The sequence below is a fragment of the Hippocampus zosterae genome, chromosome 8, assembly GCF_025434085.1.
Source record: "Hippocampus zosterae strain Florida chromosome 8, ASM2543408v3, whole genome shotgun sequence".
Taxonomy (NCBI): domain Eukaryota; kingdom Metazoa; phylum Chordata; class Actinopteri; order Syngnathiformes; family Syngnathidae; genus Hippocampus; species Hippocampus zosterae.
In genome coordinates, this window is record NC_067458.1 from 22,475,813 (window position 1) to 22,619,991 (window position 144,179).

The following is a 144,179-nucleotide window of genomic DNA, read 5'->3' on the forward strand; positions in this document are numbered from 1 at the left end:
TGAGCAGTCGCATTTTACTCGCCAGCAGCATAATGTCTCGTAAAAAGAAAAGTTTTATTATTCATTCATTCATTCATCGTCCGAAGCGCTTGATCCTCACGAGGGTCGCGGGGGGTGCTGGAGCCGATCCCAACTGTCTCCGGGCAGTAGGCGGGGGACACCCTGAAACGGTTGCCAGCCAATCGCAGGGCACACAGAGACGAACAACCATTCACGCTCACACTCACACCTAGGGACAATTTAGAGTGTTCAATCAGCCTGCCACGCATGTTTTTGGAATGTGGGAGGAAACCGGAGCACCCGGAGAAAACCCACGCAGGCCCGGGGAGAACATGCAAACTCCACACGGGGAGGCCAGAGCTGGAATCGAACCCGGTACCTCTGCACTGTGAACCCAACGTGCTAACCACTGGACTACCGGTCCGCCCAAACCGGAGCACCCGGGGAAAAGCCACGCAGGCCCGGGGAGAACATGCAAACTCCACACAGGGAGGCCGGAGCTGGAATCGAACCCGGTACCTCTGCACTGTGAAGCCAACGTGCTAACCACCCGGACTACCGGGCCGCCCGAAAAGTTTTATTACCACGCGTGAAATGACATCACGTGACCCCCCCAGCCCCCCCCCCCCCCCCCCCCCCCCCCCACACACACACACACACACTGCGACCATTACTGATAATATATCGATATGGCTCGGACTTTGGCCACGGCATACTATATAAAGCGATCTGTTGCCATGCGAGCGAAGCACGCACGCAGTCGCCGGGGGTTGTCAAGGTAAAATTGTCCGCGCGGAGGACACATAGAGGGAAGGCGATTGTAAATGTGACACTTCCTCCGAGCTAAACCGTCTAATATGTCCTTTGTCACCTCGCGTCCTCCCCTCAGCAGCTGTTACGACCAGAAACATGACAGTATGACCTTCCACATGATGCCGCGTCGCGTTGTTGATTTGCCATATTGAAATGACCGGGGCCATCCAATTAAAATTGGCATTTACTGCCCCCTCCCACGTGGATTGTCAGTCCTGCTTATCAAAAACCCGCTCCGGCGTCTCCGTCTCAGGTCCGTCGTCGGTGTGGTGACAAGTCCCCCCCCCCCCCCCCCCCCACTCCTACTGCTTGATCCAAGGATAGAGGAATGAACATTAATCTACTCTGAGACTCAGAGGAGATTATTGCAGAGATTACGCTTGTGAGATCAACAACAACAGCGCATAAATAAATAAATAACATTGAAAATGGACGAATATTAAATAAGAGAGTGGATGGAGACACGTTGAATCCTTGTGACTCACGCGCCTATCTCGGCAGGGATGGTGTTACTCATATGAGCTCATGCTGTCGTTGTGGTGCACACAAAAACGATGGCTTCTGCTGCTATTTTCCATTGCCACACATTGCCGGTCAGATGAGTGTAAAAGCCCAAGAGGTGACTGACTACCTTGTGTTATATTCATCCCATCTGCTGTCCAAAACCCCCCGCCCCCCCCGCCCCCCATCCCCCCATTGTTCGTTGGACCTGACGCATGCTGTCATAACAGAGCCAGGATGGGTCTTGGCATGACAGCATTCAATATGGCATCAATTAAAAAGGAGTGTTGTCAAGGAACCAGTTGCGGGGGGGGGGGGGGGGGGGGGGGGAGCAGGGAGCTTTGTGTTCCTCGTCCCAAAAAGATTTCAAAAAGAACGAAAAAGGAAAATTTGGGGTACTGGAAGGAATTAAAAAATGAATAAATAAACAAAACTAACAAAAAGTCCAAATAGGAATGAGAACCAAAACTGGACATGGACTAACTACAAATGGAAAAAAAAGACATAATTTGGGTGGAAAAACAGGACTCACAGCAACAAGGATTGAAAGAAACCAAAGAACTACAGGTCAGCGAATTGACAAGACAACGAGGCACGGCTGCAGTACTCGAGTCTGGACTTCTTTTTTTTTTTTTTTTTGTCTCGGTCATTTGACTCAGACGTGTCTCGGACTCGTCATTGGACTCGCAAAATACTACGATTTTACTACAAAAAAAAAATATATATATAATATATATATATATATATATATATATATAATAAAATAATTATAGTAATATAATTTTATTATATAACATATTATATAACATTATTATATATAATATAATAAAATAAAAAAAATAAAAAATAACATAAATATATAAATAATAAAATAATTTGAATAATATAATTTTATTATATATAATATAATAAAATAAAAAAATAAAAAATAAAATAATACATATATAAATAATAAAATAATTTGAATAATATAATTTTATTATATATAATAAAGTAAAAAATATAATAAAATAATACATATATAAAAAAAGAATGTCCTCCTTCAAAAGAAATTTGTAATAAAGTTTCCCTAACCGCGACGGAATCGGACAAAAGAGATTGTTTTTGAAGGCCCCTTGGAAATGAGCCAATAACGTCAGACATTCGGTGTCCTTTTTCTGCGTTTCTTTTTTTTTTTTTCTATCTGGGTCTTCAAAGCTTATGTGGGTGAACTGCGTCTAATATAATTTATGGGCAATCATGAGCCGGCATCAACTCGGTTATCAAAGGACATTAACGCAGAACAGGAAACTGTCTCGACTATCTGACCAACTTCTGTGAAGTTAGACTGCTTTGGCCTACTTGCACTTTGCCGCACGATTTACTTTTTGATCCAGTCTCAGATCCAGTTTGCTGTCCAAACAAGAACGTCAACTATTGGATGTTCAGCTGTCAAAACAAACTGGAAAATACTCATTTGAAACCCTAATCAAGTTTCGAAATCCTGACCTAACCTTTCTTAAAAGTCAAGCCAGTCTTGAAACTCCACTTTGAAACTTTAAGCCATGCTTGAACCCCAATTTTGAAACCTCAATCGTCTCACAAAACCACAATTTGAAATCGCTAAACCACCGTTGAAATCCTAACCCAAACTTCAAACCAGGACCCTGTCCTGAAACCCCAAGTTACAACCCAAACATTTGTCTGCGTCAAGGGTCCAACAGCGAATACTGATCGTGTTTTCCATCCTTTAACACAGCACAGACACAAAGTTCTTATTTCAGACGGACATGTAAGAGAAACAGACTCGGGCGGATGAGCGCAAAATACTTGGAAAGAGACGCCGATGCGTGACGCACCAGAGAGCCGAGCGCCAACTGGATATCCCAACAATCGAAACGATGACACTGAAAGCAGATCTGCTCTTTGCAGCGCTCGCTTCCATGACAACAAGCGTGCAGGGCCCCTGACCCTGTGCCTCGGTCTGCTGTGAATCATCAGGCCGCAGTGTGCGGTCAACGCACAGTACACGTATGTGCATCCAAACACGTCTGTCAACACCAGTGGAGGGGAGGAACAAATACAGGTACTTGGTCACTGTCAGTTTTTGCGGGGAATCTGTACTGTACTCGATTTTATAACCGGTCTTGAGACTTTTTACTTTTGCTGCCTGCATTTGAAAACCTATCTGTAGTTTCTACTCACTTTGGTGACGTTTTTCAACCGCCGCGGATAATGACACACACCTTGTAGAAAAAAAAAATGTAAAAGATGGAAATAGACTCTCACCGTGTCGCTACATAATAGTTATGTGTGGCAATAGCTTCGATTGCACCACTGGTAAACAAACACTGCATGTCATTTGACCAAAGGCAGTGTTTGACAGATGGGGGGGGGGATGATGAGTTTAGCTTTCTTCGCCACTGCCGTTGTTGAATAGGTAATGATAAGATGTAAATTGCTTGAAACAACTGCCAGAATTTATATTAGAACAGGTAAACTGAAATGGATAGCTCAATGTAGCGCTGACGTTAGCTAGCTGGCTAGCCATTATGTTTTTGATACAAAGGGACTTTGGTGCCAGTCTGTCCCTTTCAAAGTGGAAGTTTGTGATCTTTTTCATGATCTATGAGTAAAAACCTCAAAATGTCTCCTGAATTTTTATCCCGAAACGCCTGTACTCTGGATTTTATCTGAAGGCTAAATGATGAGTTTGGCTTTCTTCGCCACTGCCGTTGTTGAATAGGCAATGATAAGATGTACATTGCTTGAAACAACTGCCAGAATTTATATTTGAACAGGTAAACTGAAATGGATAGCTCAATGTAGCGCTGACGTTAGCTAGCTGGCTAGCCATTATGTTTTGCGAAACTATTGCTCGGAAAAGACAAACCGAAGCAGACATTTTATTCATAGCTGTGAGATAATGGCATCGACAAATTTGATACAAAGAGACTTTGGTGCCAGTCTGTCTCTTTCAAAGTGGAAGTTTATCTTTTTCATGATCTACGAGTAAAAACCTCGAAATGTGTCCTCAATTTTAATCCCAAACCTCTTGTACTCTGGATTTTATCTGAAGGCTAAAAGATGAGTTTAGCTTTCTTCGCTACTGCCGTTGTTGAATAGGTAATGATAAGATGTACATTGCTTGAAACAACTGCCAGAATTTATATTTGAACAGGTAAACTGAAATGGATAGCTCAATGTAGCGCTGACGTTAGCTAGCTGGCTAGCCATTATGCTCGGAAAAGACAAACCAAAGCAGACATTTTATTCATAGCTGTGAGATAATGGCATCGACAAATTTGATACAAAGAGACTTTGGTGCCAGTCTGTCTCTTTCAAAGTGGAAGTTTGTGATCTTTTTCATGATCTACGAGTAAAAAAACTCAAAATGTGTCCTGAATTTTAATCCCAAACCTCGTGTACTCTGGATTTTATCTGAAGGCTAAATGATGAGTTTAGCTTTCTTCGCCACTGCCGTTGTTGAATAGGTAATGATAAGATGTACATTGCTTGAAACAACTGCCAGAATTTCTATTTGAAGAGGTAAACTGAAACGGATAGCTCAATGTAGCGCTGACGTTAGCTAGCTGGCTAGCCATTATGCTCGGAAAAGACAAACCAAAGCAGACATTTTATTCATAGCTGTGAGATAAAGGCATTGACAAATTGGATACAAAGAGACTTTGGTGCCAGTCTGTCTCTTTCAAAGTGGAAGTTTGTGATCTTTTTCATGATCTACGAGTAAAAACCTCAAAACATGTCCTGAATTTTAATCCCGAAACTCTTGTACTCTGGATTTTATCTTGTCCCGATTCTGATCCAGACTACGTCTCAAAATCAATTGGAGCCAGATTTTTGTGTTCATAAATTAAAAAAAATAATACATTTTTTAGTTTGTAATTCAATCATTTGATTGACTTTTTTTCAACTCCACACGACAGTTAGGGGGGAGCGGCAGCAGCTGTTTTCCGTTCGGTGTGTCTGGAGACAATGACTTCAAGTTGAAAGAATTCCAATCTGTACTTAATCCTCTGCATAAATGTTGCGTCCTTTGCCTCCTGCAGCCTTGGATATGTACGAGCAGATGAGAAAACAAAACACAATTTCTGAATCATATCATCAAAAAAAAAGAGCAGCCACATTTATTACCCGTGCACTCGATTTGTCAAATAAATTGAATTACAGGCAGAATGTTTCTGCGCAGCTTTCATTATTTCTAATATAGCGACAGTACAGGAAATGTGATCATTACGGCAACTCTTCATGTTTTTCTTTCTCATCTGGTTTACCTGGAAACAAACAACAGCTTTTGTTAATGTCACACCCAAGTCGTGGAAGAAAAACAAACGCAGACCCCAGGACTACTTTTCTACTGGACAATGGCGCTATTATTATGATTAGATGATTGCATTTGATAAAGGCATTATTCACAGAGCCTTAACATTCTTGGGGAATTATAGTTGCCGTTTTCCAACGAGAAAATGGAATTGCGAAAAGCACAAAGTGGAACTGTGATTAGTATATCAGCGGACATCATGAAATATTTAGAGAAACGTGACATCGTCCAGTCTTTGGAAGTGTTACCAGATGGGTTAAAAAGTGAGGGGAGAAGTCATTTCTGGGCCTCGGAAATATGTATTCGATAGCATCTAAAAGGACATCACAAAAGTTTTTTTCGTCACCAGCGAAGACAAAAATAAAAATAAAAAATCACGAGCTGGCATTCGATTCACCGTTCCTCAGCGTGTGAGCGATTGGGGTGAGTTGTGTCCAACGGCAGCTAAAAGTTTTATATACTAGCGAGGGATTTTTAAAAAAAATTTCCTTCTTTTATATTCAACATTAATAATACTTTCATATCCAAACATGAAAACACGTTTTGTTGAGTTAGCATTTTCTCTTTGGTTTTTATTTCAGTTTTAGTTATTTCGGAGAGTGATGAATCTTGACCCAAGCTGACTTCAGGTTGTCACGCATCATCATTTTGAAACCTGAAACTAACCATTAGAGCCCAATTTTGGGCAATCGAATGAGTTGAATTCCGTGATAAATCGTTGGAGCTCTATTTTAAATGGTGTAAAAAGCCCAATATTTTTCTCTTAAGTTAAACCATCAATTATCGTGCTGTTCCGCAGAGAACCCGACCGGTTTCATCCGAAAACCTTTGGAGACGCTTAAAAGGAGAGGCACGAGGAATTTGTGTGCGATGCGGGCGCAGTGTGTCGGCATGAGGAAAAAGAACACAAACAAGACATTGGTGTGGTATTGTGATTCTTCCCCATCTTGTGAGGGGCAACTTGTGATCGCTTACGCAACCTTCAGATAAACTCAGCGAATGAATTATGGACGCCTACACAAATAGACAAAGTGCCTGTGCTTTGAGGTTCCTCGTTCCATCAGCCGCCGCATTGTACACGCTGTTCCTCAAATCCAAGTGTGGACGCAGGAAGTAACATTTTCGACATTTCATTCAATAAGAGTGTTGACGCTCCTGTTAGTTACTTTGAAGTCTGTAAACATCTTTTATATTCGGGGGGGTTAATTTGATCCCGGACACTTCAGGAATGGCCCTCGCAATAGTGGAAGAATAATAATCTGATCCGAGTTTTGAATAGAATGAGACACACACACACACGCACAAACACACACGCACACGCAGTCATGAGGACAGCGCATCTGCTAATCTAATGTCATGGAGACCCAGGGAGTTGTCTGTGGGCGAGATAGGCTGCTGTCATGGTTAAAGGTAAACATGAACTCACTCCATCTTTCCAGCTACAGAGTATTTGAACAAAATTAAGTGATGCCGCCGTCGTTATTCCATCGCTAAAAATATATATCGCAATACACATCAAATTCATCTTGAAAATGTTATTGCTATAATAACGTTGCCTCAATTTAAGCCCCCCCAGTATATCTAGAAACCAATAGTAGGCTACATAAAATAAAACTAAATAAAAATCCTTCATTTTCGTAACAGTAGATTTTTATTAACAAACCATTCGTAAAATTATTTCAAAACAAATATTTTTAAAAAGTGCATCATTAAAGCGGAATAACAAAGTACAGTAAGGGTTTGTGTATAGCTAGCTAGCTGGCTAACTCGCTAGAACGAGAGCTAGCTCGCTAGCTAGCTACCTAGATACTGTACTGTAGGTTATTCCATCGCTAAAAATATATATCGCAATACACATCAAATTCATCTTGAAAATTTTATTGCTATAATAACGTTGCCTCAATTTAAGCCCCCCCAGTATATCTAGCAACCAATAGTAGGCTACATAAAATAAAACTAAATAAAAATCCTTCATTTTCGTAACAGTAGATTTTTATTAACAAACCATTCATGAAATTATTTCAAAACAAATAGTGCATTATTAAAGCGGAATAACAAAGTACAGTAAGGGTTTGTGTATAGCTAGCTAGCTGGCTAACTCGCTAGAACGAGAGCTAGCTAGCTAGCTAGCTAGCTAGCTACCTAGATACTGTACTGTAGGTACAATGCAGTCTACTATAATGCGCTAAAAACACAGAGTAATGGCATAAATCTGAATGGAAAGAAATTCTGTCACATTTTGCTTCAATTCAATAGACATTGTGCTGCTGCTTCTGGTATGTACACCTCGGCCACATGGGGGCAGTATAATGTAGACATATGGTTATAAGTCAAGGACACACACAATTCTTCAGTAGGATTCAGTATTACAAGTTGTTTTTCAAAGAGGATAAAGAATATATGCCCGAGTATCTGTTTGATTTTGAACAGATTGTGAATAGCCTCCATTGTAGTTACCACTCCGCATGCATACAGTGTTCGAGGCACGCCAAATTAATAATTCTTTTCGCATTTTGTATTTTACCAACAACAGCAACCGGTTGACTTTGCTCCTTTGCATTAAAACACACCCAGCAAAGGGCGCAGTTTCCTTACGTTCAATTGCTCTCTCGCTTCCAAACCGACAGTGAGCATGGGTCACCATCTCAATTTCCCGCCTCGCATTTAATGGGCCAACTGTGCCGTATCAGCCAACGATCTCGAGCTGCTCCACGTTGGTCTAATCCGTCCCTCGTATGGTGTTACAGCACAACGCTACCACCGGAGCTAATCAGCAAAGCCGGGCCTGACACACTGACACACATTTACAAACCACAACACACACGACAAGAGCAAGCCTTGTCGTGGATGATTTTGGTGGATTTGCATCTCCTCGGCACAGCCAATTCCTTTGGTAACAGGTTAAACGGGTGGCGGGCGGTCAATTTCGGACACGGACCTTCAGTGGGGACTTAATCCACACTCGCATAATCACAATTTAGACTTTTCAAAGAGCCCAACATGCATTTAATTGGAATGAGGGAGCAAATCGGATGAAGCTGGAGTACTAGGAAAAAAACAAACTCAAGTACAGGAGGGCCTGAACTGAGATTTGGACCCAAAACCTGTCGACTGTGAGGCAGACGCGCTCAGCAATACTTCATGGCGCTGCCAATAATGTAATTATAACAAACTAATTGAGGAAGGCTCTCATGTTCAAAATGATTCATTGGCTTTCTCAAAACGTGGCAAACCAATATTTGCAGTTAATTAGAGGGCCTTTCCTTTAGAATGTTACAAATCTGCGGGCAGTGTCACAGTCCAAGACCTTGAAAAGAAAATCTTGAAAAAAAATTAAAAATGTGAAAATGGCCCATTTATCTTAAATAACTTCATATTGTTGTGTCATTCATAGTAAAGAATTCTCATTCAACTGGTAAATATTCACCTGACAATCCAAACCTCGGATAAGGAGAAAATATTGGACTACTGGCTCTCCTTTCCCCCATGTGAGGGCACTACAGATAGTAAAGGAAATGTGAAACGTTACTTCACATATTTGCCTACTTGCAGTTTTTTTGGGGGGGGGTGGACTCACCTATTTGCTGTTTGTGTGCACAGGCCAAAGGCAGGTGTTAAAAACAATAAATACTGCTTTTGCTCCAAATGGTAGCATCTTAATGCTAAGCTAGTAAATGTAGGAGGAGCTTCAATTAGCCAGGCCATCGTTTTGGCTAATTGAAAAAAAAAAAAAAACGTGCTTGGATGCCATCTCGCGGCAAGTACGAGCAATTAAAAACATTTTTCTGTGGCCGTCAATTACTTATGGATCTTGACGAGTAGCGACAGGGCTCACTCATGGCGCAAACGATGAACCGCAATATAGCGGTGAAACACCGAACGTATCAACCGGGTCAAAAAATGTCCGCAATTCATATCACAAAAGAGCCATTTTCAACGGCAAACATCAAGTTTTCCCCCTTTAACGTGGGATAGACCGTCAAGCAGCATGTCGACAAACGTCTGCAGCATCTGACACTTCCTGCCCGAGAAGAAAAGTGCCAATAGGTTAAGAATCGATATTTTGTGACAAAAGTCCTGGGAGTTTTCTGACACACCTTATCTGGTGTGTGTTTGTCGCCGCAATGAAAGCCACATCGCTGCTCGGGTCCTCGCACTTTCGTGCTCATGCATTAATAAGTACGTTAAAGGGCATATACAGCGCTCTTTTTGTTATCGTACGGGAATATCATATAGCGCTTAATAGGAAGAGGAAACAGCACAGCACAGACGTGGCGGGCTCGACTCCCAAGTCTTGTCACATCGTGCCAATTTACAGTACTTTTACATGCCGGCTTAGCGCATCTGAAATATATTAACCTTTGAACCGCGTTACCGTGGCAACAACCACTTTTTCCTCCACATAAGCGCTCGGCGGAACAATGGCGGCGAGGTAATGAAGTTCTCGCACAATGCCGACAAACACCTTTGTGGACGGAGGGATCACAAAGGAAGAGGACATTTAGCGGGGACGAGATTGAGGGGGGGAAAAAAAAATGGAATCGGCATTGAGGACGGGACAAAAGGCCTGGCTGATGAAATTGTGTTCTGTTCCACTGCCCCAATAAACTCTGACATCAACAAGTGGAGTGCCCTTCTGCAACCTTTCGCATATGTCCGACTCGACTACAAAGCAACCTCCGAAGTCCAGCATCGAGCATATTTGTGACTACTGTCAGTCGGACCGAACAGGAGGACATTAATAAAAGTGTTACATTAAAAAAAAAAACAACCGAATTATAATAACAAAAAAAAAAAAGCTCTCAATCTCTTCATTTGGGCTTCAGCAGCTTTGCTGAAACTGTGGCGTAATATCCACACCCAGAGAAAAACAAAACGGTGCAATCATGAAAAACATTCATTCATTCATCTTCCGAGCCGCTAGATCCTCACTAGGGTCGCGGGGGGTGCTGGAGCCTATCCCAGCTGTCTTTGGGCAGCAGGCGGGGGACACCCTGAATCGGTCGCCAGCCAATCGCAGGGCACACAGAAACGAACAACCATTCGCACTCACACTCACACCTAGGGACAATTTAGAGTGTTCAATCAGCCTGCCACGCATGTTTTTGGAATGTGGGAGGAAACCGGAGCACCCGGGGAAAACCCACGCAGGCCCGGGGAGAACATGCAAACTCCACACAGGGAGGCCGGAGCTGGAATCGAACCCGGTACCTCTGCACTGTGAAGCCCACGTGCTAACCACTGGACTACCGGGCCGCCCCATTAATAAAATGTTACATAAAAAAAAAAAAAACCCAATTATAATAAAAAAAAAAAAGCTCTCAATCTCTTCATTTGGGCTTCAGGAGCTTTGCTGAAACTGTGGCGTAATATCCACCCCCAGAGAAAAACAAAACGGTGCAATCATGAAAAACAAAATTTTTGAAAACAACAACAACACAAAGAGAGTCTTATTTCGTGGAGTTACCCCCCCCTCCCACCCCACAAAAAACTGTTCTTTGGATTCCCACCAAGTTGTAAAAATTTTTTCGATGCCAACTGAATCTTAACAAGTCAAAGCCGTGATCGCAACTGTAGATTATGGCGATGCTCAAACTTAATTTATGATATCACATTGGGGCGAGTACCACGTGTGACGGGCCCCCCTACCAAAAAAAAAACTTTTCCATATGACGTCCCCCTTTAACACGTTGCCTGTTCGGTTTTAGGACGGCGAAATTGTTTCAGCACCCGGCGTAATTGCACTAATCAGGAAATATGATTCCGTAAGTCAACACCTTATCTAGCTAGCACGTCAGATGGCCCGTACAGCGTGTGCTCTAATTTATACATTTATAAATCTGCAGATAAATGCGGGAACACTTTCCAGAGGCTGCTGGGGAGGTAAGGCATTCAAGATGTTCTCGTGGAGACCTTCCATGTCGGCGGCGTGTACAGAGACAAACGTACACCTTCCGTCGGACCGAACGAGAAGCCGCGGCTCAGACGAGGACGCGGCCGCGTTAGATAAGGCGGTTATATCATACCGCGTCTGATGGCTGTCGGGTCTCAAAATATCAAACGCCTCCGACGTGAGGTGCGGGCATTATCGTAAAAGGGTTCGTCAAGGCCAGAAAGAGATAATTGGGATTATTATTTCATCCATAGTCGGCCCCGTCGTACTCCAGATGCGCTGCAATGACATCTGCGCCCCGATGTCGGGTTTGAGGCTCCAAATACTAATAATTTTTTTTGGGGGGGGGGGGGGGGGTTAAGGGGGGGAAGAACCACAAAAACATGGCACAACTGTCGAAGACAGGAAGAGGAAGTAGGCAGTGATCTAGCCCCTCGTTTATTGACTGCACCCAGGTTTTTAAAAATCCTCATATTTCTACCTCTATACTTAAAAAAAAAAAAAACTTAAAAAAAAAATACGACATTAACGCAAACGACTTAATTGCCCTTGGGTTTGAAGAGAAATGACATCCATGGCCGCGTGACAAAGTCCTCACAGGCACCCTCGCCAGTCCATCAGGCTCCGCCTCTTAAATGCAGTGGCGTGTACGCTACAATACGATGATGATATGGATTTTGTCAATCACTTTGTTCTCCTTCCATTTCATTTTTTGATTTTGTTTGTTTTCTTCTTCTCCCTTGCCTTCCCTTATCCGCCTCTGTTTTGGCCTCTCCCGTTTTCGTAGTTTTTACTTTTTTTTTAATGTAACCAGGTGTCCTAGCACTTCAGTTCATATAGCGTTACCTGTTATGTCACTGTTTACCGGCAAGCAGCTGTACGTCCTTATCATTTGCCAATTAGGCCCAGACATGTACTTTATCACCCTGCTGATTATTCCAATTACACCTTCACGGGCATGACAAGCTGCTTGCTGTAATCAGGCACTGCGCTTGAAAGGCACGCGTGTGCTCAGGTTTTCTTCCACGGGTTGACTGTTGCGAAGAACACAGGCTGGGGAAACGCGTTCGACTCTAGCTTGGACATTTTAGAGTCAACTGGAGCAGAGTGCAGCAGCGTACGACAACTTCATTCCTCACATCTACAAAACCGGGAACTCAAAAATCGAAATTGCTTGTCTTGTGTTGTCAAGTGTGGCATCATTCTGGTTGGTAGCGTAACAATATTGCTCTATGCTAATGTGTAGCGACATCAACACAACATGATGACAGAATCACATTTAATTGCTAATTTAATAATGCCACAAAAAAAAACAACAAAAAACGAATTTACAACACTTCCATTGACTGAAATGATCCGCACCCCCTTCAATACTTCAAAAAACAGCAAAAAGTCCTTTATTGCAAATGTCTCGAACTCATGATCTAAACTGTGTGACTGTTAATCTGAACACAAATTTCCTTTGATGGCTGACCAGTTCCCTCTGCACAAAAGCTTTACAACTGCCCATTTTAGCAAAATGGCCGAGAATAGTCACATTATCCACCCAAAAGCCAGTATCTCTTATCACAAGCACTGTTTGTTGTGAAAGCGCTATATAAATCAGCATCTATTGTATTGTATTGTATTGTATTGTATTGTATTGTATTGTATTGTATTGTATTGTATTGTATTGTATTGTTTGTGCCATTTTTCCAGGATTCCAATGTTTTTGTGTGATAAATTCAAAAGCAGATTCGGATTGACGTGCATTCACTCACCATTTGGTGGTTTAGGCGAGGACGAGTGCGGTTGATGAGTTGATTATAGACGAACTCGTCGGATCTTTCCAGCTTGAAAATAGTCCAAAAATGTCAACACTGCAATTAAAATTATGCTTTGTTAAAAGGAGTCCAAAAATATCAATATTGCGTTAAAATTATGCTTTGTCAAAACCTTATTTAGACACACGCGCATTTTTGACTTGCACATCACTCCAATTTCCGGCAGTGAGGCGGCCATCTTACTTTATTTTAACCCTTGACCCTTGCAAGGAGCGCATACGCCTAGATGCAGTAGCAATATTTGGCCGATGGAGGGCATACCAAATAGGAAACGACCACACTAAGGTATGAAGCCCTCAACGGTAGATTTCAACTTCGCCAAATGTACCACTTCCAATTCACAGTTATCAAATTCAATTTCTTTTTCAACTTTACACCATCACCGATCACACATCAACATCACATATAAACATAACATTTGTGCAAAACGCTTCGCATCCATAATTCATGTTGATTTGATCAACTTAATTGACAGAGGAACGGTGTCGCCGTCGCTGGTCCTTGAGCAAATGTTTAGTCGGATTTCTTCTGCCATCTAGTGGCTGGAGTTGCAACTGGGACTCTGATCCTCGTGTTGAAGCGCCAGCTGGGCGTTTTCCCCACACGACGACATCTTGACATCTCTTACGCAAATCCCCTCGGCGACTTCAAGTCAATCGCAAATCAATTTCGTCTTAAATTTCATTTTCATCTGCAGCACCACAACCACATTAGCGCTTCAATCCTGCTTGGATCCGGAAGACGGCTTGAGTTGATTTGACTAAGCTTAAAAGTTTTTTAAAAAAGTATTATTGTGTAAGTACAAGGATATACAATAATTCATGTACGTGTTTTAAAAAGGAAATCAAAATTAGATGTTAAATCCAAATGGAAGAATAAACAGGAGGAAATAAAGCACAGACGCTGGCATGTGCTGGCATCTGGTGGTTAAAATCGGTACTACATCAACTTTTAAATTGATTTCTCTCATATTGTTGACCTTACAACTTTCCTTCTACCTTTAACAGTGCCACTTTACATTAGACAACAGACACAATATGTTATATACTTTGTTTATTGCGTACACTGATCGAGATTGACGAAGACAAAAAAAGGCTCAATGTCCGAGTGGTTTTATTTAGAATAAGAAAAACTGACAAGAGTCGAATCTCCATGTGGAGTGACAGGCAGAGCAATATGGGGAACGGTGCACAAATGTTTGTCATGTCATGAATGTCCTGTAGTTGTTTTTTTTTTTGCAGTGTGGTGACGTATGGTCGATTGTAATCCAGGGTAACGCGTAGCATTAGCAATGCGGTGCAGTGTTGTGTAATGTTTTGTTATATGTAAATAACACAGAGAAACATTGTTTCATATTTTTGCCATGTAGCGTAGCGTGGTGCGGTTTGTTGTTTTGTAATGTTACGTGGGGCGGTGTTGCGTCACATTTGGTCACATGTAATGTAATGCAGCGTTGTGTCATGTGCGACGTCGTGTCGTCGAGTGTCATGGAGTGTGATTGTATTATGCAATTTAACGCGTAATGTGAGGCGGTGTGGTGTCCAAATAATGGGGTGTAATCTATTGTAACGTAAAGTACTGTCATGTCATGTTTTGCTTTTTTGGTGATGTGGTGTCGTGTCGTTTGACGTGTAGCGTTGTCAGGGAATGTCGTGCAAATGTGTGGAACGCAGTTGCGGGATGGCGCATGCGCGTGTGACGTATGCGGACATGAGCAGCACGCACTCGAACGTACGGTACAAATTCACACGCGTGGCTAACTCTGTACACGCGCACAAACAGAGGCTGTGTGGACATGCAGCTACCGCACTTAAGTTACACAAAAAGAATCAAATTATGTACACGTGGTCGGTTGTCACGGGATTGACAGCTGGGGGCGGGGCGTCACAGAGGCTCCCCCCTTTTTTTTAAACCTCAGGTCTGCGTGACCGCCCCTCATTGAACTTCATTGTCGAACCCTAACTTGATAGTCTTCACCTTCATTGTCCCACTGAAGCGTACATCAACAGAAGAATCGTAATCAAATTCCACGCCATTTCACAAAGTATCGGAAAAACAAACATGACAAAAAAAAGGCGATCAGTGCCGATTAAAAATAACTTTACACTTTGAAAAAAAACATCTGACTGTTTGGGAATTCCTGTCGTGCTCGCATGTACACAATCCCACAACACCTCCGATTCTCTCTTTTTTTCTCTCTCACACAAACACACACACACACGCGCAAATCATCATGTATATATAAACCCCATCAATGACATCATCAATTGACTCCGACTCGATTTTACATCCCATTCAATTGGTTTTGGAGACATACAGTGGTGCTTTGAAATACGAGTGGCGAGTTTTTTTTTTTTGTTGTTGTTGTTCTTTGACTTGCCAAACAAACATTTGAGATACAAGCGCAGCATGACGGCCGTGAACGCAACTCACTTCTCAACAAGCAGCATTTGAGCAGCACGTGAATGCTTCTTCAGAAAAGAGGCCATAGGGCTCGATTTTTGAATTGTCTTTACGTGACAACCGGCTAAGTTTGAAAAAAAAAAACATCAGTGACGTCATCAATTGACTCTGACCCGATTTTGTGTAGGTGGTTTTCATCCCACTTTTTTTTTTAAGGTTCGACACGTGAACAACAACAACAGCACACAAGCTGATCAATAGCAACAGGTGCGGCCAAGACCATCATGTGTGTTTTGTTGGCGTACAAGAAAAGCAATTTTGCGCACAACAGCCTTTGCCCCTGCCCTGTCAAATTGGTGAACACAAAAGAGATTTTCGCGACAACAAAAGCATTTGCGGGGCTACGACAAAATACGAGGGAACAGGCAGGTGGTGGCAAGCGGATGAGGATGAAAAGGAAATGGCGGCGTGAAGGGGCGTGTCTTCATTCAAATACAAACACAGTGGCCGCCTTGAGATAAGAATGTCCTGACTTGTTTAAGTTTTATGACATGAGCAGAACTCAACTTGGGTTTTTTTTTTTGCTTTGACTTGTGGGCAAAAATGTACTCATTTGATAAGAAAGAGCATTTTGTCAAATAGTGAACAATACTTGGGGGGGTCGTTGATCGTCACCGCCACTCTTATGTTTAAAACTAAAACTAAAACTAAAATAGACTTACACGATGCATTTCAAAGCATCGTAGATGCCGGCGAGCGTCACGGCTCCCCTTGTTGACTGGGATTGGTCATGTGACGTTCGTAATGCGACCCCGAGGGCACTTTGACATCAATTTTAGTCGACAATAGAGAGAAAAAAAAAAGTGTCCAGAGTTTCCCTTTATTTAGAGCATTGTTAGCCCCAAACCGCCATTTTTCTTTTTGTACTCATTCTCAATAGGATTGGCAAGGAAAGTCTCCAAAGCAAAAAATGAGAGAGACGGGTAGAGTCACAGAAAACAGCGGTCCGCCGGGTCTATTTTCTCGATTGCTTTTCAGTGCCGAAACAAAATTCCAACGTGCAAGTGGCCCTTTTTCGTGCGTGTGCGTTTTTATGTGACTGGTGTTGCGACGGGAGCTTCTCCAACGATGGGCGCGGGCGGGTCACTCTCGAGGCAGGGAAGGCGACATGACGGCAGTGATTTTCTCGTACCGGAGCTAATCAGGCATGTTTAGCGGGACACGGGTGGCCGAGCACGCCTCGTTGACACTCGAGGGGGGGGGGGGGGGGGGGCGAGCGCTCCGACGCTAATGACCTGCTTCGAATGCTAATGCCGCGACTTTAACATGGTGGCCCCGCGTGACCTCGTCCTCATCTTCCTCCTCTGCCCTCGCTTTCATCCTTCTTAGACGGCGCCGTCGGCTATTTGCTGCGCCGCTCTCGAGACACCCCCCGCTACTCGAGGAAAATGGTCTTTGGCGTTCAAAGAGAGGGAGGGACCTTGAAAATTTAAAGAAAAGAAAAATCATTTTAAAAAAATGGATATTCGTGGTTTGTTCAAACGGGTGTCTAATGTCGGGATACTTAATGATTGCCACGTTATTTTTTTTTAATAAAGCAAATCATGTGTGTACTTGGTACTTCATAGTACCTGTTAACTCATTCACTCCCAAAGACGTTTTTAAACGTCTTTTCAGATTTGGTCTAGAATTGCCTGGTACTGAATGAGTTAAATGAATTTGTTTGTTCTCTTTGGCACACAATATTTAGAGCCAGTCTGCATTAAAATACTGTAGATAGAATTTTTTTTTCAGGGAAAGTAGTTTTCTTAAAAAAAAAAAAAAAAACAAATAAAATCACAGTTTGTTCCGTGGGTTGACTTTTTACACGTTATTGCGGTCGAAATTATCAACTGCATTTTAAAAGTAAACACGCCGAGATGACTTTTTCTTTTTGTGCCGATTCAGGATCCGCCCTTGTTTTTTTTTTTTTCTGTTCCACATCAGGTTTGCACAATAATACTAATTATGATACATCATAATATTCATGTAATATAGTCAAATATTTTGTGATATTTAATAGTTTCGGCATCACTGTGGGATTTCAAAAAAAAAAAAAAAAAAGAAACATAATGGCTATGGATGGCCACATATTGCGCAAGCTTTTATGGGTCAAGTTTAAAAAGAAACAAACAAAAAGAAGAAAATTATCTCAAAACCCTGATGGCCTCGACAAAAGGCATTTTTGAAAATGAGAGCCAAAAATACATTTCTGACTCTAATTTGCCAACGCCGATGAAACAACTTCCATCACTACCCGCAAAATATACGAATAAAAGTTGCCATGTCAACAAGAGGCTTCGTCTTTTTTCGAATGATCCACCATTTCTAATTGTTTACCAGCGTTTGGTAGGACGCGCCATTCGTTTACCTCTACGGATCGATGATGGCAAGGCACGACTTGGGTGTCAGCTGGGACCTTGCATGACGTCAATGACTCGGGAAATGGGGTTGGAACACAAAAGCGGGGGGGGGGGGAGATAAAGGAATCGTGTCCATCATCAGAGCCTCGCTCCACGTGTGCGCCGTAATAACGGCCACGCAAACAAAGGAACGGACATCATGCACCGTCGCGACCTAGATTAACCGATCGGTCTCCAGAGAAGCAAGAAAAGATGGAAACCAGACAAAAAGAAAAAATAAAATAAAAAAAATAAACACACACACAAAAAAATAAACCCATCAGGGAGTGCGGCGAGAGCCTCCAGACCCAAACCGAGTAGCCATCTGTCGTCTGCATGCCTCCTTTGTTACGAGCGCGAGCTGAGTGGCGAAGCCACAAGGGATGACGGCAAGCAGCGCGACGGCGAGTCCTCGCAAGCCACTGCATCCACACGTCGGTTACCCGATTTATTCCACCTCTGAGTGATCTTGAAACCGAGAATTTGATGACTGAACGTATTAATGCGTGCACAATTGTTTTTTTTTTTTTTTTTTTGGTTGGCTGTAACAAGTTTAGCTAACCAAACAGTCGGGACAAAAAATAAAAATAAAAATTAAAAAATGCAGACGTCATCGAGGACCAGCGGCCATGTTCGCATTTGTTTTTAAGGATGAATTTAAAATCAGATTATTTTACAAAACCGAATAATACGTAATCCCATACGAGCGTGACGACAGACTGAAAATACCGATTACTTGCCCAAGCGCGAAGTGAAGCCACTGGCGGCCATCTTGCATTGCCGTTCGCGAAGCTCACCGAACTTGAATACTTTGATTTCTCCGCAGCATTTTTTTTTTTTTACATGATTTTCTCTCAAAAATGCCAAAGTGTGTTGCGCACGTTTGTACCAATAAGTCTGAGATGAGCGCTACCGGGAAGAATGCGCTGATGAATGTTCTCTTTTAAGGCTAACAAATAGCTCCGAGTGCTATTCAAAGATTTGTCTGCATTATGTCAAAACCATGAACTATGAAATGCTCTTGCTTAAGCCACGCGGGGCCACGTTGTAAATCAATTCTAGATAAATCCATGCCGGGTCACGGCAATGCACCATTCGGCTCGTTTTGTCAAGCGCCGATAGACCCCGTGGAGGAAGAACAAAAGGACATTTCATTAGGTACATTAATTGGTTTACGCAAATGTTATTTCTGTGTGTTTTTATACAGGACAATACTGTTGAGTGCATTTTTCCATATGGAAATGATTCATTGTGTTTGAATTCATTTCAGGGGCGGCCCGGTAGTCTAGTGGTTAGCACATGGGCTTCACAGTGCAGAGGTACCGGGTTCGATTCCAGCTCCGGCCTCCCTGTGTGGAGTTTGCATGTTTTCCCCGGGCCTGCGTGGGTTTTCTCCGGGTGCTCCGGTTTCCTCCCACATTCCAAAAACATGCGTGGCAGGCTGGTTGAACACTCTAAATTGTCCCTAGGTGTGAGTGTGAGCGTGAATGGTTGTTCGTCTCTGTGTGCCTTGTGATTGGCTGACGACCAGTTCAGGGTGTCCCCCGCCTACTGCCCGAAGACAGCTGGGATAGGCTCCAGCACCCCCCGCGACCCTAGTGAGGATCAAGTGGCTCGGAAGATGAATGAATGAATGAATGACTTCATTTCAAAAGGAAAAAAAAAAATTGAGAACATGGTCGCAGTGTCAATCGCTCATATCTCAAAGCACCACTGTTGTTTTAAGTTTACGGGCCGGCGTGAATTTTTCAGAAATTCCCTTGGCAGATTAGAAACTCGACACGGCAACACGGAGGCCGAAATCTGAGTAGGTTAAAATCCACCTGAAGCAGTTGGGCGAAGAGAAACGCGAACAAACGAAGAGACGAAACGGAAGGGGAAGACATTGAAGTAATTTCTTCATGAAACAGATATTAGGTTGCAAATGGAGATCAGTGCTTCAGATATTGGCTGGGCTACGTCCCGTCTTATCTCCCAAGACGGACGGATCGGCTTGCCCGTCGTCCTCATTGATATTCCGGGAGTCGCGCTCGCTAACTCTTAACGGCTATTTGCTAGCGCACAAAGAGGCTCAGTGTTGGCGACGAGCGGCCTGAACGGAGCTCCCGAGCAGCCCGAGTCAGACGGCGGCGGACGGCCGCGGCTCACGAGATTGGAAATTTTTTTTAATTGGTTTTATTTTTGCTCATTCTCGCTCTCCTTGGCGCATTTGAAGCTTTTCAACGGGTATGACAAGCTCACCCCGGATGGCTCGTCGCGAGGGTTTTTTTTTACCTCTTCCCTGCGGGGGGGAGGGGGGGGGTAAATACTCAAAACAGATGATTCCATGAATCGATTGCCAAGAATTCATTTGGGTGGAAGAAATTGTCGATGAGCGATGTCTCGAAATAACGACGGCATCGCAGATTAGCTCGATGCTATTGTCGAAATAGCAAAGGAAGTTGAGCTGCAATTTGAACTTTGGCAACTATGACCGACCGCTTCTACATTCCTGACATGGAAGCGGGAGTTCAGAACATGCGGCAAGCCAGTCAGGATTGAATTGTTGATTTTTTCCTCCCTCGCTGATGTCGCCAAACGTCAGAAGGTACTCACACGCCACTCACGTGTAAACACTTGGTAAACTAATCGACGACGCCAACTCGCTACGTGCGCTTTAGCGTAACGCTGTCGGGTTTTGCCGCGATTACGGCCGACATTCACCGTTCATTTTTACACTAAAGAGAATGCTGATCATCCGCCGCTCGCCGCGATTCTCTCTTTTCCGCGTTGCGCGGATTGCTAGGTAGCTAGCGTTAGCTAGCGCCCGGTCACACGGCCGTTGAAAGACTTGCATCGTTTGCGAGTGACACGTGTTGCCAGTCTCTTGAAATATTATTATTATTTTTATTAATATAATATTAATATATATTATTATTATCATTATTAATATTATTGAAACGTTTGAGGCCCGCTGCTTGTTTGCCGCTCGGGAACCGTCGGCGGGGGAGTTGCCGATTCACTGACTTCAAGCTTCAAACGCGTTTGGGGAGCGGTAAAGTTGCCGGCTAATCGCTTCAACCCCCCGAAAACATTTACGCACAAGCGCACTGGCGTACACAAACACACGCGCACCTCCCGTAGCCAAAGTGTGGGCGAGGCGAGGGGAGGGGCGAGAAAAGCACGAAAAAGTAAAATATACACGGCGGTGAAGGGAGCCATCCCCGATTGTGCCTCTGCCAGTCCAAAGCGTCCATCATTGTCTCCACGCTGTCATTTTGCCCCGAGATTGCGCTTCCTTGAGCACCCCCCCGACTCCTCGACACAACCGGCGGAGTGAGAATTGCGTCAAACGGCGGAGGAAAAGGGCACCTTTGAGTTCAAGTGTCCCTTTTCGCTTCGCTTCTCTCTCTTCAGTCAGCTGAATGACATCAGAAGGTTGAATGACGCCGAGAAGGGACAGGCAGGGAAAGTAAGGGCTGATTGTGGTTGTAAGAGGGTGGGGGGGTGGAGGGGGGGGGTAGTTTCTTCCAGTCACCGGAGGGAACAAGTCGGTCAGAGAGCTTTCAATTCCCTCACTGGCCACTAGGGGTTCGCTCGCTCTTTACCAGAAGGTGGCTGTAGTCGGCCAGCTGTCCGAGCCCCCCTCGATGGCCGTGCATTTCCGGCCGGATGAGCCCCTGGCGCTGGGGGTGGTACGACACCCCGTTGTAGTTGAGCGTCTCGTGGCTCCAGCGAGGCTCCCCGTAGTCCATGTGGGGGGTGGGCGCCGAGACCACCCGCCGCCGGTCCGGAGACTCCTGCGGTGTGCTCGGGTAGATGTAGTCCCCCGCCGAGCTCCTCAGAGCGCCCGCCGGACGGCCGCCGCCACCCCCGCCGTTCCCGCCCCGCTGGGCAGAAAGGATCAGGTAGCGTTGGCGCTCGGCATGCGGGGGCAACAGAACCTCGCCCGGCTCGTCGATCCGGACCATCCCGCCGCCGCCTCCGCTTCCCTGCAGGAACTTGGAGCTCAGGTAGATGACCGAGTTGTTGGGGCAAGGGGACCCGAGGGCCGTGAGGAAGGTCTGGCTCCGGTCCCAGTCGGGGTCGGGCAGGCGCACGACTCGTTTCTGCTGCAGCGGCGTCTGCTCGGGGGTGGGAAGCAAACCCGGATCCACGTCTCCTTTGGGCCACCCGTTGGCCGTGACGAACGGGTTGTCCGCCAGAGAGTCGCGCCGCTCGCCGCCACCGCCGCCGGTCCTGGTCACGCTCATCACCGAGCCGGCGCGGGCCGGCCCGAGCACGCTTTGCTCCTTGTCGCTCTTGCGGCGGGCCCCTTTGGCGCCGGATCCTCGGCCGTGGCGGTGGCGGTGACTCATGATCCAACAGACGGCGAGACCGGAGAAGAGCGCGCCCGTGGCGAACGCCGAAACGGCCGATACCACCAGCAGGTTGACCGACACCAGTCCGTCTGGCTCCTTGATGAACGTCTCTTTCAGTAATCCTGTTAGCAGGGGGGAGAAACAGAAAACCGGATCAGCCGACGGTCACTCGCGACCATCTGAACTCGGCGGTGCGAAGTCAATGATCTCGGCCACGCCGGGATCCCGTTTGCTCGGGAATATCGTCGAATTCTCTTCCCGCCGAGCCGGTTGATGACATAAAGTTCATTACATAAAGTGGAGAGTGACTTTAATAGCGCCTATAAAGCGCGGCCCTGATTGAGAGCGGCTCTTTTTACGTTAGCGCGTCTCGCGACATTAGCTTTATCGGGGAGAAACAATCGCGGCATTGGCCGATTTCACTCCGCTCGCGTGACGTCGCACGCTAGCGCGCTAACGTTGGTGCTTTTTACAGATACGTGGCATTTCCTAGCTTGAGACAATCCTGACGTATCGCAGATACGAATGAAGCGGCCATGTAAAGGAAGATGTCAGAGATCAATTAAGGAAACGCCCGAAGACCAAATGCCAGTCATGGGACTCGCGACATTAGCTTTATCGGGGAGAAACAATCGCGGCGGTCGTCGATTTCACTCCGCTCGCGTGACGTCGCACGCTAGCGCGCTAACGTTGTTTCTTTTTACAGATACGTGGCGTTTCCTAGCTTGAGACAATCCTGACGTATCGTAGATACGAATGAAGCGCCCATGTAAAGGAAGATTGTCAGAGATCAATTAAGGAAACGCCCGAAGACCAAACGCCAGTCATGGGACTGTTTGAGAGCGGTTCTTTTACATTAGCGCGTCTCGCGACATTAGCTTTATCGGGGAGAAACAATCGCGGCATTGGCCGATTTCACTCCGCTCGCGTGACGTCGCACGCTAGCGCGCTAACGTTGGTTCTTTTTACAGATACGTGGCATTTCCTAGCTTGAGACAATCCTGACGTATCGTAGATACGAATGAAGCGCCCATGTAAAGGAAGATGTCAGAGATCAATTAAGGAAACGCCCGAAGACCAAACGCCAGTCATGGGACTGGTTGAGAGCGGTTCTTTTACGTTAGCGCGTCTCGCGACATTAGCTTTTTCGGGGAGAAACAATTGTGGCATAGGCCGATTTCACTCCGCTCGCGTGACATCGCACGCTAGCGCGCTAACGTTGGTTCTTTTTACAGATACGTGGCATTTCCTAGCTTGAGACAATCCTGACGTATCGCAGATACGAATGAAGCGCCCATGTAAAGGAAGATGTCAGAGATGAATTAAGGAAACGCCCGAAGACCAAACGGCAGTCATGGGACTGATTGAGAGCGGTTCTTTTACGTTAGCGCGTCTCGCGACATTAGCTTTATCGGGGAGAAACGATCGCGGCATTGGCCAATTTCACTCCGCTCGCGTGACGTTGCACGCGAGCGCGCTAACGTTGGTTCTTTTTACAGATACGTGGCATTTCCTAGCTTGAGACAATCCTGACGTATCGCAGATACGAATGAAGCGCCCATGTAAGGTAAGATGTCAGAGATCTATTAAGGAAACGCCCGAAGACCAAACGCCAGTCATGGGACTCGCGACATTAGCTTTATCGGGGAGAAACAATTGCGGCAGTCGCCGATTTCACTCCGCTCGCGTGACGTCGCACGCTAGCGCGCTAACGCGCTAACGTTGGTTCTTTTTACAGATACGTGGCATTTCCTAGCTTGAGACAATCCTGACGTATCGCAGATACGAATGAAGCGCCCATGTAAAGGAAGATGTCAGAGATGAATTAAGGAAACGCCCGAAGACCAAACGCCAGTCATGGGACTGATTGAGAGCGGTTCTTTTACGTTAGCGCGTCTCGCGACATTAACTTTATCGGGGAGAAACAATCGCGGCATTGCCCGATTTCACTCCGCTCGCGTGACGTCGCACGCTAGCGCGCTAACGTTGGTTCTTTTTACAGATACGTGGCGTTTCCTAGCTTGAGACAATCCTGACGTATCGCAGATACGAATGAAGCGCCCATGTAAAGGAAGATGTCAGAGATCTATTAAGGAAACGCCCGAAGACCAAACGCCAGTCATGGGACCGTCATGGGACAGTCATGGGACAGTCATGGGACTGATTGAGAGCGGCTCTTTTACGTTAGCGCGTCTTGCGACATTAGCTTTATCGGGGAGAAACGATCGCGGCATTGGCCGATTTCACTCCGCTGGCGTGACGTCGCACGCTAGCGCGCTAACGTTGGTTCTTTTTACAGATACGTGGCATTTTCTAGCTTGAGACAATCCTGACGTATCGCAGATACGAATGAAGCGCCCATGTAAAGGAAGATTGTCAGAGATCAATTAAGGAAACGCCCGAAGACCAAACGCCAGTCATGGGACTCGCAACATTAGCTTTATCGGGGAGAAACAATCGCGGCATTGGCCGATTTCACTCCGCTCGCGTGACGTCGCACGCTAGCGCGCTAACGTTGGTTCTTTTTACAGATACGTGGCATTTCCTAGCTTGAGACAATCCTGACGTATCGCAGATACGAATGAAGCGCCCATGTAAAGTAAGATGTCAGAGATCACTTAAGGAAACGCCCGAAGACCAAACGCCAGTCATGGGACTGACGACAACAAACACAACAAGGATGCGGCGGAACCCCCCCCCCTCCTTCCCCCCACCCCCACCACCCAGGGAGCCAAAACGAGAATTCCGGGCCAGGGATATTCCAACGCACGAGGCCGCAGACAAACAGGCTCATTGCTGTTCGCTTATCAGATGAATCGAGGCAAATGTGTTGAAAAAAAAAACCTCTTCTCGAGTCCTCGTCTTCTATTGGACAGCCGAGTCGATCGGATTCACCACACTACTGAGGGGCGGTTCACGCCCCGGCGAAAAAGTCGCGCGGTTTTTATCGACTGGAACTTGAATCAATCGATTGGAACTTCCTGGTAAATCAATGTCCTCTTCGGCTTTAATTAACTCCGGCGGTGTGACACGCGCTCGCTCATCGAGCGAATCTAGCTAGCTTGTCGTTAGCGTGATTATGCCTCCAGCGAGATTGGATGATTTTGTTTTTTTTTTGTTTGGTTCCATGATGTGGTCGACGACATTCGGAAATATCTGCCTCAGAATTACGTTCTAAAAGAAAAATTACCGATCCACAGGCAAGAACTCAATGAGCAAAGTCACCGTTTTCCCCGAAGGCGATATCGCGCGAAGGTAACGCGGGTTCCACCGCTTCGCCCCGGCGCTCGCTGATTAAACCCAAATCGAAGCCGCCGGCGTGACGTCTTCCGAGCTGCCGGCCTCGTCAGACAATAACGAGACGGGAGGAACATTTTGCTGGGGAAGGTAGAGAAGAAAAAAGATGATCCTCTTTGTTCGCCGTTAATCCTCTCGCTGCATCGCCTCCATTAGCTAGCGGTGGCTTTGATCAGCAGCGTGACGGCGCTAATGGCCTCGAATATCCAAAGAAACTTTAACTCGGGTACAATTTCAAACCAATCCTCCAGCCCCCAAATAGATTTTTACAGAGTAAACGTGACAGCTGCGCTCGAGTTTATAGGGGTTGGTAATTTATTCCTTGGCGCGCACCCTCCGATCGAGTCGCGCGAGCGGGCAAATTAACGAAAAAGGCCCACAGGCGTCGCGTTGGTTGTTTCAATTTGCGACCGACGAGGGTGGACGAGCGCTTGGCAAATTGTCGACAATTTGATCACCGGATGGGGAGATGATCCGCCATCTGTAAATCGGAAGCTTGTGTGGAATTGATTACCCATTTCATCGATTTCTTTTGGGCCACTTCTCTGTTGAAATGTGCCCAACAGACTCGCTGATGTGAATAAAATGAATTGCTGGGAAATCTTAGTTTGCGCCATCCACAAAAAAAGCCAACGGAAAAGCTTGAATTTTTTTTTTTTTTTTGAGAATCGCATATTCGACGGATTCACCCATCAGTTCATAAAAAAATATTTTTGTGCATCTACTTGCCATGGGTGCCATGGTTTGAACTACAAATTTTGTGTGGGTTTGAAGGCATTATTTCCAGCAGGAGTTGAGCATTGAATTGAAGCAACAAAAAAAAACGTGGGAAAAAAAATTGTCTGTAAATTTACATTCTTTATAATTGTGAAACGATATTTTACAATACTATATACTACCATAAAAAAAAATTTGTGGGGTGGCTGGAACGGATTAATAGCCTTTCCATTCTTTTCAATGGGGAAAGTTGATCTGGAACAAATCAAACTTCATCTTAAGGCACCACTGTATTTAACAAGTGCTTTGATAATCAACCCACTTGGTTGCTTTTGTTATTTCCACAAACCTCATTTCACATGCGCTCAACGCCCTCATTGCTGCGAACGGAATGAATTCTGGCGCATCGTTCCCAAGATAAGCTCATTCAAAGTACGGCGGAAAATGAGCCCATATTGGTAATAATCTGCCTTTTGTAATGAGAACCGGTACGATTGGCCCAAATTAACAGTCAATGCATTCATGATGGCAAAAATGGAGTCTCAGGGAGGGAGGGGGCGGGGCGGGGGGGCGGGGGCTCCCAACACGGCGGCGAGGTGCATCAAAGACCACTGGAAACCAATTTCCCTTCCACTGAAATGCTGCGGAACTGCCTCCGGGAGCCATCCATTTAGAAGAGACGCCTTTGCTTGAAAGTGAAGCCTCTGGGAGATGCCCAGCGCGGAGCAGTTTTGCCCATTTGCAAGCAGATGAATAAACGGAAGGAGATTTTTTTTTCCAATCGTAATCTTAACATCCAGTCAAAGCCGTAGTATTAAATGTGATTGCGCAATAGCCAGTCGTGTGCGTGGAGGTTTTTGAAATATAGGACCGATATGTTCCACACAAAAAAAAGTTCAAAAGCTAATGTTACATACAGTTTCGCATTCGGAGAGCAGAAAGATGCATCCATCAGCATAAGTAAAATCGCTGATGGATGGCGGGCATCGGCTTGGGCCAGCGTGGAAAATACTGCATCATTCCCCGTCAAATATTGATTTTCTCCACGCTTCCAACATCACAAGCGCACTTTTTGACGTTTTTATAACCTGCCGTCAACACGGCAAAACGACCACTGCTTTATGTATCTTTAACGATTACTGTCAGAAGTGTCCACGGGCGGATTTCTTCTTCCCAGTTTAGAGCGCAACCGTGGCGCTCATTTTGATTACGGCAGAGCAAACGCACTCACGGGCCCATCAAAACAAGTCGTTACTTTGCTTTAACGCGAGGGGAAAGTGACTTTTTAATTGCTTGTTGTTCCTGGAGTGTCCGCCCCCACACATCAAGTGTGAAATTACAAAAAAAACAGTCCATTTTATTTTTGGTGGGGAGACCATGGAGTCATGGAAAAAAAACTAAAAAAAATAAATGTGTTGTCAGCAAGCCATTCAGGTTTGGGGTCATTGATAAAAAAGTTACCGCTAATGCAGTGCCAAAATGCTGTTGGAATCAACGATTAGCTTAGCGTTAGCGTCTGATGACTGCTACATTGCACTTAAAAATCTTGATTTGTGTCTTCCTTAATGTATTTTTGACGCTGATTTAGAATATGTCTTTACTTTTTTTTTTCCTACTCCATCTGGCTCCTTTATTTTGTTGTTTTTAAGTTTGACCTGTAAAAGCTTGTGCAACATGTACTTAGAGCTGTGACGTTTCAGGATTAAAAAAAAAACAAAACAGCTATTACAGAACCTAACCTTGAATTCATAAATACTACAAAATAAATTCCTATATGAGATATTAAATTGTCAATATATTATTATTATTATTATTAAAAGCTGAGGTGCTTGGGGAAAAAAAACAAGGGTAGATCCGAAAAAAATAATCTAAAAAAAAAATTGACATGCGTCTCTAATGAAATAAATGGGTAAAAATATACTGACGAGTATAATTTGCTTAAATCAAGTCATATTTCCTTCATTTCACCCCACCTTCATTTTTTTAACTCTGATTTTCCACTATGTCTACTCAAAAAAATAAAAAATATGAACCCTGGAAAAATATTTATGTAATAAGAGACATGGCTCACGCTAGTTAAAAAAACAAACAAACCCCCCGCCTACTCCCATTTTAAATCATTTTTCATCATGAATGAAATGAAATGGGGCGGCCCGGTAGTCCAGTGGTTAGCACGTCGGCTTCAGAGTGCAGAGGTACCGGGTTCGATTCCAGCTCCGGCCTCCCTGTGTGGAGTTTGCATGTTCTCCCCGGGCCTGCGTGGGTTTTCTCCGGGTGCTCCGGTTTCCTCCCACATTCCAAAAACATGCGTGGCAGGCTGATTGAACACTCTAAATCAGTGGTCACCAAAATGGTGCCCGCGGGCACCAGGTAGCCCGTGAAGACCACTTGAGTAGCCCGCCAGTGCCTGGACATTGTGATTTGCTAGTAGAAATTATGATTTAAAAATGCAAACATTGGCAGTACTGTGAGACATTTCGAAACACGATCAAAGTCTGACAATTTAAATCATCAAGTATTAAAAATAACACATCCTCATATTATTGAAGGTATTTTGGACAAATATGTTATTTCAGACGTGTATCAATTTGGTAGCCCTTCACACAATCGGTACACATGAAGTTGCTCTCACCCTCAAAAATGTTGGTGACACCTGCTCTAAATTGTCCCGAGGTGTGAGTGTGAGCGCGAATGGTTGTTCGTCTCTGTGTGCCCTGCGATTGGCTGGCAACCGATTCAGGGTGTCCCCCGCCTACTGCCCGGAGGCAGCTGGGATAGGCTCCAGCACCCCCCGCGACCCTAGTGAGGATCAAGCGGCTCGGAAGATGAATGAATGAATGAATGAACCCTGGAAGAATATTTATGTAATATGAGACAAGGCTCACGCTAGTTAAAAAAAAAACAACAATGATGAAAGTGCCACTTCACCTTTTGCAGGTGGGGTGTGGAACGCAAACAAATCGCGATTCCGCAGAACACAGTTCGCTTTACAAAGACAGACGTGACATCTGCATCATCTGATTGGTGCTTCGAGGCCACGCCGGTGCTTAAAAGTCAAGTCTGCAGTATAATCGCTCTCCCAACACTTGTTTTCTTTTTTAATGAGCGTGAATGATGTCGCTGTTATTCAGTGTGATTAAAAAAAAAAAAAAAAACGAACAGGGTGAGGAAAACCTTTTTTTTGGCTTGCTTCTCCGCAATCACACCATTACAGGCTGAGCATTGCCTTTCGATCATAAATTATCCAGTACACGCCAAGTTTATTCTCTGTGTCCTGTCTGCTTACCAGGACCCTTTTTGAAATATTAATCACAGGGATCACAGGTGCCTGCATTCAGTCCACGCGGTCAGTCTTCCAGAGGTGCACGTGATGAATGTTTCAGCGACTGAGGGGTCCACATTTCAGCTGCTCTGTCATTGATAACGGAAACGAAAAGTATAAGGTGCACCTTCAATGAAGGGCCTATTTTAAAACTGTTTTCATATATAAGATGCACCGCATTATAAGCCGCGTAGAATAGAAGCTACAATCGTGGCTGAGGTTGCGTTATGCATCCACTAGATGGCGCAACGCATTCGGAATATTGATCCGTATGTAAGGCGCATCGGATTATAAGGCGCACCGTCGTCTTTAGAAAAAAATTCAATGCTTTTAGGTGAAAAATACGGTAGAGTCGTTTTCAAAACGGTTCAGTCCGAGTCAAATAATCAAATCTACATCAAGCCCGGATACAAGCGGCCGAAATGAGTTTTCTCCGCAGGGTGTCCGGGCTCTCCCTTAGAGATAAGGTGAGAAGCTCGGTCATCCGGGAGGGGCTCAGAGTCGAGCCGCTTCTCCTCAACATCGAGAGGGGCCAGATGAGGTGGCTTGGGCATCTGATTCGGATGCCTCCTGAGCGCCTCCCCGGTGAGGTGTTCCGGTCATGTCCCACCGGGAGGAGACCCCGAGGAAGACCCAGGACACGCTGGAGAGACTATGTCACCCAGCTGGCCTGGGAACGTCTCGGGATCCCCCGGGGAGAGCTGGAAGAAGTAGCTAGGGAGAGGGAAGTCTGGGCTTCCCTGCTAAAGCTGTTGCCCCCGCGACCCGGCCCCGGATAGGCGGTAGATGATGGATGGATGGATGGATGCATGGATACATCAAGCTATTCGCTGAAAAATTCTCCTCTGTGACCATAAATGCCTGCATTTGAAATTTCAGTGTGAAGCTTTGGGAACTGTTTGTGTCTCAATACAGTTAAAAAAATAAAATCAATAAAGATAGCGTTCATTATGGCAGCTTGAAAAAGAGAAACTTTTACCCACGGTGGAGAGTTCGTGTTTCAAGTACCAAGAGATGCACGTGGACATAAAAACACACCAAAGGAGGCTCTCGGAAGCCTCCCGAGGTGGAGGAGGCGCCCATGTCGCCGGCGCGCCCGCACTTCTCGGCTTGATGGGTTCGGATGTGTCAGCGACTGATCTGAGCGGGCTTTCATCCCCACACGTTAGCATCGCTGCATGCTAATGTGATAAAGGTACAACAAAATTCTAAAGAACGCTCAAATTTTTTGGGGGGGGTATGCTTCAGCAACCAAAAATGGGCCAGTCAAGCCTATGGCTGACACCAAGCTAGCAAGCTTCACGATCCGTTTTTTTTGGAGGGGGGGGGGGATGTAATCCTCTCTGACAGTCAAAGGCTAAGCAGCATATATCGAATCATCTCAGGGAAGGTAAAAAAAAAAAAGTTAGTATGCGGTAATTCTCCTTACTTGGGCTGAAACTTGTTTTTTTTGTTGGGCCTCGTAAAGCGTGTTTACCCTCAGGATGGCTGTAAAATCTTTACGGCTGCTCCTCGACAGCCTTTTCAAGTGAGGAGGAGAACCGAATCACTCCGGGAGATAAAAACAACCTGAGCTCCAACGGGGGTCGGCGGGATTTTTGCTGACCAGAACGACTGAACCCAGAAAACTCTTTTGCGCACCAACCGGGATTGCAATTAAAAGTCCATCAAAATCACCACCAACAAAAACGCTGATCAATTCCAACTCTCATGCCGCCGAGGCTTATTTCGCTTCTCAAACTTACTCATTAGCTAACCGTCAGAAAAGTTTCAGGACTACTACCTGGAGATACGAGTGACTCAACCACCCGAGTTTTTTTTTTTTCTGCTTTGACTTGCAATCACAAGCTTGAGATAAGAACACAACGTTATTATAGTTCACAACAACGGAAATAAAATAAAAAAAAACAAAAAACTCAAAATTGAAAGCATATTTTTCTCCCATCACAAAATAACATAAAAATGAAAAGCAAACTCGTGCGTTCATAATAACTCAATAAAACGTCTAATAATGAAAGTGAAAATGTCCTTTGTTTTCATCTTTGTCAATTAAACATCATAAATGAGCTTTCGTAGTTCATCTTAGATGTGCGGTATTTATATTGGGATTGCTGTTTGTTCATACAGACGAAGGAAGTTCAAATAGTGGTTTGAAAATTACATTTTACACCACATTGATTGTCCTTTTTAAAAAAAATCTTGCCTTTGATAAATATACCAGATATGAAAAAAAAACAACACTAAAACTAAAACTAAAACTAAAACTAAAAAAAGCATTTCTCCCAAAAATGTAAACTAATGAAAACTGACAAACCCACTCTGAAAATTCAATAAAAACAACAACAACAAAAAATAAATTGAAACTAACTAACTAATACTAACTACAATGAAAATTCCCAAACTCTTCTACCCTTGCTTCATACTTCATCAAATATATGGTCCCCATCCAGTAAAAAAAAAAAAAGCACATTTTTGTTGTTGTCAGTTTTTTCCAACTCATTTTGAGATCTGTTTTCATATATTTGCATTTTTATGTTCTTATGTGCACACATGCTCATGCAAAAGTCTCATCTCGAGGGGTGAACGAGTTGAAATTTGCATTGGGGAAAAGCTGTGTGTTTAAAATCATCAGCGGGGGTGTTTTTGAGTCAGAAATCCACCCCCCCCCCCACCCTCCCTCCGCTGCCAGCACGTATGAGAAGCTTTGTTTGGCTCCCCATGAATGCTTTATACACTCGTGGAGCAGTCAAAAATGCGCTCAATTTATATTTTACGGATCCCATTATGACTGGAGACTTTGTTTCGTCTCCAAATCCCAGTCGGTCGACCTGGAGTGAAAAGCAGATAATGACGTGCTGCATCCAGTCCAAACAAAGAAGAGCCAACGAAAAGGAAGTCCCACGCACTCTCTGGCTAATATTTCACTGGAGCGGCTTTCGTTTGGATTTGCAGAGTGACATCAACTTTTTGGACAATATTTTTTGTATGGATGCCAGGATTGGAGCATTGTATCAAGACGATGCAAGCACATGCCAGAGACTCTCCATGCTTAACTTCTGGAGTTCCATTTTTCCAATAAAACCTGTCATTGTTCTCCTATTTGCCGTCCTGCTTGGTGGATCTCACGCCGCGTCATGCTTTTTTGGCGCATTATCTCCAAGTCACTGCAAAGGGACTTTTTATGCTGTTTGATTTTTTTTCTTAAGACGTTTGGGCTGTGTTGAATAAAGATCAGTCAAATTTCCCAGAGGATATTCTTTTTCAAGAATGTTAGAATTGCCGTCTATGTTCTCTTCATTGAGCTGAAAATGGCCAATGTAAACGTCACCGCAAAAAGTGCCACGATGGAAATCACGGAAATTGCCTTTAAAAAAAAATCCCACACTTAATCTCACAGTTTAAGATTTCATTTTTCACTACAGTGGAGCTTGAGATGTGAGTGACCCCGCTTGCAACTTTTTGGCAGTCATATATTCTTTATCCTCCACAAAACGACTAATATTGCATTCAGCCTGCTGAGTCACTTCGGTAGGTTGTGAAACTCTTCTTCATTTATGTCTGAATGACTCCGTTATACTACCCCCTTGTGGCCAAATCACAAACACCATAAGCAACCGCTATGAATGAATCAAATCTTGACATTGTATTTAATTATGCCATCATTATCCATCTTTGTAAATTACAATAGCATATTATAGAGTGCTATTTCCTTCACGACAAACATTTCTCATTCGTTTGTATCACCACGCACGTTTCGGGTGGATTTCAATTTTTTTGTTTTTGATTTGTCCACCAGGTGGTGCTGCTGTTGCCTTCTTGCAAGCATGAAGCAACATTTCACACCATGTGCTGCTCTCGGCAACTGGTGGCTCGCTGCTGAAATGATCATTGCGTCGCCACTGATGCGTTTGGATATTCCACGAGTCAGCTGACCGAATCGTCTGCCTGACCCGCCAATGTGTCTCTCACTCTGGACCGGGGTCAATTCAGTCTCATGACAACATGACACGTTTCCATTGGCCCGGATTCCAATCTTTCTGCTCCCTTAACAAATTGATGTATTTATTTTTTTCCTCGCCCCCAGTTGCAAGTCACATTGATATCTGATTTTTTTTTTTTTTTTAGGCTGAGCAGCCGGTGCGTCCCCGTGATAAAGCGTGGTGGAAATGCTCATATTTGTACGAATCAAGCCGCCAGTTTAACCGCCGATTTCTTTTCTGCCACGTAACCCAAATTGTCGTCGTTTTAACAATCAGCTTTACTCCCCTAACAAGTCAATATTTTGGGTTTCTATTGCAAGCTTTCTGTCAGTAAAATCTTTCATGAACACAAAGCGCCTGTTGAGACACATCAATCACTGCAATAATTAGCCGGCGAGGTGCTCTTACATCATGGCTTCAAGTAAAATCCGGGTGGGTGACTATACCGTGAGTATAATTCATATTCTCATTTATGGGGAAAAAAATAAAAGCCATGTTGAAAAAGGTTATAAACTAAAGAGCGGCCCGCTCGCTCATTCCAAACAATCCGCCCGGAGGGTTCATCTCTCACTCGCCAAATCAATCGGTTTAATCTCTCAAACAGGCCACGTCCGTAGATCACATCACGGGCATGATGTAAGACCACCAGCCGGTTTTTACGTTAACACCTCCGCCATTCCGGCATTCGTTGGGTTCCAGGAAGACATAACGCAAAGTCCAGCGGAATGATTACAATGTCAGCGTCGGACATCCTCCGAGGGCCTGATTGAGACCACCCTCGGCTCCCATTTGTTCAACAGCTGCAGCAGCAGCACCTGTTGTGTTAAATCACAGACCACCCTTAACCAAAAGTGCTCCTTTTGCACACTCAGGACGTTCCCGGGCAAAGAATATCCTCCAAATAATCGCACATATCGAATTAGGACTTATGGATCAAAAATGTATTAATAGCCGCCTGTCCGACATTAATAAATTATGTAAAATAGAAAATAGATGACTCATCCGTAATGCTTCAGTCATGTCCCGTTTGATCAATGACATGTTTTTGTTAGTTTTGGCATTTGTTTTAGTTTTTTTTTTTTTTTTTAGGATTTTCCATTTTTAATTTAATTTTGTTTTAAAAAACAACAACGCTATTTTAGTTGTTTGTTTAGTTTTAATTTTCTCTTTTAGTTTTTTTTCCCTCCGGACAGTTTTGAAATCCCCCTTGAAAACGCCCCCGCCTCCATGACAGAATGATCGGTCATAATCGCGGCAGCCAGACTTTAGAGAGCAACTGGATCGATGCGGGGGGTGGAGGGGTCCACGGGTGGATTGCAAATTTACAAGTCAGAAACTCAGAGAGAGGAGCCGGAAAGATACACGGGAGGATTTTGATTTGAAACACAGACAAAGTGGACAAGTTTATTGATGTGTCCTGCGAAAGTAGAGCAAGTGCTTCATGCGGAGGGCGCCCCCTGCGGGGAAGCCGGAGAGTAAAAAGGCAGATCGAAGACGCCTTAAAAATTTATGTTACTCCTCCTATCTTGAAAAAAATAAATAAAGATCGTTACAAATGCACACAAGCACAAAAATCTTTGTAGTCACAAACTGAGGGGATAGCAGGGTACAACTCTGGTAAAAAAGATTGATGAAAACTTTCGTTAATTTTTGTTATTATGCATTGGAGTACTGATATGTTGCTAGGCAGATTTCATCTGGTTCATTTATTATTGCTGTGGACCAAAAACGGGAGACCAGCGCAGGCTGGTGGATCTGAACCAGGGAGGCCTGCGCCGCTTTGAGAGTACTTTTAACAGCACGACTTCAATCAAAACGTCTTCTCTCTTCGCTTTCCATGCGACGAATGCGTCGCCGCATTTGGCATAAGCACATCTGTGCCGTGAAGTGGGATTGAAGTGCCATCGCAGCCTTCTAAGACACTTGAACACAAAAAGTGGGGCAACACATGCAGACAGATAGTATAGCGATACCCAAATGTACATATTCCTTATCCTCTGCAAAGAACGGCCACTATTACTGTGGATTCCCGAAAAGCTGTGACCATCTCGACACATCTCCAGCTGTCTGTGCTATACTGCCGGTCAATTATTGCCGTTTTTTTCCCCCCGATTGGAATGGCTCGGTATGCACTATCATCTGCATTTTTCTGTAAATAATGAATCCAAAGTAGTAACACATAATGTTTCTGACATTTAAAAAAAAAAAAAAAAAAAAAAGAATGAGCAATTCTGTAGTATTCGGAGACACAACTATTTTCTACCAGCCGCAAATGTCAATATGGAGCCACTGTCGCTTTTACAGGCCCCTCGCGAGCCCGCCTCCAAAACCGCAGCCATTCGAGTAGAATTGGACCAAACCGCCACTGTAAATGCGATAACAAATTCCCTCTCCTGCACGCAAAAAGCCGCACGCAACTTTCAACAGCCGGCAAGAAAAACAGTCAGCCGTGAACGTGAACGGCGCGCCGCAAACAAAGGAATCTCCGTCAAACGCGTTGGCGGACCTCAATTACCGAGTGATTGCCCCCCGCTGCTGCACCGGTCAATAGAGCGCTCTGTTCCTCGAGGAAATATTTTTCGCGGCGCTTTAATTGCTTCCTTTTGCAGCCGCAGCTCGACGGCTAAAAGGGTATGTCGTGACACGCGAGCGCTTTTTGAGGGGGGATCGGGGGGGGGGGGGGGGTGGAGCTTCAGCGCGTGCACCCGTACGCATTTTGCTCACCAGTGAAAGCAAGGTTAGTCAAATCCAAATCTTAAAGGGCCACTTTTAAAAACAATTTTTAAAATTTTATGAGTAATAGGTCCATTTATTGACGTTAGTGAGGCCATGTGTCCTTGTCCTTTAACACAACAAAAAAATGTACTTTCCATTATTCTTGCTTTGGCGTCACATTTTCATTGCGTAATTAATTGACGAGTGACAAATAAAATAATGCCGTGAACCCTTACTTAGTGGATTTTTTGTCATTGTGAAATTCACCTATTCGCAGATTTCTGGGGGAAAACTTATCCTACAATATGGCCCGGTAGTCCAGTGGTTAGCACGTCAGCTTCACAGTGCAGAGGTACCGGGTTCGATTCCAGCTCCGGCCTCCCTGTGTGGAGTTTGCATGTTCTCCTGCGTGGGTTTTCTCCGGGTGCTCCGGTTTCCTCCCACATTCCAAAAAAACATCCATGGCAGGCTGATTGAACACTCTAAATTGTCCCTAGGTGTGAGTGTGAGCGTGGATGGTTGTTCGTCTCTGGTGTGCCCTGTGATTGGCTGGCAACTGATCCAGGGTGTCCCCCCGCCTGCTGCCGAAGACAGCTGGGATAGGCTCCAGCACCCCCCGCGACCCTAGTGAGGATCAAGCGGCTCGGAAGATGAATGAATGAACTTATCCTCCAATATTTGCTCAAATTAAAAAAAAAATCACCTATTCGCTGTTATATGCTCATGACAAAACTAACAAAAGAAATGCTTTGGCGATATCTTGTGGCATTTTTTGTGACAAGGAACTATGTTGAATTAAGAAGAGGAGCTTCATTGAGTGAGGCCATAGACTCGTCTCAAAAGTGCTTTGTTGCTAGCTTGTGGAAGCTATTTTGGGGAGGGCATTAATTACTTGCAGTTTCACTCTAAATCCGCTTTCGCCCTGGGTCGCAGCGGGTTAAAAGTGAGGGCTGCATTTGCCACGTTCAAGACTGTCAGCTCGGGCCATGAACTGGAATGACGATGATGAGAATTTTTTATTTTATTTATTTTTTAAATCAGGTCCGGGCAAGGGTCACGTCACGTCACGCGGGTGACAACCCGCCGTAAGTGGATGTGACATCTTGTAGCGTCTGTCCACGCCTGAATCAAATTGGAGTCGTTAACATGTTTGCATTGGCGGTTTTCGATTACAAAAACACTGTCGCTTGCATGCACGTTTCAGACAAACACAGAAGAAAAAAAAAAAAGTAACCGGGAAGTCAGTTGGCAGAATTGCGGTTCAGCTCCAACATCATTAAAGTCAATTTTGCCCTGAGTTTGGCTGACTGGCAGGCCCGTCTTGCTGCCGGGAGCGGCTGCTAATGGAGGGCGCGCTTGCACAAACGCATTCGACAACACAAACAGGGAGGGGGGGTGGGGGGGGGTGGTCTCACATCGAGACAACCGTTGCAATTTAATGAGATCCAATACAAAAGCTGGATCACAGTCTGGCTTGACAAAGAAAAGCCTGTTCCCATTTGAGTGAGGCTGCCAGGGAAGTTTTCATTTGACACCATTTTTCTGACAGTAATCCCCCCACAAAGTCAAATCGATGAAATGCGGCTACGCCCTCGTCCACAGCGGTGGACTTTAAGTGGTGGCCAGAGAGTGACCAGGGTCATCCTTGGATCAGAGTCACCCCAGGTCACTCTCTGGCCGCCTCGCAACGAGGAGAAAATTTGCTTCTGTGTGCATTTTAGTTCATGAAACTCACTGGAGATGGTACAATAAACAATGACTTGTGTCACCCTAGCCACGCCCCTGAAAAAATCTTTGGCCACGCCCCTTCCAATCCAGGAAAGGCTTCAGGGAAAAAAACCCCCAACAAAATCTACCAGTCAGATTCGCCCAACAAAATATGCGCACGATAGAAAATTCGAGACGCGCAACCCGGGGCCCCTACCGATATGAACCAGTGCGGTTTTTACATTCCCGTTTGGCAGGTTTTTAGAGCCTTTCCAGCACTAATTATTATCATTATTTTTCTAAAGCTCTTTAAATCCGGTCAGAAAGTTAACATCTCTCAATATACATCGCTAATCATGCGCAAAGATGTATAGTACATTCTTAAATGAACGCGTTGCTTTTCATGTAGGCGTAAAAAGCAGGATGTCAGCGAATCACAATGAATAATCTTCAGCCGAAATGAGTCTGAGCTGAAAGTACTGCATTCATTAATTCCTCTTCTTTCAAAGTTACAATGCGTCAGCCTAAATGGCGCGTTGTCATCTAGTGGTCGACAGTGGAATTGCACCGAAAATAAAGAGGAGAGAGAATAAAAGGGTCACCTGTCATGCAGTTTTAGGTACGTAGGCTCTCCGAGACATCGTAAAAAAACATTTTCAGGAGGGAGGTGAAGCGGGAGCTTTGATTGACAATTATTCTGCGGGTGTTTTGAGCACGCGTTCACATCAATAAGCTGTTAATTTGTGTGTGTGTGTGTTTGTGCGGGGGTGCGGGGGGGGTTCTACTTTTCCAGGTGCAGAAAGTGAACAGGAAAATGCCGGCAACAGCTGTGTAAATTCAGCCCGATTATTAAGCTAGTCTGCGATGAGGATCGCACGTGCACGCGTACACACACACAAACCTGCATCCAGTCGATATTTTGCCGCCGTCATCTGTTTCTACCAAATGCGCCCACTCCCCCCCCCCCCCCCCCACCTCCCCAGCCTCCAACTCTGAGCTCTCGCGCCGCTTTGATCAAAAGGATTCCGTAGAACGCAGGAGCATACTCATACTCATACTCACATTTAAAGTGTGTGTGTGTGCGTGTGTGTGTGTGTGTGTGTATGCAATCTTTATTTAATAAACACGGAGAAAAGCCCCGAAGCTCCACAAGGTAATAAAACGCACCCTGCCTGCTTGCCCCCCTCCTGAAATGAAATTGGCCCTTTGACTTTTATTTATTTATTTATTTTTGCAAAGTGAGGAGAACGGCCATGTTGGATTACTTGACATTTCTGTCAGATGGAGAAGTGTGGGGGGGGGCACGAGGGGGCAGCAGATGAGATGATGATATATGATAAGGCGATACGAGGTCAGGACGGACTTGGGCGGCCGAGCGGGTCTCGCTCCTCAGTTTCCTGTTTGATCCACTACTTTTTTTTTCCATCCACCCCCCCCCCCCCCACACCCTCACGACTCCTCGCCTCTGATGTGCCGAAGCCTTTCCACCCATCCCATCCTCAAAGTTGGCTCTCGTCTTGTGATCTCTCGGCCCTTTCCCTCGCTTACTTGGTGATGTGATTTACTAACGACCCCACCCCCCCGCCGCACCCCCCCGGCCTTCCTCCTCCTTTTCCCTCCCCGAGAGGAATCACCCCTTGATATCAATTTAAGTGACACAAGCCAGGGGGACGAGATGAAAATCGATTCTCCTTTGCAGCCGATGCTTCTTCTACGTGGCCCGGGGGAGGGAGGGGTCGGTTCTGGAAGCAAGGTCATATCCATCTCTCTCTTTGAGCCCTCATGACAAGGCGGAGCCCAAATCAGTCTTGCACTGACTGTACCGACGAGGCATTAAAGAGACGCGGGGGCGACTACAGAGCCAAATAAAGCACTCCGGTAAATGACTTTTGCCCCTTTGTGAAAAGCCGCAAAAGCAAAACATGGTTTTGTTTCTTGCACGGAAAGATTCTTTTACACCAGGCATGTCCAAAGTCCGGCCCGGGGGCCAAATCCGGCCCGCGGTCGAATTTCATCCGGCCCTCGGCCCCTGTCATAAAATCAGTGCCGTCTGGCCGCAGGTTGGGCGCAATGGAACACGTGTTGCATTGACTGAGGTCTCGTAGACTGGTGAGTGATGTTTTATAGAGTACTGCTTCCCTCTAGTGGCTAAATGAGTAATAGCATTCACTAATGAGTACTGTAATAGCATTTAGACACTAGAGGCCCCCTTGGCAAAAAGTTTGGACACCCTGTTTTACACTGTTTGGATGTGCTTTTTATTTTTATTTTTTTTTCATTTTCATTTTCTTCTAGTTTGGAAAACAAGGATTTAACTAGTAACAAAGTCCATTTCCATCAGGTTGCTGACGACAACATCAATAGTTCCATTTGATTGGATTTTTTTTTCTTATTTCTAAATTCTGTGTTATTTTCTTCACTAAAAACAAACGAAAAATGATAGCGGGCTAAATTCATCAAATCCTAATGTTGCCGTTGACAGTTTGTTGTAATTAGACTGAAACAATGTCAGTCTTATGGCTTGTCACAATCTGAGCTAAAACAGGAAGCTGCAAAAAAAAAATTAAAAAATGCACCACCGATTTGCGGCGGGGGAGGGTTGGGGAGGGGTTGACGAGCGCAAACGTGTCACTTCGACGAGTCGTGATTTATATCAGCGGCTCCTCGGTGGACTTTCAAGTGCCAAAGTCAATTTGAAGCAAAGCACGTCAGCTCGCAGGCAGAAGCTGTGAAATATTTCAATGGGCTCCCCTCCGCCGCTCCGAAGCCCCGAACGACACAAGGCAGGTGCAATCATGTCAACGCGCAATTTAGTGCGGCTCCTGACCTGTCGTTATTCCCTCATTTTTATTTTTTCATTTATATATATATATTTTTTTTTACCTTGAGTTGGACAAATGGCTGTCTGAACGTTGTCCTTCAAAGTTCTTAAAGAGACAGCACCGCTTTCCCATAAATTCACGAATTCAGCGTTTGCAAAACAGACTCCATCCCCACTGCCGGCCGCTTGAGAGCATTTTGACGGATCCTTCAAGAGCCATACGATAATTGCGCTCGGCGACAATGTAAGCGAAACTATCAAAATATTTGAGCGGGAAGAAATTGACAGATGGGGTGGGCCGGTAACGGTGGTTTTAAAAAGTCCGGGGCTTCAATAACTGCCCGTCGACGCTAATAAACGGAAGGGGACTTCTAAGCGAGGCAACGCTACGATTGGAAGGTTGAATTAAGAAGCCGCCTCTTTGGAGTTAATTGCCTCCAACGAGGTTCTCTTCTCAGAGAGCTGAGCGGGGGGAGGGGCGAGCAGTTACGCACGGAGGAGGAGGAAAGAGGGAGGGCGCAAGACGAAAGGGGCACTGCAAACCCGAATGTATTTTTCATTCATTCATTCATCTTCCTAACCGCTTGATCCTCACTAGAGTCGCGGGGGGGTGCTGGAGCCCATCCCAGCCGTCTCCGGGCAGTAGGCGGGGGACACCCTGAATCGGTTGCCAGCCAATCGCAGGGCACACAGAGACGAACAACCATTCGCACCCACACTCACACCTAGGGACAATTTTAGAGTGTTCAATCAGCCTGCCATGCATATTTTTTTGGAATGTGGGAGGAAACCGGAGCACCCGGAGAAAACCCACGCAGGCCCGGGGAGAACATGCAAACTCCACACAGGGAGGCCGGAGCTGGAATCGAACCCGGTACCTCTGCACTGTGAAGCCGACGTGCTAACCACTGGGCTCCCGGGCCGCCCAAACCGGAGCACCCGGGGAAAACCCACGCAGGCCGGGGAGAACATGCAAACTCCACACAGGGAGGCCGGAGCTGAATCGAACCCCGGTACCTCTGCACTGTGAAGCCGACGTGCTAACCACTGGACTACCAGGCCGCCCCTCAAATGTATTTTTGCGCGTTAAATAAAGTGCTTTTCCGGACTGTCGCGAGTGATGGGAAATTGTGACTTACGAAGAGGAATTAAAACGGAAGAGGAACGTTCGCACCTATTCATTTATTTAGAACTTCTACATGTTCCATAATTTTCTCGGGAAGTAAAATTGATTGGGTTCAAAATGACATTTGACAGCTGTAAATGTAATAGCGTGACACCACGGGATTTTCACTCATGTTATGAGGCCGTCAGAATGTAATAAGATATGATAAGATAAGATAAGATATCCTTTATTCGTCCCACACTGGGAAAATTTACAGCCTCCAGCAGCAAGAATGTATGTAGAAGAAGAAAGAAGAAAATATATTTTATTTTTTTTAATATCGGCCCATGCCTGCAGTGTGTGAGACAAACACACTCAGTTTATAGCAGCATGCTCAGTTCGCAGGCAAATGTACATATTCTTTATCCTCTGCAAAGAACGGCCAATATTACTGTGGATTCCCGAGAAGCTGTGACCATCTCGACACATCTCCAGCTGTCTGTGCTATACTGCCGGTCAATTATTGCCGGGTCCCCCCCCACCCCCTCCCCCCCTGATTGGAATGGCTCGGTATGGACTACCATCAGCATTTTTCTGTAAATTCATTCATTCATTCATTCATTCATTCATCTTCCAAGCCGCTTGATCCTCACTAGTGTCGCGGGGGGTGCTGGAGCCTATCCAGCTGTCTTCGGGCGGTAGGCGGGGGACACCCCGAATCGGTTGCCAGCCAATCCCAGGGCACACAGAAACGAACAACCATTCGCACTCACACTCACAACTAGGGACAATTTAGAGCGTCCAATCAGCCTGCCATGCATGTTTTTGGAATGTGGGAGGAAACCGGAGCACCCGGAGAAAACCCACGCAGGCCCGGGAAAACATGCAAACTCCACACAGGGAGGCCGGAGCTGGAATCGAACCCGGTACCTCTGCACTGTGAAGCCGACGTGCTAACCACTGGACTACCGGGCTAATGAATCCAAAGTAGTAACACATAATGTTTCTGCCACTAATAAAAAACAATGAGCAATTCTGTAGTATTCAGAGACACAAACTATTTTCTACAGCCGCAAATGTCAATATGGAGCCACTGTCGCTTTTACAGGGCCCTCGCGAGCCCGCCTCCAAAACCGCAGCCATTTGAGTAGAATTGGACCAAACCGCCACTGTAAATGTGATAACAAATTCCCTCGCTTGCACACAAAAGCCGCACGCAACTTTCAGCAGCCGGCCAGGAAAAAACAAGCAGGCGAGATGCCTCAACTTATCCGACTTCCGACACATTTGGAATTTTAACGTTAACGTGACAAGCTGTGATTGACATCCTGTTCTTTATCCTCGACTCAAAAGCTGTGCTTTTCTCCACTCTAAATCGCAAAATTTAGGTTCAAGCACACCGCTCCAGCTATGTATGGTATGTTGGACCAGGAGCAACGAAATTTTACTGAACTGCCACTTTGCGCTTCTTTTCGATGTTTTTGAGGAACAGCGACCAATCTGCGCATCCGACAACACTGCAGCTCTCCCGGAGCGCGGTGCACTATAATCTGCACTAAATGAAAAATCCGAACATCTTGTTTGCTTGAAGGCCCATTTTGGGATCCAGGCAGTGCAAAACAAATGTTGCAGAATGCGTGATTTCACACTTGACGGGTGGCGAGAGGCACTTGAGACACGCCAAGAGGTGCAGACGAGAGATTCAAAAGTAAAAGCGAGGATGAAATATGGGCTATTTTCTTTCATCACGTCCTCGTTTATCTCGATAAGCACACGTTAGGAAAACTTGTGCGTACTTTTTTTTTTTTTTTTTTCAAGGACGCGCCTTTCGCAAATGAGTTCACTCAAATTAATTCACTTTGGATGAAAAAGTCAGGATGAGATCAGAGTTTCGACAGCTTAAAAAAAAAAAAAGATCTCACGCACGCAAAACTGAAATATGGAAGCACATTAATAATGTATAGGTTTTAATAAGCCGGCTCGTTATTAAAACTTAATCAGGCAGTGGTGGTGGGGGGGGGGGGGGTAGAAATCATGACAGGAGTGATTGGCAGTTAAAATTTCAATCACGTTAGCAGCACATAAGACTGGGTTGCCCTTTAATGACTGCGCACCAAATCGCGCGTCTTACTCTATTTAATTTGAATTTTTTTTGTAGATGGACGAATGTTGCTATCGACTCCGATTACTATGAGCACAAGTCAGGAGGAAAGAGCGGAATCCAAAAAAAAAAAAACACGGAATGTTGAAAGTTTAGGACCGGTTCACACTTTAAAAACATGAGCAACGTCGACGAGCTGAGAAAAATAGGTTAGCTAACTTAATATAGCCTCCCACTGCTACGGTTGGAGCTTATTGTGTTGCCCCCCACCCCCAAGGGTGGTCAACGAGAAAGAGTCGCTAGTGTACTGTCTTTGAATAAACAGGATTAAAATAAATACATCCTGGTACATTTATGAGCTGCTCTGGGCATCCAGGGACTCAACGCACAGACTGGCTAAGCTAAGCTAGCAACCGCTAACTCCACTCATTCGCTGACTCCCACATCACTCACCAGGCCACGCCTTTCAAAGCTACAAAACATTCAAAGTCACACGTACTAAAGGGTAGAACTTGAGGATGGCAAGCCCAAATGGACAACATTAATACCTTCACCTCACAAGCGCATTTTGTACTAGTACCATCCAAAAAAAAAAAATCTATAGAATCGGCCATTTTGAAAATATTCGATAGCCGCAAACCTCAGGGAAAGAATTGGAATGTTCCGTGCCACTTTTGTTTCTGAACGATACCTGTATGAGTATTCACATTGCAGTACTCTTGGTTACCGCTACCACCTATAATAGCTGCCATTTCATACGTTGCTAATTCTTAAGATAATTCTGAAAAAAGATCGTTCTGTCTTTCGAATGCGCGTGACGATTCACCCGTACGTCAAACGGCTCGCAAGGAAGACGTATTCCTCATCCGATTTTACATATTTATCTCATCTCATCTCATCTTCCGTACCGCTTGATCCTCACTAGGGTCGCGGGGGGTGCTGGAGCCCATCCCAGCCGTCTCCGGGCAGTAGGCGGGGGACACCCTGAATCGGTTGCCAGCCAATCGCAGGGCACACAGAAACGAACAACCATTCGCACTCACACTCACACCTAGGGACAATTTAGAGTGTTCAATCAGCCTGCCACGCATGTTTTTGGAATGTGGGAGGAAACCGGAGCACCCGGAGAAAACCCACGCAGGCCCGGGGAGAACATGCAAACTTCACACAGGGCGGCCGGAGCTGGAATCGAACCCGGTACCTCTGCACTGTGAAGCCGACGTGCTAACCACTGGACTACCGGGCTTTACATATTTATATATATATATTTTTTGCTTTGAGTATCGTGACTAGTATCGGTATCTATCACGAGTCCTCGATGCCTTAAAATTTTTGGCCCTTGACTCTCGTTTACTCGCCCGTCGCCATTTTAGAATATAAATAAATACCGCAGTACTGCACATTGGTTCAGTATGTTTGTTTTATTGCTGCACTGGGACTCGTAGGGTTCGTGATTAGCTATGAATCCAGTGTAGCATCTGGTAGAATGCAACTCATATTGTTTCTATTAGTAACTTGGCAGAGGAAAAAAAAAAAACAATCCTCAAGTAGCCAGATATGGTTACAAATGATTAGCGTTAATCCATGGGTAAGCAGTGGGCATTTCTTCGGGCTCTCCATCCATTACCCCCCCCCCCTCCCCCATTGAGATTTTTCCAGCAATCTGAAGTGGCAGCGTAACATCAAACAGGGATGCTAATCTCCAACCGGATTTTGTGTGGTGATTAGCCAATATTTATCTTTTCTTTTCACAGGGAGTACACGCCGCATGAACTCGGGCGACGTTCAGAGGCAAAGGATTAATTTGCACGCACTGGAATTAGTGCTAAGATGAAAGAGAGGAAAGTGAGGTCGGTGTGTGCGTGTCGGGGGGAGCATCCAAAAACCTCATCTGGAGTCGATGGTTTAATATAAAATACGAGGTGAACCAAAATTGAATTCCGTAAGCCGGAGGAAAAAGTTAACATGAAGGCGGAATTAGCTGGAGGAGCACATAATTAGCCACAAGTTGATGGAACAAAAGCTTAAATTATTATTATTATTTTTTTTTTTTTAACGTGTACATGTAAGGACAGAGTAAACAAGCGAGAAGAACAAAGTCAGCTGAAAACACGCAGCGGGAGCGCGCTCGCCGGCTCCCGCGCTTAAATCAGAGCGGTCGGCTGGCTGGCTTTTGTGTTGGATGGCGGCGGCGCCGACTCTCGTGGGGGGAGAGGAGGGGGTGGGGGGGGGGACGCCGCGCCGTTGTTTATTTGCGTCGCGTTTCATCTGACGCGAGCGGAAACACGCGCACGCTTGCTATCGCTTACTGCTAGTGGCGGGAAGAAACCAAACACTATTTTTGTTACTTTCAAGTACATTTGCCATTTTATGCATATAGACATAAGGTGAATTTGTTTTATTTTTTAAGGTTGTTTAACATTTTTGTTCGTCAAATAACAACGTCGGCAAAGTTATGGGAACGTGACGTTGAGATAGCATAAATGCCGTGCCTAAAAGAGCTAACGGCTTAAACAACAACATGCGAAATACTGGAAGGGAACTTTAAACTATTTTGAGATAATTTTTTTTTGTGGTCGTTTTAAAAATTGGTCATGCACATTTTGGACAGTAAAGGTCATTTTTTTGCTGGGATGCTCATCATCACTTTTTTTTAGATAGATACTAGACTTTACTCTGAGTACCCACCGATTGAGTACTTTTTGGTGTAGAACATTTAATTCAACACAATGACAAAAAATTGTGAACAAAGACATTAATCTTTTTCTGACGCAGATTGATGAGTCACTGCAGCAGTATAGCGCCAACTACTGCCCAGGAGGATTTATTCAATGTCAGATTAAGCATTGGTGGCAAGTATCGGCAGCTTCCATGATGCTCGATACCTTAAAATGACAGTTGACAACTCCTGGGCAGCGATTTAATTTTGCACGTCGACCAACTTGTGACAACAAAAAAAACTGCGAACCCGCATCAAGTTTCGAGACTTCACTCCAATGAAACTGAACTGTTCTAGATTTTCTCTGAACCACAAAAACATGGCATGATTGTCAAGAAAGAACCGTAGTGGCACAAAGAGACGAGACGGGCCCCCCCGTTTACTGACTGCGACCTTGCTTTTCAGCAACGGAGACCCCCCCCACATTTCGTTTTGTGCAAACAGGTCCGTAATGAAATCATAAATATAGTTAAGTATTATTGTAAAACACAATGAGAGCTCGTTTCCAAACCCTTAGAGTCTGTAGTTTTACTTTTAACAGTTTTTTTTCCTATCATCCTATCTCTGCTTCTACAAACAAGCGCCGCTTACCGTCGCAGTCGCCCAAGTGAGCCACGTTTCCCTGCTCGATGTCTTGTTCAAACGGCAGCCTGTCAAGGAGGAAACAAAAAGAACAAAAGATTAATGATGTGTTAATGTGTTACTGGCAACATATTGGATACAATTTCTTTGACGCTGTTTGACAAAAATCACCCCAAAACATGCTCTACTTATGACCGGGACTTTAATTTTGTGTTTCAAATCCGACTCCATTCTGAAGGAGAAAAGGCTTCTCAAACCACAAGCTTTGTAAAGCATTCATTAGAAACAGAAACAAGCAAATAGAGAATGAAGATGCCCCCGTGGCTTTATTATGACACTAATAACGAAACACAGCACTAATTGAAAGATCAACGGATACCCGCGGGGAGTTGAATGAAGCGGCTTAATGAGCCGAGTTGCAAAAAAAAAAAGTCTCGGTCAGCATCTTCGCCGTTGACGTTCGCTATTGATGGGGTGAATCTCAGCTCCTGTGTGTGTGTGTGTGTGTGTCATGCAGTCACTTTTGATGAGTTTCACCATTGACCCAAATTGGTCATACTTCTGGGGGATAGGGCGGGGGGGGGGGTATCCTCGACATTGGTATTTTAACAAAATTTATTCTGTAAATAATTTGTTGTGAATATAGAGTGCACAGGGCGGCACGGTAGTCCAGTGGTTAGCGCGTTGGCTTCACAGTGCAGAGGTACCGGGTTCGATTCCAGCTCCGGCCTACCTGTGTGGAGTTTGCATGTTCTCCCCGGGCCTGCGTGGGTTTTCCCCGGGTGCTCCGGTTTGGGCGGCCCGGTAGCCCAGTGGTTAGCACGTTGGCTTCACAGTGCAGAGGTACCGGGTTCGATTCCAGCTCCGGCCTCCCTGTGTGGAGTTTGCATGTTCTCCCCGGGCCTGCGTGGGTTTTCTCCGGGTGCTCCGGTTTCCTCCCGCATTCCAAAAACATGCGTGGCAGGCTGATTGAACACTCTAAATTGTCCTTAGGTGTGAGTGTGAGTGCGAATGGTTGTTCGTCTCTGTGTGCCCTGCGATTGGCTGGCAACCGATTCAGGGTGCCCCCCGCCTACTGCCCGAAGACAGCTGGGATAGGCTCCAGCACCCCCCCGCGACCCTAGTGAGGATCAAGCGGCTCGGAAGTAAAAATGAATAAAGTGCACAAAAACAAGCCACTGAATATTTAGAACAGAACGAGGCGGACATATTGGGGATCACAATATTCGTTTTATCGTTTATTGAATAACGTTTGATGAAGGAGCATGTGGTTCGCGTATCACAATTGGATGTTTGGCTTGAATTTCTGTTGATTTATTTATTGACGACGCTGGGTAATCTCTGCTCCTCCTGCCAAGGAATAACCGAGAAAGACAACTGCTCGTGTTTTCCCGTGGTCATCACACCCCCCCCCCCCCCCAAAAAAAATGTTGACGCCACATTTATATTTCAGACCCTATTTCTGTTCTCCGGGTGTTCAATTTCGCACCCCGGGCAGCCTTTGATCTCAAAACAATGCAATATTGATATCCAAATGAATTTTGTCCAGCAGAAAACAAATCCTGCCGTTTTATTAGGATACCTTCTCTAAAGATTTCTTCATATATCATTCATAGCTGGGCCGCCGGGATTGTACTCGTGGCCTGATAAATAAGATATCACGCAACATCCCTCTCTCCAAGTTTGGGATGCCGCTACGTCAAAAAAACAAAAAAAAACAAAAAATAATAAAAATAATAAAAATATGATTACATTGTGAGTTGCTGCACTCACACCCGAGCCTCTGAAAATTGATATTTTCAGTCATATTTGTGAGTAACTTGGATTTTGGCAAATAACGGACGTGATCATCACTGTGACGTCGTCAGAAACGCGTTTGATAAAAAGTGAGTCCAACTGCTGACAGCTGCTTCGGATTGATACATTTTGCTGACCTTATTTAGCATCGGGGGGGGGGGGGGGGGGGGACGTACACAAATACAAAGTGACGGCGAGCGCCTTTGAGAATGCGGATTTTTCCGAGGCCCGACTCAATTGAGTCGGAAGCCCTTGAAGTGAGCGCCCCTGCGTGACTCGCTTCGTCTGTGACATTTTAACAAACTTCTCGGGCGGGCGATAGGAAGCCGAGATGAAATGAGAGCCGACCAAAGGAAAGAAAACACAGCTGCGAAAACAGAGTCAAGTAGTACTCGGGGCCGCGACGCTGCCGAACACACAAAGGCCGGGAAATTAATCAGGCGGAAAATGATGGCCAAAAATATTTCATTAGGACTTGAATTGAATATTTCAAAAACACCTGACGCCTGTTTACAAGCATAGCAACAAACTAAACCATCCATAAAAACAAAAAAAGCTCATATTACGAGATGAGCGATTAGTTGACTTCATGCGTCAAGTGAAATTGCCACTACTTACGAAATTAATTGCTTCTGGAAGAAATGTATGAACTAGAAAATTTTGTAAGTCGAGGCGCGTTTTCCATGTAAATTAAGAAAACCTTTATTAGTCTCGCAATGGAGAAATTCCAGATTCACAGCAGCAAAGTTATGAAAACGTCCATTGACGAAAAGAGATTAGTTCACTTCTCCTGTCCCACGTAATCCGCTTCAAACTCCAAGCCGCGACTCCCAGCTCCAAATCCGCATCGGCACTCCGCGCCAACGCTCCTTTCTTCTCATCGTCGGCTCCTCAAGACCTCCATCCATCCAGCTGCAGACCGTTCAACAGCACCGATCTCTCCGCTGAACAAAGCGGGGCTGTGAAAAATGCTGCCCATTACAGGCGCAAGACACAAGCGCCCCGGGACTGTCCAGCAACGACAGTCAAATGGCGCCGACATTCCTCCAGTCAAAAACAGTGCTGGTATACCCATGCTGCCGAGAAGGCGCAACCACCAAGCACAGAGTCTCCTCCTTGATGAATGTCGTGGCCAAAAAATGCTGAAAAAGGTCCACATCAAGTCCACACGACGTAACAACAAACACAAAGTGACAAAAGAAACACAAGAACAACAAAAAAAGCAAGGCTCATGAGAGCACTTGCTGACGGCTGCCTACTCGGGCGCCATCTTGACTTCAAAGTCTTGCCCTAATCCGTTCCAAGCCCCTCCGAAATTCAGACCTAAAGGTTTCCTGAAGCATAAAAATGCTCTTATGACAGGTTTGTGTTCCGGCCACGCTTTGTAGAAAAGGGGCTTGTGTCACGTCATCCCGCCTGGAGGAATCTCCCTGGAACTGGAAGCAGAATCGATCGGCGAGCGGAGCGGCCTCGTTAAATCAAATCAAACGGACGGCCGACAACAAAGGCCTTTTAACGGCCCGCGCGGGTATTCGCGGGCTAGCTTTGTGTGTTTTTCTTGGCTCCACAATCGGCGATCTCGGAGCTCCTAATTTAATGAGCTGTCTGGACGGCAGCGGCAGGTGAGAGCGCGCCCTACACCGCTAAGTGAAAGAAGCGGCGGTCTCATGCGGTTCTAGCAAGAGACATCTTGAACCAATCGCGGGTGACTGACCAGCCACTTAGACGGCACAGCTGTTCCTCTCAAAACAGGAATTCCAAACCAGCTTACTAAAAAAACGCCAGGAGATAAACTCGAAGCTCTCCCGTGCGTCACTGACGGTCCGGTTTCCTTCAGGCGAGGGCGCCTAGCATCCATTTTGGAATCAATGTCAAAAAGTTCAACCTTGGTTTCACCTGGATCATAACACACTTCCCCATGCGTTTTTATGTTCTGCTTGTATGCGTTGTTGCTCCTTGTGTGTTCAAGGCTTGATTGAAGTTTTGTAACCCCACAGGGATGTGTCCTCTCGCCACTGCTCTTCTCTCTCTACACAAACGATTGCACCTCAACAGATCCAGCTGTCAAACTCATAAAGTTCGCAGACGACACCACGGTCATCGGTCTCATCAAAGACGGCGACGAGTCTGCGTACCGCCAACAAGTGGAGCAGCTGGAGCTCTGGTGCGGCCGACACAACCTCGGGCTGAACACGCTCAAGACTGTAGAGATGATCGTGGACTTCAGGAAACATTCTTCTCCTCAGTTGCCCCTCACACTAGCCGACTGCCCTGTGTCAACCGTCGAGACCTTCAAGTTCCTGGGAATCACAGTCTCCCAGGACATGAAGTGGGAAGTCAACACCATCTCCATCCTGAAAAGGGCCCGGCAGCGGATGTACTTCCTGAGGCTGCTGAGGAAGCATGGCCTGCCACAGGAGGCGCTACGACAGTTCTACACGGCAGTCATCGAATCAATCCTGTGTTCTTCCATCACGGTTTGGTTTGGGGCCGCCACGAAAAAGGACAAAATCCGACTTCAACGGACAGTTAGGACGGCAGAAAAAAATCGTTGGAACCGCCCTACCCACTCTTGAGGACTTGCACACTGCAAGAATCAAGACAAGGGCATGGAAAATCCTCCTGGATCCCTCGCACCCTGCCCACCACCTTTTTCAGCCACTCCCCTCAGGCAGACGCTACAGATCCATGCGCACCAAATCCAGTAGACACTTAAACAGCTTCTTCCCTCTAGCCATTAACTCCTTAAACAGTCACCGACGTAGTCACTCTTCTTGCACCACAAAATGGTACTACAAAACTACTTGGTTACTCTAAAATGGTTCAATGATTTTGTTGTTTACGATGATACTAGTGCAGCGTGTTATACCGGAGACAAATTCCTTGTGTGTTCTACATACTTGGCCAATAAAGATGATTCTGATTCTGATTCTGATAACCACTAGAACCTTAGTGCTAATATCTTAGAGCCCGTCTATGGCGTTTCGCATTGAACGTTAGCATAAAGCTAGCAAAAAAATTCACGGTCAATGAAGAAGAATGCAAGCTTGAGGAGTTCTGTTACCTGGTTCCGGGGCGCAGGAAAGAGCAGGTGCTTCCTCTGGTCCAGCCGCAGTATGGGTCCCTGGAGGCGATGCAGTTCCTACGCGGGGGAAACCGAACGTCAGACTCGTACCCAGAATCGGATCGCCAGGACAGAAATTCTTTTGGGTTCATTCTCCATTTCCGAGAATGAAATGAATTTGGGGATGGATTTCCTGCGTGCGTGGGAATTTCCAAAGGATTTTCCAGCTGTGTGAATATCCACCTGTAGCTCTCATGTGGAATGCAAACGGTCGGTAATGCAGTTTGAGATTTTGAAGGGGAGATTTGGACACGCATGCTCATTGTTTATGCAAACAACCGTCATGAAATAAAAGTACTCTTTCAATTTTTATACCATCGATTATAAGTTTCGATTTGATTGGAAGTGCGAGGGCGCGCGTGCAAATCTGTGCTGGCGCGTGTGGAAAAGCAGCGGTGGACTCACTTGATGCAGCGCGAGTAAAGCTGGCAGCGTGCCACGGGCACTCGCGCCACGCAGGAGGGGAAGGCCAAGATGAGCGTGTGACTCGCTCGATCCAGAGTCAGAGACAACAGCTGCCTGGCCTGCGGAGAGTCACCGGCGCACCTGCAACAAGGATACACACACGCAGGCCCCCCCTCAAAAAAAACGGATCAATTTAAAAAAAAAAAAAATTTAAAACGAGATGCAGTAAATTGTGTGGAAAGTTTTTTTTTTAAAGAGACATTTTGCTACGTTCATAAACCACAATATCTTCGAACTAGATTTCCGACGACGTATTTGCACGTATGGAGACATTTTGAAAAATATTAAATATTAATAGAAAATAATAAAATATTTTATAATAATATATAATATAATATAATATAATATAATATAATATAATATAATATAATATAATATAATATAATATAATATAATATAAATAGGGGTCAAAATATTAAAGAATGGAAAAAAAAGAAAGAAAATATCAACAAGTATATGTATTTTTTTAATCGGGTCTTACACTGCTACTTTCTTGTCTAATTTGCAGCCAAAATTGACGCGTTAAAATAAAAATAAAAATCTCTTTTACTCCAAATTTGGCTTGGGTACAAATAAGTTATTGTCTGTCTCCGAACGACGCTTTTGTTTTGTTTTTAACCAAACATAGACACAGACGAGTCCTTTTCTCGATGATTGTGATTGCATGTCAAAGAAAAAAAAAAACTTCAATCAATTTTGCCCTCCGGGGTGACAATTAAAGGCCCCTCCTTCCACGTCTTTTTATAAACATCTTTTTATCTTCATTGATCTCTTTCTGGGGGGTGCACATCAAAACCAGATGGCACCCATTTAACTCCAGACAGAATTTGTGCAACTCGATCGGTTGTGATGAGACAAAAAAAAAAAAAATGGGGCAAGATCAAAAAAGATATTCCTTTACTTTGCTTTTAAATGTCTTCAGTTCTCTTTGTGTGTCCTTTTTTTTTCATTGATTTTGTTAGTTAATGCCTTCAAATGTTTTTATGTTGAATGCCGTGAAGCACATTGATTTAGCCGGTGCATGAAATCTCAACAGTGCCGCCTCGCCTTGCATTAAACTGTTGTATCGGACCAATATATATATATATTTTTTTTGGCAAATGCTTGCTGGCTTCAGTCTTACTTTTCAGGGTTGAAGCCCTCCAGTTCCTCCAGGAAGATATTGCTGCTGGTGACCGTGTTGTCCTGGTTGGGCATGATGAGAAACTTGAGGACGGTCCCCCGGCTGGAGCCCAAGAACAGAACCGTGCGGTTCCTGTACGGTCCGGCTTCCGAATCCACCACAATCTTATTCAATTGGTACCTGCGCACAGTGTGGAGGGGAAAAACAACATCTTTGGGATCTTTTTAAAATTTTTTTTACAAGAAATCAAATAAGACAACATGCAACGGGGACTGGAACGGAATGAATTTGAAATGCCGATGAGATTTGCGTTGTGCACTAATTACGTTCCATGTCGGGGCGTTAATTACACAAAGAAAACAAAAGAAGAGCGCAACTGGACTGCGGCCATCATTTTGTGGCCAAAGCTTCACAGTGCCCTTTTTATCTGGTGCCCAGTAAATCCCCCTCGTGGATGAGCGACAGTTTGAACGCTCGCAACAGATGATGGAAAGCGTGCCACGGAACAACCTGAGTCCATTTACTTCCGACAGCTCCATTACTTTCAACCCCGCCCGGCCCGATTTCTACGGCTTAATCCTTTTACGCGGTGAGGGAAACATAATTGTTTACGAGATTATGGATTGTGTTTAGACGCGGATAAGCGGGAATGCAAAATTTTACTGCCGCGCGTACGTCACCGGCGGGGGGAGATGAAGTACCGAGTGTAGACGGCCACCATTTATTTATTCAATCGTCCTATTGTTTATGTGCCATAAAAATAAAAAAAATTAAAAATTAAAAGACAAGCACGTTATTCCTCCGAGGCAATCGTAAGTTAGGCGCAGCAACTCGCCGTTAAAGTCCCGGTAAAGTGAGAATAAACATCTCAGTTTGACACACCACATTCCTACTAAATTTTCATGACGAATAAATAAATAAACCGGCGCGAGCGATACATAAAATGAGGCTTCGCTTGTCAAGCGTCAATCAAATGCGACGACGATGACCTGGGGAAAAAAAAATGGATGCCATCTGTAACGGATGTTGGAATGCAAAAATACTGTGTATCCGCATCTAGCTTTCAGTGGCGGGATCAAATCCCAACCGGTGCACCGTCGGGCTTTTCCCATGCCGTGACAACGAGGCACTCCGAAGAGGCTACGACCTGAAGCCCCGAATTCATGCAAGGTGAGGAAAAGTGGCTTATTTATAAAGCAAATTTCAACTCAAAGGTAACTCAACTTGCTTCAAATAATTCAAAGTACAACTTTGCAAAGGATTTATCACGAAAGAATCAAAGACATTTCAAGGCAAACGAAAGAAACAAAAGTAACTTCCTACTTTTGTAGAGTACTCTGCAAACCCAAAGTGCAAGAACAAGATTTTAAAAGGCTTTGAAAGAATGTAATCATGGGTTGATGGCTTATTCAATTTTTGTGCAGCATATCGGGAATTTGCTACTTCACCGTGTTTGCTTCCAACTATGGGCTCTGAACTTTACTTATAACACTAACCTTAAAAAAATTATAATAAATTAAATTAAATTAAATTAAAATAAAATAAAATAAAATAAAATAAAATAAAATAAAATAAAATAAAATAAAATAAAATAAAATAAAATAAAATAAAATAAAATAAAATAAAATAAAATGACTCTCCACAACTTCCACTAACGACCCAGGCTAAACAGAGCACTTCCCTGACACACAATGCTTCTCTCTCAGTCGAGAGATTTAGACAGGGCTATGGCGGCATCCCAGACGCGCGAACGCAACCGACGAGCTGGGCGTGCTCCACTCTCGGCACGTTCTTTGTGGCCATTTATTCGGAGAGCCATTTTCCGGGTTAGGCGGTTCGAAAGGGGGGTCACACAATTCGGACCCCGCTTACTTTTCAACGCCATGCTTTCTCCTTACCTTGTTTTTAAACCTACATCCAGTGTTGCACCTCTAAGAAGAAAAAGGGAACAAAGACCATTTGTGTTAAACGTTTGAAGGACGTGGAAGCACTCGGTCAATTCAACTCCCAATTCAATGGCATCGGTATTGATATCCTTCCAAATCGGGCCCATAGGGACTTGTGATCTCACCTGACCATGGTCTTGACTATCCACGGCCTTTGTCCAAGTGATGGGACGGCCTCATCCATCAACGGATGCGTCTTGACAAAATTAAGCATCTCATCCGGGAACGAGTTGGACGAATTGAACTTGGAACCCTGAACGGCACAACCTCCGGGTCTGAGAAAACAAACAACAAGACAAAAAAAGTCATAGCATGTCTCTGTTGTTTCCATGTATGGGGCGACACATATTAAGCAAGGGGTCTCTCTCTGACGGTTTTGTTGCGGGGGACTAAAGAGAAACGACACACTTTCATCTCCTTGTCTCATTACTCAGTTCATCTCCAAAAGGACGGTAAATCCGTCTTACGTGTCAGTTTTGCAAGCGGACTAACTAGGAGGGACAAACGCTTCGCCTCCGATTTGGGAATGTGTGAGCAAGACTGAGAAGGGGGGGGGGGGGGGGGGTGACGGGATCCTTGAAAAAGTGTTTTAATACATTTAATAAGCCTGTTTTTAATACACGCGAGTGTGTTTGGAGTGTGCAGTGTGGGTAAAGTGTAGATCAAAAAAAAAAAAAAAATCGATATCAGGGCGGCCCGGTAGTCCAGTGGTTAGCACGTCGGCTTCACGGTGCAGAGGTACCGGGTTCGATTCCAGCTCCTGCCTCCCTGTGTGGAGTTTACATGTTCTCCACGGGCCTGCGTGGGTTTTCTCCGGGTGCTCCGGTTTCCTCCCACATTCCAAAAACATGCGTGGCAGGCTGATTGAACACTCGAAATTGTCCCTAGGTGTGAGTGTGAGTGCGAATGGTTGTTCGTTTCTGTGTGCCCTGCGATTGGCTGGCAACCGATTCAGGGTGTCCCCCGCCTACTGCCCGGAGACGGCTGGGATAGGCTCCAGCACCCCCCGCGACCCTAGTGAGGATCAAGCGGCTCGGAAGATGAATGAATGAATGAATGAATGAATGAAATTTCGATATCCTGGATCGTTATCGATCGCAGGTGCAGCTGGAACCCAGCCCAGATCGACTAGATTCCGTCCGGTGTCGCTCACCTCGGCTTGGGGATGACTTCATCGGGAACGGGCGTCCAAATGGACTCGGCTGACTTCTGCTCTTTGAAGCGGCCGTCGAACACGGCGGCCAACTGCTCCATGTCAAAGGCGCACACGGCCGAGCCGGGGATGCTACGGACACAGACGGATGGATAGGGGGGAGGAAAAAAAAAATATTTGTGCTGAATCCTTTCATGCACCAATAATGAGGCTTGCGGCCACCATCCGGGGACAGACACCCAAGCAAAAGACGACAAATTGGATTTGGGCTTTTGATTTTTTCACAGTCAGTGCTTGAAAACAAAAGGGGGAATTGTTACAAAGAGCAAAACGAATGACGGGCAAAGATGGAACCTGTCAAGTCGGCGGCTTACGAAAAAAAAAAAAAAAAAAAAAAACAGGCGCTGGATGCAAGAGAGAGAGATTAGAAAAGTCTTGGCGTGAATTTCAGGAAAATAAAACAAAAACAGGAAATGAGTCACAGCTTATTCCTCCCCGTCACAAAACCGACAGAGGGGGGTGGGGGGGATTTGCGTGAAGGAAATGAAGGGCGCCAACAACGCCTGCTGAGTCACGGGGGCGCTTTAACTGGCGGTGAACCCTGTCATGGGGGAGCGCCGCATCTGTCCACCGCCCACATGCAAAGACTCACATGAAAAAAAAAAAAACGCCCCGTCCAAGGAATGCTCGACCGCCTCAGATGACGAATAACGTGTGGTGCGAACGGTGGAACAAGAAAAAAAACTAAATCTCTTGCTTGAAAATGCAAAATATTGCAATACTTTTACATTTTTATTGTTTTGGTTTTGGAGACCCACAGAGTGGCTTTCGAGGTGCGGCATGGCAAAAAAATTAAATTTTTAAAGCCCTAATGAGGGCTTAAAACCCAATTTTGAACCTTTAACACAGACTTGAAACTCTAACTGACGATCGACACCATGTTTCAAACCCTAACCAAGCCTCGGACTCCTAATTTGAAACCCTGACCGTGGCTTGAAACCCGAACGGTTGTTTGAAACGTTAAACCACATTCAGTACCCTAACTCAAAAACCTCACCCGTACCTTGAAAACCCTAATTCCAAACCCTAATCCTGCCTTGGAAGTGACATTTCGAACATTTAAGCCTCATTTGAACGTTCTCTTTATTCTCCTTCCGGCCGTTAAAAATGAATGCGCCCCCCTTTTCCAGCCCTTCCTTTTGTTCAACTTCAACACAGCGTTTGCCAAGACAAAATGTTCAAAACTGTCCTTTTTGCAACTCCGTCCCCTCGGATGATTCGGTTGAAAATGAAGCCGCCGGGTGGGCGGCAGATAACGAGCGAGACAAACAACAATAAAGAATTGCCTCTCAAAGGGAAACATGTCACATCTTGTAAAGGTGAATTATAAGAACAACATGTTGTGGTTTTGCTGGAGGGCGAGGGGAGTGGGGGGGGGGGGGCACCAGCGGGAGGGCGATTTGGGGGGGGGGCTCACTCTTGGCTACAGTAAGTGACTTTTTCTATGAAGTCCTCCCCATGAGGTTGCCAGGCAACTAGCGGCAACTTTATAACTGCAAAAATAAGGATCATGTTTTTTTTAACCTGAGGATTAAAATGAATGTGAGGTTATCCAGGATCAGAATCTCTTTCGCTTTAGTCGAAACAAATAAAGTGGAACTCGGATTTAGGAGTGCCCATTTTTTTTTGTTCGTTTTTCAAGTTACTGGTGTCGCTTAGTTGATTTTTCTGTGGGGGCGGGGAAGAAGCTGACAGAGCTGAGACATCTTTTAACAAATGCAACAAAGCTGACAATATACTCAAATCTGTCAAAATAATAATCATCATAATAATAATAAATACATTGTGAAACTGCTGATAAAAATGTATTAAAAAGCACATAACGCTGACCAAAAAAAAGGCACAAAAAAGGTGGAACGCTTACAAAGAGCAAAAAAACTGCAAATAAGGTATAAACTGACAAATTCAGACAGATGATGATGATGATGATGATGGAGAAAACTTCCCCCCACCCTAAAAAAATCAATTCATTTCAAGGGAGAAAGACAATTTGAAACAGATATGCTCCTTGCTTTCCTGATTTGGTGGTGTTTTCTCAGGTGGTCATCATGCACTCTCGGGATTCACGGCACATTCAAACTTGGCCTCCCGCTCTGAGAACGCAGCCGATCTTGCTTGTTTGTTTTTTTTTTCTCTCTGTCTCTGTCTCTCTCTCTCAGTGCACATTAGAAACCCAAACAAACAAGCACTCACATCATTTTCAGCTGACCAAACATCAGTGGTCATTTTTCGACTACACTTCACTTGAGCTTTTGCCTTTACACTCCAACACAATACATCCTGATTTATAATATATAATGTAATTTTATAATATTCCGTTTAGTTTTACTCACCACATTTCATAACACACTACAGACAAATACAGCAAAAAAAAAGAAAAGAGAAAATTAGGTAAACTGAGAAATAAATACTTAAGTCCACATACTTGAATGCAGTAATATATATATTTTTTCAATTCCCACCACTTTGTGGTGGCTCGCTAACTCGATTAGATAGCTTCATAGATAGCTAGCTAGATAGCTAGTTAGCTAGATAGATGGTTAGCTTGCTAGATAGATGGCTAGCTAGCTATATAGATAGATAGATAGATAGATAGATAGATAGATAGATAGATAGATAGATAGATAGATAGATAGATAGATAGATAGATAGATAGATAGATAGATAGATAGATAGATAGATAGATAGATAGATAGATAGATAGATAGATAGATAGATAGATAGCTAGCTAGCTACACAGCTAGACATAAAAGACAGATGGTTGTTTTGTGTTTATAGGTAGATAGAGAGATAGATAGTCTCCTCTTCTGTGACTTGTTTGCGTGGCAAATGTTTCACAAGGGCAACATGAGCGAACACCTGCGAGTGCACTCTATGGCTTTGCGCCCAGCTTCCATTGTGTGCTGGCAGATGAAGCAATTTGTCCAGCTAGCACTTAGTGTGGCGCAGCAGGCCACCTGGGACCAGTGGGACATTTTGGCATTTATTTCCTTCTCCTTCTCCTCCTCAGAATCATTGCTAATTTTGGCCAAGTGACCTATGTTAAAACAACTGCTTTAATTTGAATATAAATGAAGCACATACTGTACTGTGTAAAAAAACATATAAAGTACAGAGTCCTGAAGCAATGTTAAGTGTCCAACAGTGCGGTTATACCGATTTTCAACACCAAACGCTAATTTGAAATCATAACTTGAAAACCTAATCCTGTCATAAAATATGAACACCTAACTGTGGTTAAAACTGGGCTTCAAAATCTAATTTCAAACCCAAACCAAAACCCAACCCAGGCTTGGAAGCTTAATTTGAAATCCTGTGCCACAAGATGGCAGCAAAGCATAACTTTTGTCAGTGAAGCTCCTCAATTCACTGCACTTTAATACCAAGGCGCCACAAAAGGAAAGCTTCTATTTAGCCTGAGCATAAAACGGTGGAAAGGAGAGTTTTTCAGCAAATAACCAAGAATAGGTCCACTCAAAAACCAGAATATGTAAATTTGTGAAGGATGCATGGTAAATATGAAGGGATTCACGATATAGAGTTAATACAGTTAAACAGCTTTGTAAAGGAAACCATAACTACATTGAAAACGAGTCTGCCGCCTCTGCTAAATGCTTTTATCTGGGATACAATGAACGAGTGTGTGTGTTCATGTTCGCGTGTGTCCGCATGTTCAATTGCTCTTCCAAAGCGGCAGATAAGACGCAGCAGATGAAACACTTTTCTGAGAGCTTGTGAAAGCCTGTGTTGTCCATTACCGACTTCCTCGTCCTTGACTTACTCAGCTGCCTTCGAACAACACGTCCCCACAACCCCCCCCCCCGACCCCATCATCATCATCATCATCATCATCATCCTCCATGCCACTGAGTAGCCTGACAAAAGGTGGGGAAAAAACCCGAAAGAAAACAAAAGAGCAAATCCTGACAATTCTCATTTATTGTGGACAACGGTCCGGTCGGTACCTGTTTGCCGGTGTGGAGAAGACGCCGAGGATGATGTCACGGCCGTGCATGTTAATGACGGGACTTGTGGAGTGCAGCATGTTGAAGTAGAAGTGGGAATCTCCCGGCACGGAGCAGTTGAGTCGGGCCTTCAGGAAGGACGTCCACTGCTTCTCCAGCACGCGCTGAGATCCGCCCCGGTCGCGCTTACACACCCGGGCCACACGGGGCACCACAACCTGCATCCAGACAATTGATACATGCAGGAGGTGTTTTCTCTGAGGGGGGCAATTTTATTTACACATTTTTAAAATAATGTCCCCCCCAAAATTGAGCAACCCCCCGCCCCAAAAAAAACGGAAAAATTACAGCAAAAAAATATAATGTTTCAAAAAACATCTATGAATCCTTCATTCTTGTTGACCTTTGCCATTTAAGTCGAAGGCCCTTCCCGAACGGCGGCCACCCTCAGTGGAGGAAGACATACAGTGCGTCACTGTCGTTTTGTTACCTTTTCCAGGTAATTAAACTCCATGGCGATTTCTCGGAAAAAGAAGTAGATGTGAGGGCCCCACTCCACAGCACTGACGAAGAAAGGCTCTGCATTGGGCAATAAAAAAGTGCAGAGGAAAGTATTGGACGTGCGCTAGCAAGGCGACAAATACTTTGCTGAAGGCGATTTTTTCAGCTAATCTGTACTTGACTCAAGTGATTATTTTTCTGACCATGCTTCCTGCATTTGAAAACAGATACCTGGACTTTCTACTCCCGACTTGGTCACAATTGCATTGCTATGGGCCGTTCGCTTGTGGGCACGGAGAAGGGGAAGAGATGGTCGTTTGACTGGATTTATACTGGCAATGTTTACCTGCTAGGTGCCTGATAGCGACTTTTTTTACTGCCTTAAGCTGGTGAAATAGTGATGTGGGGGGGGAGGGGGTCCAAGCAGCTGCTAACTCAACATAAAGTAGTCAAAGCTGCTGGAGCACACTCAACCTTAAGTCTACGATACTCATAATTCTTCACAAAATGACCCGCATGCGCACGCACACACACACACACAGACACATCTTCGAGTACCTCGGAACCACTTGGAGTCGTGCTTGATGGTGCGAAGAGCCGGATTGTCTCCGAGGCTCCGGTAGATGACCGCGTCAATGGCCAAGAAGTCCGTCACGGTGGCCGTAAACAGATTTCCCTCTGTGACAAGATAGTTGACAGACGAGTCAGTCATTTGGGCTGCCAGCAAAACTACTCTGAAGACACTCAAGGCAAGGAATGTTTTACAGTAAACCTCCAAATACTTTATTTATCGCCAATTTTCAGGAGAAATGGTCACCAATGCACTTCCAACTCCATATTGAACGGTTCGCAAAGTGCTGCTGTAGGCCACAGCTTACACCGAGATGCTCACAGACAAACAAGCCCTCTCCTTACGTCACTCAACAGGCCACGCCCCTTAAAGGCAAACATCCAACACGTGAATTGGACAGCCGATCAATGAGCCCCGCCTCTTGAAGGCACACGCGTGTACGCAAACACCCTAATACTATTTCACATAAAAATTTTCCCCACATTTGACACCATTTGGGTTGTTTGTGCTGGCTCTCTGGCCACGCCCACATCTCGAGGAAGATGTTGATACCTGTGACTTTCCAGCTATTTTCACGTGTGCAAATGCATACATGGTCAGTTTAACGTGTCACCCTGGCCGCCCCGCTGAAAATGTTTTGGCCACCCCCCCCCCCCCCCCCCGGGTCCCTTTATTATGCATATTGTACATATTGTACATAATGTATCAGCTGTCACAGGAGTACAAGTTAATATTAATAAATAAAGGATAGAGGAAGGCCGGTCAATTACACCGCCAAGTGTTAAAATCAAGTGAAATCAACAAACGGGGGCGGCTAAATAAATTGAAGAAAGCCGCAGCTGAGCATAATAAAAGGCCCATTATCCACCCTGGTGACAAACAACAAAGCCTCCTTAATGATGATGCGCTCAAGTCATTACGGAGACGACAGAACAAATCAGCGTACGGCCGGAACATCGTGGCAGCATTGTCGACACGCAGGGACAGCAGCGCGTCACCTTTACCTGCAAACAAGGCCACGTTGGCGTGTTTGGGGTCGTAAGGGCACCTGGCCATTCCGCTGACGGGGTCACTGACCATTTCCAGAGTGTCCCCCTGTGACACACACGCGCATGTATGAATACACAAACATCGAGACAACAATCAGTCGTGATGTGAATGGAGGGGTATTATGAAAAACAAGCCACTGGAGAATGACAATTAGCGCGTGTTAGCCTAAGCGTACACTAGCGATTCATTGGTGGCAATTAGGTGCAATAATGACAACAAGCGAGTCACACAGTGGTGCATCAATATTACACACACACACACACCACACAGAGGATGGATAAAGGTTCCCACAAATAAATCAGTCGATTTCCTCCAGTTCCCCACACCAGTCATCCGTTTATGTGTCCGTGATTGAACTGATGAGTCAGTTAGCCGACTAGCCAACTTTCCTACCGCGCGGCAAAGTTTGAAGCTTGAAATGGACCAATGGCCGGCTCATGTATTAGGCATCTGCTCAATCAGCGACTGAAGGATGCTCGACGCGGTTAGCATTGCTAGTTTTAGCTATTCCAAACGATGCTAATCTGAAAATATTCACACCAGCAGCACGACGGGACTGCTAGCGAACGGTTAGCATTGCTAGTTTTAGCTATTCCAAACGATGCTAATCTGAAAATATTCACACCAGCAGCACGACGGGACTGCTAGCGAACGGTTAGCATTGCTAGTTTTAGCTATTCCAAACGATGCTAATCTGAAAATATTCACACCAGCAGCACGACGGGACTGCTAGCGAAGTATGAGGCCAAAGTGCAATAATGCGCGGTCAACAACTGTGCGTTAACGATGACAACACCGCGATGTCACCGACGGAATTACTAGAGGTACTATTCCCCTATTTAGACGGAGCTTTCACAGAATCTTCTATCATCTTGTTTCAAAAAGAAAAAAAAAAAAGGTCAAGACATGAATTTATGTGCGGGCGAGCCACAAAAGGGATTTGTGTACGGTATTATACAGTAGGCGGTGTTGCATTAAAGGCACAGCTTTAAATAAAGAAGATGCTAGCATTGCTAACTAGGCCCCAGGGAAGGAAACAGCGAGGCAATCAGGTGCGTCGAGCACAGTTGTCATTAGTAGCTGACAGATAACGAGCCGGCGCCTCACCGCCGCTTGTAATATGAGCCATGAAAAATGATCTTCCTTTGAATATCAAAGTATTTCGGCTTTGATCCAACGTTTAATATTCAATCGCCGGCCCAGCCAATGACTCATTTACTGTTTGTGCCTTTCCTTGCCGTGGTTTGAAGTTGCGATAGAGGCGAGCCAGGGTGCCTTTGGGGAAGCTAATTCAGCGGCATGCTGATGGACTGCGGCAAATTGAAGAACGGTGGAGTGTTTGACTAATACGAAAGGGAGTAAGGCGATGAGAGGGCAAAATTGACAGCATCGGGGGCGGTCAACACTTGTTAGCAGAACCTTGTTGACTTCATATTTTCTCTTCGATCATTTTTTTTTTTAACCCAAGCAGAGAAACAAATTACTCATATCTTCACATGTTCTCATTCATTCGACGCCTCTTCAAAATCTGCTGTCACGTCATTGGAGGTGACGTAACCGTGAGGCCCCCCCCCCATCCTTAATCTTCTGCCATTCTCCGAGTAACGTGTATGCACTCGTGTCTCGACAACTAGGTGGTCTGGCGCGGCCACATCAGTGGCCTATCGAAAGGAAGAATGCGTTTTCAGGGTGGAGAGCTTTGCCGCCATCTTGTGGCAACGAAAGGCTATTTTTTTTTCAATTGTTGACAGTTTTTTGCTAGCGCGGGTTTCGCTGTACTTGAGGGTTGAAACGGGTACTCAAGTTATGCGAGCACCTTGCCCCCCCAAAATAAATGAATAATGTTGAAAACTGTGTAGTGCTATACACAATTTTAAATTTAAGTATAAATGGGTGATTATTTAAAAATGAAAACCATTTGGACTTTTTTTTTTAATGCCAAACCCCAATTATTCGGTTCGAATTTTCAAAATTCAAAATTATCCAAATGCCAAAATATTTCACAGGTGTTTTTTCTTATTTAAAAGCAGCCATGATGGGTACATTTTCAGCAAACAAGCGACAAGAACAGCTCGACACGAGAACGGGGGAAAAAAAAAATAAAAGGGCAAACAGATCGGACATTCTTTTTATTTTTTATTTTTTTTAATACTTACGGTATAGTTGGCACAGAGCGGGTTGAAAGCGTTGGTGCCGCACACAAACAGGCCACCGGGCCTACTGAGGAGTACCTTCATGAAATTCCGACATTCGTCCTGCATGGTGACAAAAACAAAACAAAAGGGCAAGGAAGAGCTTAGTTGACTCGAGTCCATTTTATGGCACCGAGTAACATCTTGGGCACGCATTGAGCAGGTCAAGAACGACGTTCGTCATGCCTGTAAATGTTCTCCTTCAAAAATGTCTTTTGTTTTCATCGTCGTCAGTTAATGTAAAACAGGAGCCGTCGAGGTTGATTTTAAATGTGTGTGGAAGTTGGCTACTTGGCAAACAAGGAATGGAAAGCCTGACCCATCTGAGCTTTTTATTGAAGACGTCAGGGTTGCAACGCAGCTAACTTTAGAAACGGTCGTACGCACTGCATTTACTGTTCTTCAAAAATCTGCAAAATGGCTGTTTTTAAATTTTGTTGCATTATTACGACGCAATACTTACTAATACAATAAATCAGGGCTGTTTTTTTAGCATAAAAAAAACTAAAACTAAAACTAATAAAACTAAGAAACCCGCTTTCAAACCCAATTCACACTAAACTCAACATGAAATGAAGTAAATTCCCAAACTATTAAAACCTTGCCTTGTATTGTGTTCTGAGGTTCCACTGTTTTCCTTTCAAAATTTTTTTTAATTAACCACAAAAACGTGGGCCGATTGTCAAGGAAGAAGCACATGGCCTCAAAGAAGAGCAAAATCCCGGGAATAAAAACAGATTGTGGCTGTTTTTTTTGTTGTTGTTGAAAGGCTGACAATGACCAATCCTTTCAGTGACTGCAACTTGCGTGCTCCAGAAAACAGGAAAACGCTTTTTGAGCAGCCAACGCATGAACAACAGAACAACAGCAGCCGTATCCACATGAGGAATAGTCGCCGTTATGAACTGTACATGAACAGGAAAATTAATGCGAGTCGAGAGAGGCAAAAAGTAAAAATATGACAACAGCTCGAGAGTGAGCGCAAGCATAAAAACGCAAAGTCTTTCAGTCAGCAGAAGCCCGGTCCAAACAAATCTAAATCATCTAAAACAGCTTCAGTGAAATGAAGCTTTTCATTCGCCTGATGTGTGGAATTATTTCACCATTAACGCTGCCAATCACGCTGACGGACGTTGAATGCGGCCCGTCGGCCCCTGAAAGCGTCTACAGAAGCGCGAGCGTGCCGCCGCCGATGATTGACAGGCTGTAATCCAAACCAGCCCGGGGATCTTAAAACAAAACGTCGCGTCCGGGGCTAATTTCGTCACCGTGACACTTCAAAGCAGACGGAGTTGCACGACAAAAATCATTCTCTTAAAAAGGGAACGGCCACGCAGCCGACAGCGCCCGACGGAGACAAATGACTCGAGTTAATCTGCCGCCGTCGCTGAAAAATAGTTTCCGACGTGCCGTCACGCACGTGTTAACATTAACGTGTACTACACCTGCGCAACCTTTGCGATGTCATTGATATTGTTTTTGAGATAACCAACAAAGGAGGTTTCTTGATTTATTTGTTTTTTTGTTTTTTTTTGTTGACAGGCACCGAAGCATGTTTACGTCATGTACTGAGCATTCATTCATTCATTCATTCATTCATCTTCCGTACCGCTTGATCCTCACTAGGGTCGCGGGGGGTGCTGGAGCCCAACCCAGCCGTCTCCAGGCAGTAGGCGGGGGACACCCTGAATCGGTTGCCAGCCAATCACAGGGCACACAGAGACGAACAACCATTCGCACTCACACTCACACCTAGGGACAATTTAGAGTGTTCAATCAGCCTGGCACGCATGTTTTTGGAATGTGGGAGGAAACCGGAGCACCCGGAGAAAACCCACGCAGGCCCGGGGAGAACATGCAAACTCCACACAGGGAGGCCGGAGCTGGAATCGAACCCGGTATCTCTGCACTGTGAAGCCGACGTGCTAACCACTGGGCTACCGGGCCGCCCAAACCGGAGCACCCGGGGAAAACCCACGCAGGCCCGGGGAGAACATGCAAACTCCACACAGGGAGGACGGAGCTGGAATCGAACCCGGCACCTCTGCACTATAAAGCCGACGTGCCAACCACTGGACTACCGGGCCGCCCCTGTACTGAGCAAGGCTGTCCATTTATAGTCAATTCTAATTCCCCTTCAATAAAAATAAAATAAAATAAAACTAAAGCAAATGACAACAAGGCGGCCATTTTGGAATTTGGGCACATGAAACTTTTTATGAATGAACCAAAAATCGTCCACCCATTTCCAAACCCTCTGGTGTACAGTCCTCCTCCTCGGAAATATTAGTGCCCCCCCAGTGTGAATGGTACCCGGTTCGCCGGGCGTTCAATGACATCAGAGTGAAGGGTGGTCATGCCGAAGACCCCCTTGTTGGATAAATAAAACCAACTCAAAGCCAGATGCTGCTGCCCCTCGAAACCGCCCGTCAAATTTCCCGCTTCGGTACTAGCAAGGTTCTCAATTTTCACCGGTTAGAAAAAACAAAACGTTTCAGCGCGCGTTCGATGCGGATGTGTGGTGTCAAGTGCGAGGTGTCATTTTCCATGTGACAGTGATGTGCTAGCCACCCCCCCTCCACCACCACCACCGTTTAACACGCACCACCTGGCTTCCTGCGCGAGTCTGCTACACGTTAACGTGTGATCAGCCCTCAGCTTTGGTTTAAGTTTTGAAAACTGCTCCCCAAGAGGAGTCCTTGAAAAGAACATCGTCTCAAAATATGACGCATCAGTAAGGCCGAAGTCCAAAAATGAAGTCAAGTCGAACAATCTTAATTAGCCACAGTACTTACGGACACATTAGCCGCCCATTAGCTGGACTTGTATTTGCTAGCTGTTTGAACACAATCACATATTTGTCTCTGTTGTCTTTGTTTTTTGTTGAACATGAAAGTGACATGAAGTCTGGTTAATGTTTATCCATTAGCACAGCGACACTTAGCATAGCTAGCATCGCTTACCGGTTCTTTGTGGGTTTTCGAAAGACGGGTCAAGTTAATCGACGTCATTGGTGCGTCTCGTTTCTTGAATTTGTCAACCACAATCACATATTTGTCTCTGTTCTCTTTGTTTTTTGTTGAAAACGAAAGTGACATGAAGTCTGGTTAATGTTTATCCATTAGCACAGCGACACTTAGCATAGCTAGCATCGCTTAGCGGTTTTTTGTGGGTTTTCGAAAGACGGGTCAAGTTAGACGACGTCATTGGTGCGTCTCGTTTCTTGAATTTGTCAACCTTGCATGTTACATTCACTTTCAACAACTGTGTCTTACTAATAATGTTTTCACCCCCCCACACCCCACAATTTAATGCCATTTCATCACACAAAAAGGTCAACTCTGCGTGTTCGCCTTTAGCGTCAAAAGCATGTTCCGAAATCAACACACGCGGGGTTTTTTTCAGCGGTCCGTATTGGAGAAAATGATTCGTCTGGGATGAAAACAAGGGATGGGGGGGTCCATTGTCGAACTCTAACGACTGGCTTTTGATTTCCATTTTCTCTTCATGAAGATTGGCAAAAAAATTCATCTGCTGCTGCATGAATTTGTTTCATTAACGAGCATTCATCTATTCCAGGAAGCAATTTGGCACTCAATGGCGTGAGCTTTATTCAAAGAGAAATGAAGTCAGCGGGATTAGGCTTTTAGTGCGCTTTCTGAACACACACACACACACGCAGCAGATGATCAAACCGCGAACGAGCGAATGATAAAATTGTGTATAGATCCAAATGTTTAATGTCCTTATGCCTCCTTCTCCCCTCCGACGGTGCTCTCTGCTCCTCGCCTCCCTTTCCTGGGAAGGCGTCCAGACAAAACGCCACCTGTGCCGTGTTGGCAAGCCTTCGTGAAAAAAAAAAAAAAATCCCAGACGACTGCAGACCCTCCTCCTCCTGCTACTCCTCCTCCCCGCGTCCTCCCGCTCATCTAACGGACACTGGCAAGAGCTGCAGGGCCTCTGAAAAATTCATCTCCTGCTCACATGAAGCAGGCGTCGGGCCAGCATAAATATGGCCGGGGATGAATATGTCATGCTTTTTTATTTACCGCTCGGGATGTTCCTACAACAGTCCTGATGGAGTACGGGTATGAACGCCCACGTAAACTTGAAGATGAAATCTGACGCGACATCACGCCGAGGTGCTGTGCTCTGCTACGCTGTAAATACGTGATTAATTAAAGGGACACGAGACTGATTACTGAGATTTACGGCAGCGATCAAATTTGAAAGTCCAGACGGCAAGCGCCGCCCATTTTGAAACTGGTCATCGGAGGTTTTCTAACAGCTGAGCTGAGCGCAACGAAGCTAGCGGCTAATGCTAGTCCTCTGCCGGCTTCAAATACTTTACAGATCAGATTTCTCATGTTAGAAACATTTCTACCATGGAATGTGGCACTTGTTTGCGAATAGTTTGCCGTTGTCATGCGTCATGAATGCCAAATGTACAATTGGACACTAGAGCTTATTATTTGCCACCAATTCACAAGCTATGCTAACGACACTGACGATCACATTTTAATTGGTCCACGACAAAACTGCATGTTCCATTTCTGTTATTTTTTTTCCATTTGTGTGTGACACTTTGTGTACTCTCCAAAAATATTGTAACAAGGTAAATTCCTTTGAGGTGGGAGGGGGCGGGGGATTTTTGGGTTTCAGATGGAAAGATGAATAGAAGAATGGGTGAGAGATGAGAGAAAATATGGAAAGTAAATCACCGGACCTGAACCCAAATAGAGCATGGATTTCAACTTCTGAAGCGGAGACGCAAAGGAGAAACCCCCGGAAACAAACAAGAACTAAAAGGGGCAGCAGCAAAGGCCTGGAAAGCACCACTAGGGTCGTATCGGTATCGGATCAATATTGCAAATGTCAGGTAATACCAGGTGGTATCGAACGTGAGCCAATTTTATATTCTGGCGAAAGTGTAAACAAACGACTCATCTTGATTTCTATTTGGTATTCATGAGTTTTGTGTACGTGTTGCGCAATTTCCACACAAAGAAAGCTCTTCACGCTTCCACCGAGTCATTTTAAAAAACAGAAAGTCTCCGACTCGCTCGGAGTGCAGAAACAGGAAACATGTGACTTAATGTGTTATTTCACGCAGATTTATTTTTTATTCCTGTCATTAATTAATCACAATTAAAAAGATTAAAATCTCAATTATGCTAATCGTAAAGCGTTATGTTTGCTATGAAAATCCTATTAAATGCTCCAAAAGACAAACAGAGGTGGCAAAAGTACTTTTCTTAAGTCACAGTACAGTTAACTCATTCACTCCCAAAGACGTTTATAAACGTCTTTTCAGACTTGGTCCAGAATTGGCTGGTACTGAATGAGTTAACTCATTCACTCCCAAAGACGTTTTTAAACGGCTTTTCAGATGTGGTCCAGAATTGGCTGGTACTGAATGAGTTAATTAAGGGGAAAAACAGATTCGACTCCATTTCAAATGTAAGAGAAGTAAATACTCAGCAAAGTAGAAACACCGAAAGAAATCCACTTGAGTACGGTAACAAACTATTATGTACTTTGTTACTTCCCACCAGTAATAATTCGTAATAGCGAGGAAACCCCAACTTTTGCTACAATCAACTTTCCTCGTCGGAATCACAAAACAAAACACAGCGGTGCCGTCGTAAAGCAGCCTCAGCCCGATTCATCGGCTCGTAAAATATTAGTTATAGCTCGCCGCGACCTGCTACGTTAACGTGGGTACGATAGCTATAGAAGCCAGCGGCCCATCAGGGGCTCGTCGTCTTTGGCACGGTGGCTCCTCTAAATCTCCAAAGTTTCCATTACATAGCTGGCTGCCTCCCTGATGTTAGCGACGAGGGAGAAGAGAGCAGTCAAGAGTAGCCATTGATTCTCTCTCTCTCACACACACACACACACGCTCACACACACATAAAAATGGGCTTATTATAAATATAATGCTAAATAAATAGCTTATTTAGCATTTTGTTAGTTCGCAATGTTAGCTAAGCTAGCGAAAGACGTTTCGATAGCATAGAAGTCGAGCCAAAGCTAGCTAGCTCTTAACATGTGACATGTTCTTAAGTTAATAAAGAGGGAAACTTTCCAACATGCAGAGAGGTTTTTTTGTTTCCGTAGCTAGTTGGTTGTTGTACGTGATTGATTTTTAAAATTCATTTTAAAGTTTGAACATGTTTTTATACAGTACTGCGATACTTGTATTTTTTTTTTTGAAAACATAACGGAAAAAGGCGCTGTTTTTTTAAGGGCTGGAATTTTATTTATTTCTGAGTGTATTTCAGAAATAAGTGTACTCAGTGGGCGGCCCGGTAGCCCAGTGGTTAGCACGTGGGCTTCACAGTGCAGAGGTACCGGGTTCGATTCCAGCTCCGGCCTCCCTGTGTGGAGTTTGCATGTTCTCCCCGGGCCTGCGTGGGTTTTCTCCGGGTGCTCCGGTTTCCTCCCACATTCCAAAAAAACATCCATGGCAGGCTGATTGGACGCTCTAAATTGTCCCTAGGTGTGAGTGTGAGTGCGGATGGTTGTTCGTTTCTGTGTGCCCTGTGATTGGCTGGCGACCGATTCAGGGTGTCCCCCGCCTACTGCCTGAAGACGGCTGGGATAGACTCCAGCACCCCCGCGACCCGAATGAGGATCAAGCGGTACAGAAGATGAATGAAAGTGTACTCAGTATTTCTGAGTACACCTCTTCCTACATGTTGAGATCTCCAAGGTTCGCCGAGCCCACTCCTAAACCGGTTAACAAAAGCTCTTGTGTCGCTTCCCAGAAAAAGAGTCCCTGGCGCCCCATTTGGAGCGAGTGATGCTCCGTGACAGGATGAAAGGGTGTGTATGTTTAGTGAGCATGTGGGCAGGGGATTAATTAACAGCAGCACCAAATTAGCAGCGCCGCAGCGCGCAATGCTCCGAGTGTCGCGCTTTTTAACCCCCTCCTCCCCCACCCCCCCTCCCATACACACCCGTCGCCTCCAACGTTAAAGCTAATCCGCATCCCTCCGGCTTGCGAGCCTTCCTCTCTGCTTGATGGTAATTGTGACGGAACACACCGAGGGCCACAAACAAACATCAAACACCAGCGGGGAGGCGGCTTGTCGGAAAAATAGCACGCCACTCACAGCTTTGCAACTGCACATGGCGGGCGTCCGATGACTCCCAGGTGGGGAAAAACCTTGCAGACAAAGTGCAGACATACTTGACCCGTGTGACCCTTTTTGACTTGACCCGTGTGACCCTTTTTGACAGCCTGCCGAGAACGAGGTGGCAAATTGACAACGTGAAAACGCAAATGAGTCGCAGCTCCGAAATTCGCTTTCGCCAACCTCGCGTGAAGAACAGAAGGACCACCCCCCCCCCCCCCCCCGCACATGCCGGGCGTTTAGTCACTTTAGTCACCATCTGGACTACGTTTGCAAAGTCAGGGAAAACCCGCCTACCTTTACGTCCTTATGTTGCACTTGTGCGCTTTTGGAGGAGATTGTACGGCTGGACAATCGTTGGGAGTTACAGCGACTGCCAAAAAGCGCACCTGAGCTACCATAAAAACAGCAAATTAATTGACTCCCACTCACATTCACACCTATTGGGCAATTTCGCGTCTCCATCGAGCTGACTTGTTTAGGATTCCTGGCGAGGGACGTTCAACACGATAATAACGGAGTGATCGCTTTAGATTATTTCCGAATTTATACACAAATGATGAGCCACTTGTTTGAAAGTCGCATCGCTGTGTTAAAAACATTTTAAGATAAGATATCCTTTATTCGTCCCACACTGGGGAAATTTACAGTGTGCAAACTTATGTCACGTTTGTTAAAAGGTAGGGAAATAAAATATATGCGCCAACAGTTTCCATTTTAGCATGAAAAACAATTCACGTGCCATTCTATTGGTGACAGCTGTGAGGCTGCACATGTGGCGCATATCAAAAACCGTCACGGATATTAGCACTGTATTGTATAAATATAACATTATATAATAAGATACAAATAATAGAATATTAATAAACAAACTGTAAATTTCCCCAGTGTGGGACGAATAAAGGATATCTTATCTTAAACCGTATTTTCCACACTAAGGCGCACTGGATTATGAGGCGCAGCTTCAATGAATGGCCTCATTTGTCATTTTTTTCATGCATTGGGCGCACCATTTTATAAGATGCAATCTACAATGCATCCACCAGATGGAGCTACACTTAAGGAAGCATGAACAGAACGATCAGATGTCAGTAAAACCTATTTAATAAAGCAGCGACGAGGTTCACATAACCAGCAAGTGACTCGACCGCCATAAGTTTGAACTCTGCGTAGTCAGCATGTCCCGAGCAAGGAGACATTTTTTTTTGGGGGGGGGGGGCGAATTATTCCCGTAATGACCATACACAAGGCGCATCGGATTTTAAAGCGCGCTGTGAGCTTTTAAGAAAATGGAAGGCTTTTAGGTGCGCCTTTTAGTGCGGAAAATACGCTAACGTATTACTAATAAAACAAACAATATTAGATTAGAAGTTTGAAAAGAAATAAGGGGCCTGACCCGGTGAGTGACATCATGAGCTGGACTCAGGTTGGCCAGTTCGCCTGCATGTGAACGTCTGGATGTGAGTGGTGGCCTACAGCAGATCCTTGCAAGGGTTCTCATTTTGTACTCTTGTGTTTTGCTGTTATCGCATCGGCCACTGTGACTCTCCTTGCCCACACGCGAGGGCATGACCAAATTTTTAGTATACTTTTTTTAGTATGAGTGATTTCCACAAGTACTTAAAGAGCTGTGAAACCCGAAACCATATATTACGTGCCTCATCTTTCCAAAGCTCATGACGCCTCCCACCCCACCACCTCCTCCCCCGCAAAACCCAGCGCCCCATGGAGAGCTCAATCAACGCCATATTGAAAAACTCCCACCATCATGTTGCCCGCCCACTTCTCCATGTGAAATGGCTTGTTGGCATCATCACGTGACTCGCGATGACGTGCTGGCACGCAGCCACCTTCCTCCTTCCTCCTCCTCCTTCATCCTTTTCAATATGAGGAGTTAAGGGGAGTGGAAGGAGCGGCAGAACAATACAATAAAAAGGGCAGGAGAGACTTAAAAAAAAAAAAGAGAGGGCGAGAGAAAGATGGTGACAAGCCAAGGACAAAGGCAACCATGACGGCAATATGCAAATGAAACGTCGTCAACAATCGCCCGGACAACACGAAAACGGGGTGGGGGGTGGGGGGGGGGGTGGCGGGTGGGGTAAAATGCATCAAGAATCAGGACGTGAAAAATTTTCTGCCTAATTAGGGAGAATTCAGTGTGTCCTTTGTGAGCAGCCAGACGGAAACATTTAATTACAAAACCAATTATAAGGTGGTGAATGTATCACATCTGACACACGCTCACATCCACGCCCCCCCCCCTCCCCCAACTACCGTCATCCTCCCAACCCAGCACGAACAGCAGGTAACATTTGCAGGAGGTTGAAGTGGCGGAGACTCTTCGGTGTCGTTGTGGAGGGAGGCGCTTGAGATGTTCTGCTTAATTGCGTGCCTCGTTAATGTATGTGTTGGGTTGCCAAACAAAGATGACAGTTAAAAAAAAAAAAAAAAAACTCAAGTGTCATGAATATGTATGCCGGTGTATCTGCAAAACTTGTTGATCCCACCTACACCTTCAACCGTGCGTGTGTCGTCAGTTATTAAAATTCAAATAAAAAAATTTTTAAACTTGATTGTGATCTAACAGGCCCAATCTCATGTGAGATTAATCCAATTAAAAGTGAGCGACGCAAGTGCTTTGTGCTTCTTCTGCTATTGTGACTCTGCTTCTTTCTTTTTTTTTTTTTTACAGGATCTCGCTTAAGATGCAAATTAGCATTTTTACAAGATCACCACCCTCCTATCAGAATATGAAAAAAAATGTCAGGGGGCGCAAAGGATGAAGGAATACCTAAGAGAGGAAAGTGCTGCTGTAGCTACTCAAGCATCACTAACCAGACGCCGCCCCCCCGCCCCTCACCTCCCCAAAAAGGCAACGTCAAGCCGAGGTCGGCAGGAAATCAGCGCGTGGAGTCCACTAGCTTTATGCTATCAATTTCGAGTGTTCCATGAACCTGCGACGCATGTTTTTTGGAATGTGGGAGGAAACCGGAGCACCCGGAGAAAACCCACGCAGGCCCGGGGAGAACATGCAAACTCCACACAGGGAGGCCGGAGCTGGAATCGAACCCGGTATCTCTGCACTGTGAAGCCGACGTGCTAACCACTGGTCCACCGGGCCGCCCAAACCGGAGTACCCGGGGAAAACCCACGCAGGCCCGGGGAGAACATGCAAACTCCACACAGGGAGGCCGGAGCTGGAATCGAACCCGGTATCTCTGCACTGTGAAGCCGACGTGCTCACCACTGGTCTACCGGGCCGCCCAAACCGGAGCACCCGGGGAAAACCCACGCAGGCCCGGGGAGAACATGCAAACTCCACACAGGGAGGCCGGAGCTGGAATCGAACCCGGTATCTCTGCACTGTGAAGCCGACGTGCTCACCACTGGGCTACCGGGCCGCCCAAACCGGAGCACCCGGGGAAAACCCACGCAGGCCCGGGGAGAACATGCAAACTCCACACAGGGAGGCCGGAGCTGGAATCGAACCCGGTACCTCTGCACTGTGAAGCCGACGTGCTAACCACTTGGCTACCGGGCCGCCCAAACCGGAATACCCGGAGAAAACCCACGCAGGCCCGGGGAGAACCACTGCGAGGCCGATGCGCTAACCACTGAACCACCGGGTCACACAAGCACATTTATTCATTCAATTATTTATTAATAAAAGTTTTTTTTTTTTTGCAATTCCTTTGCGGACAGCACATTTTGCTCCAGAATCCAAAAAAAAAAAAATACGGATTCAACACATCCAGTGCCAGGTGCAACTAAAAAGCGACGGAGCCTCCTTCATGCTTCACAATAGCTACAGCGATCTTTCCTTTATATGCACCCCCCCCCCCCCCCCCCGCCCCAAAAAAAGGCCCTAATCCAAATCCTCACCAAAATGTAATAGATTCTTTTGGAGTTGTGTTCTCCAGTGATACCTTGGCAACGTACAAGTTTATTCAAGTTTCAAGCACCCCTCTGTTAATTTTGATGTTGTTGTTTTTTTTTTTTCTGTATTGATTAGCGAAACTTGGCCGCAATGTTCCGACGAGATTTCCGCCGCGCGAGCCCACTCGCCGTTTCATTCATGAGTGGATGGAAGCGAAGTGGCCAGGTTCTTATCTGTGCTCCCAACGCGTGACTCACGGCACAGCCGGCGGCCCCCGTCATTAAGAGGCCAGGAGACCTTTCATTACTGAGTCAGCCATTCAGGGATGGCTAGCACACGGGCGCACACACAATAATTGACTATAAAAGTGAAATGTCACTCTCTTCGCCGCTCCTTTCAACTGGAAAGCTCTGCTACTTTTCAGAGAAAAGAATAAACAGGGCAGGGGGCAGCACGATGACCGACGAGCCGTTAGCACGTCTGCCTCGTTATTATGCCCAAGGCATAAGCGGAGGCACCAACCTGCTAAGGGGCCCCGTGACCACTAGGGGGCCCGTGAGAGCAATTAACAGCCAGCAGTCTGGACGAGGTGGCTCCATGTGAGCTTCGTTGAAGACTCCAAATTGCCCCTTTGCGAGCCCGATGAGGGCAATCGGATGGATAAAAACCCAACGACCGGCTGTTTCTTCATAAATTGTGTTTTTGCCGAATTCGTGTGTTCGCAGAACAGACGCGTTTGACTGAAGGTCTTTTCATTTCACTCTCGCGGTGCAGACTCCTCTCGCTATTTTTTTTTTTGGTGCATTCAGGGGCGGCCCGGTAGCCCAGTGGTTAGCACGCCGGCTTCACAGTGCAGAGGTACCGGGTTCGATTCCAGCTTCGGCCTCCCTGTGTGGAGTTTGCATGTTCTGCCCGGGCCGGCGTGGGTTTTCTCCGGGTGCTCCGGTTTCCTCCCACATTCCAAAAACATGCGTGGCAGGCTGATTGAACACTCTAAATTGTCCCTAGGTGTGAGTGTGAGTGCGAATGGTAGTTCGTTTCTGTGTGCCCTGCGATTGGCTGGCAACCGATTCAGGGTGTCCCCCGCCTACTGCCCGAAGACAGCTGGGATAGGCTCCAGCACCCCCCGCGACCCTAGTGGGGATCAAGCGGCTCGGAAGATGAATGAATGAATGAATGGTGCATTCAGGTGTTGTTCGAGCGTGTTGTTTGACTGAAGGAAGCGTAGACCAAGTTGGCTGGAAGAAGTTTTGCTTCTACCAACTGGTCAGAGGACGAAAAAATACTGAGAAATGTGATAACGCCACCTCGTTGCTGATTAAGTCGAAGTTATGTCGGCCGGCGTTCTAAAGGACCTGCAGATGAGGTTGACATGGCAACACGCGGAGGCTAAAACGTGTTTGGACAAAATAATTTCAAGTGGTAACGCTCTGAAAGGAAGAGAATAAAATGTTGGGAAGAAATGACTCGAACACTGCGCGTGTTTTGACAACTTGGAACGTCAGATGAGGAAGTCGCAAGCTCTCACGATACGCCATATTTTCCGAACACGCTATCGTTCATCAATAGCTCAGCATCAAATGAAGTCACTGGGCTGTTTCCCCCCCCCCCCAACGTGACTTTTTGCCGTTGCTCAGGGAGTGCCGAAAGTCTGCGAAAACATGCTCCCGCGAAGAGAACCATGGAGCCAAACCAAACTCTCAAATCAATACATCCTTCAATTAAAAGTGTTTTTGGGGGTCAGCGGCAGACTGTGCGTCGCTGCTTTGTCAAGTCATACATTTCTTTGATTCAATGTCATATTTTTTTGCACTCCATCATATTTTCATCAAATATCACGGCCAAACGAATTTTTTTTTTCTCTCTTCTTAGAGCTTTGGAATCGTCACTCATAATTCTGAATGGGGAAAAAAAAAGTTTTGTCACGTTCAAAGACATTCTACAACCGTAGACGTAAAATATTGAAGTGTCTGAAAATTAATCTCCAGACTTTCAATCTTGAGGCAACAAAAATGCAGTTCAAGTGCCCGAGAGAGTTCATAGATTTGTTCCCAAGCTATTAAAAATATATAAATAAATAAACAACAGGCAGAACAATAAGTATCGATTTGTGACAAAAGATGAAACTGATCATATATGGAAAAGGACCTGATAACATTTTGAATGGAGCTAGCAAAAAAAGATAGCTAGATAGATAGCTAGCTAGATAGCTAGCTAGAGAGCTAGATAGCTAGATAGATAGCTAGATAGAGAGCTAGCTAGAGAGCTAGCTAGAGAGCTAGCTAGAGAGCTAGCTAGAGAGCTAGCTAGAGAGATAGATAGATAGATAGATAGATAGATAGATAGATAGATAGATAGATAGATAGATAGATAGATAGATAGATAGATAGATAGATAGATAGATAGATAGATAGATAGATAGATAGATAGATAGATAGATAGATAGATAGATAGATAGATAGATAGATAGATAGATAGATAGATAGATAGATAGATAGATAGATAGATAGATAGATAGATAGATAGATAGATAGATAGATAGATAGATAGATAGATAGATAGATATTTTAAGCCCACCATAAACTATTTATTTTAATTATTATTATTATATTCATGCCCGATGGGCCCATCTGAATTATTAACTCATCTGAGAAACCAAAAACGTCTCACCTCATGCTTGCCCTTCATCCTGCAGATCCTGATGTCGTTCTTGTTGGACTCCCATGTTCTTTTCTGGACGCACAAAAAAGGTCAAAACGTTTCGGCGTGTCGACAACATCATGAGGTTATTAAAATTCCCCGGGAGGCGCGGGGCGGCACGTCGTGGCCGGGAGGCGCTCACCTTGCTGTAGAACATCTCATCTGCGGCGGCAATGTCCAGCTCCACGCGGAAAAGGTCATCCCTGCGGGAAAAGCGGCGTGGCCGTCGGCCAACAACAAACGATAAGAAGGCGATGAGCAGAGTACAACTCGTATTTTATTGCTGGCTTGGGACGGCGTGGGACGGCTAAACTATTTTTTTTTCTTAACTTCTCATTTCTTTTTGTTTTGGATGATGTCCAAGCAGTTTATTCCTGTCAACATTTCCAGAATTCAAGTGAATATCTGTGCTTGGACTCCAACATAAATTTCAACCCAGGGGGGTACACATCATGCACGCATGCACATCAGAAACATTTCAACACGATGATTGGAAACAGCTTTCCCAGTTGTCCAAATACAATAAGCCCCAACTCTTGTAAGGGGGCGGGGTTGAAGCCCTGGTGCACATAAATAAATAAATCTAAAATAAAATTTTAAAAAACAATTGAACCCTCCTAAAACTGCCTATTTGAATATTTTAAATAATGTAGAGTACAAACTACGATCCTAAAATTGTCACACATCACTCATCTGAGAACATGCTAAATGCAAGAAACCCCGCACCCCTCCAATGTCAACTGTCAATCAAACACTACCGTGGCTGTTAAAAAATGCTTTTCCACTTTGTCACTGTGATGTTGGATTGGATAGAATACATCTTTAGATTGGATAGAACCTTATTGTCAAATGTTTAATTGAATTAATACATCTAATTAATTAATTTTATGTGCATGCACTCATGGCGAGCAACAAAGCGCTCTAAAATCATCACGCCGCCATGAAGCCAGTCACATGCTGTCCGTCACGTCTGGCCTTCTAAAAAAAAATGGTTTACACTGTTTTTCCACCTTGTCTCTCTGCAGCTCAGGGAAGACAATGAGGCGCTCTAAATTGGCCGCGTCGTCACACTGCCAAACGAGAAGAGTATTTTCGGGGTGCCAGTAACCGCATGTCACAAAGGATGGCGCATCTTTGAACTTCACTGGTGGGTGGGCAAAAAAAAAAAAAAAAAAAAAAAAAAAGGACATACAATCTAAAATTGTGGTTGTTCTGAATGCTGAATGGCGGCTAACTCTGGGAAAACTGACCAAAACAGTTCAGCCAGCAGTTTATCTTCCATTCCAACAATTAATTCAACTGGTCACGACAGTAATAGTAATAACATGAAATGAAAAACATGACACACACCAGAGGTGATTATTATTTCCAGACACACTACGTCCTCTTTAGCTAGCAATCTTGGTATGGTCAGAGCTAGCTAGCTGCTATACATCGTTCTTGCCACTGTAGAAGTGGTGAATAAATCCGTCACGGGGTTGAACCAAGGCCCAGTGATTTGTGCAACTTATCTTCACAATGTCTTGTTTTTCTAAATTCCACTTTGAAAACGAATTTCAATCATCGCCGACAGTCAGCCTTTCTTTTTTCACCTTGAAAAAGGAATACAGGGGCACATTCCTCGCCTCTTGCGGCGTCACATAACTGTGTTGCTAGCACTGCTGAACTATTTGTATCATCTCCTACTTAAAAAAAAAAAAAATAGTACCTGGCGACGCAACCTTGCAATCAAAGTGTCTGGTAACGAGAAGTGTTGAAACGAGATTCTGAGAGTTCAGAGAGAAGAGAAAATGATTAATGCGAGCTAGCAGCGCGGTCGTCTTCTTTCGACGGCGGCAGCCAGTTTGAATGATACAAAGGCCGCGTGGCCCCGGCATGTGGTACAAGGTTAAGATTGAGGATGTGTGAAATGTGTCGTGGTTTTATTGCCATTTATGTTTCAGGAGGTGCGCATAGCCTTGGATGGCTCATAACTCTGCGCATAGGCGCCTCAACCTAAACAACGCGACTTCTTAAAACCTACAAATCTGTCTCGTGCCGTTTTGCCGCCTTTGGTCTTGAGCGTAAATGTGAGCGCGTGGAGTCGGATTTGCACGTGCCTGAGCTATTATTTCCAAAAATACGACGGCAATTCTTTTACCCGAGAGAGACATCCATTTTCATTCGTTAGCAGCGGATGAACTTTGACCTTCTGGCTTTTTAAATACCATGGGCTCGTGGGGTCAAGAGCTCTTCAGCCAAGACTGTTACACCTACTCTTCTTCTCCCCCTCGGCCGGTATTGTGCTTTGGAATGTGCCGTCTCTCTCCGAGCCAAACTGGCATCATGTTGCAGGAATATATTTTGAAGGACCTTTAGGAAAGTTAACCGGCAAAGTTTGTGGGCTATTTTCCAATCCCTGTTCCCCGGACTGCAATTGAACACCCGTGAGGTTTTAAGAATTGAGAATTAACTGTGGTCAAATTGGAGTAATAAATCGAGAAACCCAAAGTCATCTTTTTTTTTAGTTTTATTCAAACCCGAAAAACGTTGCGGTATATAGTATAAGGACCTCTGAGTAACTACGGCAGCTCTTGTCACACGCAAACTGATAAAGAGGCGCCTCCTGATCACAATCGTAAAACTGTTGACTGTTGTGCGTAACATCAAGCGGATGGATTATAAATTATTTATATTATATTATTTATATAATTATTATAAATTTCGAAGTGAATAGATTAGGAAAAATCATCGCCAGGTTTGCGGAGGGCAGTCAGTAAAAAAAAAAATGCTGAGTGTGCTGGTCTTTGACGAGCAACATAATATAATGGTTAGCCCGCTAGCTAATGACAGCCTTCCAACATGCTATCACTTTCCGCGTCAACCGAGCTTTGTCATTTGACATTTTCTCACGGCGACGTACAAAACGTTTGGTCATGCTGCTGCCTTTAAGTAATCCAGCCAAAGAAAAAAAGGCTGGTAGAAGAATTCGAGTGACAGAAAAGACAATGAATTAGCCGCGTCCCAAAACGTTAGCGACCGGCTAATTGTTAAATGCTAACTATATCTAAATTCCCACTGTGTCTATTTCTGAAACAACTTAGCAAACAGCTAACCTGACATAACATCTTTTTCATCGCGCGCAGCGCACACTCAGACTACGGCGGGAGAAGAAAAGGCTGAAAACACCATTGAAGCCGTTTGCCACGTTTTGACCTTGATAATATAATATACATATGTTTTTTTTGCCGTTGCTCGGAGAGTGCCAAGCAACGGCATAATATAATAATATACTATATATATACTGAGGCGGCCCGGTAGTCCAGTGGTTAGCACGTGGGCTTCACAGTGCAGAGGTACCGGGTTCGATTCCAGCTCCGGCCTCCCTGTGTGGAGTTTGCATGTTCTCCCCGGGCCTGCGTGGGTTTTCTCCGGGTGCTCCGGTTTCCTCCCACATTCCAAAAACATGCGTGGCAGGCTGATTGAACACTCTAAATTGTCCCTAGGTGTGAGTGTAAGCGCAGATGGTTGTTCGTCTATATGTGCCCTGCGATTGGCTGGCAACCGATTCAGGGTGTCCCCCGCCTACTGCCCGGAGACAGCTGGGATAGGCTCCAGCACCCCCCGCGACCCTAGTGAGGATCAAGCGGTACGGAAGATGAATGAATGAATGAATATATATACTGTATATCAACTGCGCTGAATTGTGCATCTGTCTCCAAGCCTGTCTGTCTGTCCGTCTGCCGTGTGGCGTTCGACCTGCCCACAGCTCCTGCTGACCTCTCGTGTTTGTGTGTGTGTGTGTGTGTGTGTGTGTGTGGGCTGATGAAGGGTTGCAAGTCAGCTCCTTTACACACATTAACGCACACGCCGCATCGCTCGAGGAAAAAGTCACTTGTTATTTGTCTGGAACGGACTGCGACTGCTTCGTTTCTGCTGTGATGAAAGTTTGTGACTCCATTTGGTCCACAATGAAAACACACCGAAATGCCACTCATCCGTTACCCGCCGCCCAAACAATATTTTGATTTATTTTTTTTTAAATTACCGTTTGTCATAAAGAAAAATGCCACCGCATTATTCAAAGGCATCGTAAAAGAGAATGGAAAGAAATAAACGGGTTTTTATAAAGGGTAACCGCACTATGTACAGCAGTGCTCGTTGCATAAGTGCATCAAACAGTTTCTTTTGTTTCAAACGTTGGATGGATGGATGGAAAAATAAGCACCCGCCCCCCTCGCAAAGAAAGATTATGTGGCCGACCCCTTTGGCTCTACTAAGTGAAGACTGAAAAGTGACTCGGCGGCAATGACGTGGGGGGCTTAAACCAGGCGAAGTGCTGCTGACTCCAACCGGCTTTAATACTTTGATTTGGAGAAGACGGGAAGCGTCTGAGGAGAGGTGTGTGCACTCAGCAGGCGCTCGGGGGCAAGGATTTACGGCCGCTTGCGCTCGGAGAGGCAGCTATGCTAATGGAGACAGGATTTAGGAGCGCGCGGGGCGTCTTATCAAGGTGCGCACTCGGCTCCGGTCGGAGCTGCCATCGCGCGAGGTGGTTATTTCGAAATTCCGTCAAAGCCCTTTGCCGCACCGACTTGCGCATTTACACGCGGATCGGTTTCTGTCAGGGAGCCGCAAACACCGCTGGCTACGTTAAAACTTATATAGGCTTCCTTTTTTCGGCGGCATAAATCCCCGCTCTCCCGTGCTCAAATAACATTGTGGCGGTTAGCATTTTTACGAGCATCCGCTTGGCTGAGACATCCCATATCGGGTAACCGCTCCGATTTCGAGAACGTTTGTGTACATTGAATCCCGCCGTCTCGCGCTTCATTTCAACAATATCGCACCCGAGGGAGTGATGTTGCGCTGGATATTATCGCAAGTGATAAAAGATGAATAGGCAGGAGGCCGTACAATCTTAAATGTGGTCATGCTTTTATGAAAACACTAGCTGGTTCGCCGCCCTCCAGCTAGTTCCTGCGGAAGGCTGGTAAGGTGGGCCTTCGGCCCACAAAAGTGTTGTTGCTTGGTTCAACTTTTTGTTCATCTTCATTGCTTATCGCGAAAATAAAGAGATGTTTAGCTCTACTAAATAACTAACAATTTCATTGCAATGCTTGTGGATAGACAACATTTTTTCGCTAAGATGCCCGCGCGATCGTAGTGAGCCACTGCCCGAGCGGCGCAGTGGCGGCGCGGTGAAGTAGGTACGTTTTGAAAAGGGACAGACGGAAGGACAGACCGCGTGCGGGACGACGCGCAATATATATATAGATTTTTTTTTTTTTATAGCCGCCATTTATGAGTTAACAGTAATAAATGACAACAAATTATTTGTTTGCTCGACCGGTGATTCAGCTTTGCTGAGATAAATAACGATAAACCAGAGTGTTAGCCGTTAGCAAGACATGCTAACTAGCTGAAGCGTAAGTGTCAACACTGCCCAAAAAAAACGAAAGAAAAAAAAAACTAAAGAAACGAAGCTTGTGAAGTTGGACAATGTCACTCGCGTCATTTAGTGAGCCAACCATTCCAGCCAAAAGTTACACAAAGTAGTCCGTAAATTAGCATTAGCATACTGGCTGAGTGGTATTCTGTGTGCTTTCAAATGTGAGCACACTGGCAAACGGGGTTCTGTAATTTGTGATTTCTATTCCACGGGTATCTCGTTCCATTTCACGTCTCTCAGAAAAAAAAACGCAGAGTCACTTCTCAAATCCTAGCAATGTTAACGGTCACGCGAGTGCATAAAGAGGTTTCACAAGGAACTACTGTAAATCGTAAAAAAAAATAATTCAAAACCGGACCGCAAACTAGACCCTTCGGCTTGAACCACATATTCCGTTCCTCCGCGGCTTATAAATGATGTCCTTGTTAAAGCCAAAAAGCTCCTTTAGCGTCGCCTTTCAAAGCTGGGATTTACCTGCATGCCAAGTATTCGCCGTGCTCCATCCTTCTGTGACGGCCCCTAAAAAGGCAGAATATTCGCTGGGGCAACTTTTGTCACTCCCCGTTCCCTGTCAGTGCCATTTAAGCAGAAGAGCGACGCTGAAATAAGCAGGAAAATGACGTCTTTTATAAGGGAGGGTAAAAAAGGGGCCTCGGGAGGAATGGATAATACGGCAAATTATTTGGAGGAACGGTAAAAGCCAGCTATTCACAAGCCTTAAGGCAGGGGTGTCCAAACTTTTTGCCAAGGGGGCCAGATTTTATGTGGTAAAATGTCGGGGGGCCGACCTTGGCTGACATTCTTTACATTGAACAACAATATTGTTCAACAAATTTTAGTAAGCCAGTCTGTTTCACATTTCCATTTTTGTTTTAATTTCAACAATCTTAAGAATTTCTTTTGGTTCATTTGAAACAGGTATATCACATGCAACTGCTTATTCACTTGACTTTTTCTTAAACAGAAGTCTCCTGAGTGCAAATTGATTGATTTGAAACATAAAATGTATCACCATGACTTTTCAATAGTCACAAAACCTTTGACTCGAACAACAGGGAAATGAACAAGCAATACGCATATCCACAACTGCAAGGATCATTTGAAATATGACATATCAGTCAATATAAACACGGAGTGATGTCTTGTTAACTCGTGAGTGATGCCCTCTAGTGTCTAAATGCTATTACTCATTTAGTGAATGCTATTACTCATTTAGCCACTAGAGGGAAGCAGTACTCTATGAAACATCACTCACCAGTCTACGAGACCTCAGTCAATGCACCACGTGTTCCATTGCGCCCAACCTGCGGGCCAGACGGCACTGATTTTATGACGGGGGCCGAGGGCCGGATGAAATTCGACCGCGGGCCGGATTTGGCCCGCGGGCCGGACTTTGGACATACCTGCCTTAAGGTGTACTATAAGTGCCTGCAATATTGTCATATTTTATATATATTCATTTTATAATCCATTTTTTGACACTTCTCCTGCACTGTTGTGTTGAAAGCAATTCACTCTGACCGACGAGTATTTGCGCCAAAAATGGCAAAACATGGGAATCGAGAGACGCGGGACTGCTTCTTGATTTTGTTTGGACGTCACTTGGTTTTCCGGCTACTATTTTGGCGACTCGGGACGTATTTTCGACAACAATTTAGCTCTAATTCCAAGTTTGGAACCTACCCGACTTTCTCGTGTCGGCTGTATTTTTAACGATGACCCGCCGACCGCAGGAGCTGTGCTTTTTTTGATTAGCGGGCCGTGTACAAGCATGCGAAGACGCATCCTCCCGGCGCAGACAGAATGGCTGGAACGAGTTTACAAAGTTTGATGTATTTACTACTTTGCTTCTCAGTAGTAAGGTCGGAGCAGCTGGGGGCCAGCGATTGGGTCATTTCCTGGCTGGGAGAGGTTCTCCGGATTGGGAACTGCAACGACAGACAATAACCAGCACCACATGCCGGGGATGGCCGTTGATAGATTTTTAGCACGTTTTTGAGCTAAATTAGGATTTGGAAAACGTGTGCCGTAAATCTTCGGGGTTTGAGGTCGGCTGCCGAACGCCTCGAGGGAGCGACGAAAGCGTTTCAAGAGTCAAAACCGCAGCTTTGCCGATGCGCCACTGTTTTGAATGTTTTCAGACACGCAGCGATTGGAGAGTGGCCCAAACCAGCCACCGACACCATCACCTTCTTCTCATCCCCCTCAGATAGTCGCTTACGCACATTTCGGCTGTTTCTTGAGCGCGGTAAAACATTCAGACATTTGCATTGAGTTAAACACTACACATTTGGCCTGTTTTACTGCCGCTTCACCCCACCCACAATTGTCTTATCCTCAATGTATTCATTAAATGTTGCCTACTTGGAATCCAATAGCGTTCACCATTCTCAACATTCTCAATGTCTCTTCTTGTTTCCACCAAAATGGGGTTTGGAGTTTTTACTTGCCAGAGGAGGGGGCGTGGGGGGGGGGGGGGGGGTTGATATCGTACCTGGCTCCAATGTAGAGCGTTCGGTTGACTTGGATGACCCTCTGGATATGTAGAGGCTCTTGTCTCTGCCACGTGTGGTGCGGACGGCCCAGGAACACCGGATAGCGTCTTGACACTATTACGAGGCGGAAGACACACACACACACACACATACACACACACGCATAATTACTGATCCCAATCCGACATTCATTTTGGGAAAATTTATGTTGAACCATATTCAATTTCAGACGCACAGGAGTCATTTGAAATGCGATCCGGCAGATTGGATGGCGAGATCCATTCCAACGCATCTTCGCCAAAGCCAAAACTCCCCAATTTTAGATCGCCACCAAACCGTAAATCTTTACAGATGGTCATCAACAGCAAATAAACAAACTGCATCCCCGTGATTCATATCTTTAGAGAATATATTGCATAGTCAGGGTTCATTCTAAGCACGTATATCACAACCAAAACAACAAAGTACCCGCAGACGTCTGACCACAGGGGTCCTCAACTGTTGCGCCGTTACTTCTTTATGCGCCTTTTCATCCGATTTCCTCTTGGGGTATATATTTAGTCCTTAGTGCTCATCTGCTATGCGAATTATTTTTATTCACATGAATCTGTCAAAATCTGCGGGGCCAGTCATTGTCATCTTCCCGTCTACCGTTGAAGCATACTTTTCCAGGCAATGCAATGATGCGGAGTCGAATACCTGACATCACGACTCACACCTATTTCCTGCCCTGTGGTGATGAAAACAATTGTCGTGGCACACCGGGCATTAGCGCTGACGTCATCTCATTCTAATTAATTAAGGTGAGATCATTGTTAGCGCTCCTTCGCTGGGTTCCGTTTAAAATGCAAAGGCAATTTCATGTGACTGCTCTCATGCGGCTATTTTGGGAAATCACAATTCGATAGCGCGGCGTGTCTTCGTTCTCATGCCTTTTGATCCTGTTTGCATGAATCTACATAATACTTGCCTTCAAATGACTTCTTTTTTTGCTTACGTAGGCATATTTCAGTCTCTGCGATGCCAAAGTGTGAAACTGAGTCAATTCCTATGAGTAATTTGTGATTCAATAAACCATACAACTTTTCCTTACGTCCTCTAGCTTAATGCTAATACATTGTGTCAAATGCCATTGAAGGGCTAATAAAATTAGCATTGATATCCGGTAACTCTAAAGGGTGAAAAACAAGACGTGGACGAATATAAAGCAAAGATGTCTCTCCGTTAAGAGGTGAAGATTTGCGGAATAATTACAAAAATGATCTGAAAATGTGTGGTTCAATTTTTACCTTTGAAAAGAACGTTTCAACTTAAAGTACTGACGAAAATTATGAGCCAAGTGTAAAAGAAAATGCATAATTATAGAACATTTTTGTTTCCTTGACCGGGTGGAATGTTTTCATGTCAGTAGATGTATTTATTTTTTGCTCTTCAAAGAGGTGCATTGTTAAAATATATTTGTTTTGTAAAAAAAAAAACATTTTATTTATTATAATTACTTTATGATAATGAATAAAGTAATTTATTTTAAAAATGGCCCCGGCTTGATAAGTTGTAGCTAGACCCTATTTTTTATTTTATTTTTTTTAACTGAAGCTGATCTAAAATGTATTTGTTTTGTAAAAAAATAAAAGAAATGAAAAAAGTAAATAATTTTAAAAATGGCATCGGATTGATAAGCTGTAGCTTGACCCTATTTTTTATTTTATTTTTTAACTGAAGCTGATCGAATAAAGCAATCCATCACATCGCTGAGTCCTGACCATTAAAACCTTCCCCTATGTGGGGTAGCTGGAGAGTGGCCAATGGTGGCGGTGGCCAACACTGGCCACCCCGTAGCTCCACCCCTGGTACTTGCCATTGATTCACGCCCCAGGATGCTGAAGTGTATGAAAGGCTGCACTCGTCCAACCGCTTACGAAGGGCTTGACTGATTCTATGGCCTACTCTTTGCTTTTGATACATTAAGTAGACTGGGAAGCCATCAGTCAATACTATTGAACCGCAATCGATCCAGGTCTGGTGCTCGACGGAGACCGCTGAGCTGACGTGGAGACTCTAAGTCTGAGTGCGAAAACAATCACAGCCATAGTGACCCCTGCCCCACCCGCATGACCTTGACCCCCACTTCAACACCTTACGCGTGAGGCCGAGACCGTAGCGACTCACAAATCTTAAGAAGGGGGTGAAGGGAACAGTGGAACAAAACACAAAGGCAGGACCTCAACTTAGTAACACAACTTGTGAGGTTCATTTTTTTGGTTTTTTTTTCCACTTCTCCACAAGTGCACACTGTGAATACATTTGCCAGTGCTGTAGGAGAAATAGTCGGAGAACGTCCATACCTTCAGTGGGGATGAAGTTTAAAGGGCCCGGTTCCTCGGGGAACGCGGAGCAGGCTGTTCGGAGCAGCCAGCAGAGCAGGAGGAGAGAGGGAGGGGCCGTTGTCGCCATGGTAACAGTATTGCAGAGCCTGTGCACAAAAGAGAAATAAGAGAGAGAGAGAGAGAGGAATGAGTGTTTGCCAAATGAAGCGGAAGAATGCAAAGCGCCAACCACACAAACATGAACTCGATCAAGATGGAGGATTTGGTCAAATAGGACGTATTTCGTTCACACTTCATCCTTACTGGCAGCGCGCTGGCGGTTTACGAGCCGAGTTATTTTCCTGTCGTTCCTATCCCACCAACAAAAGTTGTTATAACATGTTTTGAGAAAAAAAAATAGCACTGGACAGTCATTTCATTGATGAAAACAAGAACATATAGTAAACAGCAAACAGAGAGAGAATGCATCGCTATTGTGCTGCTACCAAAGGTGGAGCATACATACAGAAAAGAAGACAGTCAGTAAGATGCAGCGATATTGGTCGTTTGGGATAAAGAATATATGTCTGTGAGTACTGTTCTACTGGCCGTCTACGTGTGTTGCTGCGAGCTTTGTGTTCAAATATCCACCGCTTGAAGGGTGTGCAGCATTGATGCTAGCTTCCTACGGCGATTTGCTTTGTGTGTTAGCATTTTGCTAAATGGACAACACCAGCTTATTTTCGCTTTCTGTTTAATTGTACTGTCAATTTTAACTGCGAGTGGCAATGAACAGTTTGAAGACTTTTATTTTTTATTTTTTGAAGGGTTGTGCCAAACGGCTCACGTCGTGCGGTTCTCCCTTTTGCGCTTCATTTGTTGCTCACAACTGAAACATCAGCCGGGTGATGACCACCGTACTGACAAATAAAACAGAAGGGAATGAAACCTGGGCGGCCCGGTAGTCCAGTGGTTAGCACGTCGGCTTCACAGTGCAGAGGTACCGGGTTCGATTCCAGCTTTGGCCTACCTGTGTGGAGTTTGTATGTTCTGCGTGGGTTTTCTCCAGGTACTCCGGTTTCCTCCCACGTTCCAAAAACATGCATGACAGGCTGATTGAACACTCTAAATTGTCCCTAGGTGTGAGTGTGAGCGCGGATGGTTGTTTGTCTCTGTGTGCCCTGCGATTGGCTGGCAACTGATTCAGGGTCCCCCCCGCCTGCTGCCCGAAGACGGCTGGGATAGGCTCCAGCACCCCCCTTGACCCTAGTGAGGATTCAAGCGGTTCGGAAAATGGATGGATGGAATGAAACCTTCCCCCTAATCTGTAATTATGTTTAAATGAAAGGCTGCTTAGCGCAAATGTAATGTGAAACGTCATCGATGCGTAAACAGAAATTAGTATCGTATCAATGTTACTGAAATTCTAAAGCCTCAAACAACTGCCACTTTCACCCACGGGCCAGAGCAATGCATACAAAACAACATACAACACATCTCACAGGCATATATTGTATTTGCTCTGTGGGAAGGAGCTTATTGGGGACCTTCTCTGACTGATAAAGTTTACCCGCGGTAAAGTGAGTGAACCCCGTAAGACATACTAAGCCTCAGGATATTGTACAGGATATGAAAGAGTCCAAGAGTTGACTACAAGCAAGCCACAACTTTTGCCTCAGTCACCAGACATAAATCCCCCCCCCCCCTCGACCACCAAGCTTCCGCATCAATGGAATGCTTATTACTTAAGCCGCAAACCTCCAAAAAGGCGCTTCGACCGGCCGTTGCGTGCAAAGCGCTGGAATCCAGCGTGTATGATTGCCTCATTTATAATCATGGCTTTCGGTGTAGTCGTATGTTTGCACGTTACGCCAATAGCCGCACTTCTCTGGAAATCTCACAAACATCATTTCCCCCCCCCCCCCAAAAAAAAAAGAATCCAAAGCAACATCTTGTTCCAATGAGCGCCGCTATGAGTCACCATGTAAATGAGGCTTTCAACGTTTTAAAACAATGGCGCTTGCCTTTCTCGCCACGCACCATTGACAAAATTCACGTTTGGTGGGGAGAAAAAAAAAACAAAAAAAAAAAAACGTTGGACCGCGGGCTAGCAGATTGCTCGCTGGATGACATAAGGCAAAAGTAAACATTAGCAGTGGGGAGGAGAAAACGACAAATGCTTGCTTTCTGGACTGAATTTGCAGATGGCTTTATTTCAGGTGGATACATTTACAAGAATAAAGTCGGAATCATCCGGCCATCCATTTTCTGAACCAATTTCACCACACCCCAAGAAAAGCCAGAACAAAATCTAATTTATTTCGGAAAAGGAAGAAAAAAATAGAAATGGACAATAATAACGGGGTCAGTGATACATTAGAGCTATGCATCGATTTACTGAAATGAAGTCAAATAATGTGGAGGAGCGGGGGAGGGGCCTGAATTTCACAACTTCACTTTTTTTTTTTTATGGAATGAAGTCCTAAAATTACAAGTATAGATCGGAATGTCACAAGAATAAATATGTTCAGTCCGGTAGCCCAGTGGTTAGCACATCGGCTTCACAGTGGAGAGGTATCGGGTTCGATTCCAGCTCCGGCCTCCCTGTGTGGAGTTTGCATGTTCTCCCCGGGCCTGCGTGGGTTTTCTCCGGGTGCTCCGGTTTCCTCCCACATTCCAAAAACATGCGTGGCAGGTTGATTGGACGCTCTATATTGTCCCTAGGTGTGAGTGTGAGCGTGGGTGGTTGTTCGTCTCTGTGTGCCCTGCGATTGGCTGGCAACTGATCCAGGGTGTCCCCCGCCTACTGCCCGAAGACAGCTGGGATAGGCTCCAGCACCCCCCGCGACCCTCCTGAGGATCAAGCGGCTCGGAAGATGAATGAATGAATGAATGAATGAATGAATGAATGAATGTAAAAAATATATCTGACATCTTCATTTTCAAGTCATGAGAATTTTATAATTTATTCTATCGCTTGATGATTTTTTTATACAGTATAAACTTTTCTATTTTTTGTTGATTATTTTATTTTATTTTTATTTTTTTTTGTGCGTTTACTTTTGCCAGCAGATTGCAAACACATGGCATCGGAAGCGCCCGCCAGCCCCGTTCGGCTTGTGCCCGCGGTTTCGCAGAAAGCCTTCCCACATCTGTCGCTCGTTCACGTTCATTTTTAGCAGAGCCTAAGTGGTGCGCATTACATTGCTGCGTCTAAGCAAATTAACTCTAATCCGATTTGGCAATGTAACTAATCGAAGTGGAACAAAACAATGACAACATCCGCAAAATTGAGCAAAAAACTGTCAGCGGGTACTTCGACGTAAGGTCGTTCAAATGAACGTCTGCTGAAAGCCATGCGGCAGGAGTTAGTTACTGTAGTACTCAGACAATTACTTCAAGTTACCATAGCAACTGCACATTATTTATATTTTGTCATTTATTTTGACACACTGAAATGAAAATATACTTTCCTGTCTTGTTTGTCTCTTGCTTGTTTTATCTCCACATGAAAGTAAGGAAAATCATAACGAAATACAAGTCTCTTCACAAAAATAATCTAAGTCTTACAAACGGGAAGCATGATTTAGTTCTAAAAGATAAACATCATTAAATTAGTAAAAAAAAAATAAAGTAATCTCAAATGGGGAAAATAAAATGGTAATTTTGCAACAGTCATAAATCGGGGTTAGGGTTAGGAATGGGGTTTGGGTTGGGGTTAGGGTTGAGGGTTAGGGTTAGTGCTCGAGGTTGGGGGGTTAGGAGTTAAGGGTTAAGGTTGGGGCGAGGGGTTAGGGTTGAGGGTTAGGGTTGGGAGTGAGGTTTGGGGTTGAGGTATGAAGGTTGGGGTTAGGATTGGGGGTTAGGGTGGAGATTAGGGTTAGGGTTGGGGGTTAGGATTAGGGGGGTTAGGAGTTAAGGGTTAAGGTTGGGGGGAGGGGTTAGGGTTGGGCGGTTAGGGTTCGGAATGAGGGTTGGGGTTGAGGTATGAGGGTTGGCTTTAGGATTGGGGGTTAGGGTTGGGGTTTAGGATTAGGAGTTAAGGGTTAAGGTTGGGGGGAGGGGTTAGGGTTGGGCGGTTAGGGTTCGGAATGAGGGTTGAGGTTGAGGTATGAGGGTTGGGGTTAGGATTGGGGGATAGGGTGGAGATTAGGGTTAGGAGTTAAGGGTTAAGGTTGGGGGGAGGGGTTAGGGTTGGGCGGTTAGGGTTCGGAATGAGGGTTGGGGTTGAGGGTTGGGGTTAGGATTGGGGGTTAGGGTTGGGGTTTAGGATTAGGAGTTAAGGGTTAAGGTTGGGGGGAGGGGTTAGGGTTGGGCGGTTAGGGTTCGGAATGAGGTTTGGGGTTGCGGTATGAGGGTTGGGGTTAGGATTGGGGGTTAGGGTGGATGGAGATTAGGGTTAGGGTTGGGGGTTAGGATTAGGGTTGTGGTTTGGATTTTGGGTTTGTGGATTACAGTTAGAGTTCGGGTTGGGATTGCGTTGCTGGAAGGGTTTCTGGTTGGGGTTCAGTGGTTAGGGTTGGTGGTCATGGCTGGGGGTTAGCGTTACTCCAAAAAATAATAATTTCACAAAACTGTAAAATTACACTAAAATCAGAATTTCACAAGTAGAGTACTAGTAATACAAGAAAAGTCATAATTCGAGAAGAATGAAGTTGAACAAATTTTAAAAAAAGATGATTATTCACAATTTGATCAGTATAAAGTCCTCATATTACAATCATGGGCTTTGTTTATGAATTTTGTTCAGACAAGAAAAGTTTTATGATTATAACCCCCCCCCCCTGAAAAAAAAAGAATAAATAAAAAAGTAAAAGGAATGAGGCGACCGGCAATTTATTGCACACATTCAGTTTTTTTTTTCCCCACACGCACAAAGCGGCATTGTGCCGACGTCCCCTAAATGGCCCCCAAACCAGGCGCATACGCTAACCTTATCGGGACACGTCATCTTTCGGGGGAATTTCTCACGTTCCCTGCCGTGACATTCGCATCAAAGCGGGGCTGCGGGTGCAAATTACTCAGCGCCCGCGTCAGCGTCATCGGGGGGGGCAAGGGGAAGGCGACCGAGTCAGACGCTGCCCCATTACAACCACAGATTCGGCCGCAGATAAGTGCCGCAGGATGAGGAGTCGGTCTTGGCCAGTCACTGATTTGCAGCGGTGTACTTTATTCATCGGGGGGGAGGGACAATTGAAAAGCGGTCATGAAAGCGATAACGGTCAACACACTGTTGGATTGCATTACCCACACTCCTTCAATACAACAGAGACTTCTGTAAAGAAGTAAAAACGAAAATGTATTCACAAGAAAGTAGCTAGTGGAAAAAGTACCTCTTAAAATTACTCCGGCTCGGTACTTAAATGGAACTTGAGATACTACTTGAGTAAACCCAAAAAATTACCACATATGGCAAAAGTATCGGACTTTGTGCTTAACCGTGCGGATACTTGTGTTCAAATAAGTACCGTATTTTCCACACTATAAGGCGCACCTAAAAGCACTTTTACACGTGCGTCTTGTAAGCAGGCAGTAGAAACCTCCTTTGGAGAGGAAGAAATCTACACGGCTTCACATAAAATACAGGTACCGTATTTTATAAGGCGCACTTAAAAGCATTCCATTTTCTCAAAGGCTGACGGTGCGCCTTATGAGCCGGTGCACCTTATATTGGATCGGATACACTTTTATTGTCAAAACCGACAGCACAGATGAATATAAGGATCAATACTCGGATTCCTTGGACGTAGGATTTTGAAAGTTCTGTAAGGCGCTTTTTGCTCCAGCTGCAGCGGTTGTGAATGCTCGATATAAATAAAGCTGAATTGTATTGTATTCCCTTTAGCATGGCTCTATCTAGTGGATTAATGACACACCCGCAGCCACTTTTGTAGCTTGTATTCTATGCGCCTTAGAATTAAACACTTTTAAAATAGGCCATTCGTTGAAGGTGCGCCGAATACTCCGAAGTGCCTTATCGTGCGGAAAATACGGTAAATGAGTTTTAAAAAAAAGATTTAGACAACTTAAAAGTTCTGATTCAACTCGTTTATCGAAATTAGGGAAAAAAGGAGGAAAGAGTGAGTTCTGCCATCAAGGGTAGAATTTTATTTTTATTTTTCTAATTTCAAGGGAAAACAGGGAGCGGGACAACGGGCCGAACGGTAACACGGAGAGGAAAAGCGAGCGCCACGGAAGAGTGTCAAATGTGAGGCAAAAGCTTTCCCGAGCGTGTGAACGGCCTGGACGCAAAGCGCGAAAAGCACGGCGAGCCGAGGTTCACTCCAATCCAATTTGTGGGCATTCCCCCCTTCCCCTTTTTCAACCTCTCGGGCCACGGCGGAATCACCTTGAATGGAAAAAGCTGGCTCAGGACGAGCGACATCATTGATTGCCTGGCGATTTGATGCCTCGCCGATCCAACTTTATTATCGCGGTGACAGCTCAATGTTTCCTCAGTGACTTTGCCAGCAGTCGGACAAATTGCCGCGTTAAATCCCCCCGTCGCCAGCCAAGCTGAGCGTGTTGCTGACTTCACAAGTCCAATTTCATTAGTCGGAGGTGCACATCCTCGCGGCTGGGCTGCGGTTTTTGGATGCCCCTCCTCCTCCTCCTCCCCTGCTATCGTCACTCGCCATCTGCATCACTCTGCCGCTTGCCAATAAGGCAGCCCGATTGGCGTCAATCAATCTGGGAATATGTCGGTCGCAACCTCGGGGTGGAGCAGTTCATCTCAGGCGCCATTCCGAAGTCGACTTGCGTCGCTTGGACTTTTATGAGCGACTCCTGCAAATTGCCAAACTTGTTCATTTTACCTCATTTTGGGAGAACGGCAAACTGCTCGCACTCGGCTGGAGACATTTGTCATAATTACGGAGGTGATTTGTGTGCGTGCACACACAAAATGCTCACACTCGAGGGATTCCCCCCCAACCCCCCAATGTAATTTTTAACTACTTATTCTACTCCAGATGCTGTGTTGGAAAGTAACAGAGTACAACGACTTCATTATATATGTTACACACACACGAATGAACGAATGGATGGATGGATGGATGGATGGATGGATGGATGGATGGATGGATGGATGGATGGATGGATGGATGGATGGATGGATAGACAGCTAGCTAGACAGCTAGCTAGCTAGCTAGACAGCTAGACAGCTAGACAGCTAGCTAGCTAGCTAGAAAGCTAGACAGCTAGCTAGAAAGCTAGCTAGCTAGCTAGAAAGCTAGCTAGCTAGCTAGACAGCTAGCTAGACAGCTAGCTAGCTAGAGATAGACAGCTAGACAGCTAGCTAGAGATAGACAGCTAGACAGCTAGACAGCTAGACAGCTAGACAGATAGACAGATAGATAGATAGATAGATAGATAGATAGATAGATAGATAGATAGATAGATAGATAGATAGATAGATAGATAGATAGATAAAGGAATGATAGCTTGAGTTGAAATGTTTACTTCCGTCACGATTGTAAGAGAAATCACACAGAAAGCCACCTGCTGATTCATCCACCATCTAAACAAGTAGCAGCCTCTTCCAGCAGAATGACACTTTGTATGGTAATTACTGTATGATAAATACGGGTATAAAAGACAATGAAAATACAAATGTGCGCTGGGTAACTCTGATGATACAAAAAATGAGGTTTAGTGAAGCGCAAGGCATATTGTTCCGGAGGTATGAAATGAAATTAATGGGAGATGGAGTCGCCTTGACGCTATTTATGAGGAAATATGTCACTGGAGTGGCTGTCAAGTATTTACACAGATGTGTCAGTATGGATGCAATAGAGTACTCGCACTTAATAATTCCCCTTTCACACTTCCATGGGCCCCCACACGCGTATCCTTTTAGCAAGGCGCCTTTACATTTTAGAGCTTTTAGAAACAGCCCCTGCAAAGAAAGCAAAAAAAATATTAGAAAACTGCTAATGGATGGGGCCTTAACTTTTGACTTCTCAACAGCAAATCTACTTGACGACGTGGAGTTTGCTTATATGGCTCCACATCCATTCTCCAAAGAGACATTTCGCTTGTGTCAGAAAATGTTGCAGGGCAGGCGTCACCAAAAAAAAAACAAAAAAACCCATCAAAAAAACAACAACAAAAAAATCTTGCGTCAAACAATAACTCCATCTTTTAATACCACACGGGAAAAAAAAATCCGTATCAACTTTCACACTCGAAAATTGTCCCTGCTGATAGTGTCTTTAATCCAACATAATTATAGTTACGTTTTTTTGGGGGGGGGTTTTCTCGCTATTTGAGGAAATATTGGTGAGCACCAACTTTGATTTCCTAGCTCCAAGCGATGACAAAGCGCTTTCAGACAACACCTTATATTCGTACCGACCCCTCCCACCTGGTTGACGGGATCTTATCAATGTGTTGCCGCACACACACACACACACACACACACAGAAACACACACAAAGGCAGAATTTGACAGCCAGAAGCATCCACCGCACAATTCCGTGACACAAGATGCCAGACGCGTTCTTATTTGACATCTCGGAATGCACTGGAGAAAAGGAAACACGAGCCAGAATGAGCAAAATTTTCCATTTAAAAACTGTCATTGTTTCGCAACGAGAGCAGCAGGAAGTGGCTCCTAACGGGCGCAAGAGAGGTCCTCCAGATAAAGATCATTATTTGTCACATTTGTTATGTAAATGCCACGAATGCTAAAAAGCTACAACGCCCGTTGTTTTTTCTTGATTAAAATGTGGAATTAGAGTTCTTTATTTGGCAAGTAAACCTATTTTCACGGTTGATTAAATCCTGGCTCCCTGGCGAGCCCGCTTCGTTTTGATTATAAAATAAAAATTTGGAGTTCCCCATTTGTGCTCCATTCTGGTGACATCAACAGCGCAGCTGAATTGAAAGAGTCCGCATTAAATCAGTTGATGATGCTGAATGGTCCATTCGTGGTCCACTTGTATGGCAGAAGAGATTTTTTATGTACTTTTTAACAAAGACTTGGGGCTGGGGGGGGACACACAGTCACTTGTAAAATTATTATTATTTTTTTTAATGTAATTGGAAATGCGTTCTCCATTGACCAAATAAACCACCAATTTTTAATCATTTTTTTGTTTTTGAAACAGCAGTCCGTTGCGAAACAGCACCGGCAAGCGGCCGGGGTCACTGAGCTGAAGTTTCAAGTCTCTATGATGTTCGAACGCGTGATTTAGCATCCGGCCCACCTGCGACGTCCTTCAGACTTTTACACAGTTGAGAATTACGAGCGTATGTGTAATAGGATATAAAGTAAGCCATGGATGCTTGTTCCAATGTTCCATTTATTTTATGTGAGCTTCAAAAGACACCAGACAGATTTCCCAGAGCTCGGCTTAATTGTCATGTTAGCGAGCGTGGAGAGGCTGCTTTATGGAGAGTGCGCAATCACGGGCCGATGATAGCCGGATGCTAGTCGGATCGCAGATAACAAATGACGCGATGAGCTGCGACGACGTGCCGAGCGGGGAATAAAATGAGATGGGAGGATTCAGGAGGATTTAAGGCAAAAAAAGGGGGGGGGGGGGGCGGAGGGGGTAGGGAGAGGGCGAGGGAGGAAAATGGAAATGACAAAAACAATGCAGCGTGGGCCGTGCTGAAAAGAATGAGAGGTGAGAGAGCGAGAGGGATACAAGTAAGGCATTCACACAGCGAGGGGGAGTCGAACCGGATATATAGCGAGCGAGGCCAAAGAATGTACGGAATGAGCGAGACAGAAATACAAAGGAATAGCCAGTTGCACAATACTTTGCTGCTTTTTCTATTTAAACGAGCAAAACTTGTATGTCCCCTCTCGTGTATGAGGTGAGGTGTACCTCTGGGTTCAATGCTTAGACCGTTTGAGTTCTGCTCAAACAGGCAGACAGGTAATTAGTTGCACACGCCATTGTTGAAGCGGCGTTGACCCTGCCGCCGCCGCATTCCGCTTTTACAGGCAGGCCCGCAAGGTACAGCATATTTTTGTAGTGAAGTAGAATTTGTGGTATTTAAAACGATGGCAAAGTATGCAACATATTCTTGGGGGGGGGTTTTGGGGGGGGGGGTTAATTGGGTGTCGCAACAAGCTTTTTTCATATATTCAAATAGAATTAAGGGTTGTATAAACAGAATATAATGTTTTGGAATATTTGAATAGTTGTCTCGTGAACTGAAAGCCATTTGTTTGTACAATTAGATGCTTTATTTTTATTTGGAGACTTCTTTATGGCTCAAGGAGAGTGACAAAACACATTAGGAAACGATGAAGAGGATTTTATTGCGATTGCTTCAAAATGGGTTCATTTGTTGGAGGGAATTTTATTATTATTATTATTATTTATTTTTTTTTACCTTTCAGTGGAAAAACTATCCTGTGTTACCTGCTGACTGTGGGGGGTATCAAAAGACAAACCTAGGCTTTGAATTCGCAAGACGCCACCAATTGACCTTCTCGTAAATAAATGTTTGATGATGTTGCACGGCTGGGTCACATTCTTTGCGTTCACCACAAACTGTTAGCCTATTTTCCGTCGAAGTATAAGGCGGCCATTCAATGACTGGCCTATTTTAAGACAATTTTCATATGTAGGGCGCACCGCATTATAAGGCGCATAGAATAGGCGCTATGATAGTGGCTGCGGTTACATTATGCACCCACTAGATGGAGCTACGCTAAAGGGAATATAATACATTACAATACAGTTTTAAAATACTACATCCAAGAAATCAGAATATTGATCCATATATAAGGCGCATCGGATTATAAGGCACACCGCCGTCTTTTGAAAAAATTGAATCTTTTTGGTGCGCCGTATTTGCGCGGAAAATACGGTGCTTGTTTTCGAGAAAGATCCACGTGACCTCGCTCCACAGTCACTCTCATTCCAACGTGCTTATCTGGTGGACATCCTCAGGCATCTGGTGTTGCCGTGTTGATTAGACCTGAGCGCTCACGCAAGCAAATTACAGACGGTTCCCTTTATCTCTTTTGGCAAGACTGAAGTGATAAACAATAGCCTCGCCTGGAAACACGCGCCCACATAATTTATTTCTCCTTTGCATGAGACGCCGGCGAGTCGGGTTTGGTTGACGCGAGATTTGCCTGGCCGTGAAACCTTTGGAGCCTCCAATAACACGACATGTATTAAGCGTCGGAAAGAGGCGGGTGAGAAAAGGTTGCGCGCAGAAAAGCAAGAGAGCAGGCCTGCGCCGAGGATGAAAAATGAGGGGTGACCTTTCGTGTTCCGTCTTGCTGGTTTTCCCATGCAGCGCCGCAGATCGCCGCATGACGTGGAACATATTTGTGGGAGGCGCAACGGGACAAAAACACATCACTCTGGTCCGTCGTCTCCAGATCTCACTGTCTTGGATGCTTATATAAGTCGGTGCTCTCAAGAGGCCGACTTATGAGAAAAAGAAAACACGTGAAATCAGCGATCCTGAGAGGGGAAACAGACCTCTTGTAAATGAGGTTAAGAAAAAGGAAAAAAACAAAATCGGTTTCCGATATTTGACAAGGCGAGTGCAACAGACACGCAGAACAAAGACGGAGGACTCGAGTAACATCGGATGCGAGCTGGAGGTTTTCGGACTTGGGACTCGAGTCTCATGAACACAAAGTCAACCCTTGAGTCAAGTCTTCCATCCATCCATTTTCTGAACTACTTTATCCTTGCAAGGGTGGCAGGGGGTGCTGGAGCCTAACCCAGCCATCTCCGGGCAGTGGGCCGGGGGACACCCTGAACCGGTTGCCGGCCAATCGCAGAGCACACAGAGACGAACAACCATCCGCACTCACACTCACACCCAAGGACAATTTTGAGTTTTGTTCCAAGCACGTTTTTGGAATGCGGGAGGAAAACAGATTACCCGGAGAAAACCCACGCAGTGCCCCACACAGGAAGGTCGGAGCCGGGATCGAACCCACGACCATTGTGTGATGGACGCGCGAACCACTCGTCCACCGGGCAGCCTGAGTCAAGTCTTTTTGTAATCAAATCAACAGCGCTGGCTACGAGCCAACCGCAACGCATGAGACGGGCTACAAAATGTCCGGTGACATCACGACGGCGGAGATAGTCCTGACCTTCGGCTTCTCTCCCAGTTTACGAGCGTCATTAGCGAGGCGGCGGCGGGGGGGGGTTCAGGGATCAGGGGTCAAGGCCATAAATCACTCTTCAAACCAGCTACGGGGGGAAGGATCCAGCGCCACTGCATTAAGCATGGAAAGAAAACACACTCCAAGACTGACGGGAGGCGACAAGCAACGCCATCTATCACAAATGCGGTCTTGTGGAGTCCATGGCGGAAAAACACACACACACACGCGCACACACACACACACACACAATTTAGGGGGTTTCAAAGTGAGGACCGGCCAAAATGTCCTCACTTCGTCAAAATGTCCTCACTCTGTTGGTTAAAAACTCATGCCGGTCCTCCCAATGTCAGAAGTACAAGAACACACACACACACGGTGATAATTTCCAACGTCATTATAAATAATAGCGAAATTTTGCTGATGGCAAGAATAGAAACAGGAACACTCGTGATGTGATTATTTGGCTAGCGTATCCCTGAAGACATAAATTTGCGTGCATAAATATAGTGGAGGAGTCTGTTTGGCCTTTCTTTTTTTTTTTGCTTGGGAATCAGGAGTGATGGGTTTGGTGGAATGCCGACGAGCGTTATTGTGCGCATCAGGTGGGGGTCGCGCACTGGAGTGGCCACCTGTCAATCACAGGATGACTGTGAATGGGGCCTTGAACTGGATTAATAATCCTCAACCTTTCAAAACGGCAATCAAAGCTTCAGATGGATGACGCTCATGTACGTTATTTTGAAATCAGCGCGTCCTCCCTCAGGCGTCTCCAGTGGGTCCAAATCGCTGCTGCTCGCCTCCTAACTGGAGCTCGTCGGAGGGAGCGCGTAGATCCAACTTTGGCCTGCATTCACGGACACATTTTAGAGTAAAGATTGTTTTATTTGTCAAAGTAGAGTGGTAGCTCTACTTACAAAATTAATTGGGACAGGTCCCTCTTAGCCAATGGGATGCCAGGATGATGCTCTGCAGTAGCCAATGGTATAGCAAGCTATAAGTATGTTGCGTTCAGGAAACTCCGACAGCCCATACTGTATTTTTCCCTTTCGTATCTTGAAATTTCTTTTGTAACAAGAGTTTCCTGTTGAGGCGTTTCATAACTTGAACATTTTGTAAGTAGAGGCACCACCGTAAACGGGGAATAACCTGTCAAGTTTGAATCCGCTACGTCACATAAACCAAAATGTCAGCATTTGGCTATTTTTGCAGCCGAGATGTGAATGCAAGCCCTTCCACAATGATGTTTTCCCGCAGCTGTGTTTGAGCAATCTCGCAGGAAGATAACCACGCCAAGAGCTGCACCCCGTCATAAACAACATTGCGATGCAATTTAAAAAAAAACGAAGGCAAACGCCGGAGACGCAAGATTTGCATGAGTCATCCGTGAATCCCTTTCAAAATCCCTTCACCTTCACGGCCTCAATCTCCGGCGCCTGTGACCACCTCATCTTCCAAATTCGGTAGAAACTATTCCACCTGTATCCTTTTTTTTTATTTTATTTTTTTTTTCGGGCTCCTTTATTTCCGCTTTATCTCTTTTGAATGTCACACCTGACATGGAATAGAGAGGCACGCCACCGCGGTGTCAATCACAACACAAAGGGGATGCGTGCCTGGCGTGTGGAGCTGGGATCAAGCCATCAAAAAACCAAAAGAGAAACAAACACACGCGAGCACAGTCGACGAGGATTGCAGGCAGGACTCCCGAGCAACCGTGGCTGCGCGCAAGTTTGATCCACCCACCCCCCACCTACACCGTGTCTGAGGAGCATGTTAATCAGAGATGGAGGCTGCCAAGTCAGCCCCCATGCAGTACAACATCTCTATCGAACAGCGTCGACGCGCAGCTCGAGTCAAAACCGCGATTTAAGAAGCTCAGGGCCACGTCGGTTTCCAAAGTGTCATCGTTTTATTTATTTACATATTTTGAACACCCGCCCCATGGGCCCGACATTTTTACACTCGGCGCTGCGTCGGGGCTTTACGATCTGTTTGTCAAAGTGGATTCGGTTGTGGTTTTCGCATAAGGGGGGGAGGTGGGGGACTGGCTGGCTGCGGCAGCGACGCGGGTTTAAGTCGGAGCTGTGAAAGCCGAGAGGGCGAAAGAAGGGAGGTGAGCGAGATTTTCGCAACCGGTGAGGGAGGACAGCAAGGCTGCAAATAGCAAAAGCGTGAGTGATTGATTCCGTCACCCCCCCCCCCACCACCACCCCGAAAAAAATCTTCAGAATATAAATAAAATAGAATATCTATTTCTAAATGTATTCCATTCCATCCATCCATTTTCCACAACGCTCATCTTGAACAGGGTTGCGGGGAGTTGAGGGAGCCTATTCCAGCTGACTTTGGGCTGAACTGGGCAGGGGCGTAGGGGCGGGGAAGCTCGGAGAGGTCAGGTGGGGGTCAGGCTGCTTAAAGATTTGAAAACAAATGATAGGATCTTTAAAAAAAAAAAATAGGTGCTCCCTCTTACGAGTAGCAGTCAAGAGGCGAGCAGCAGCATCCTGGACCAATACTGTCAAGAAGGATTCTTCATCGGGGAGGGGCTCGTCCCATTGCTGCAAATAGCAAAAGCGTGAGTGATTGATTCCGTCACCCCCCCCCCCCACCACCCAAAAAAAAAATCTTCAGAATATAAATATAATAGAATATTTATTTCTAAATGTATTCCATTCCATCCATCCATTTTCCACACCGCTCATCTTGAACAGGGTTGCGGGGAGTTGGGGGAGCCTATTCCAGCTGACTTTGGGCTGAACTGGGCAGGGGCGTAGGGGCGGGGAAGCTCGGAGCGGTCAAGGTGGGGGTCAGGCTGCTTAAAGATTTGAAAACAAATTATAGGATCTTAAAAAAAAAAAAATGTGCTCCCTCTTACGAGTAGCAGTCAAGAGTCGAGCAGCAGCATCCTGGACCAATACTGTCAAGAAAGGATTCTTCATTGGGGAGGGGCTCGTCCCATTGCTGCAAATAGCAAAAGCATGAGTGATTGATTCCGTCACCCCCCCCACCACCCAAAAAAAAAATCTTCAGAATATAAATATAATAGAATATTTATTTCTAAATGTATTCCATTCCATCCATCCATTTTCCACACCGCTCATCTTGAACAGGGTTGCGGGGAGTTGGGGGAGCCTATTCCAGCTGACTTTGGGCTGAACTGGGCAGGGGTGTAAGGGGCGGGGAAGCTCGGAGAGGACAGGTGGGGGTCAGGCTGCTTAAAGATTTGAAAACAAATGATAGGATCTTTAAAAAAAAAATATGTGCTCCCTCTTACGAGTAGCAGTCAAGAGTCGAGCAGCAGCATTCTGGACCAATACTGTCAAGAAAGGATTCTTCATCGGGGAGGGGCTCGTCCCATTGCTGCAAATAGCAAAAGCATGAGTGATTGATTCCAAATTATAGGATCTTTAAAAAAAAAAATATGTGCTCCCTCTTACGAGTAGCAGTCAAGAGGCGAGCAGCAGCATCCTGGACCAATACTGTCAAGAAGGATTCTTCATCGGGGAGGGGCTCGTCCCATTGCTGCAAATAGCAAAAGCATGAGTGATTGATTCCGTCACCCCCCCCCCCCCACCACCCCAAAAAAAATCTTCAGAATATAAATAAAATAGAATATCTATTTCTAAATGTATTCCATTCCATCCATCCATTTTCCACAACGCTCATCTTGAACAGGGTTGTGGGGAGTTGAGGGAGCCTATTCCAGCTGACTTTGGGCTGAACTGGGCAGGGGCGTAGGGGCGGGGAAGCTCGGAGAGGTCAGGCCGCTTAAAGATTTGAAAACTAATGATAGGATCTTTAAAAAAAAAAATAGGTGCTCCCTCTTACGAGTAGCAGTCAAGAGGCGAGCAGCAGCATCCTGGACCAATACTGTCAAGAAAGGATTCTTCATCGGGGAGGCGCTCGTCCCATTGCTGCAAATAGCAAAAGCATGAGTGATTGATGCCGCCACCCCCCCCCCCAACACCCAAAAAAAAAATCTTCAGAATATAAATAAAATAGAATATCTATTTCTAAATGTATTCCATTCCATCCATCCATTTTCCACAACGCTCATCTTGAACAGGGTTGTGGGGAGTTGAGGGAGCCTATTCCAGCTGACTTTGGGCTGAACTGGGCAGGGGCGTAGGGGCGGGGAAGCTCGGAGAGGTCAGGTGGGGGTCAGGCTGCTTAAAGATTTGAAAACAAATTATAGGATCTTTAAAAAAAAAATATGTGCTCCCTCTTACGAGTAGCAGTCAAGAGGCGAGCAGCAGCATCCTGGACCAATACTGTCAAGAAGGATTCTTCATCGGGGAGGGGCTCGTCCCATTGCTGCAAATAGCAAAAGCATGAGTGATTGATTCCGTCACCCCCCCCCCCCCACCACCCAAAAAAAAATCTTCAGAATATAAATAAAATAGAATATCTATTTCTAAATGTATTCCATTCCATCCATCCATTTTTCACAACGCTCATCTTGAACAGGGTTGCGGGGAGTTGGGGGAGCCTATTCCAGCTGACTTTGGGCTGAACTGGCTGAAAGAAGGATTCTTGATCGGGGAGGGGCTCGTCCCATTAAAATATGTAGGAAATCTGCGCACGGCCTCATTTGGCTGGTTCCCGCACCGCGGGCGAGAAAAACGCAAGCTCGTTAACACTGCGACGTTCCAAACATCGCCACGTCGCTCCACATGTGAAGAGCGGCGCGACAAAAGAGGCCTTTGGGCTTTCGGCAGACAATGCCGTGAGTCCGAGCCGCAAATTAAAAAGAGATGTCGCTCGCCTTGGCCTGAATGACGCCGGCGGGGAAGTCAAAGATGGCGCGTCGCGCATGATTGACTCTTTTCGTTCTCTTTAAGCCTGACGGGCTGTCGTCGTTGTGGCGCGAACAATTACAGGCATCGACGTGACACACTTTACGGATAAACATCTCAATGCCGTGGCCGTGGCTCAGTCATCCGGGAACGTGCGACCTCGCCGATTTGCATGAAACGCGCTCAGGGTAGAAACTGCAAAGCTGTCGCGCGGTCGCGGCGTTGCTCCGCCAATGTCACTTTGGAGAGGATGGAATCAATCAAAGAAAATTTCCATTGGAAGGCAACGGACCCGGCTTGGGTCGGGGGTGTTGATTCAATAAAAAGCAGACAGGAAAGAATGTCAAAGAATGACGAATGGGGGTTGTTGAGGGATCGCATGTGAGACAAGACTCAAAATTGAAAGATGACAACAACAACAATGCCTTCTTGATTGTTTGCATCCAAAATCGTTTGAGCATCCGAAAACGCATCTGAAAACGAGAACGACAGCTTGAGATCGCCAGGCACGGTCACATCGTCTGTCTTCATGTGTTGCTGCACCGTTTATAATCAAATATCCGTCGCTTCAAACATTAGGACGCAGCTATGCTCTTCATCATCCTCTCGGGGGATTTCCGATTAGCATTAAGCTAGCAAGAACAGAAGTTAGAAGCTAATTTTCGACACACGGGGTGCAATTCTTTTCATTCATTCATTCATTCATCTTCCGAGCCGCTTGATCCTCACTAGGGTCGCAGGGGGTGCTGGAGCCTATCCCAGCCGTCTTCGGGCAGTAGGCGGGGGACACCCTGAATCCGTTGCCAGCCAATCGCAGGGCACACAGAAACGAACAACCATTCGCACTCACACTCACACCTAGGGACAATTTTGAGTGTTCAATCAGCCTGCCACGCATGTTTTTGGAATGTGGGAGGAAACCGGAGCACCCGGAGAAAACCCACGCAGGCCCGGGGAGAACATGCAAACTCCACACAGGGAGGCCGGAGCTGGAATCGAACCCGGTACCTCTGCACTGTGAAGCCGACGTGCTAACCACTGGACTACCAGGCCGCCGCAATTCTTTTCATTTGATGTTTATTTGGACAGAAACCCTCAACTGTTGATGGCAATAAACAGCTTGAAAGAATTTTCACTCTTGTGGAGTGAGTCGAGTTCACTCGCTAGCACGCAGCGCTCGTGTCTCGAAACCGCATTTGACCGACAACTATAAAAAGGGTGAGTTGTCTCTCGGCTTTGGAGTTTCTAAGCATATGTAACCACAAATGCTGTCTTTCAAAATAAGAGGACGACTCATAAAGCCACTGTGGAAAAACTGTTTGGTTCATTCAGGATATTTTTTTTTTCCAGTGGTCTAATAAAAATACCCCAGAAAAAAAAATTGGTATGCTTAAGGCTATTGTTCTCCAATGTTTTTTTTTTTTGTTTTTGTACACCTTCCATCTCTTCATCCATTCCAGGAGATGCATCTGATTTCCTTAAACCCGGTTTGATCCACTTCTGCTGTAAGTTTGGGAATCACGTTGCACTCCCACGTGACTCAAAAACACAATGTGGCCTGGGGCTGACGCTTATTGGCAACAATCAATAGAGAATGTTGTAGTTTTTTGCCTCGTTATTCCCCCCCCCCCCCCCCCCCCTCGCTTTGGATCGGCAGTCATCCACTCAGAGATATTCTGGTCATGGTTTGATTTTGAAGTCAAGCAGAGTTGAATGAGATTCTTCAAGGCTAAATCCGAGCGGCTAATTTCGCGCCGAGCGCTTGGCAAAAACAGATCGATGCCATGGGAATCAAATGAATCAGATTTATTTAAAGATTCATTTTAAGCTCGCAATGAGGTCACACCCATCCAACGCGCGAGGAGCCGCTCGCACAATTCAAGCGGTTGCCCTCGGTTTCCTGCGACGTACGAAAGGCTGAACATGCAGAAGGCGTGTGCTCGAGTCCCAATTAAAAAGTAACACGATACTCTCGGCGAGTATTGATTGCGCAACAACAACCTGACTGTTCATTGACAGCTCGCCGCGAGGCGTACACAAACCCGGAGGCCACTTCGCTGGGCTTTGTGTCTCGCAGCTACCGCAGGCTCGGCTTTTGCCGTACACAAAGTGCATCGTCAAAAGTTGAAAAGCGTTCGGTAAAGTATTAAAGTATTCAGGGATGAGCGAGTATCAATACCGGGTATCGGTATCAGGCGGTATGGGCTTCTCATTGTCGATACCAGCCACAAAAATTGACATGCAGTAAGTCCTCCTTGGCAGTAGTTGGCGCTATAGTGCAGCAGTCTGACATATCGGATTTTTAAAGGCACTAAAGCTACATAAACCGTCATCGTACGTCGACTGATGTGAATGTTGATTATTCCCGTTCGCATACTCATCATGACTAAATAGGATTGAGAAGTTTCTTTTTCTTAAATTGCCGTGAGGAAAACGCACAGAGCACATCCGACGTCTCTTTGGGAACTCTAAAGCCTGTCAATTTTTTTTTTTCCTGTACTTTAGCTGAACTACATTTTATGAGTAATTTGCCATCTCTGGTCTGTGTTGTTGTCAATGTGTCACTTGAACAAATACAAGCGAGTGAAACTATGGTTTGCTAACTCTGTTGCTAACATAAACAGTGGCATATATCACAGGGTTAAAAAACAAAAAATAATAATAATAATAATAAAATAAAATAAAATAAAAAATCAAGTCACGCAAGGTTCTGGGCACCTCCAAATGAAAATCCTAAACTAGGTTATGAATGAAAAAAACTAGTAATGGAGCAGCGCTGTCGACTTCCAGTAGCTCCGTTTATTCAGTTCCAATCCTACTTGGCCCCAAAATTCTCCATCTGCGGCCAAAATGCGCAAAACTGAAGGGCATCTGTCAAATCTGGAACCCCTTTCTTTTTTCATGAACGTGAAAAACATCATTAGCATTCATTTGGCAGTTATGATGGCTTGAAATGAGACGCGCCCGCTGTGGAAAGACGATGGACAGTGGAGGAGCGGGGAGGGGGGCGGTTGAAGAGAGAATCCGGGGAGTAAGAGGTCGCTTTAATGAATTTTTGAGCTGGAACAAGATGACACGGCGAGATAAAGGGAAGAAGAAAATAACAAGTTGGGCGGAATTGGCTGGAGACAAATAGTACGATAGTGTCAAAGCAGCATCTCGTTGCTGGATCGAGGAGACAAGATAAGGACAGCCGGATTGCCAGTTGAACTCGCCAACGCTCTTCTTTTGTCACATCCCTTCGGCATATATAAACACGCGAGGAACACGTGCACGTTAAACTAATCGCCATGGTTTCATCAGTCGGAGAGCTTCAAACGTAGTCTTTTCTCCTCCGCTGAGGTCACGGGGCCATACGTTCAGCGCCCGAGCGGCGCTTTGGACTTGCCGCTAATCGGAATAAGTGCTTCTGGTAAATCCCGGAAATAAAATGAAATGAACGGCAGAAGAGGCGACGGGAGAAAGCGAGCGTCAATGCAGGTTTAAATGGCCGAACGTTAAGCGTTATCGTCGCTCATTAACCTCGACATCACCTTCATGGTCGGCTTCGTCGTTTCTTTACTGCGGACATCCCCGTCCTGCCCGATGAATTATTAACAGGCGCTATGGCAACAAGGCATCGATTTATGCCATGGGAAATGTAGTAATTAGTCTGTCTCTTTAAATATGTCTATTTAGCTCATTGGCATTGCCGCTTTGGACGTAGAGGCAGATGGAGACGTTCTTTCTGCCGTCTTATCATTTTCCGGGTGTCAAAGTACGGCATCGAACCACGGCGGGAACATTTCGACAATATGAGCAACCCGATTAATTTGCGCATGTAAATGTAGCGGCTCACATTTAAATAAAAAAAGAGACGTAGCCACTAAATGGCAATTGGCCGTTAAGACCTGCAGCAAAATGCATCAGTGTAGTTAATGCTCGCGAAGCTGCTAAGCTAGCTAAATACTTTTCTAATCCGTCTTCTGTACACTCCTCGTCAACGCTTTTTTTTTTCGTTCTCGGCATCAATGTGTCAAAGTGAGTAGGAACGCTTTCACTTGGTTATGGGAAAAAAAAAAATCTTTCAGCGTTGCTCTGTTTTGGAGCAAACCACAGGTACGGTTTCACTCAACAAGACATTAGCATTGTTATTGACCGATTTGGTAAAATGACTTGTTTGGCACTTGTGATTCATAAATAAGCAAGACTTTGATTTGGATCTCATGAGATGGGTGCTGTGAATCCCTTTGAAGGAGCGGCAAGTGACAATGTAGACCGCTATGTTAGCATCTCACACTAGCCTCCAACTTGCTAGCTCTCGCGTTTGTCACTTCTGATCTAATGCGAATAGAGATTTTAATTGGGATCTTACGTGACTAGCGTTGTGGATTTGAGTTGATTGATTTGTGCTATTTGACACAAAGGACCACCGAGTGAAAATTTCAATTGTTGCGTTAGCATCTTCTGCTAGCAACGAACTAGTTAGCTGCCATATAGTTGTCACTTGTGATGGAAAGCAAAGAAAGATTTTTATTGGTATCTAAAGTGACGAGTGTTGTGATTCTCTGACCAATCAGTTGGTGCTGTTTGACATGAAGGAACACCAAGAAAAAATGAAGACTGTTATGTTAGCATCTCCTTTTAGCCACCGACTAGTTAGCTGCCGTATACTTGAAAGGTAGGACAGATTTAGATTTGGATCTTTGTGTCTTGAATTCTTTAGTAATGTTTGGGAAAAAAAAAAGGAGCCCGGACTGATAACGTAAATCGCGACATTAGCATTTACCGCTAGCTACCAGCAATGTCTATTGGTCCCATCTGTCTTGTGTGCGTTATGTATTCTGTATCATTAATAAGTCCTTGTATATGTAGTATAATAATTACATGTTCACGTTTAACGCAAATGCTAACATGGTTGACAAGTTTTGGCCGGATGAATGAATGGAAGAGCGACAACCTCGACAGATTAAATTATCTTTACAATTATCACAATGAGCTGGAAATACAGCCAAGGCTCATTTCCCTTCACCTGGGAAGAAAGATGGGCTGCGGGTTTTTAATCTGATCGGCTGCGAGTTGGTCCACTTTTAATAGTATCGCTTATTGGACAGCAGTCAAGGCCTGTAATCAGACGTGTTGTCAATTAACAGTACCCGTGGCTCGGGCAGGCCATCACAGGCTCTTTTATCACACACTTGGCTCCAACTTCAAGGGTACGATTAAGAGGGGGCGACACGTGGGCGGCCACACGACAAGTCCATATGTCGTGAGACAGTTGGTGTGCTTCATATGCGGGCATAATCCCTGCCCTGGTGCGGGCTCCAAGCTCAAAGGAAAGAGCGGTTGCCGTCTTGTCAAATTTCAAACAAAGTACTTCCTGCAAATGGATAAAAAAATGCTTTGGAGAAGGTTATAACCGCCTAAAAATGCGAGAGGAGTCTCGTGGTGATTTTACATTAGGGGAGGATGAGAAAGTGCACAATAAGGCATTTAACTGAAAAATATGACTTAATAAACTTCATTTTGTGTTTTTTTTTTCTCTACAAAATAAAACCTCATCACTCCTTAAATCTCTAATGTGAAGCTGAGCAGTAGCTTCAGCTTCACTGGAAATTGAAGCACATCCCGAAATCTTACAGCAATTCTCTAAAACTTGCATCCCAACGCTAACTACAGAAGACCAACCCTTAGAACAGGGGTGGGCAAACTTTTTGGCTCGGGGGCCGCATTTGACATTTGACAGAAGGGCCAGGTCAGCACAAGTTATGGTACATTAAAAAAACTGCATTTGTTGACAGTCCATATCAAACATCAACAGAACAAAAGCATGAAAGTACGGTCTTCATATACTTTTTTTTAAATGACAAAAGTCTTGTTGATGACCTATTTTAGCCTGTGCATCGCTGCAGATGGGTTATGATCAGACCAGTAGAAGTGGAGCGATACAGAGGTACTAGGTGGTCGAAAAGATTGCCCCGCCCCCCAGCCCCCCCCCCCCCCCGTGTTCTGCAACTTCAACTCAATGCGCCACCTGGCGGTGAAATGCCTCTCATTACAAGTCCAATTGAAATGACTGCAATCATTCACATCGAACCTTAATTGTGGACCAACCTTCGGTGGGCCGGATTAAAAAGACCAACGGGGCCGGATTCGGCCCGCGGGCCGTAGTTTGCCCACCACTCCCTTAGAACAACATTTAAGTCCAAACTAAAGCACACATAACCAATCCTAACGCCAAACCTGAAGAACCCTAAACATAACCCCAAATCTGCATCCAAACTCCAAACCAGAAAACCATCTCAAATTCCAAACCCTAAACCCAACCCAAACCCAGAACAACAACCCCAAAACTGAAAATCATCCCTAAAACCGACCCGAAGACCAACTGCAACCCTAACCCCAAACTTTAAAATGAACCCTGACCCTTGAGACCCTTAAACCTCATCCCCAACGCAAACCAGAAGACCCACTCTAACCCACCAACCCCAAGTTTTTAAATCACCCCTTGGCTTTTTCAAATCTGCCTAGCAACAAGTGGTGTGCATCAGGTGATCAAGACAATTTACAAATCCAAGATTGTTGATGACCACAATGTATCGTCCGAGTTGACGAACCCGTCTGTATGTACCCGATTTCAAGTCTAGAATACTCGAGTGTATTACAACGAGCCCGTGGTGGTGGTACTGAAGCCTGGACTCGGTGGCCTCACTCCCAAACTGAAGGTCGTGTATCAAACTGATGGATCCTGCTGTTGGATGATTTATGCAGTTTCCCTGATAGAGCCTCGTTTTTTGTTTTGTTTTGTTTTGTTTGACCAATTCCTCCCATATAAAAACAAGAAGCGGCGGCGCTCGAGTCAGTGGCGTGCGAGTGGGCGACGCAATGATGGATGCCGACCGATGCCGAGGTTTTCCCACCTTGTCGATGATGACACATTAAAAAAAAAAAAAAAAGTTCACACTCCGACGCGCGCTCGCGCGCTTGTCTTTCATACCTCCCACATTCGCGAGCATTCAACCACTTCTCAAAGCTCGCGCGGCGGCAAGGTCTGTATGCTTCACGTCCGTCCGTCCGTCCATCCTCCATATTTCTACCTCCTCTTCGTGCATTTTTATCCCTCTGCAGTGTCGGTCCTCTTAACGGGTCTCTATTGATTGTACCGTTTCCTCTTTATCCTTAATCAAAAGGCCGGGGAAACTCTGTTGTTTAATTTATGAGTCGCTACGAGAGGCCCACTCTCCCGGGCTCCCGCAGAACCAGCTCTTATTCATAATTAATAAAGAACGGCTAATTATCTGAGCGCGGGGCCCTCGCAACGTGCTCGTCCTATATAGATGGAAGAGAGGGAGGCAAAAAAAAAAAAAAGGGAGGGATTGGGGAAAAGAGTTTTGGAGGGGGGGAAGGGCACCTGCGGTTGGTCTTATTTCACCAACTCCATCACAATGCACACTTCCTCGGCTGCTTTTCATCTTGGACGGGCCGAGGGGGACGCGGAGGGACGGAGGGCGACCGAGCGACAAGCAGAGCAAACGGGACGCATTTAGACGGAACGATAAATTCACAGCTCACGTTATTTGTTTATGGCCGCCAAACACCTCGACCGTAAACCGCACAAATGGTCCTGAAGTGTTTCATATCCTGTTGCGGTTTCTTCAACAGGTGGCCGGTTCCGGTTGGAATGGAAAGAGCAGATGTGGGTCTGCTTGTACGGTTACTATGAGCATTTTCATTGAGAACATTTGGGATCAAACCCCCACAAAACACACCATTTTTTTTGTTGGTTTGTTTTTTTATAATTGCCTACATGAATACAGTAGTGTCTTGACTTACAAGTCCAATTTATTCCATAATTATGTTCACAACTCTCTTGCATCTCAAATTTCATTCCCCATTGAAATGAATGAAAATGCCATCAATCTGTTCTAGCCTCCTAAAAAAAAAGTTGAATTCTTGATGTAATGATGTATCGGGGTTGATTTTTTTCCAATGTAACAATTTCACAAAAAAAGTTTTAAATTGGGCAATTCGATTTGATGTTTTAACTTTTGCCGTTTCACAACAAATAACAGTTCACAGAACTGCCGTCCCTTGTACTAGTCCGGCAACATTATTGCAAAAATAACTCGGCAAACCATTTTGGAGCAAACAACTCCCTTGTTCGTACATTGTTGACATTTATGACAATAATTTTTAAAATTCTTCCAATTTAAATGACCCAAAAAGTTGTGTTTTTTTATAATGTTGCGATAATTGTAATCATCTCTTAGAAGGAGTCATTTTAGCGGAGCTAACTACAGCTAAGCCTCCAAGTATTGAGATTTTCGTCCAAGTAAGAACATGTGCATGAGTAGAGACTGGGAATGAGCTTTGGTTGTTGTGTGTGGGGAAAAGATTTCCATGAGGTAAAACTGGGACGCTTGAAATCTTTAATTGTCTGCAAAGATGGAATGCGTAAATCAATAATGCAAGTAGAAACAAACAAAGTCACATTTATGTTGTATAATCTCCCGATCCACCTCCTTAATTGGTGTCTTATGCGTGTTTTACAGCAACAGATGCATCTGTTTATTTTATCGAAGGTTATTAGAATAGTGCACTTTGGCTTCACATAAACAAAATAATGAACAACGGTACCTGAATACGGCCCACAAATGTGTTTTCATCATCGCACCTAATCCCTCACTTTAAAGCTCTTCAGTCTATTTTTCTCAGGGAATTGTTGTTTCTCTGTATTTAAAAAAAATGGCACATACACACCAGCATTTTTTTTTCAATCGTCATTCACACAAAGCTGAGAAAACGGTCTTCAATATCGTGCCGCTACCTCACATTTGACTGCTTGTCTTGAGTCTGCCAGGCAACAACAGCAGCAACTATTTCCAAATGAACACTGGTTAAACCTCTTGAACCTGGAAGAAGGCACGCTGATTCTTTTGAAGAAGAAGAAGAAACAGAGAATGAAAAAAGGAAGGAAGACAAGTAGAAGGAGAAGAAGATGGAGAAGGAAGGGGGGAAAAGGATAGCTATCTATCTAGCGAGCTAGCTAGAGAGTTAGCAAGCTAGCTAGAGAGTTAGCGAGCTAGCTAGAGAGTTAGCAAGCTAGCTAGAGAGTTAGCAAGCTAGCCAGAGAGTTAGCAAGCTAGCCAGAGAGTTAGCAAGCTAGCCAGATAGCTAGATAGCTAGCTAGATAGCTAGATAGCTAGATAGATAGATAGCTAGATAGCTAGATAGATAGATCAAGCTGTCAGCTCCAAATACTGATTGATCCACTGACTGAAAAGGAAATAGAATTCACAGGAGGAGGGGGGCCATGGGGTCAATGTTCAACAACAGTGAAAAAAAGAGCTCCAGTGTTTGGCCCATGTTGAGAGCTGAAGTACTTTAGCAGCAACACAGCATTTGTTCAGGGAGCAAAGGAAAAAAAAAAACATCTCGGCTGGGTTTCCGCGATGGGATCCAAAAATGTGCAGTAGTGGTAGCATTTGTTTCTCATTGTGAATTGGTCCACAGTATGCGTGCACTTCATGATGTTGAGCAACCTTTCTACATTCATGGCAAGCATATTGCAATCATCTTGCAGACCTGGTTTTAGAGTTGATCACTTTGTTGTTTTTTATAAGATAAGATAAGATAAGATTACCTTTATTAGTTATAAATGCATTCTTGGCGGCCCGGTAGTCCAGTGGTTAGCACGTCGGCTTCACAGTGCAGAGGTACCGGGTTCGATTCCAGCTACGGCCTCCCTGTGTGGAGTTTGCATCTTCTCCCCGGGCCTGCGTGGGTTTTCTCCGGGTGCTCCGGTTTCCTCCCACATTCCAAAAACATGCGTGGCAGGCTGATTGAACACTCTAAATTGTCCCTAGGTGTGAGTGTGAGTGCGAATGGTTGTTCGTTTCTGTGTGCCCTGCGATTGGCTGGCAACCGATTCAGGGTGTCCCCCGCCTACTGCCCGAAGACAGCTGGGATAGGCTCATGCACCCCCCGCGACCCTAGTGAGGATAAAGCGGCTTGGAAGATGAATGAATGAATGCATTCTTGTGTTCGTGGCCCCTAACAAACAACTTTTCCAAAATCTTCTCAAAGACTTCTGATGAACAGGTAGCTTAAGACCCCCACTCCCAAGATTAGACCTCCATTTGCCCATATAACCATCTTTTGACCCCACCTTCAACCATATTGATATCCAGAAACTGCAGCCTCTTGACTAATACCTTTTAAGTCGTGCCGACCTTGGGTTTTCGTTCTTAAAAAAAGACTTTAAAAAAGAAAAAGCCTGTAACCATATATAGAGCAAGCCACTTCCTCTCGAATAACACCCTAATGGCGATGCGTCCCCCATCAGATCAAGGCCAGCATTGGGGAGCCTCAGGTGAAAGGTCAGTTTAAGGTCAATTTGGCCCAATTATGACGCCTAGCTTAGTCACAGTAAACGCAGGGCAACTTGTGAAGCGCTTTCATCATAAACTTAGAAATTCCTCTCACAAGCACGACGGCAAGAGCTTTCGGAGAGACGACATCAAAACCTCAGAATTATTCGTCTGTTGCAATCTGCGGCAACCAGGCAGGAGGCGGATTAAAAAAAAAAAAAAGAAGCCATCTCAGATGACATTCTGCATTCTCAACAGAGTCCTTCCCCCCCATTTGGCAAGAAAAAAAATACAAACTGAGAAACGCATGAACAAACTCGGCAAAGGACACTTTGGCTAATTGACTGCATTGAAAACAGTGTTGCAACCCCCCACCTCCACCACCACCACCACCCGTGTGGATTGGAGAGAGAGCCGAAGTTCAAGTTTACCGTCTGCTTCTGCTCAACGGGGAGTTCACAATGGGAGCGAACATTATTACAGCGGTATGTTATTAGTTATCAAGGGATATCTCTTGAATTACACGACTGAGTTCCTAATTAACACCCCGGCCATAGTTCCACTGCAAAAGATTGGGATTTTTTTGGGGATTCCCAATGAGACACACTAACAACGGAGTACTATGTGGGGGGTCTCCTGTTATTAATAATTGCTTACAGCAAGGAACTGACTGCAGAGGAGACTGTGGGCTGCGAGTACGCTGCAGCAAAAGTGGAGATTGTGGAGGATAACACTGTAGCATACAAAGCTACAATTAGTAAGCAAGTGTGTATGTTTTTTCAAGAGGAGCGTGTGTCAATTTAATTAAGTGCTATATCTTACCGCGTGTGTTATTCAAGAGGAACACTGCAGTAAAGTGGAAACTATGGAGCAGCATGGTGAGGGACTGCAATATGCTAAGCTAGTCTGTGTGTGTGTTATTCAAGAGGAGAGTGGGTAAGCAGAGGAAGATAGTGACTTTTATGCTGTTTCAGTCACTAATTTACACTGTGTGTGTTATTCATGTGGAGATTAAGGGCAACAATAAAATATACTGCAACAAAGTAGACTGCGGAGTATAAAACTGCAACATCCAGAGTACAATACAATACAATACAATACATGCTCATTTATATAGCGCTTTCACAAGTTGTAGCATCCATTGTCAAAAAAAAAGAGATTGCAGTAAGAGGAGAATGAGGGCAGCAGGTGAATGACTGCTGCAGCAAAATGGAGACTATGGAGTGTACTTCAGTGTTCAGAGTATGGCACAACAACAGGGTCACCTAACTCATAGATGTGTTAATCAACAAGAGACTAAGGGCAGAAATCAAACGGGCCACTGCAGCAAAGTAGAGACTGTGGTGCAACAATGAAAAAGCCCAAATGCTCGTGTCCAAATACTTTTGTCCCTTAGAATGACAAATGATGAACTCTCCCCTCACGCGTGATGAGCGCCGTTTGTTTTCGCTTTGCTGCCTGCGTGACAATCTCGCCAACATGTCCGATTGCCACCTCGAACGTCTGATTGGTCGAAAACAATTCTGGGCACGCCTGTCGCGCCAAGCGTCGGATCGCCGCAAATTTCTCATTACGCCGACGAGCAGACGTTCCAGGGGTCGGGTGCGAAACACTTTTGTGATTGGCTGCGAGATCCGAGTTAGCCGGCGAGCGCTAACGCGATGTGTCACCTTCAAACACAGCGCGGTCGCCCTGGAAACAGCTTTAGCACCGTCCATTCGCCACCCACCGGTTTCTTTTTTCTCCTTTACCTTCAAGTTTGCGATTTCTGTATTTGCTCACTTCCTCTCTCACACACACACACAAGAGCGAGCTCACCCTCATGACAGTTTTGGATCGCAGACAAAAAACAGACACATTCTTGGGTCCACTGAAAAAGCCTCATTATTTATTAACTAACCATCCTGCTTTGAACTGATGGCCCAATAAAGCCCCTTTTTTTTTGCGAGATGGGAATATCATGGAAAGCCATTCGAGCCGCCAGCGCCGTGTGATCTTTGGCTAGACTTGGTGAAGCAGCATTTGGCTCATTTTGCCCAAGATCATTGTCGCGTATGGCTACCTATAATAAATCTATCACACACACACACAAACGAGAAGAGGATCTTGGGGATAATGATCCGACCGAACACTTTTCTCTGACGCATTTTCAGAAAATGGGCAAAGGGTCAAAAACGCGCTAACTTTAGGTTTAAACTTTTGGAATGATTGATGATGTCGCCCATCCCCAAAGCGCAAAGCACGTGGCTCAAATGGGATCTAAATATAGGCGCCGATGTCATTATGGGCCGTTGACTGTGAAGCTCTTGTGTTCTTCTATAATGATCCCCCCGGCCCCCCTCTCCCGGCACTCTTACACCTGTCTCCCGTGCCTGACCTACCCGCCTCCCCCTGGAACGGCCAGTCAGGTCAGTCTAAATATATCTCCCCTCAGCTCTGTTGCCCCATTCGGGGCAAGCAGCCACCATCAGCATCAAGCCAACTTCTCCTAATGTGCATCAAACTATGTACGGCGAGCAGGCCTGCCTCCGGAGTTTCATCTCAGCCCCTTTTATAGGATCACCACGACACGAGGCAGAACACGAATAACAAACAGGAATCTCTTGGCACCCAAAGAGTCAGCCGTGAAATGTCCTCTCATTAGAGTTGCAATCTAGTGGCTGCGGGGTTTATCTTTGGGCGGGCCAGCAAACTCAAGAGTGATGGGACACTAAATGGAGCTTGGAAGGACAAAGAAAAAAAAAAAACCTGAGCTAAACAAGTGCGCTAATGGTCATCTCAAAGTAGTGCTTTTGACACTATGCAAATGTTACAAATGCTCAGGTTGGAACGAGGTCAATATTACTTCTTCTTCTTGTTGACTTTGAAAAACTTAAACTTAAACTTAGCTTGTACCTGATGTGTGCACATTTTGAGCATGACGTCTCTGATCCACTGGTTAAAGGAAACTTTGATTCTCTCCTCTTTCATCTCAAACTGCTTCAAACAACAAAGCGTGTGATAGAAAAGTGGTTAGAACTGCATGACTGTCCGTGTTTTATGTTATGTGTTGTTTATTATTTTACTTTATGTTAACTGTTTTGTTAAGCGCTTTGTTACAGCTGCCGCTGTTGTGAAAGCGCTATATAAATCAGCATGTATTGTATTGTATTGTATTGTATTGTATTGTATTGTATTGTATTGTATTGTATTACGCCGAGCATTTCTTCTGTTAGCAGGCTAATTAGAGAACATTTCTGGTGTACGGTGTGAATGTATTTCACTGGTATCAGTATGGTTCAGTATCATTTAGTAGAGTTGCCTCATTTTCAGTTTTCTTGTTCGGCCAACAAGTTTCTTGTCACTGCTTTCCTGATGCTGATGCTAGCATGCCCACTCGCTAGCTAACATTAGCATTCGCATCTGAGCTACATGTACCGTTTTATGACCGGGGCCATTTGATAATAACGCATATGTCTATTCCTTAATCTAAACACGGGTATGGCATACTACAATATCAACTCTTGCCTTTAGCTACTATACTACAATTGTCACGTTGTGCCCGAAGCGATAGAATGATCGCTCCGTGCACAACAAAATAAGGAAGTGGATCCCCTGATATAGCAGACACAAAAAGAGATCTTGTCAGATAACAAAAGGAGTCTTTAATAACGAACACAAAATAACCCGACAGGGAGAATAACAAAAAGCGCTGGTCAAAATAGGGACCAGGGATAAAATAAAAGGACAACAGAAAACGCTTGCGGAAAAAGATGGCAAGGAGGGTCAGATTAGAATAATGAATAGAAGTTTCACTCGCAAGAGGAAACAACGACGCGTAAATACAGCACAAGGCTAAGAGGCAATGAATAAATGCAAGTAGGAATTGGGCGAGAGAAATTTTGGCACGCCGTGGAATTCTCCGGCAGTGAGTAGACTGCCAGAGCGTCCAAATAAAGGCTGCGCAATTACTCCCTCATGGGTGACAGGTGTGTAAACGGCAGGCAGAAAGCCCGCCCTCTGCTGGCAACCACGGGACGTGACAACAGTAGAGTATAGTTCAGTACCACAATATAATATATTACAGTATAGATTAGATTGTACAGTGTATTGTAGTAGAAAACACTACAAAACGATGGTATTCGCAGTACGGTATTGCACAGTGTTGCCTAGCTCAGCCTATTACTGTATATACTAGCGGTATACTACAATATAGTACAGATTAATATGGTGTACTATATGCTACGTATAGTATTGTACAACGGCACAACGTACCACAGTACAGATTAGCGCATATTTTAGCATAGACGTATAAATAAAAATAATTGGCCAAGATGACCCATTAGACTTGTGTATAACTTTGCATTTTTGCCGCATTTATAATCCATACGTGCTCGGGGATGAAGTTAAAATGTCATCTTTTTAGCCAGCTATTTTGGAGATTAGTATAAGCACCTGAATACATGTGCTCTTTTCTCAGTCACAAAGTCAGAGAAAAGCATCTTAGAGTGTGACGTCTGGATGCGCTGGTTGATCCTATTCCAGTGGACGTGAGATGATTATGGCAGAGCAATCGCAAAAAAAGTATGATGGGGGTGGGGAGGGGGGGGATATTTTCCTCGAAGAAAAAAAGAAAAATAATTTCCGCGAGTGCCATGAAAATGTGAGGAAACAATCTCATGATGCTCAGCCTCCTCTCTGCTGCCTCTGACAAAGCGTCCGACGCTGCAGACCGTGGGGGGGGGACCGTCTGCCGTGGCAACACCACCACATTGCGGGGTGATAAAAGATAAGATGAAGTGATTAGGCAAATGCCGGCTGCAAAGCTTCCTGCTCTCCTTACAAATGCCAACCGGGGCTCCCTTGTGTCAACGCGCACCGCATCACCTGCTCAACCTCCAAAAGAAAGCGTCATCAGCTAATGTTTGACTTCTCGATTCAAAGATGCAAGCACGTAAAGAGAACATGGTGAAATACAACCAAACCAAAAAAATGTGGAGTGGAAGGGAGTAAAGCATAGCATAGCATCTTAGTATACTATAGCAAAGTAGACTCCTTATAGACATAGTTGTCTCCTTATTTGAAATCAACGGTCTCAAACTTGGGCCTTAAACTGGACAGTGATTCAAACTCGATCGGCAAATTGGTGCCGTTGTTAAATCCAGGGGCGGCCCGGTAGTCCAGTGGTTAGCACGTCGGCTTCACAGTGCAGAGGTACCGGGTTCGATTCCAGCTCCGGCCTCCCTGTGTGGAGTTTGCATGTTCTCCCCGGGCCTGCGTGGGTTTTCTCCGGGTGCTCCGGTTTCCTCCCACATTCCAAAAAAATATGCACGGCAGGCTGATCAAACACTCTAAATTGTCCCTAGGTGTGAGTGTGTGCGTGGGTGGTTGTTCGTCTATGTGTGCCCTGCGATTGGCTGGCAACCGATTCAGGGTGTCCCCCGCCTACTGCCCGGAGACGGCTGGGATGGGCTCCAGCACCCCCCGCCACCCTAGTGAGGATCAAGCGGTACGGAAGATGAATGAATGAATGAATGTTAAATCCAGCTTCTTTCACCTTAGACAGCTGGCCAAAATAAAACCTTTCCTCTCACATGAACACTTCGAGACAGTAATTCATGCCTTTGTCACATCCCGGCTCGATTACTGCAACGCCCTGTACTTTGGATTCAGCCAGTCCTCCATCAAGCGCCTTCAGCTGGTCCAGAATGCCGCTGCTCGCCTCTTGACTGGTACTCGTAAGAGGGAGCATATAACTCCTACTCTGGCATCCCTTCATTGGCTCCCCATTCCTTTTAGAGTTATTTTCAAGATCCTCCTCTTTGTTTTTCATTCATTCATTTTTTCATTCAGTCATCTTCCTAACCGCTTGATCCTCACTCGGGTCGCGGGGGGTGCTGGAGCCCATCCCAGCTGTCTCCGGGCAGTAGGCGGGGCACACCCTGAATCGGTTGCCAGCCAATCACAGGGCACACAGAGACGAACAACCATTCGCACCCACACTCACACCTAGGGACAATTTAGAGTGTTCAATCAGCCTGCCATGCATATTTTCGGAATGCGGGAGGAAACCGGAGCACCCGGAGAAAACCCACGCAGGCCCGGGGAGAACATGCAAACTCCACACAGGGAGGCCGGAGCTGGAATCGAACCCGGTACCTCTGCACTGTGAAGCCGACGTGCTAGCCACTGGACTACCGGGCCGCCCCTCTTTGTTTTCAAATCTCTAAATAATCTCGCGCCACTTTACCTCTCTGAGCTCATCCGCCCCTACACACCTGCCCGGCGCCTCAGGTCTGTGGACCAGTCTTTGTTAGAAGTACCAAGAACTAAACTGAGGCTCAGAGGGGATCGAGCCTTTTCTGTTGCTGGTCCCTCTCTCTGGAATGACCTCCCACTGAACATTCGGCAAGCCTCCTCGCTGCCCATCTTTAAAGCCCTCCTCAAAACCCACTTGTATTCTTTGGCGTTCGACTCAGCATGATTTTACTGCTTGGTGCTTTCTACCGCCTTTATTACCATTTCGTCTTACTGTTTATTGTGTATGTTAAATCGCTCCATGTACAGCACTTTGTATTTGTACTGTTTGAAAGTGCTCTATAAATACTGTTGACTTGACTTGACTTGACTAGACTATAGTTAGGTATTGTAAAACACAATAGTAGCATGTAGCAGAGCACATGGCATGCTACAGAATAGTATAGCTGGTATGCTAGTTTCACACAACTTAGCATAGCATCGCAGTCTAGAGTACAGCATTATACAGAGCATGCTATAGTAAAGCATGCTACATTATAATACACCACAGCATAGAATACTGCACTCTACAGTATACTGTAGTTTAGCGGGGTATACCGTATCATAGAATAGCACACTATAGCAGAGTGACCAAATGTCCTCTTTTACCCGGGCGCATGTTCACTTGTTAATATCCTGTTCTAGCATAGCATACTTCAATCTGATATAGAATGTACCGGCGGTTGATAGAAACGTGGCTGTCCATCACTGTCGTGACCAAAGCCCACAATGAAGGAGCGCCGCGTGTGTCAGGAAGCGGATAACAACATTCCGGTTGTCGGCTTCCTGTCTCGGTTACCGTGGAAACGGTTGCCCGTGTCGCAAGAGGCAATTCTATTACGGCAGCTGGGCCGGCCAAGCAAATACAACGATAAAACATGACTGAACACTTAGCGGCAGAGCAAAAGAAAGTGTCAAAGAAAACATACTAACCGAGATGAGATGGCGAGCAGCACTGGAGGGTGGAGGGGCGGGGGGCAGGGAGGGGGTGGTTGAGACCACTTCCACGGACAAGACTGCAGGCCGATTTAGGTCAAAGTCTTCACCCCTGAAGCCAGGGGTTCTCAAACCTTTGGAGTCCAGAGAGCGCCGGGGCTGTCATGAACGAGCCATCTTCAGTTATACCGGCACTAGAATGAAGTGTAGAAAAAAGGAGCAGTTAACGTACTGTGATGTCTCTGCATGTGGGCAAGGAGAGCCACGGTCGCACTTTTCAAAGACAAAAATACAAAATGAAAGCCAGAAAGAAGATGGCCAGACTCTCACAATGAACTACAACCCATCAACCCAATCCCAGCTCCTGCTCTCACTGACTCGCCCAGAACCGCACACATCCAACACTTACATACTTACATTAATTCCACGCTCGTAAAAACAGTTTCGTTCTGCGCAACCACCAGCACTGCGTACGTGACTACAGCTACTTTAGCCACTGACTCTTTCACTGCGTCTCATTTCTCATTTCCACCTTCTTTATCTTTTGCAAGTCAAATATCTGCGCCCACCTTCCACGAATTCAGAGCCAAGGCTTTCATCCTTTGTGGGCCAAAGGGCCCCGCCAAAAATTTATTCATATCTGTCAGTGCAGACGTGAGCTAAGTAAGCAAATGAAAAGCCACATTTGTTTGCGTCAAATTACCGCAGGCCAAGAAGGGACTCATCAATGGGAAGCAAGTTTCCTTTTGACCAATGCTATTCTAAATTGTATGTTGACAGACAATATCACAATCTCACAGACATTCTTTATCCTCTGCAAAGAATGCTGAATATTACTGTGACTGAGCATCTCTATATGACTGTCTCGTGTGTATGAACTCGCACCCCTCAAAAAGCCACCCCTCAAAATTCATTCATTCATTCATCTTCCGAGCCGCTTGATCCTCACTCGGGTCGCGGGTTGTGCTGGAGTCTATCCCAGCTGTCTTCGGGCAGTAGGCGGAGTACACCCTGAATCGGTTGCCAGCCAATCGCAGGGCACACAGAAACAAACAACCATTCGCACTCACACTCACACCTAGGGACAATCCAGAGTGTTCAATCAGCCTGCCATGCATGTTTTTGGAATGTGGGAGGAAACCAGAGCACCCGGAGAAAACCCACGCAGGCCCGGAGAGAACATGCAAACTCCACACAGGGAGGCCGGAGCTGGAATCGAACCCGGTACCTCTGCACTGTGAAGCCGACGTGCTAACCACTGGACTACCGGGCCGCCTACCCCTCAAAATATTAGAGAAAAAAAATGTTTACAAATCCAGAATATATGCGATTCCACACTCCGCTACCGTTCAAGAATTTGGAGATTGCTTAAGAATATGTAGCAAGGGACTGCAGGGTGGCTCCTAGTTTGCCGGTTAGCTCCTCTATGCAAGAGGAGCGAGGAGTCTGCCCAGTAACAACATTGGCGTGGACGCCTAATGCGCACTTGGCAGCGTTCTGATAACGACCGTTATCAAAGTGCGTCTGATGACACTCGCACAAAGTGGACGGAAGGTCTGGAACACGGCCAGGAGCAATAAGTTGCTGAAGCAGACCGAACCCATTCAGCGAGGCTTCCCGAAATGTATTCACAGCTTCGTCTTTGACATGCATCCCTCTCCTCCCTGCCCTGCATTCATAATGGACCTTTTGAGTCACACCATTTGTCTTCCCTCATTTGCCCAAAGCCAAATCCTTTCTTCTGACTCCTTTTGTTTTTTTGTTTTTTAATTCCTCCACCCCCACGCCATCTCTGTGAAGGATAAGCGATCGCGCTCGCGCCAGATGACAAAGCTTGCACGATAGCAGACAATGGGTGAAGGTCACCGCCGTGCCTGCGGGAGAAGAGCGACTGACAGGGATCAAATACTAATCGATAGCAAACACCAGCTTACTCTCTCCCGACTCAGTTTTCACACTCCGGTGGCCGTGTCTGCGCTGGTGTCAGAGTGCAATTCGCCATATCGGGTTTTTCCTCTTCCCTCCGCCCGAGCAATATTGGACAACTTGCTGGCGTGCGTGACGCCGACATGCTTGGGAATTGGCCGTATCCTGTGACCAGCTGGTTTATGGCCCGGCTTACTTTGTTCTTCGGTAAACTACACCAGCAAGGAAAGCAGCGCAGTACCGAACGGCAATGCCCGACCGGGCTCACGTTACTCCTGGTAAACTCACGTCAGGCGCTTTTGTCTGACGGGACGGACGTTGCACAATGGAAGCACCTCGAGGCTTTCGACGGGCCCACCCGACGAGACGGTCGAACCCTGTCGCAAAGATTGGAAATTTGATTCAGACGAGCTTTTGAGGGTCGGATTACCGACATCGCCGCAAGGTGACTTCACGAAAGGCCCAGGACGGGCATCAAAGATCCGCTGGGAAACGTTAACCCACTTATTGTTTGGTAGACGCGTCGTCTGGTCGAATCCGAAGATAATTCAATCAGTGTCAGGACAATGCAGTCCTCGCGGAAAGATTCAATACTGGTTTGGTTTGGGCTGCTTCTGCGACAAAACAACACCTCTCAAAAATTTCCAGAAGGTTCTGTACATCTGCAATCCCCAATCAGAAGAGAAAAGAGTAAAAACAAACCGATCCGTACAAATAATCATTAGACTGCATGCACATCATTTAAAATTTATGAAAAATTTATGCTCGAAACAACTCTTTGTGATCACCATTAGTAACCTGTCCAAAAATCAAAAAACACTTTGCGTTCTCCTTACAACACTTTCAGAGAGCTATTCTGCATCGCATCATGGTTGAGAATCGTTCATGAGAAGTGCGCGGTAATAATCACAGCTGGATCTGGATCCAGAATTGGATCAAATTAGATTAGGGAAGGTAAACCTAATATTGCGGCCAGTGAGTGTTTGCGTTTCAAATTGAATGAGGGAACCGCATGACATAAGAGTTGACTCTAGACAGCGAGATCGTCTGTGGAAGGGAGACAGCGGAGCAAACAGGACAGCAACTTTTTCCAGTTGGCAAGAAACGTTTTATCCTTGCTGCCAGAGAGGAAGCACTTTGAAGCGGGGAAAACTCTTGACACTCGCGAACCACAACTTTCCCTTTTCTGAAGGGCGTTCTGAATGAAAATCAGCTTATTCCGAAAGAAAAGTACCCCGGAATCTGCTTTTCCACTGAGCAGTGCTGTCTTGGTTTGGGCCAATCGGTTCAGTACGGTGCAGACAATTTAAAAAAAAAAACACACTTTGCTGTAAAATCTCAAAAAAATGTACTTGAGAATGATGTATACGTTGGCATCGGAAATAAGACTTTTTTTACATCAATTAAAGATGTACTGCCGGGGCACACATTGAACTACATCTTCCTTAGGTATGAAATTATGTGACTTGCTACCATTGCTCAAACTTGTAACATTTTTAACCATGGTGTTGTAGGATGAGTTTGAAATTCCATTTAAGTGTTTTGGAATCATGGTTGGTGGAAACAAGATTCTGAAGATGGAACCCAAGAGCAGCAAATACAATGAAAACATCAGGGGCACCAAAATTGAGCCCTGTGGAACACCATACGACAAAGAAAGGTCTCAACTGAGTGTGTAGATTCATGTCCCGAATTTCGTAAAGGCAGTAATATAAGGAATTACAAACATTTGAGGATCCCTCTCGACAGCGGGCGGGGTGGGTGGGGGGGGCGGGGGGTGGGGGGGGTCTCACTGTACTACAAACATCAACAGCGAATGGAATTCTGCTGAGAACAAGGCGAAGCGTGTACCATTCAGAATCCGACCGCAAATGCAATTACGACCCAATGGCACAGAAAAACCTCAACCGAGGATGACATTTGGAGGAAATACAAAACGACGCAGTTCGGAAATGTCAGCCAGACACTACTCATAAGGCGTCAAAGTGAAAGAGGTGGCATCCACAGAAGCGAGCGCAACTCTCAGGAGACTTTCTCTCTAACCTCTTTCCGCGCCTTCCAACTTTTTAAATTGAGGCAGTGCGTCTTGGAGTGGGGGGGGGGGGGGGAAGTTGGAGGGATTTTGTTTCTTGACTAATGAACACCTATCTGCGCTTTCCAGCCGACCCGTCAGGTTGCGTGATACACGACTTGCCGCTCCGCTCGCTTGCCAGTGGCCCACATTAGCGTCTCGATGCTCACCTCGCCTCGTCCTGATGGCCGAGATTGCCTCTGACTGTCACATTAACTACATCCGCCCCCCCACACCCCCTCTCTCGCCCTCACTTCACCTGCTCCTGCACGGATAAACCAGGTCACTCTCGAGAACTATTGTTTCTGTACATCTTGGCTACTGCGTGGCCATCCTCAAAGAACCGAATCAGGTTCCACAGATTAACATCAGATTTGACAAATTTAGGCGACGATTTGCTTAGATCTCAAATAAAGTGGAGTGAATAACTGTCAAACTGTTGAAACAACGTTTCGTTGGATTCAACTTGTCCCAAGCGCACCAAAATAATAATAATATTCATTCATTCATCTTCCGTACCGCTTGATCCTCACTAGGGTCGCGGGGGGTGCTGGAGCACATCCCAGCCGTCTCCGGGCAGTAGGCGGGGGACACCCTGAATCGGTTGCCAGCCAATCGCAGGGCACACAGAGACGAACAACCATCCACGCTCACACTCACACCTAGGGACAATTTAGAGTGTTCAATCAGCCTGCCACGCATGTTTTTGGAATGTGGGAGGAAACCGGAGCACCCGGAGAAAACCCACGCAGGCCCGGGGAGAACATGCAAACTCCACACAGGGAGGCCGGAGCTGGAATCGAACCCGGCACCTCTGCACTGTGAAGCCGACGTGCTAACCACTGGACTACCGGGCCGCCCAATAATAATAATAATAATAATAAAAATGTTTTGGAAGAGGCGAGCAATTTGCTTTCCCGTTTCTTCTTGAAATTTCTGGCATTTGTTTCCCGGATCCGTTCTTCCCAGCGCCTCTCGTTTTGCCTGCTCCTGCCTTTCAGCCGCTGCCTTTTAAAAAATGCAAAATCACCCATGGCAATTCATCTCGGGTTGGGGATCTAAACATTGCTCAAGCTGATTTATTTGCATATATTCCTCCCGGGACGCAAAAAAAAAAAAAAAAAAAGAACCGCGGAGACGTCATCCCGGCTGCGCCCGCTTTTAGATCAACTTACACGTCGGTTTGCACGAGCGCGTTATTGGAAAGGGGAATCCGAAAAAGGCTTGCATTTCACCTGTTGATCCCGTCCTCATTCAGCGGAGAGAAAAGAAAAAGCTTTTCTCGCCCTAATGGAGGGCTTTGCCGGGGCTAAACATCCCTCCCGCTGAATACGGACGAAAACAACTGAAGGAAGACCGAAAGTGATGCGAGGCGGCGAAAAGCCAGCCGGGCACAATCAGTCCAAGGAGAAAAGACAAGGTCGTTCCTACCCGGTTATCCCACTTGAATCCCGACAACACTAACCCGTTTACATTCAAGTGAAGGCGTCGGCCCCCCCTGAAGTGGATTCATCTCTCAATTTATTACGAGTATTCTGCTCGCCAGATCTTACCTCACCGTTACAAACCCAAACTACATTTAACCCTTGTGTGCTCCAAATTAAAAAGGCCTTAAGTTACGCATTTTACAATTTTTGTAATGATGTATTTTGTGTTATAAAAACATTTTTTTTTTCAAACACTCAAAATGTTCAGAGGCATCTGTGCTATCCATACATATATAGTTTTTATTAGTTCTTTGGGATTTTTTATTCTTTATTTTTTGCAAAATGGGGAAAATAAATTGTGTCTGGAGGTCCCAACCAAGCCCTACTAACAATCCTGACCGGACGTGTTCATGCATCGGTTTGAAGCCTCCTGCAAAAAGGCAAACTCATTTCCGATCCTCCGGCGCCACCTAAAGTTGCAAAATTGGAATGACCTCAACCCAACAATGTGGCATGCTTACATCTGTCCAAGCGAAAACAAAGCGATTGACGTAAAAATCGCGTGAAATGCATGTATACACATTTGGTTTACGATGCATTCCATCCATCCATCTTCCGAGCCGCTTGATCCTCGCTAGGGTCGCGGGGGGTACTGGAGCCTATCCCAGCTGTCTCCGGGCAGTAGGCGGGGGACACCCTGAATCGGTTGCCAGCCAATCGCAGGGCACACAGAAACGAACAACCATTCGCACTCACACTCACACCTAGGGACAATTTAGAGTGTTCAATCAGCCTGCCATGCATGTTTTCGGGAATGTGGGAGGAAACCGGAGCACCCGGAGAAAACCCACGCAGGCCCGGTGAGAACATGCAAACTCCACACAGGGAGGCCGGAGCTGGAATCGAACCCGGTACCTCTGCACTGTGAAGCCGACGTGCTAACCACTGGACTACCGGGCCGCCCTACGATGCATTCAAAAATATGAATTATAATGGGTCTCTATGATGCAAAATATGTAAATTGTGAAGATTAAGGTATCAAAACGTTTTTTTATTATTGCTGCAATGCCTGAGAATTATCAGCCGGTGACGTCATGAAATTTAGGCCATTTTAGAACCCCTCCATAAGTTTCATCTCTCTCGTCTTTTTCTGAATGCCTTTGCCTTTGATTCAAAGACATCATTTTACATTTATCGCAAGCGGTGCACTACGAGGGTTAAGAACCAACCGCCACAAAAGAACCTTGCAACCATCCATTTTCACTTTCGACGTGACGAAAACAAAAGGCCCAGTGTGGTTACCGGGAGGCTGACTGAACATTTGGCTCGGGCGGACGCGGGTCAAGTAACCCGAGAGCGTTGGTCGAGTCTCATTTGGCCAGTCGGGACCGGTTTGCAGTAACACGCCGCAAGCCCGACAGCTGTCGTCTTTGCTCTTCGCCAAGCGCAAACGTGTGGGACCGCTTTACCAAGTGTCGGAATATGATGTGTTGGGAGTTCATCTGACACGTGGAGTCATCTTTCTTAGTTACAGTCGGGCGCTTCGGTAAGTACGCTCGATTAGTAATGGCCAGCGGGTCTTCGGGGAACGGGGACGATTTGAAACGGACGTCAAGAAAAATGCAATCAACGGACGAGGGGGGTCGTCCGTGGAAATCATTCTGGTCATTCAATCATCAATGGTTTCTACGACTCGTTCTCGTTAAGGTCACGGCTTGAGCCGATCCGGTCAATTGCCAACGAATATAGATCAGAGATTTCAAAATGGTGTCCAACTGTGCGCCGCGGAGCGTAGCCCTGTGGAACACCATACGACAAAGTTGGCAACACAATAAGTATGGTCCACAGGAAAAGTTAGAAAGGACTTTCAAGCAGGAATGCGGGTAACTTCAAAGTCCACATCGAGAACCGTTCATGTCAATGTCCGGATAAGGAGTCTTTGAAGATCGGGAAGGGGGTCATGTCATGCTCCGTAAGCCGCAGAGAGCAGGTTCAGGGGAAGCTTACGCCTTTGTTCTTGGAGCAAAATCAACAAAGAGTCACGGGGACAGACAAACTTGCTCGGGCAGAAGTCGGGTTGGCAACGAAAGATCAATCTATGAAAAAGAGCCGAGTGTCTTAGAGATATTCCTTTCAACTGGTTCCTTCCAGGCAGTCTTCAAAAAGGTTTTGCTCGCAGAGATGCGACAACCCCTTTTGTTGCTTCAGACCACCTGCCGAGCCGCGGTCCGGCGCGCGATGCATTTTCAAAGTGTCGACGGGGCACCTCGTTCGGCGGGGGCGCGGCGAAACGAGCGAGGCGGGGTGTGAAGCCGGCGACAACTCGTGTTTTTTTTTTTAACGGCCGTTCAGAAGTCACGCCGCGAAGGAAGGAAGAGCGGCCAGCGATGGCGGAAGGGCGTACGGTAGAGAAGGACGGTGGGGGGTTCAGGGGGGGGGGGGTGCGGGACATCTGATTGCTTGGCGAGACGGTGATTGGAAGATGCGCTGTGGCTGTCGGAGGGGGGTGGGGGGGGGGGCGGTAGCCGTCATCATGGAGATCAAAAGCTCGTCTGCTTGAGCCGCCTGCAGCGCTCCTCTAAAGTTTGCAAGAAAGGGTGAGTGGGAAGGAGGGTGTGGGGGTGGGGGGTGGGGGGGCATCTGCATCCCGACTTGAAAAACTTTTTGTTTTTTATCTGAATTTAAATAGTGCCCTGATACGATTACGCGCATTCAAGGTTGTGCCAACCATACGATACGTATCCAGCCGCACCCGCACTTGAATTTCTTGAACTCAATGTACGATCAATTCAATTGCCTCGTTTTGGTTAGTCCTTAAAGGGGAAGTCAATCCAAAAAATGTTCTTGACAGAATATGTTCCCCGCAGCCCGACTCATGCCAAACACGGCATTCTGATTAATATTGCGGTAAAATCAAAATATTTTTGTGCATTTTAGGCGGCGGCCATTTTGCCGCTTGGCATGTGAGCAGTGTTGGGTCTTTGCCAGAGTCCGGAGCAATTGTGAGGTCATTTTCAAAATGGCTGCACCCCCCCCAAGGTGGATTTTTTTTTTTAAAGGTGTCATAGTAATTTTAGAATGATTAGAGTTGTGAAGGCGTATATTATTTACATATTTTGCGACGACTTGATCGAAGCGGGTCATGGGCTCATTTGGTCAAAGGTCAACCGGTCTTCACCCGACCAGCCGCAAGAGCTTCGGAGTTGCGACCTTCATCCGTGCAAACCCCTTGGAACCAATCCTTTCTGCCTCGCCTCCTTTGGAGCCTGCACAAGCTCAAAGATAAACTTTTCTCCTTCTTAACCTGAAAGGGATTAAGGATGAACCCTTTCCACCCTCCCCCCCGAACAAAAAAAAATCAAAAGATATTCTCTGCCGTAAACCGCTGAGCTCAGCTACATTAGAAGAACATCAACATGGAGAGTGTCAAATCGTGTGCTGATGTTTCTATCCCACCCCCCCACCTGCCCCCCCATCGCCCAAAAAAAGACTTGATACCCAGATTTTGACTCTACCTAAAAGCCTGCTTGAGACGCATACTTTGCGGTTGTCTCCTCGGCTGGATAAATCCTAACATCTGCCGGTGCCGAGCGCCACCAGCGAAACACAGACGATTGCCAGTAGCACGAAGGTATTTCCAATGAGCCAGGGAGGAGAGGGGGCTGGAGGGGGGGGGGGTGCTCGAGACAGAGTCCAATTCATTCAAGCGGACACAGGCATGGCAGCCTGAAAATCAATCACCGTGGCTCTTTATCATATCACGGCAAAGGCATTAGCAGCGAGTTCACCTTTTGTATGGAAGCAAAAAAAAAAATAATCATGTTTTTAAAGTGATTATTTAACACTGTCACTGTCCTTCCAATGTTATTATAAACGTGTGGCCGCGGGGCATATTTACGTTACGTATTTATTTTTTATTTTTTTTGTTTTTATTTTAGTTTAATTTAGTTAATTAATCAATTAATCTAGTTAATTAATTTAGTCATTTTAGTTTATTTTCAAGACTCCATCTGGATGACAGTCAGGGGGGTTCGCACCGTGGCCTCCCCGCCCTCGGCCAAAATAAAATGTAACGGTTGATCGGGTAGGCGGAAAAGGGCGGGGGGATTGAGGTGTGCTGAAAATACTGCGCTCTGATGGCCGTCAGACAAATGGACGCAATTGCTGCCAGATGATCGACTGCTCCTGTAAATGTTAAGCCAAGACTTTTAAGCAGAACCACAAAGACGCGAGAATGCTTAAGCTGAAGAATCGTCATGTGAATCGGCAACAAGTAGCGAGCCCTCATCGCAGTAGCTGCCATGGATGTTTTTTTTAGGGGGGGGTAAGGGGGGGTTGTCAACTGGAATCTCGCCGTTGACAACCACCGATGTATCCATCCATCCATCCATCCATCCATTTTCCGATCCGCTTACCCTCACAAGGGTCACGGTGGGGGTGCCGGAGCCTATCCCGGCCGTCTCCAGGCAGTAGGCGGGGGACACCCTGAACCGGTTGCCAGCCAATCACGGGGCACACAGAGACGAACAACCATCCGCGCTCACACTCACACCTCGGGATAATTTAGAGTGTTCAATCAGCTTGCAATGCACGTTTTTTGGAATGTGGGAGGAAACCGGAGTACCCGGAGAAAAGCCACACACACGGAGAAAACACGCATAAATAAATAACATTTTTTAAGTGGGAGGTGAATTCCGAATTATTTTATGCGGACACTTTGAACATGAATACCAAGTCTGTCAAGTCGAGTCTTTCGTCAGCGCGAGTCCCAAAAGCGATGACTCAAGTCTGACTCCGATCGGGTCACGTGACTCAAGTACCCCAACCTGTGCGGAGTCACAGAAAAGCAGCGTGCTAACCATTTCCTGCGTACGCCTGCCTTATGTCTCATGCATTATTCACCCGGGAAATAGGGAAGCGCCTGGAACGTGGACAAAAAAAGTGAACAACAAGTCGCGGATCAGCTTCATTTGGGCTGGCTGCACCCGTTTGTAGCATTTGATGGAAATCAGATGCTCGACAGCGCGGATGGCGAGTGCAGTGGGAGGAAAAGAGAGCCAGAGGAAAACGTCTGTGTTTTCGAGCGCTGTGCCATTTCGTTTGCAAACACCCCGACACCTCTGCCCCCTGGGGAAGGCGCCCGAGCACTGCAGAACCCACCAAACCGAATTCAACGGAGCACAAATTTGACCCGCACAGGTTATCGCACACTGAATATGACGTTTAAAAAAAAAAACATTTAAAAAAAAGAGACACATGACGAGTTTTGCAGTGGTTAGCACGTCGACTTCACGGTGCAGAGGTACCGGGTTCGATTCCAGCTCCGGCCTCCCTGTGTGGAGTTTGCATGTTCTCCCCGGGCCTGCGTGGGTTTTCTCCGGGTGCTCCGGTTTCCTCCCACATTTCAAAAACATGCGTGGCAGGCTGATTGAACACTCTAAATTGTCCCTAGGTGTGAGTGTGAGTGTGAATGGTTGTTCGTCTCTGTGTGCCCTGCGATTGGCTGGCAACCGATTCAGGGTGTCCCCCGCCTACTGCCCGAAGACAGCTGGGATAGGCTCCAGCACCCCCCGCGACCCTAGTGAGGATCAAGCGGCTTGGAAGATGAATGAATGAATGAATGAATGACGAGTTTTGATATTCCCGCAGATCACAAATGAAGAACGCCGCGATTGCTCGGATATGTTCCATCTCACAACGGCGCAGACGCCCCGTTTCGCCCAATAAATTCGAACAAAATACAAGAAAACTCGCCGCCATCCAAACGGTTCGATTTTTGCGCTAGACGTGCGCCGGCAACAAAAACGGCACCCCAAAGTATCCAGCATGAACCCGGATGACAAGATCTTTCTTTGAGTAGTCCGCAGACGATCAGGAAGCCATCGGGCCTATGACAACAAGCCGAGCGGCTTTTAATTCCGAGGCATCAAAAATCAATACGTGTGTTTTCAAATCTGAAGGCGAGACGTTCCGAATGCTTTGGTGTTTGATTTAATTGCAAGAAATCTGCGCGGTGGAGTTGCGGCAAGAGAGTCTTTCTTCCCCCCACCCAGTGCGGCGGGAGACTACAAATCGTCTATTGTTAGCCGTCTTTAAATTGATAAGTGCTTCCATCTAATAGCTCGGCTGCATCGGCAATCGGATCCTTTCAGGAAGGACGAGTCCGCGCGCCAGGAATAACGTCAGATGATATACGGCCGCCATGTCCTAAATGGATCTCCGAGCGGTGACGCTGTGTTTATGTCTTTGTCTCGCCTCGGAGGTGTTTAATAAAGAAACAAGGGCCGCCCATTTAAAAGCACTCACGGCGCGTTAAACTGTCTGGAGCGTTTCCATTCCCAGTGTAAATTGGATGGGAGACTTGAAGTGGCATGTGGGTGGGATGTGAGCCCGGTGGGAAATGCTCAAGTGGCCTCCGCCGGAACTCTCCTGGGCGAAGACGAGATGTCACGGGCAGATGCCGCGTTGCGCGGAAGGCAACGCGAGGCCCAAAAGTCTTCAGGAGACTCAAATGGTCCTTCTGCGTCTGCGTGGTGACAATTTGACAAGGTGGTTGATAGATCTGTGTATTGGTAGCTCTCCATGTTTTGTTTTTTCCTTCAAATAAATCCCATCATTTTTTTTTTTTTATACTTTTGTTGTCTTGGTTTCCCGCGACAAGACACTCTTCCACCTCCCCTGTGCGCGGTGAGCAGACCTTCTTCATGCTTCCAAGGCACGGCACCTTTTAAAATGTTTATTTTTTTAAGAGGTTCCTTTCCAAAGTGACTGCAAGTCAGCGCGCGACAGACCGACAAAATGCGAAACTGCTGGAAGCGCAGCTCATCATCACTCCGCGGCGTTTACGGCGGAGTTCTTTTTGTGAAAAAGACAATTTCGATGCAAGTCAAAACGTCATGGGCACTTTGAAGCAATCACACAATTACATTTACTGCGTCGACATCACCTTCTTTAACACACTTGCTTTTGTTGAAGGAGACAAATTGTGGTATCCCCCCCCACCCCCACCCCCGCCACACACACACACACACACACACACTGGAACAGTTCCAATGACCGTGACACGCTTTGGTCCAAATACCAAAAGCATTAAAAAAATTAACAACACAACCCAAAGCTTCGCGGGGATCGTTTTTAAATGAGTAATAACACCGGCCGAAGCACTTTATCGAATAAATGGTTCGATAGCAAACGGCTATTAAGCAGATTAATACCACAGCTGCCCATGGCCACAATTTACATGGTCACTCAACAAGTAGACTAGCATACAGGATTTGTTAGTTAGCAACAAGCCAACTCTCATTCACCGGCACCCACGTCACTCACCAGATCAGGATTCACCTTTTAAGGTGAACCGCAGCCCTAGTTTTGACTCCGTAGTGGTCGTTTATGGCACACGCCATTCATGCGATGATAAATTTGTGCATCCAGTGCAAGTCTGCTTAGCTTTTGGCTTTGATACAGATCGTGGTCCAGTGTACCTTGGCGCCGGAACTTCAAGGGGGGCCCCATCTACGCAACATTAACCCAAAGCCGTGTTGTTTTTTTGGGGTTTTTTTGCCATCGTGTAAAACGGGTCCCGCATTAAGTGGGCAAACAAAGCAAAAGAGCGAGCCCCCCACGGCAACAATGTGCGATTCATTTATGTTCCCCTCCCATTAAAAAGTACATTATTGCGGCTTGAGGCTGTACAATGTCGAGTTCCAAAACGGTTACCTTTAGAGTCCAATAATGAGCCCTGCGGGGTACATTGTACTGCATTAGGGAAATTAGATTGTATCGCGAGGATGGAAACCAACTTCTAAAACAACCCTGTTGACGATAATGTACTTTAAATGAGATGACTTTGAAGGAAAGTAAAGGTCATCTTTTTTTGTATGCACACGGGGACATTTTGCGGCCAAACACTCATGCAACGACAGGGGCGGCAAATCGCAAAATAAATGCAAGTCACTGAGCACTACCCGCTCCCCCCCCCCAAAAATGAATTAATAAATCTTATCATTGCCTCATAGTTATAACTAAGAGTTTTAACGGTAAAAACATCACAAACCATGCTCCCAAAAATGATCTTACATTTAAAAAGAAATGACTCGAGAAATTCCATTCACGACCCAGGCTAAACACACAAAGACCTTTATATTTATGACACCAATAACTACTTTCATATTATCATTATGTGGCAGAAAGAACACAAAAATATGTCGACACGAATAGGTGCGGGTTCATTGTACCGTATTTTCCCTCAAAGAATGACCCGTTTTGAAATGTTTCACATATCGAGCGCACCGCATTATAGGACGCATAGAATAGAAGTGACAATCGTGGCTGCAGTGGCGTTAGAGAGCCAATAGATGGAGATATGCTAAAGGGAAGACAATACAATACAGCTTGGTTTATATCGGGCTTTCGCCACCGCTGCAGCTGTATCAAAGCGCTTTTAAGAAAATATGACGTCCAAGAAATCAGAATATCGATCCATATATAAGGTGCGCTGTGCCTTATAAAATACGGTAGCTGTATTCTATGTAAAGCGGTGTGGAGTTCTTCCTCTCCAAAGAAGGCTTCTACCGCCTGCTTGCAGCACCGACTTTGAAAAAAATCAAAGAATGCAACAAGACGCACGTGTAGAAGTGAAAAATGACTGGTAAAGATGGATGACATGGCAACGTCCAATGCCGTTGCGCTGCCATCATCATTTCTTGACCGCACCCCCTTGCATCAATTACCTTTGTGGGAAAGAAAAGCCCCATGTCAGTCAATGATTACCGACACAGCAGCTCCCCACATCAACACAGCCCGCCTTTTGTTTCTTTGGAGGCCAATTTGCAGAGCAGCCGCAACGCAACACGGGCGAGTCTAATGAAGGGAAACTTTCAAGATTGACAGAGCGCGGCCGTGCGGGCAGGAGGAGCGTTTTTGATGCTCTGAATGGTGAAAACCTACAAACGTCTAAGTGTTCAGGGCAAGGCTTTGCAAACTTTTGGGGTCAAGTTTAATCTATGCAAGACCTTCAACAGAAAGAAAAAAAAAAGAAAAAAATCACGCCTTGCATGTCACGGTTGACAATTGTGTATGAAAATGAAGCCGACGTCTACGGCCCTGATGTGAAGACGTTTCACTCTGAGGTTCAGGAGAAAAAAAAAATCATCTGAACCAGAAAAGAAGAAATATTTTGGCTCCCAAAGGTTTTTATTTTGTTTTTATTTTGGTCAACCGCCAAAATAGCCCTTTAAATATTAGCGCGATGCTGTTCTATGCCAGTCAATTCTCACTAACTACACTTTGCATAATGGTGAGTTGTCTTACAAGGCATTTGCTTCTATCTATATACACACACACACGCACACACGCCGGAGCTGCACATGCTGTTGAAAGAGCCATTGTGACAGCAACGGATGCCGCCTCATAACGAGAAGGGACAGGGCGAAGAAGAGGGCAAAGCTAAAATGTCAGGGTGCAGGGCAAAGGCGACGTGCGATGCCCACATGACAATGTGTGTGAAGCCATGAAGTAAGTGTGAGAGAGAGAGAGAGAGAGAGAGAGAGAGAGAGAGAGAGAGAGAGAGAGAGAGAGAGAGAGAGAGAGAGAGAGAGACAAGGTGGGGTGGGGCTGCTAGCGGTTTGGAGGGCGATAGATGTGAGCACACAAGGTCAGCGGCGATCGTCAAAACAAATGAGCATGTGTTGTATCGTGGGTCTCCTCAAGCTTCTGTGCAGCCAAAAAGACGATAAAATTGGGAAAGAAGCGATCCAGCCCATCACATCTGTCTGGACTGGTCACCAGTCAATCGCTGGCTTCCTACAGATTGTGTTATGTATCAGTCACTTGTTACCTAACCACTATACAGGATGCATTTGTGGCGTAAGGAAATCTTAATGAGGAAAAAAAATCCAGATTGTGCTTCAATCTACTAAAATTTGCTGTTTTTTTGCTGAGGATAAAGAATATATGACTGGGAGCACCATTATTTTGACTACATGTGTTGCTGTACCGTTTGTGTTCCAAGGGTTACAGCATTTGCATATGCTCTAAAATGGCATCAAAGCAATTATTCGATGAGGAATTAGAATTGGAATGAAAAATAGTCCAATAATTAGACATTGCTTTGGTCTGAGCAAAAACAAATGTGCACAGTGGCAAACTTTGAAATGGCAAATCACAAAAATGCTAATGATCACTGTATGCTATCATACGAAATTGTTATCAATCGGTAACTAACATTTGCGCTCCGATGTGCCCAAGAGAGTATGAACGATAATCACAACATGCAACGGTATTAAAAATGATTCAAAAAGACAACTGTAGATTGGTGCTTGAAAACAATGAGGTCGTTAGCTTGACACATAGCCTAGCAGCTAATGAGACGCGGTCGGGCAAGGTTCACGCCGGGCCGTCGCACGAGTGAGTCATTCGCCATTGGGGCTTTACAAGTAGTCTGCCTGCTCTTTATTTGGCCCCACTCATCAACAACCATTCTCCTTCCACACACACACAAACACACACACACACACACACACACACTCAGACTTTGCACAGAAACGCCTGACGCGCAGAATAAACAAGCAAAGCAAATTGCCAATTTTTATGCAAAACCATCCCGTTTGTCTGGATGAACTATTAGACATGCTTGGATCTTCGGCGTAATATGTCCACGGGAACAACAAAGCACCTTCGATGACATGAAAATTCATATCTTTGGCTTTCTGGTACAGCAGGCCTTCATTATTTTTTTTAATGGAGCGAGAAAAGCAAATTGGCTCAAATAAGACATCTTCGCAGACGTGCGCCTCGTTGGCAACCCAAGTTCCTGTCAAGTAAAAATGAATGGCTTGTAATTTGGACACATCACACCAAAGAGGGTGATTATCCTACCAAATTTGCAGGATTAAAGAAAAAAAAAATAATCGATGTACCTAGTCTGTAAAATGAAGCTTCAAAATTGTGAAAATTGTTCCCCCCACCCTCAACTTGTCCGCCCCTAAACTGCCAACTCTTAATCAAAAACAACTACGGCTCTAAGACCAACGAGGCGTTTGAACGTTATTCCCCCCACCCCTCGCTCTTTCACGTTCTCTCCGTGACGTACATGCACTCATGGCCAACAATGAGGCGCTCTAAAACTGCCACGCTAGCACAATATCAGGAAGGTGTTATCATCAAAGATGTATAGCCCATGGGGAAGGGATGGCCGAGGAGCGATACCGGCCTTATTTTAAGGTCATTTATTACTTGGAATGTACATTTTAGTTAAACTGTGTCCATTTTTGCTGTTCCTTGCAGAGGATAAAGAAGATATACCGACGATGTGTCCTCTTGCACTGTTTATGTTGAAATCTCAATCGCCTGAAATCCACACCGTGTTACTCTTATTGTTTTCCGTTCGGTTTGTTGCGCGTTAGTACGATTCGTTTCTTTGAAACGCGTCACAAGTAATACTTGTGGGTCGGCCCCAGAAATGTCTCAGGTGTGGCTGCGACAATCGGGCGTCCAAAACTCCAGCAATCCACTCGGCCTCGCGGCACTCCAAATTCAATCCCGCTGGGTTGCGACGAGAGGCAATCACATCTTCTTCTTCTTCGCTGCGGCCAAACTTCCACTGGCCCACATCGAGCGCTCGCCTGAGGGTCATTTCATCCTCCCCTCCCCAGCTCTTCCCCCCCCCCCCCCCCCCCCCCACAGCCTGCTCTACCTCCTTTCCTGGCATGAACCGAGCTGCATTCCTCCTCAAGCTCTTGTGCAACTGTGGAAAAGAAAAATCATCTTGGAGGCGACCCAAGCGATTCTCCTTTGGCGCCCCCCCAGGAAAGGAAACGAGAAAATTCTCAGAGTGTGGCCGTTTGGGCCGTCTCCAGGTCAGCCGGACTGTGATCCGAGCTGTTAAACTCACACGCAGGCAAACACGGAGCTTTGTTGCTTGTCAAAAGCCGTCAAAATAGTTTGAGCGCAAACATCCCACCCGTGGAGAAGCGAGGCACCAGGCACCAGGCGCACCCCCCCCCCCCTGCCCCTCCCGGGCCATGCCGGGCCGGCCTTCCAGCCGGAGCGAAGAGCCCATTAGCGCTCGTCCGCCGGCGCTGACCTGAGATGCTGCGGCTGCGCTCACCTTGTGGACGGGCTCGTTTGAAACAAAATGTCTAAGTGCTTCTGACAGCCTGTGGCTTTCGCGCGGGTCACTGCGCGAGCAAGCCTGCCAATCGGTCAAACGCACCGCAATATACTGACGGGTGTGTCGTTTACTGTCAATATGACTGCCGAACCGATGATCCGTGAGTGACATCGGGCCGATACCGGTCACATGGATTAAGCTGCACGTTTTTCACCCTTAGATTTATCTGATATGGTTTTTTTTTCAATTCAAGTGCTGAATTTGATGGAGAAAAAAAATCTTTTCACATTTCCATTCCTTTAATACACAAAAAGAGGACATTAAAACTCGTCAGTGCAGAAAATGGTCTGCCGTGTGTGGTGTGAAGGAAAGGGGTAGCGGATGCTATAGTGAGCGCAGGCTGGTCTCTAATTGGCTGCAGGCTGCAAAACATAAGCTGCAGAAAAAAATATATATATAAATATATATATATTATATATTATATATATTAATATATATAGGCGGCCCGGTAGTCCAGTGGTTAGCACGTTGGCTTCACAGTGCAGAGGTACCGGGTTCAATTCCAGCTCCGGCCTCCCTGTGTAGAGTTTGCATGTTCTCTCCGGGCCTGCGTGGGTTTTCTCCGGGTGCTCCGGTTTCCTCCCACATTCCAAAAACATGCGTGGCAGGCTGATTGAACACTCTAAATTGTCCCTAGGTGTGAGTGTGAGCGTGAATGGTTGTTCGTCTCTGTGTGCCCTGCGATTGGCTGGCAACCGATTCAGGGTGTCCCCCGCCTACTGCCCGGAGACAGCTGGGATAGGCTCCAGCACCCCCCGCGACACTAGTGAGGATCAAGCGGCTCGGAATATGAATGAATATATATATATATATATATATATAGGCGGCCCGGTAGTCCAGTGGTTAGCAAGTTGGCTTCACAGTGCAGAGGTACCGGGTTCAATTCCAGCTCCGGCCTCCCTGTGTGGAGTTTGCATGTTCTCCCCGGGTCTGCGTGGGTTTTCTCCGGGTGCTCCGGTTTCCTCCCACATTCCAAAAACATGCGTGGCAGGCTGATTGAATACTCTAAATTGTCCCTAAATTGTGAGCGTGGATGGTTGTTCGTCTCTGTGTGCCCTGCGATTGGCTGGCAACCGATTCAGGGTGTCCCCCGCCTACTGCCCGGAGACAGCTGGGATAGGCTCCAGCACCCCCCGCGACACTAGTGAGGATCAAGCGGCTCGGAATATGAATGAATATATATATATATATATATATATAGGCGGCCCGGTAGTCCAGTGGTTAGCAAGTTGGCTTCACAGTGCAGAGGTACCGGGTTCAATTCCAGCTCCGGCCTCCCTGTGTGGAGTTTGCATGTTCTCCCCGGGTCTGCGTGGGTTTTCTCCGGGTGCTCCGGTTTCCTCCCACATTCCAAAAACATGCGTGGCAGGCTGATTGAATACTCTAAATTGTCCCTAAATTGTGAGCGTGGATGGTTGTTCGTCTCTGTGTGCCCTGCGATTGGCTGGCAACCGATTCAGGGTGTCCCCCGCCTACTGCCTGGAGACGGCTGGGTTGGGCTCCAGCACCCCCCGCGACCCTAGTGAGGATCAAGCGGTTCGGAAGATGAATGATATTTATATATATATATTTTTTTTTTGTGTGTGTGTGTGTGTGATTGGCAAAGAAAGGCAAAAGGCGCCATATGCTGATCACGTACTTTTGAACGGAAATCGGGCGACGGTGATTGGTGGCGGCTCAAACAGATTACCACTGGGCGGTTCTCGGGAAGTACGCTCCACTTCGAGAGTCATTCTATTTTTTTTTTTTATCTTTACAATCAATCACTGTTACAAGATGGCAAATGTACTACAGGGAAAAAAAATAAACAACTCAACTGAGATTTTGTGTAGACGTTTGTGAGGGAAAGTATTTTGAGTGGTGAAAAATAGCCATCGCGGCCACTTCCTCTTTGTGCAGTGCCAACGCACCCATGTCATGAAGAGCCCTTCTACGCCCCTTGCATCCATTTCAAAAACTCCCCAATAAAATGGCAGAATGTCAAATCGTCACAAGTGCGCTGTCCATAATGTGACAACACGTTGCCCAAAAAAAATATACATACTGTATTTTACACGGATTTCCTTCTGTGCCCACGACTGTAACGTAGCAACTACGTCTCCCGGAATGACTAATAATTTCAACCGGATGCTGAATGGGTTTACTGGAAGATACGACGTTATTTGTTGTTTGTATGCAATTCTAATCAAAAATCCAAATGAAAATAACAGTAATGAAAATTTTTTTTAATCAGTGGCGTTCAACACAGCACGTGCCTAGGGCCCTTATTTTAGTTGCTGATTTTTTTTTTTAATTTGTTTGTTTCAACTTTGATTTGTGTTTTTTTTTTCAGTTACGCTACATTCAACTGTCGCATGTTTTACGTATACAGCGGACCCTCGCTATTCGTGGAGAATAGCAACTGGGTCGCCCCGCTAATCCACATCGAATTCCTTATAAATGTACCGGGGGCTGTGGTGGGGGGAAGGGGTAAAATTAAAAATAGAGTTTTTGTGTGTGGGATGTGGCAGCCATTTTTGGCAAAAGAAAAAAACAAAACAAAGATGCCTAAAGCACCGAGCCAATAATGTTCATGCGGCAGGAGAAAAAGCACAAAGTTCTGCCATAGCAATAATGTTTATGCGGCAGGAGAA

General features: G+C 45.6%; 1 protein-coding gene and 2 long non-coding RNA genes across 4 annotated transcripts; all 3 read right to left on the reverse strand.

Moving 5' to 3' along the window:
• Window positions 1–10,706: 10,706 nt before the first annotated feature.
• Window positions 10,707–107,448, reverse strand: LOC127605906 (uncharacterized). Its single transcript, XR_007963682.1, has 2 exons — window positions 107,401–107,448; window positions 10,707–10,846 (listed from the first exon to the last, which is right to left on the reverse strand). It is a non-coding gene; the product is annotated as an uncharacterized LOC127605906 (long non-coding RNA).
• Window positions 14,390–89,659, reverse strand: sema6bb (sema domain, transmembrane domain (TM), and cytoplasmic domain, (semaphorin) 6Bb). Of its 2 annotated transcripts, XM_052073718.1 has the most exons (17): window positions 89,536–89,659; window positions 87,190–87,304; window positions 79,407–79,467; window positions 79,235–79,297; window positions 65,513–65,611; window positions 63,311–63,401; window positions 62,294–62,413; window positions 61,725–61,813; window positions 61,235–61,452; window positions 57,210–57,341; window positions 56,182–56,331; window positions 56,009–56,041; window positions 54,111–54,290; window positions 52,928–53,068; window positions 52,463–52,540; window positions 47,611–47,669; window positions 14,390–22,657 (listed from the first exon to the last, which is right to left on the reverse strand). In XM_052073718.1, exons 1-17 carry the CDS (start codon window positions 89,642–89,644, stop codon window positions 21,750–21,752), a joined length of 2,646 nt encoding a protein of 881 aa, XP_051929678.1. In that variant the 5' UTR covers window positions 89,645–89,659; the 3' UTR covers window positions 14,390–21,749. The 2 variants fall into 2 exon arrangements, with proteins under 2 accessions (XP_051929678.1, XP_051929679.1); XM_052073719.1 differs by lacking the exon at window positions 56,009–56,041.
• On the reverse strand, window positions 36,640–38,421 carry LOC127605908 (uncharacterized). Its single transcript, XR_007963685.1, has 2 exons — window positions 37,231–38,421; window positions 36,640–36,858 (listed from the first exon to the last, which is right to left on the reverse strand). It is a non-coding gene; the product is annotated as an uncharacterized LOC127605908 (long non-coding RNA).
• Window positions 107,449–144,179: the final 36,731 nt, after the last annotated feature.

Bases quoted from the DNA above. Each gene is read 5' to 3' on its own strand.
- sema6bb (XM_052073718.1), bottom strand. From the start codon at position 89,644: ATGGCGACAACGGCCCCTCCCTCTCTCCTCCTGCTCTGCTGGCTGCTC. The intron at 62,414-63,310 runs GTAAAGGTGACG...ATCTTGTCACAG, and splicing joins CAACGTGGCCTTGTTTGCAG to AGGGAAATCTGTTTACGGCC. The intron at 56,332-57,209 runs GTGAGCGACACC...TTGTTTTCTCAG, and splicing joins GAAGTCATCCCCAAGCCGAG to ACCCGGAGGTTGTGCCGTTC.